Below are 141885 nucleotides of genomic sequence, written 5' to 3' on the forward strand. Positions count from 1 at the left end.
ATATTTATGATAATCGGTCATATTTTTTTAGCAACAGTGGAATCGCTGCAGCTCGGAGTGAAGTGCACAGCAGCTTGCCAGTGGATTTGTGTAATTGTGAATATTGCTTTACATTATTCATTTTGTGCAACAAAGCCGAAAATGAAATAATTCAATCAATACTGTACCATGTGCTTTTAAAGATAGCGCCTAATGGAAAAAAAAAGAAAAACACGCTGCCAAGAGAAGGTTCTGGGTTGTCAGCTGAGTTAATATACGCTTTAGTTTGTTGTTGTTTAATGACATTGCGCAGGTTGTATGTTGGTGGCATTTTAAAGGTGCCCTGTGGTGTTTTCATGTTCACACATTTCATCTGTCAGCGAACCACTTAGCGTGCTGATTGTATTTTCTCCAACAGAAAAGTGGATCGCGATGCGACGCCATGCCGCACGATACTTTGCAATCAGCTGTTGATAAGCAGAACAGTGTGAACCTGGCCTCATATAGACACAACATCTACGTGGTGCCCGTGATGCGACTCTTGCGGCTCATCATTTCTATATATTCGAGTGCATCCCTGACAGAAGTCAAATCACTTCAGACAAATGCTACCTATCCAAACTTAAACCAAGCTGCTTGGCTCGTGAGCGCGATCCGTCTCAAAGCCCACCGCTTTTGCCATGATTTTTAAATATAAAGGGGGGAGGAAAAAAAGTGTGAAACCAGGGGAAGCTTGCGGTTTGACACGTTGGCTCGTTCTTGTCAGCCTTTTGGCCGGTAAGTCTGTCATGCTTCCTTTGGAGATTTGGAGGAAAGCCCACATCCTCCGGGCAAAACTGGCAACATTAGAGGAGTTGGGGACGAGCCAGAGCTCAAATCAAACCCACCCTGTGTTTACAAAATGTTGTCTATAAAAACTTCCTTACCCCTCCACCCACCCACCACGTAAATATGCCTGAACTTTAGACAAGACTGCTTATGAGGAGATTGTATCTGACAGGGCCACAGGAAGTGGGGTGGTATTTTAGACGTGGCCTCCAGCCTCTCAGAGATCGTTATCCGTGAGGGACAAGCACTGTGTAGCATAAAGATGGATAGTTTGACAATTTCGGGTTATGTGCTTGACTATTAAGAATTTGAATCCCACCTCGGGGGTTTTATTAGATTGCCAGTTTTATGTCACTTGATCTTGTGCTGCTAACGCAGCGTCTCTGAACTGCTGAGGGTTTTTTTTTTTTTTTTTGCCAGCAGACAGGATTCCTCCGTAACCAGTAAAGAGTGGGATTTATGAATGGCCGCTGGGGGAAAGAGTGCACTTGTGAGATAAGATACTAAAACAGATGGTTAAGATTGCGCCAGCTTTTGATTGAGAGTTTCAGGTATTTTTTGATTCCAGACTGTGCCAACGCCGAGCGTGATCCGAAAGCCAAGCCGCTTCGCCCTGCAATGTTAACTGTAAAAACATGAACGTGAACATCATCTGCCACAGACTGAGACACAGTACCATGGTTTCTGTTTGTCGGGGCATTTCCACCGCCTGCTCACTTGAATCATGTTTATGAGGGACATTTCCATTTCCTGTGAATTAGAGGGCGCATAATGAAACTCTGAAAGCGCTTGTAACTCTAAAATTAACTACACTGCATTCATTACCAATCATCGATCCACAACTTACAGCTTTGCCTTTTTCCACATTTCACTGTAAATGTTGCTCCTCGCAATCTACATGGGGACTCCCACCAGTGTGACTCGGACTGGGGTTGTGTTTACTGAAAATCTCAGACCGGCGCTGTGCTGCGATTCCTTCTCGCCCCGGCGTGCAGAGATCACTTGTTTTTTCAGCCACACAATGGTAAAGTCCATTCCCCCTCCCAGTTCCGCCACAGTTTGAAGGTTGCCCTCCTTCTTTCGAAACAACATTCCCACAGCCCGGCTTTTAACATTGCGTGTGCTTTGGCTGATGCTTTTGAGCCGCACAACAATTGAATTTAGTTTGTATGCCACCACGCGCGCAGGCGACTAATGTGCCCTTCCTTCCTTCCTTTGTGGCTTCTTTCACTTTCTCTGACAAATGCAGCAGGTCTGAGCAGTAGGCTTGAAGGTAAAGCCACAATTAAAAGCTAACACTGTGGAACTGCTGCGCGTACAAAGGATCAGTTCAAAGAAATCATGGTGATTCAAAGGAAATAACAAGGAAACAAGACAGCGTTCAAAGGCAGGCTGGGCGACGTTGCAAGGATTAGTATAGCTTTGCGGGTCAGTGTTAACAAATGTTCCTGATTCGATGCGACTGGAGGTAGGATGTAAACTCACAGACAACGGGATCTGATGAGGCACTCCTTTTGAACGGAATAAGAGGCCTCGTTTTAGTTCGCGGAGCTGTCTGGTTTACATAAGCAGAGCCAGACAACAATAAATGGCTCGAGGAAACCTTCAGCGAAACTGACCCTGTTCTTTGGTTACTGATGGATGAATGAATGAAAAAAAAAAACGGAAGAAAGACAGGCGTAGGGGCCTTGAGTTAGGACCTGAGAGAGCAGGAACAAGCATCACAGTGGTTATTAAACCCTCATACTTGAACTGAGATGTGACTGAGAATTGGTGCCCTCGAGCACTCTGACCTGTTTGTCAGTTGAATTATTTATGGCAGGCTGATTCAATAGCTATCAACATTCATCTTGGCCTGAGTCGTCACAGGATTTCTTGCTCTGCCTTCAGCTTTACCGACTCTATACCGTAAATATGTTAAAATTCACAAAATGACAGATGAATAGCACGACTGGTTTGGCTAATTCTGGAAGACATCACATGCATTTTAGGAGGAATTGCTCATTATTTCTCCTTTAGTGTGCTTTCTTTCTCTTCTGCCTTGAAAAATTTACTTAACAGGGTATTCAGCTTTAAGCAAGTTAAACAATTTTGCTGTAAAAAACAAAAAACAAACATGCAATAACCATGTGAGACTTGGCAGACGAACCACACCTAAAAACAACAGTTATAATCTCAATGGAGTCTCTATTTTTTTTTCCAGTTAGTAGAGCCTCCGCTCATGGCTGTCTGTTCAAATCTCCCTTCCAGATCCCAGGGAATTAAATTAGTGCTTATCACCATTCTTCATATCCCCTAATTTTAATTCCATGTTGCTGCCCCCATGCTCTGTCAGTCTAATTGTGAGCGATAATGTTGTTTTTTTATTGTTGTTGTTGTTGTTGTTTTTTAAAGTCACCAAAGACAGAAACCTGTTCTTCTCCCCCGCCAACTTCTTGCTCCGTAACTTCTCCTTTACTGACGTCTCTCCCGCTCGTACTATTTTAACCGGCTTCCAGTGAATTGTGTTTGTGACTCAGGCGTTTCCACATCTGCTTTTTGTGCTAAATATACCCCACTGGTTTTTCATGAATCTTAGATTTTAGATATTCTTACAGGGGTTTCGGTGAAAGTTCCTCCTGTAAGCGACCTGGGAAAGCAGTGGCTGTGATACTGGTGCAAACACTTCAACCAATACAGGGTCGTGGCCATTATGTCTGGTATCTAAAATAAAGACTTGTCACTGGGGGGAAAAGATACATAGCATATACATTTTCTTGCTGAAAGTGTGTGTGAGCAGAGGGACTATTTCTAAAATGATTGCAGTGACTTTGAGTCTCACCTTTGCACAAAAACTGAAGGCAATATGTCTTGTTCTACTGGGACACAGCTCAGGTAGTTTTTATCTTATACATTTTTATGACATCCTTAGCTAACTGGCTGCATGCAGTAACCGTATATGTTAATACAGAGGTAGGAAACAAGCATCGCCTCAGATGTCTAACTTCTAAACTAAGTATTGCACTGATTGGCCAAAAACAACAACATGAAAAACAGCATTAGGTGTTTACCAGGCCTCCAAATGCACTAAATCCCAATCTGATCTAAGTGTCTGTGGGATGCACTGGTACAAGCCTGATCCACAGAGGACCCTCCCCTCAACCCACAGGACCCAAAGACCCCCACTAACAACATTCTGTTGCCGGACACCACAGGACACCTTCACAGGGCCCACGTCAGTTCTCCGATCAGTCACAACTCTTTTTGGAGGCACAAGGGAGACTTAGACAATATTAGGAAGTTGGTCATAATTTTATGGCTGATTTGCGTTGCAATGGCCAGCTGTGATTTTATGGCAATGATTTTACAGTGGAGCGATTTCGTCTTGTTAAAAATTTATGATGTTTGTTAATTTTGGATGCGTCATGACACCTGGTGTAAACTCGCAGTAGGTTCTTATGCTGCTTTAAACGAATGGCCGGCGTTAAATTTGTGGTTACGACATGGGAAATGATGGTGTAACAAGTGGTAACACAGCCATAAGCTGTGAAAACTTCTCACTTCGGCAACTATTAGCGTCCCGATGCCATGTTAACAAGTTAATGATTAGATAACTTGATGTGGGAAATGCAAAGGCACAATAAAAGGATGAGGCTATAGTGAGTATCAGCATGCTCCTCAGACATTTCATAAAATTATAAAAATCCAAACTATATGACGACATTACAGAATATTCAAACTCTTGAACTCTTGAATTCAGAATTGGAAGATGGTGCCGTTAGGGACAAGTCTGTTTTTGAAATTGATAAACACAGCCCCATATGAAGCCGTCATTTGCCCTAACCTTAACCGTGTGTGCGTTGTCTATATCACAGACTGATGGACGAAAAGCTTAAAATGAGTGTCACAACAGTGTCGCAACTCAATACGGGCCTGAAGCTGTGAGATGTTTAGACACCACTTCATAATATCACACAGAACATCTGTGCTGTCTCCAAATATTATTAGAAATTATTAGTACCAGTAGTACGTATTAGTAGCAGGTGCATGCTCGGATGACTTGATCCCATCATATATGCATTTTTCTACCTGAAATATGATTTCCATTCGCATATTCCCTGAAGAAAAGCCAATTAGCGATGAATCAATGATCCATTATTTAGCAAGAGCAAGGTGCCCATGTTCTGTCTGTGACCACTGATGCTGAATGGAAAAAAGGTCTCCGTGTTATTAGAAAAGGTTATACACCAAGCGAAACGTTGTCTGTCTGTGAATATGTAATTTGAACGAACCTAACCTTTGCACCGTGCACATTTACATGCGCCACGTTTGTGTGTGTGCGTGCGGTTAATAAACGTGTTGATGTTTAACTGCTGCGCAATTAAATTATCGCTAACAGCACCTCTTTGGCTCCTCCGCTGTCACATTGCAGTGACAAAGGCTCGCCATGTCCGTTAACCCAGCTGCCCACCGTCTGGGAAAAAAAAAAAAAAAACTGTGATTTCCTATTCCCTCTCCAGCTGATAAGCATCCCATCATCCTTTGTGGGTGTCTGCTATGAAAGCAGATGTGCTCAGTAGCAACCTGAACATCCTGCTGGCTTAATCAAAGATATGGAAATGGAAGCATTTGAGTCAGAGTGTGTGAGACAGTGAGTACATCCCTTGGTGTGTGTGTGCGCGCTTGTGCATATACCTGTTACGTCGACGTGTGAGTATGTGTGATATGGAACTAGTGGGTGGCGGAGTCGCAGAGGTCTGGCCCTGCAGGCTAGATCTTGGCTGCTGATAATGAGGCATTGTTGGAGCTAATGGAGGCAAAGCCAATTTAGACTCACTCAGTGGCCGTCTGATATCACCACATCGACCAGATTGACGAGAACTCGAAAATGAGGTGTTGTGCGTCAGCATTCGAAGACTTGGGCTTGCAGTCTAGACAGGCTTTGGAGAGAAAATTACAGCGGGAAAAAAAAAAAAAAGAGAGAGACAAGAGGAATGTAATTTAAAATGAAATCAGTGTAAAGTGGATGTTTATTTTTTTTTGGGGGGGGGTTATCCTTTACCGTGAACCAGTGCAGTGCGGAGATGTACTTTGCTTCTTGGGAGATTTGTCACAGCAACACATCTTAGCAGGGTAATTGCAGCATCCCAGAGATGGATCAGTCTCCCATGTGCACCGCAGTTTATTGCCTTATAATTATGAGACTAATTACAAAGATGTATTACAACCCCCCATGTGCAGGGATATATGTGTGCACACACAAGTCCCGGGCACACGCTCCCGCAAACACTCACACTCGCGCATCAATCAGAAATACTGTAGCCCATGATTAAAATCTCAATGTGAAAATGGAAAAGCGGTAATGACTACTGCCTTCCCAAGCCTAAATGTTTGCTCTGAAGCAATGCTAATGCTTCCCCTTAAAGGTCTGACTTTGAGATTTATTGTCAACGGGGCTCCCGATTCCATTTTTAACTAAGCGTGTTGACAACAAAGAAGCAATTAAGCTGCCTTCAAATTTCTACAGCTTGTTGTAACGGCTTTTGAAATCAAACTTTTTTTTTTTTCTTTGAGAAATTGCCCGCGCCATCATCGCTGCATTTACAGACAACTATTTCAATGATACAGCAGTGTTTCACTTACCGGGCTTTCTTGTTGTAAATAAAGTCTCCTACGCACCTGTCACCGTGAACATGAGTGCAGAAGCACAATAATTGTAACAAGGCTCTTCGTTGTTGCATCAATCAGGATACAAGAGGTACAGTAAATTGATACAACTTCACATGCCGAGCATTATATTCTTTGTTCCTCGGGCGCATTGCAACAGGTTATATACACTTTGTTTTTTGAGAAAGCAGTGGCACACCCTTCCTGCGGATCTTGGAGGGGAGGGGGTGTTTAAGGACAATGGTAGGATACCGAGCACGGGGACAATGCGCGGCTCCTCAGATGCAGTTGGACATTGATCGGGTTGTGCGTGTTTACGCGCCGCGGGAGGCGCTGACGTCTGTGCGGCCGAATTTATTCATTTCCAAAACAACTCGAACGCGAGTTGCCTGCGTAGAGCTGAGCCCACTGAAGGGATGTCCATCCATGCTGCAAGGAAGGAAATGAAGGAATGCATACAGCCTAAAACCAAGTCTTAACGAGTTTTAATCCTCAAGAAGGACAACATGGCCCTACAACGTTAGTAGACACACAAAAGCAGGACCAGACTTCCATTATTTATTCAGCGCCTTATGTCTCAAATCAGCCACCCTGTGACCACGGAGAAAAGCAACGGTTAAAGGAGCGAACCAAAGCCTAAACTCCATATACATATATATTCATAAGCTCTCATTAAATTTTGACTGAAGTTCATCAAAGTGCATTTTGCTCCTTCAGCAAATCCAGTTGTGCTCTTGATCTGTAGCAGAAACCAGAGATAAGTATTTAACTCTTTCATGATAAAGACTCGATTAGTGCTATGCACAGAGCTCTGAGGAGGAGGAAGAGGAGGAGGAGGAGGAGGAGGAGGAGGAGGAGGAGGAAGTGGGAGAAAGATGATAACTCCACGTTCCCAAACAACAGGCGCACTTATCTCCCAATCCCTTCCTGTCCAGGATGTCCCACTTGGCTCAGAGGCTGTGCCATTACCACGGCAAAGGGCTGCGCGATATTTTTAAGTTCATAGATTGCACTGATATTCTTCAAAGTTCTGCACGCCATTTTCCACAATCAAATTATCTCAACGGGTTTGTCTCATCCTCTAGGCTGCTGCGAGTTACCAGAGCTAAGTTTTTCTCCGTGTCAAGTCTCCGCAGTGGTTGTGCAGACAAGCCGGCGGAGCTGTACATATCTGAGAGGGCGGCCTGTTTAGAAGGGAAAACTCCACAATTTCCTTTTTAGAAAACAAGACACAGCCTCGTGGCCCCTCAAATCACCCCGTCCCATGCCCAGAATCTGAATGCAGAATTTGATACCTACACGTATCCCAGCAGCTCCTCTCCACATGCATAACCACAATGAATACTATCTTGTTTTTCCAATACACACACAAAAGCATACAAATATTCAAATGTGGGTTTGGCATTTTCACCACGATTTTCAAATGAATAATTCAGGCCTAATCTTCAGAGGGTGGCATGAATTGAACATACAGAGTATCAGTCAGATGCTGGAATTCTCTGTCTGGTGTGCTGTGTGTTCTGTTGAATGATCAACACATGAGCGCTTTGCCTCTCTGGCCTGCGTCTCATTGACTTTTAATGTATGTATGCGGAATGTCTGATGATTAAAAATCTCGGTGGCGACGTAGGGGGCGGGGGTCAGCCTGAATAAAATCAAAAAGACAACCCCCGAGCCTTTCTTTCAGTCTCTCTCTCCGTCTCTCTCACTCTCTGTCCATTCATTAATGATATCTGTAGCCCTTTAAGCCCTTCATGAGTGTTGGTGGAGTGTCTGGAAGCTCTCTAATCCCTGCATTGCTCTTTATTCTGCCCATGACGCTCATCCCCTCCGTGTCAGATCCTGAAACCCTGCTAATCCCCTGGTGGCACTGCGCGCGGGGGCCCCAGCTGTCAGAACCCATGCTGCGCCGCTTCTTGCCCGGCTAATTTGTGGCCCTGCTTGGGATGCTGTCGATGTCACCCGACCCCATCTACTGCAATAACTTTTTTTTTTTTCTTCCTCACTCTTGTGCTCTTTCTCATTGCTTTCTTCCCCTCTCTTGCTGTCTCCGCTTGCCCTGCCTCTCTCCTGGCTGGTGATGAAACTCCCAGCTGGCACCAAGCGAAGGCTTTTGTTCCCTCGGTTGTATTAAGACTCAGTGTCCCTTTCCTCCGAGGCCGCGCATTACAAATCTGCCACGGTGTGCTTCCTCCCTTTCCACCAAAAGCTGAATGGACGTGCAGTGGAGGAGGTGGCGAGATAAATGCAGCACGGAGGGCCATTCGGACTAAGCAGCTGAGAGCACACAGACTAAGCATTTGAATGATGGCACATTAGGAATCCTCGAGTTCAATTAAGAGTGCTTAACAATGCATCAGTATGCAGGCGAAGCTCTCTCAGACCCGTTTTAATGAGAGGAAGGTGGCAGGAATGGGGCTTGAAAGAAAAGGGGAGTACGGAGGGTGAGGGTGTGTAGTGATTAGTGCTGTTTTCTTTCTTCCTAAGCTCCTCTGCGCAGCTCGGTGGAGCGGTGGGCTGCGGAGAGATTTGGACACCTCGGTGTCGCCCACCCAGATTGCCACCCACCTGGCACAGTGTTGGTTTGAGGGACCGTAGACGCAGGCAAACCGCAGAAGTGTAGACAATCCCCAGTGTTACGAAAGAAGCATTCAGCTTTTTTAGTAAAAGTCGATAAGAGAAACTAAATGTTTTTGTACAGGTAAAAAGCACAGCCAGTAAAATGTACTGCACCGAGATGAAGTGTCTTACCAGACTTTGCAAAGCTGTAGCTTGCAACTAGCTTAGCATTTACGCAGGGATGCATGCTAGCCTGGCTCTGCACAATGTGCAAATACTGCATACCTTATAACAGTTGGTTCATCCTGTCAGAACTTTACAGGAAACTAGTGTTCTCTATGGCATCTTTTTTTTTTTTTAAATTGATAAGACAACAGGAAATAGAAAGCAGTCTGTTTTACGCTGAGTAAAAGTCATAGCCTTACACACCAGATGTTCAAAAGAAGCGATCTCTAATTGCTCCTTTTAAAAAGTGACGGGTGCAGGCCATACCGCGTCGTGTGTTTTGCACAGACAGGATTTAAAGTGGCCTTCTTTAGCCGTAACTTCCTTCCCGTCGACACGGAAATGTATAGACAAGTTCGCAAGGAAAGAAAAAAGACGAGACAAACTCAGTGTGGAGAAAGAGCAGAGAAGGAACGGACAGTCAAAGTGAAGCAGAGGCCGATTAGAAGGGATGAAAAAGCGAACCAAGCGCAAACAAATGATAGCAGTGAAAATTGGGAGTTAAAGCCCCCAGCTAAGATACTGGGAGTCAGGATGTGGCGCTGACCTCATTCCCAACTTCTCCCGACGCCGCTTCATCGATGTGACATGCATTACCATCGCAGCTCTTGTATCTTGCTCCGCCGTCCCTTCTCTTCACTGTTGTCTCTTTACTTCCCCTCATGAGCGCAGCCTCCCCTTAAAGCGTCAGGCCAGCACACCACGCTGCTCTCCCTTTGTCGCCCCCTTCTCCGGACCCACTGTCACAAAGATAAATAAGAAAAAGAAGTCACTGAGAATTTTCCAACAGTCACTCTCTCCCAGCGGATTTCTCTGCACGGTTTCTTCGCTCGTCTGTGAGGCTGTGGGATTATCTCGAGGGAGGGGGGTGGCTGTCGGTTATTTGAGGTCAGGACGAGTATCCACAGGTTCGGCACGTAGTGATGGAACACTGTGGAGAGAAAGTGTTCACAAAGTGACGCAAATGCAATCTGTGAGTCGGGCTTGCAAAGAGTGTGAACTCTGGTACAGGTGCCAAATCTCTTATTGCTCGAGAGGAGACGCAGGGAGTTCTTTCGAAGAGGCATCTAGCACGTTTTAAACTTTGCAGCCTTCAATCTGTTCAAATTACATTTGGGAGGAGGCCTTACAGAGTTTTGTTAAACGTTGTTTATGGCTGCTTGCACAAACATGAAACCCCTGACATTCACACCCTCTTTTATTCGTGCAAACAGATAAAACCACTTATGCTTCTCATCTGAGAACACTACACCATAGAGTGACAAATGTCCAAATTATATCTCTGCTTCCCACTGAACTGCAAGACAGTAATTTCAACCACCACTCTCTGACAGATTTTTTTTTTGTCTTCTCCCTTGTCACGTTCTAGTAGAGAAGTATACCCTAACCACCCCGAGTGGAAAATTGAATGTTTTGTGTCTGTAGACAGGAGTTGTAATTTCTATCAGGCATCGGGCATGCATCTGTTTTTGCTTGACAACCAAGCACAAACCCGTCCTTCCGACCGGAGGATTCAGCTAGGGAAACGCAGAAGGCTGAAAGACTGTACGAGGCGAGGCTGACACAGTGAGAATCAGAGAAAATAACTGTGAAAGAAATTGACAGAGAAAAGTGGGAACCCGGTGGTAAAAGAACACTTTCATTTCCCATTGAACGCCTTCGACAGTAGAAGCCTGGTACCACCGCCAAAGGGACCAGACCCACTCTACCCATTTCATTTCATTTTGATCCTGATCAAAACCTTTTTTAAAAATTACAATAACTGACTGTATTTACTCTTTCTGATTAGCACTATATTCAAGTTTAATTTCAACCCAAACCAGTTGTGACTCATTAGAGAATGGACATGGGTCTTCTGAGTCTGTCCTGTGGTCTGGTCTTAGTTTGCTAAAAAAATGTGTGAGTGATTAGCCTGCACATAATACTGTGTTTTACACTATATTGATCATCTCTTATTACAAATTGGCCAGCACATGTCTACATACCCTCAAATGTTTGGCCCATTCACTGTACGTGCTCAAACTGATCAAGACAAGAAATATCGAGGTAGGTTTCCACACGTGAATGAAAATCTTATTTGATGTAGCTATAATAATTAACTTAGATTAGTATTTGGATATGCAATGAATCATCTGACTGCCTTTCAATGGACATTCAATAACAATAGAAAAAGCATATCCAAAGGTTTCAAAATGCCAATGAGTAGTGCTCAAACACAATTAAGTGGGAAATGAAAGCTTCTGTTGCTACATAGATGTGGTCAGGTAGATCTTCAAAGATTTAATCGACAAAGGCGCTTAATTAATGGCTTCTCTCTGAAGCTTGGAGGTGAATTCCTGATGCCTTGGAACATGACAGCGTTTCAAATCAGTGGCAAAGTCAGAAACAAACCAGGCTACGACAGCAGTGAAGTTTCCAGGGGCCAATCGCAATCTCCTGATATCTAAATCCCTGCCCCACCTCGGGGAGGTAGCAAATTTGCAGGACGCAAGACAGGATCTGGAGGTCTATGCCAAGAATAATGGAAAAAAAATAAATGCTCACATAAACAAATGAAAAAAATAACCCCTAACCTCTAACATTGCAAACGGTGCAGACCAAATCTATCTATCTATCTATCTATCTATCTATCTATCTATCTATCTATCTATCTATCTATCTATCTATCTATCTATCTATCTATCTATCTATTGTCACTAATACTCTTTTGTAAAACAGTCTTACAAATTCTGCCAGAACATTTAACCCAATGAGCAGAGCTGCACGCTGTGCTTTTACCACATGCTAGACCATGACAATCTCTGCTTTGCACTCCCTCTCCACCTGCCATTGATTCCTCAGTGAAGCCATTATGTGCCCTGGAGTTCACACAAAGTTTGCAGGAAAGATTATGGATGATCCCAATAGCCACGGTGCACAGGGTTATGAGCTAATTCCACAACATCAGGGAATGAGTGCCACTGAAATTTGACAATATACAATATGTGTGTGTGTGTGTGTGTGTTTGTTATGCGTGTGGCTGTGGACTCAGAGTATAGGTACGGTATGTGCACGTGTATGGTAAGTGCTTTCAAAAACAGTCAACTTTCTGCATTCCAATAAGGCAACGCCCTCCTCCTCCTCGGTCTGAATAGCTGGAATACGTCAACTGTCTAAACACTTGACGTGCAACTTGACATGTAAATCTCTGATCTGCATCTTCAACCACTGAATCCCATTGGTATCCGCAAATAAGAATTTCAAGCAGCAGCAAATTACCTTGCAAAAGCTTGTAAAGTAAGTTTTTAAGTGAAAGAGATACCAGACTTGGAACTGCTTTCATTTATTTATGTGAGCACTAATAACTCACAGAGGTGTTGCACCATCGCTGGTAGAAAAAACCCCTGGGGCAGACTTATGCCTGGGATTTCAGTGGGAATCTCCAGTGGGGTGCGCGGGGTGTTTTGCATTGCCCCCTCCAGGCACTTTCATCCTGACCTGGCAGCACTCTGCACGTGGTGGAACAGTAACCGGTGCTGTTGCCCGGACAACTGATCGCTGGATTACAGGTTGTGAGAAAAGAGAGAGGGAGGAAGAGAGAGGAGAGGCGCAGAGGGGAAGAGTCGGTAAGTGTTTGGATCAGTGGTCTTCAAACCTGATCCAGCTGGCTTTTCATTTTGGCCAAATAACAAAGGCCTGTTTCTGACCTGGGACACAAGGTGAATGCAATTAACTGGCTCCCACCAGTGCTCCATGGACATTTTAAAATCATAACCTGTCAGTAATTACGTTTTCTTATTGGTCTCGTGCATCGTAGTTTGTTTCATTCAGCTACTAAAACCTGGTATGTACATATTTTTATTGTATCTTAACATATTTTCTGTTATCAGCCGTCAGCTTAATGGTTCTGACCGGATTCCAAAACTGTGTCTGGCACCACCATCTTTATTTGCTCTGGACCTCTTACTTTGGATTGGACAAACAGCCCAAAGGTGCATTAAACCCCGTTCAAAACTCAGTGAAAGCAGAAGTGCTCAAAATACACTTGAATGTAAACATACACTGACCCGCCTCACCTTGCATCGCTTTCTCCTCCCCAAATCCACCAATGAGCCCCCTCTCATCTCTGTTTGACTCTGTTGCCATGTAGACCAGACCATCAAACTACGGGATATGGCAAACTCAAATCTAATGCCTTCAGGGAAAAGAGAAGTTTCTACCGCTGCTGCATATTAAAGCCGAGCTATTTTCTGTGAGTGTGGCATGTCTTTATTCAATATCAGGGGCTCCACGGAGACACATAGGCTGGCAGCAGTGCGTTGATAGTGTGAGTTGCTCTCTGACTGACTGATGGTTTTTAATAATGCTCACCCCCCATGCTCACATTTGTTCATATTTAACCAGGGAAATGTTAGAGTAGACCAACGTTGCTCTGTTTCTCTACTAACCTGAAATAAGGACAAGGTCATAATTTGTGGCAACAAGGAGGAGGCTTTTCCTCTGTTACTACCTAACTGACCTCAGAATAACATGCAGGGGTTATTCATGCTCACCCGTGCAAGGTGAAGCCCACAATATGCTCACTGTTTATTTCACTCACACTTTAGTCCATGTAAGCTGTAGTATTTATGAACTATTTGGTGTGTATTATAAATAGTTTAGCACCTAACAAAATCTACCGTATGTGGTTGAGTTGCACTCCTTTCACCTTATGTTGCTAGGCACTGAGTTTAAGGGCTGGTGAGCCCTTGTTTTTCTGGCGTGTCCTGCACCATTGACTCTAGACAGGCCCCTGTTGGCAGCAGAAAAGGTTCCCTATCTCATTCATCACTGATTTTCCTCACATCCCACAGTGTCCAAAGGTGCTAGATAAAAATGGATTAAAGTATTTGTGGTTATGCTTTATTCAGTGTATTATCATGTGTAAATTTTTATGTTTTCCTTGGCTCCGCTGAACTGATTATGCCCTAACAAAGATATGACGGGTCACTCAAATTATTTGGATTGGAGCATCAACTTCATCTGAGCATAATGGAGCTGAATTTGTTTACAATAAAAGGGCTCTGATTGGCTGTAAGACTATCCAGTTGCGTGCAGAGGTATTTTCCTCTCCATGTTGATTGTACGCTCCAAAATGAAACCAAAACGGTGCGTTACGAGACTCATTCTCTGATAAGAATTGAGTCTGGCTCCACCAGGCAACTTTTTTTCCGGTCTGCCACGTTTCTACAGTGAACCAGAATAGATAAGCCGGACACTGGCCATGTAACCTCTAGATGCCACTAAATCTTCCAAACTCAACCTTGAACGCACAGTTCACCTGCCCACATGTAGTGACCCATCTGGGCAGTGTATTCTCAGAGGCAAACATGGACAAACCATTTCTTACTTAAAGATGTCTGACGACATTTAAAGGTGAAAGCACGTTGCTGACCATGCATGAAGGACAAAGAGTACCATCTGGCAAATAATTATTCAAAGCATACTTACTTCTTGAATCCTGTCGACCAGATGTCTATCAACTGCAACTCTCGCAATATTCACAATGATGATTAGTTGCTCGAAAATACTGTGGACTTACGACTCCTTTTCAAGGTTTGTCCAGTTATCCAGAGAGCTCCCCTTTGGCTTTGCTGGATTTAAGGCATATGTTGTACTCTGCACAGACTTGTGATCCGTCTGTCTGCTCAGAATGTGAAAAGACTGCTTTGCTCTGTTTAGAAAACATGAACTAGATCCATTCTGCGACCCCTCCGGTTCAGGCTCATGTCCTTCCTTTGTCCGAGAACAGATAACTATCTCCTACTTCTTACTGACATGGTTAACCGTTTGAAAATCACCTCTTGCCCTGTGGATGTTTTGCCTTCTCATTATTTAAAAGCAGCAGTGGCTCAGGTCCTGAATGTCATTATCGATAGCTCATTTTCCTCTGAATGAGTGTGTGAGTATTTTAAGCACCAGGGTGCTCGTACACCTTTAAAAAAGTCTTGACCAGCAGCTTCACATCAGTTACAGATCCAACTCTACCCACTTTCTTGTTCACGTTTAAAGAAGCATGTGGAAGTCACATAAGACATTCATTATTACACAGGATACGATGTTACAATCCCGGGTGCCAAGATCCGGGGCAAAACACATGTAGAAGCCCAGTCCAACTAAAAAAACGACCAGCAGGCTAGCAGTCAGCTAGCAGCTAGCAACCAACAAGAAGACACCATCTAACTAGCCTAGCTAACAGCAGTAGGACCACTTAATCCCACCCCCCAGTGTGAGTGGGAAATGCCAGCATTTCAACCACCCTGACAGTAGGGGGGGCTTTGGTAAGAAGTAATGTGATATGTGACCACATTTCAACCAGCTAACTAGCCTAGCCAACAACAGTAGACAGTGTGCGGCACATCATTGGGGTTTTCAATTGGGGACCTCCCTTCACTGTAGAGCAGGGCGACACTGGGAATGTTGGTACTGATCCGATATCAAGTACATATAGGACTGGTATCGTCGATACCGATAGTGATACCGATACTTTTTCTTGAAATGTCACGATCATTAAATAACTTCTTAATTTTGCCTTTAGTTAGTTGATTATGATTATAATAAAATACAGGACAAGTATTTAGACAAGCTGTTTTCCCTTAACTAATTACAATATAAAATATTTAACAGTATAAATTTGAAATAATTCCCCTTTTACTACACAGTTGTTTTAGTGTCATTGGGGCAAAATAAGAAAAAATAACAATGTAACAAAAATATAAATATAACAACAACAGTGGAAAAGGAAGTCAGTAACAGTAGTCAGTTGAGCAAAATAAGTAAACAAAAGCAACAATTTAATAATAAAAATAAAAATTCCTCAGAGAAGGAAATTTTGGCTCATTAATTTTCCACCACAGAAGTAGGTCTGCATCCCGACTAGTTGCCTTCTCTTCCGAGTATCGACGCATTTCATAACATAATGGCAGCTGTGCGATGCTGCTGTGATGCTATAAGACTTGAGGGTCAAACTCTGTCCATATCACACCTTTTACTGCAGGTGGGGATGGAGAAGCTCCAACATTATTTAAATTTAATTATTAATGTTCTCACGTACTCTCCCTGACGATGCTTTTCAGTTTTAGTCCAAATTATCTCCGCAAAACGTAATGATATGAAAAGAAATCAAGAGACGGATAAAGCTTAAAGGGAAGAATATTAACAAAAATGGGATTTTAATTACAAACATCTTGGTTGACAAATGCCCCTGTTTTCTGGGTATTGAGTATGAAAGAATTATTTGTACGATCCATGGACACGTTTCAGGTTTTACAGTATTTTTATCCCACAAGTCTCACTAAGACAACACAAAGAGATCTTTCAAAAGTGACCCGTTAATCGTCCATTAATCTTAAAAGAAGTTCAAACAATTAAATCAATTGTGACAGCCTGGAACGCTTAGAAATTCCTCCACGCCTTCGTGACAACCTGCTAAGACTTTTTTTTCATTTACATTCAGCGTGTCAGTCTTCAATAAATCTCCCCCAGCTTGTTCAAAACTCTGCTGCCAGACTTCTAACAAAGACCAAACGCTCTGCTCGCATCAGTCGAGATTTATCCTCATTACAGAGTCGGACCGAGATATTTATTTATTTATTTATTTTCTAAATATATTTGAAATACCTGCAAGGTGTTACATGGTACGTCCATGGAGAGGAATGTTAAACTGGTAAAAGCATTTTAACTTCCACCATGATTTCCCTCAACTCACTGAGATATGTTTTTGCTTCTTTTATGTGAGCCTTTACTTTTGAAAATTCTCATTCCATAGTACATCAATGAATGTTTTTTTTTTATATTATTTTTATTTTAAGTCTTGTATAAAATTTCAGCTTTAGCTAATGCATACACTCAGTAACTCATAAGCAAAGGATTGAGACATTATGTAAGAGTATAAATGAGAAATCCCAACCCGCAAACCTCTCGGTCCTGAAGAATCGACTTTAATGTTCCTTCAGCTCAAAACGCGTGGCAAAAAAAATCTTGCTCAATATTCTTGAGGCCGAGGGGAATTACACATCAATGCAAACGCGTTAGTTATATAAATGGCATCATTTTCAGTGAAAGGGTCTTTTTGCCAAAGCAGGTCCAGGTCAGGGTTAACTCAGCATGCAGATGGAAATTTAAAGGCCAAAGTATCCTTTGCAGAAACACATCATTCAGCACAGACGTTACCATTCAGATAATTGTTTCTTTTTTGTAATTTTCAGGTCCGTTTTCGAAAGACAGGGCAAGGAATCTGACCAGGGTGCAGATAAAACTGAAAACAGAAATTCACTGAGCTGACTGAGGACAGCTCCTGAGGCCGAGAACAGAGTTAACACTGTACTCTGTTTTAGGCCTCAGGTTTGTATTTCCTTGATGATCATGATCATTCCTCCTGGTTTATTTTATTCTGACACTTACATTGAGCACTTATCACATGTGAGAATCCTATCTGGGTACTGAACCTGCACCAACGCATTATAGCTGTGTCAATATGCAGCCTTACAGGAAGGAGACAGATTTATCCAGAAAGCAGATTTAGGGCTAAACGGCGATTTCACAAGTAGGAGGCTTGCTTCATTCACTGGAATGTTTTCTCCAGATAGCCTTGCATCGCCGTTTAGGAGATTCGTTTTTCTGATGCTCCTTTTAAGCGAACCCACACTCAAGCACCGAATGGGTCCAGTTTGACAAAACGCTGCCAACGTTAGACGAGGTCAGAACAGTCATCATCCCCGAGCTGCACCACACGAAGGGACGTCCCATTAATTTGGACGGTGTTTAGAAAAGCGAGGAGGAGGAGGAAAGAGTTATGAGAGCCGGAGGAATGGAATGAGGGAGGAGAAGAGATGTGCAGTTGTCCAGGAAGCAACAGGGAGGGATAATGTGTCTGAAACTGAGAAAAACCTGAAGGAAACGATAGAAGATGTGAAGACGATGAGGAGCAGACAAAGGCTATTATGATAATACACTGTTGCCGTTAAGTTGAAATAATTTTGTTTTCAGACACATTACTCTTTTTATTGCTATTTAGAGACACCAGTAATCACTTTTGGCCAGGTATAATGATTATATACTCAGTGCCAGTTACCAAGGTGAAATGAATTCTTGCCTAACTTTTATTTTGGTGCTGTAAAAGGCAAAACGTTTCCTGTGTTGTCCTATTCCTACTTAAAGTCCGTATGCAGTAAGTCCACGTTTTCAGAATTGGCTGTGTAATTTTCAACTAAATTTGAGGCAGAAGTTCCCTAGGCTACGCCTCGTCCAACGAAACTGGCAATACGCTAAAGAGTGCTCTCACTCCGACTGGATGGACACAATCAAGCTAACATTTTTAATTTCCGTGGTCTGTAGAATCCTCAAACGTTGTCGAGAGGGGTGTCATTTGAGGCCACTGAAACCTCCAGGACTAAGCCCCAGCCGCTACTTAATCTGTGTTACAGAAATTGGAAGATTACAGCGAGCCGCCTCCGTTGCTTGTGGAGAAGACACCACGGAATCAATGCTTCCCGCCAAACTGTAAAATACAGGAATTAGCCCGGGATCTGACCACAGAGTGGGACGCCCTGCCCGTTGATGAGTATGTCAAGACAGCGGTTTGCGTTCACCTGTTGCGAAATGCACAACTGAATTGTGCAATCGTTTTCATAGCTATTTTTTTGAACCTACGAGGCTATTGATTTGGTTGCAGATCTTCTTAGAAAGCCATTTTCACGGCCGACTTTGAAGGAAGGAAGCAGGATATGGTGAGGAAAGGCCGCCTAATCCCAGAGCTAGCTAGCCCGACCTAGCTGGGGAAAGGGCGTGTCCATCAATTTCAGGTTGGTAACTATGAGAGATAACCTTGGCTGACATTATAATTCATTTGGCTGACAAAAATGAATTATATTGTTTATATCTTTTATGTCCATTTTTGCCATTTTACTGGGTCAACATCGATGCTTCTGCTGGATTTGACATATGTGGCTCTGGTGCGTGAGAGAAGACTCTGAATTATGAGTTTTTGTTTTAGTAACAGCGTTCATCTCACTATATGAGATAGAGTCTAAGTTGCTTTTTTATGCGTATCTGAATGTTGTTGATGATTTCTGCAGCAGTGGCATCATTACCATCTTTTTAAGAGGTGTTTTGAATAAGGTCGCAATGCATTGAAGGCCTAGGTGGAAAAGGCTCAGCTCGCTGCTGCCTTCTACAGAAACGAATCTGCTTTACTTGTTCTTGGCTGTCTGACAAATATAAGTCCAATATTCGTGACCCTTTTATTTGACTGCTTAGTCGAATGTCTCACTCTTTATATGTTCCTTTATGTTCAGTAGCTAATTCCTTGTCCTTTGTCAACTATTTAATGCCTGACAAATTACGTTCTGGTGACAAAACTGCAAAAAGATCATGACGACAGTCGACGAAAAACAGGTTTGCAAAGTGGCTAGAGGTTATTCTTTGTGGATTTGCCACTACAAGCTTAGCATATTTCACATTGTACGCAGTTATTTCAGGCTACAGGTTTTAGAGAAAGAGAGCGGCTTTAAAAACAGCAATCCGGCTCCTATCTTGAACCATGACGGCAAGGGAGGAGATTGCTCGTTTATCAGAAACGTATTACCACCCCTGTAGAGATGGTTGCCATTTGTTTTCACTCGATTTTGTTTACCTTTCACAATAATAGAGAAAGACCTGTCTGGGAAATACTGTGTTTACCTGCTTTTTCAGTCACCAGCACACAAAGGACACACCAAAGGAAGAAAAACACCACCAGAGGAAGCAGGGATAAAATCTGAATGCACTCACAATCAGCCCCTAATACCAACATTTAATTGAGGCGTGTTTAAGGGTAACATGCGCTTGTTTGTGTCTTTGCTATTCCTTTGTGATATCGTGGACTCGCTCACCCCGGGCAGCACCTTAAAAACCACTCATTTGCTGTGTTTTGAAACCTGACATTTCATTGCCTGGCCCCACAGCCACCACTCCCTTTGTGTCCGTCCGTCTGTCCGTGTGTCTGTCGCCGTGAACGCAGGAGGCAGAAGACAGTCATAGAGGCCTTCAAAGACATCTGAGTAATTTCACCTCCAGAAAACCCACCAAAGTGTTCTTTCCCTCCCTCCTCTCGTAATATATTTCTCTCAGTCTGTCTCTTCATCTCCTCTGCCTTTGTATTTCTGCTGTCTTTCATGGCCTCTCTCTTTTTCTCTCTACATGTCTGTCTCACTCCCCTTCTCCCTTTGCTACCTTTTCCTCTCTCGCCCTCTCTCTTCTGTAACTCAGGTACACCTGGCTGGCTGCTGAGGGCTGACACTTTAAAGACATCGGCTTCAGCTTCTGCTGCTAGTGGAATATCAATATCTGCTGCGCGCACACACACACAGACACACACAGACACACACACATTCACAACCCTCCCTCCCACACATGTAGCAGCATATAACGCACATAACGGCTTACGAAAATCCACAAACACCTCTCCACCGTCCACACAGCGCCCACTAACCCACACAGTGTGGCTGGCTCTATCAGAGCAGACATAAAGGCAGGTTTGCACACACCGGCAAGGACTGAATGACCGCCACGCCAACGAGACAGGAACCTTGGGAGAGCTACGGTGGAGGGCACAATAAGTAAACACAAAGCATTTGCCCTTCCACATCCTGCACTTTTTGTTTCCTTTTCAAATAACATGTCCTGCATGTGTTGCTTGCGTCAGAAGAATTTTAAGTAGCTAACTATAAGCCCGCTAAGACCTCATCCCTGCTGGTGTGTGCATGTACAGAAGCACACTTGCACACTTACTTGACACAACCCCCCTGCTCTCTCTTTCCCTCGTTGTCTCTATAGGCTACTTCTCAAACCTCGCTCTCGCCTCCCGCACTCTTTGTTCATTTATGTGTGGACGTCTTTCCATCAAAGCCAGATTACTGCTCTCACTGTTGCTTCAAATGGATCGCTATGCACTTGGGAGTAATATCCCAAGGCAGACGGACTCGAGAGGCTACCGCATGATTCCCAGTGTCTGTTTAAGTAGAGCCTGTCTATGTCAAATAGCAAATGGGCGCTTTATGTTTCACACAGCAAATGCGTGCTGGAAACCGTTGCAGGATGTCTCAGAGGATTAATAGCCCCGATGTTTGTCTCTGTTTTCGCAGAAAAGTGGCTCGTCCTATAAATAACCAAACAAAATAAGGAAACAACTCTCAGCTCACCAGTTCGTGCATCTATTGTGTTGACTTACAGTGAGTTCGTAGAAGTCACAGGGGGACGGGGGCCGGTGTTTGAAATTTGCATAACGTTGGCCTGACACCTAGTGGATACAATAATGGTCTGAGTGCACTGAAAGGAGCAAGATACAGAAAATTAGCTTGTATTTCAAATCTGTATTATCTTTTTTTTTTTTTTTTTTTTAACCTAATTCTTACAGGGGATTCTGCTGGAATGTGAGTTTGCTTTTACAAGGCTGCTGTCCGCCCTACGAATTAATTAATGATGTAATACTCCATCTGCACCTTGAGCATTTCATTAGGTCATAAATGTTATCTTCAGTTTATTTAAGTCATTTAATACTCATCAGGAGCAGAGATCATGTTCAGTTCAGTTGTTGCTAAACTGTTTGTGTGTATGTGTGTGTCAGGCTGCATCCTGCTGGGGATGGCTGCTGCCATCAAAGAGTGTTATTGCTATGGGGTGTCTGGTCTAGGTGGGTGGTATGTCTAAGTACCATCCGCACGAATGCCAGGTCCAAAAGTTTCCCAGCAGAACGCTGAATTGTCACAAGATGCTCAATGTTATTTACTTCTCCTGTCAGCGGTCATAATGTTGTGGCTGATTGGTGTAATGTTAAAGTGAGAATCTGCATGACTTTTTATTCTTATTACTGTAGTTTCCATTGTGAGGAACAGGATCCGCCATTCCATGCACTGGATTAAAAATGACATACAAATACTCCAGAGATAAGAAATTAATAAGACCAGAAGCCATGCATGCATATACTGCACATGCACATGCACATGCACATGCACATGCACATGCACATGCACATGCACATCCACATGCACATGCACATGACTGTCTAATTGATGTATCATTTTTAACTTTGGGGCATTCATGTTTGAATTTGCGTTAACCATACAAAGCTTTTGACATTGTATAGCTCAAATAACGATGGTTGACAATGTGACCGTCGTGAAACATTTAATGCAAAAGTCAGAGGCGCGAGCCCCAGTTACCTTGCTAGCTGTGTTTGACTCTGCTGTGGAAGTACGTCTCAGCAAGCTTAGTCAAGCACAGAATCAGTCCCCGAGCACCGGGGCAAGCATCCTAAACAGACATGACAGAGTGACAATCCAGTGTACTTCCGCTCAAGCTTGAAATTCATTACAGAAGAGGAAGGCAGAGATTTTGGGAGGAAACTTAGATTTGAGTCAAACTGAACAGACAGCTGGTCTTTTGTAATTTTAGGGCACGGTGATGTGCTGATGGACACTATAATCTCAAAATACACGGTTTGTCTGCAGGAAACCTCTTCTTTTTTTTTAACTCTTCCACGGACTAATGCAAAGGGTCTCATTGGCTCCCACATTGATTTAATAAAAAAGGCCTTAATTGAGCAAACACAGAGGAAAGAGGATCATTATCTGGGCTTGCATAAGGATCACCACTCTCCTATCACTGTATTTATCGCGAGCGGTCTGGGACCTCTTCAGCCCAGACAGAACCTTTTAAGAAATTTCAGTACTACTCGCATTTTTGTATTGTAAATAATAAAATAAAATGAGCAACATGTGCAAAGCAAAATATTGCACCCCGCGCTGACTAGCGTGCAGTCGAACAAAGTCAAGAAAACAGACTGAGCTGCCAATGCAGCTTTCAAGCCGTCTTTTATTTGACCAAGGAGAATTGTCTGCCCTTCACACACACACTCACTCACACTAACACAAACACAATACTAATCAGCGGGATCTAAATCCCCAGGGTACAAGCTCTATTAGAGCATGTGCTTATGAGAAGATAATCATTTGGTGATATGAAGACACAGGGGCGGGCGGTGGGTGGCCGCCGCCGCCGCCTCGCCGTTGTATGAAAATGCTGCGCTGCAAAGAGCGAGCCAAAGCCTTAACTTTTAATATAACTTGTTGCCTACAGGCAGACTTTAATGAGTCCTTTTTGTCAAGGTGAAGGAACAGAGATAGCAGACAATGTGCTTAACTATAAAGGATGCAATCACAGCGCTGAATATGAGAGTGGGGGTGATAAAAATGACACCGCAGTCTTCTGGGCAAACAAGTTTCAGCTTTCGCCCTTGACCGTAGAGATCGATGAGACAATTTTAATGTCAGTACCATGCAAAAAGGCAGGATATTAAATGTTGACATTTTGTTGCATGATACAGTGAGCATTGTCCTGCAGGTATGAATAACAATTTACTTACTAACGATAAAGCTGATGCCTTTATTGTGTGTGTGTGTTTTTTCTTTAATAAACTTCTGACCACACACACTAAAAGTCAAAGATATGCAGGAGTTAATTAGATCAGATTTTCATAATGAAGCGGTTGAGTTTTTACTGACATGGCCGCTAGAGGTCGCTGTCTAGTTGTAGCAGGTGTGAATCTGGTGTCAACACATTGGATTATTATGATTTCAGTTTATTGTATCACATTTATAGTTTTATTCTAGGTTGGTGCGTGGTAGGTTTTTTTGTTTTTTTAATAAATGTGCAAATTATGCATTTGTTTTAACGACGGACGAGGTGTCTGTGATTGTGTCTGACGCAGCCCACAAACGACACAAGCACAAGCTGTCCATGAGGACGGACAGCAGCAGCACCAAGGGCTTACGGTCTAAGCTGGTGATTTTGTTATACGGTGCACACGGAAGTGCACTCAAGAGGTCATGCTACCTCAAGCAGCTATTTATGTCTGATTTGCAGAGATCTGTAAACAAGCCCCGGCACAAGGATAACAAGTCACATCGGTATCGGCGGTGACTGGAAACCTTTTAGTCTTGTTGTTGTTCTTGTGCTCGCATTTAAGAAAACAGCCCGGCAAGCTTTGATTCCTCTCCAGCTTTTAGGAACGGGCAACAATCACATTGTGGGATGTACCCCATAAAAGCCGGTGCTGCGGTGAATAGGTTCGATCTGTTTCAGGGATCATGAAACAAATCAGATGGAAATGAGCTTAGAGAATACGCACACAAAAAAAAACAGGAAATGCAAGCATCTGTGCAAAATGCACAATTAGGATGTTTCTCTATGCTTGAAGATGACCAGCCTTTGTAACAGTGAAGTCAAATATGCCATCTAATTTCATCTCCGTTAAGCTTTGTCCTCATGTGAATCTGAAACTTTCTCTTAACTTGTGTTGTCAATAAAATTGAGATTTTGTTCTTCTTAGTTTATTTTTCTTGAAAAGGTGTTTTTGTTGCTTCTACAGTAACATAATCCTGTTTTTATGCCTCTGTGTTTTCCACCGGCTGGCAGCGTGAGCCGGCAACAAAATGAGTGTTATCAAGTATCAGTGCTGTTGTTACTGCTGCAATCATGTGCCAGACGGAGATAGAGATGATGGAGTGAACAGGAACACAAGCTATAAGAAAGGAGAAGTCTGGTGTGGGTTGTACAAATTGTAGGAATAATATCGCAGGAAGGAGGGAAAAAAAGAAAAACATAGGAGGAGAGATTAAGTGGCGGTGGAGTCAGGCCGACACAGAAAGTTCTCTCACATGTCACATGTGAGTCTGCGGCAGCGCTGCCAAAGAGGGCTCCTATTTTTAGAGGAGGAATGTACACAGAGGCCTCGTGGAAAGAGACCACTAACAACAAACAGTACGCAACAGGCTCCTACAAAGAGAGGGGAACATACAGTCACACTGCATCAACACGAGAGGAAGAGAGAAGAAAGGACAGGGAAATGTCAAGACATCATATTTTCTGCTGAGAACTTCCTTTGAGAGCAGCAGGACCCCGGGAACATATATAAAGAGAAAGAAGAGGAACAGGTAAGAGCACTGCTCCACTAAGGAGTCATGAGCTGCAAACATTGGATTTACTTTGTCTGATGTTAGCCATATATAAATCAATTAAATGCAAATATTACACCACCCTACAAATACTATATTTAAAATAATGTATGCGATCATTGATTAAGTAGAGGTTTCGTGGGGCTTTAAATATAGACAAATACATTTTTTTGCAGACTTTGCTCTTACGTCTATTGCTTGACACCGGAAGACAAGCTGCAGCCACATTCATCGGGTTGAAAAGCCAAACAAATCTTTTTCGAAGCCGCACATAAAACAATACCACACCACAACCGCTTCACTGGCCCCATGATAATGACACCTTGGCAGCAAGAGGGGCTGTGCAGGTTTCAGCACAAATCTGCTCAGACTATTAGTCTCCAGAAAGATCAGACAGGTCTAACGTAGGCCCCATTCAGGAAACAACCTCATATGGCAGAGGTGGTGACCTAAAGTCATATCTTTAAACTTGAACTTTGAGAGGCTTTCTAGGAATATTTGCAGCTTAAATTTAGGATACATGCCACAGAGCTTAACAGAATATAATTCCAATACTGTATGGTCATAATTTGCTAAACACCCTGTATAGTTTACTGTTTTTATTGTAAGATGTCTAAGAAACATAGCCTTGTATTAAAATTATTGTACAACATCTAAAAAAAAGTGTTTTATTTCTGCTGAGATTTGTTCATTTATACGAGCAAAATGGACTGAGAACATCTAGACTCTAACAAGTTGTAATAAATGGATACTAAAGAGGAGAAAGATAGATATAAAAGATAATACATATAAAAGTACATTTCATTCAGTTAATAACTGTCGGTATGATTTTACCTGATCATATAACTAAAATCATGAGTCAAGTCTGAAACTGAAAAGCTTCAACTATTAACAACGCGGCCTCTCCTCAGCATGGATCGACCTGTTGTTGAAGTCTTTCACTACAAAGACAAAGAGCATTCCTCCAACCTGCTCCTGCAGCTCAACAGACTGAGACTGGACAACATCCTGACCGATGTGTGGCTGTGTTCGGACAACACAGAGATCCCTTGTCACCGTAACGTCCTTGTCTCCAGCAGCCCTTACTTCAGAGCCATGTTCTGCAACAACTTCATGGAGAAACATCAGGCCAAGATTGACTTAAAGGGCGTCACATCAGCCATTCTGAGCAGCATCATTGACTATGTTTACACTGGACTCATTAGCATCAGCATGGATATTGTGCTCCCCCTCATGCAGGCGTCGTCCATGTTGCAATACGCCCGCCTTTTTGAGGCCTGCTCAGGATTCCTTCAGAAGCAGCTGAGCCCAGACAACTGTCTGAGCATGATAAGACTTTCTGACATCATGAACTGTAACAGTTTGAGAGTCAAAGCAAAAGAAATGGCCATGAAGAGCTTCTCTGATGTGTCAGCGTCCGAGGATCTGTGTGATCTCTCCTTGCCGGAGATCATGGGTTACCTGGAGGATGACAGCCTTTGCGCCGAGGAGGAGCAGGTCTTTGAGACACTCGTTGCTTGGATCCATCATGACCCTTTATCCAGGCGTGGTGCTATTAGCGACCTCTTCAAGAAAGTTCGACTTCGATACATCCACCCCACATACCTCTTCCAGTTCATAGCCAACGACCCTCTGATCCAGTCCTCCACTCTCTGCACCGAGCTCATTGAATCTGTGAGACGGCTCATGTTTTCTGTTAACACAAAATACATTGAAGATACGGTGGTCGGCTTCAAACCCCTGTGGGTTGCGCCGAGGCGCTACACATGCCACGATATGTTGGTGGTGGTGGGAGGGAGGAAGAACAACGAGCAGACCTCGAGGGAGGCGCTGGTCTTCGACGAGAAGAGCCAGAAGTGGCAGTGGCTCGCCAAGCTGCCTGTTCGTCTTTACAAATCATCCTACGTCGCCCTTCACAGCGTCCTGTACGTCATCGGAGGCCTGACCACGAACACAAAGTGCAGCAAAGTCAGCACAGACGTCTACACACTCTCCCTGAAGACCAACCAGTGGCGGACAGCGGAGTCCATGCTTCAGCCACGCTTCGCCCACCAGAGCGTCTCCTACCTCCACTTCATCTTCGTCCTGGGCGGCCTTGGACCTGACAGACGGCTGACAAACAGTGTAGAGAGGTGAGACAAACCCTCCTCATGGAAGAGATTCTGTTAGTAATGGCACTGACATATAAGGAATTTAACACATGTCTTAATGGTATTATCAGGTACAACAGTATGTTCAACCAGTGGGAGTGCATGGCGCCCATGCCCGAGGCCGTTCTTCACCCCGCAGTCGCTGCTACTAACCAGAGGATCTACATGTTTGGAGGAGAGGACGCCATGCAGAATCCTGTCAGAATAATTCAGGTAAAACCGACGTTCATTCATCTGTCCTTCCACTCTCACCCATTCATTCATTCATTTACTTATAACAGTTCCCTTCGCCTCTTCTGCAGGTGTATCACATTGCCAGGAACATGTGGTCGAAGATGGAGAACAGAACGGTGAAGAACGTGTCTGCTCCGGCTGTGGTTTTGGATGAAAAAATCTACATCATCGGAGGTAGGTGCACGCGCTGAATTACTAAATTGGGATTAGATGTATTTAAAGGTGCAGCATCAATTCTGGTACTATGACAGATAACAAATACAGTGGGGTTAGCAGAATTTTTATCCTTAAAACTTGAATGAAGCATCTAGAATTAGATCATCACATTCAGCTGGACCCACAACTTCTTCCTCTCTCATGCAAATCTCTTGCCCGTCACAGGATACACCAGGAGGATGATTGCATACGACACCAAGGCAAACAGGTTCATCAAGTGTGCCAATCTGAAGGAGAGGAGGATGCACCATTCTGCCACCGTTCTCAACAACAAACTCTATGTCACGGGCGGACGTTTTGTCAACGGCCACGACGTCATCGAGGACTCGGACAGTTTCGAGTCCTATGACTTCAAGACGGACACTTGGACATCTAAAGGGAGTCTGCCGTACAAGCTGTTTGACCATGGCTCGCTGACTCTGACATGCATCTCACAAACATGGGCAAAATCCTAACTCATATTTTAGTGTTGTCCATTCGAAACCCGTTTACTACCAGACTTCATTGGTACATGGTTCACAAAGTCAACATACCTCGAGTCTTTCAGGACATGCATTTTTATTACCTGAATACTTTTGCATATTCCATGACGTTTCCATGCTTCTATTTGACACCCAAATCAATGAAAACAACCGCATAACTTAAAATAATACCGTCCCTCATTGTCTCTTGATAAAATTATACAGATACATGCATGGGCTCATCAGGGCAAATCGAGGATGCTTTAGCAAACAAGCTATCTTTGCAGCACAGCCTGTTCTTAACCTGTCTGACTTCACAAAGGGTAAACGTGCTATTTTTGGTCTGCTCTAAATCACAAGATTTCACTTGTCATGTTTAAATCCCGGGGCCTGTGTACTGTTTGGTGCGAGTCAAAGCCATGTTCATCTCTTAGGTCTGAACCTGCTGATGTGTCTGGAGAAGTGTTGAAATGTTGAACTTTAACGTTTATATATACTTTTTGCATTTTTTTTTTTTTTTTTTTTGCATTTCTATTTTTATAGTATATAGTAACTATATGCTGACATAATAGTGACTTTCCTACAAAAACCTGTGACTTCCAGAATAATCTGTTTTTAGCTAGATTTAATTTTACAAAATTTAAAAAAAGTTTTTTACTGTTGTTTTCTGTTTGTGTTTCTACCTTGAAAATAAAGTGCCCAGCGAGTACATGTGACCTCTCTAAATGTCCCTTTTGGTACAGCATGTTGTAGCATTGCTGACAGTGAATGAAATCTGAGCAGCACATGTGTCCCGTATGCCTCATCGTGTGTCCGTTGAACCCCACCTGATGTTCTTGTACACGCAGGACCATGCCCAGACAGGATCCTGACCTGCAGGCACAGGGAGACTCCTAAGATAATATACATATGGTATCTTTTTACAAAGCCGCAGCCTAGCTATAATCCAGCAGAAACAAATCATTCGCTCCAGCTGTGAGTTTTTTTGGGTGTAGAAATCTTTTTTATTACCAGGGAAACGGGATATGTCAAATTAAGATGTTTCCTCCTGAGCAGAACATCACTAATGAATTAGTTTTGTGTTCATGAAAGCACAATTGTTCAGTTCGCAGATATTTTCCAAATGTGACATGCAACGTTGAAGACATGCTGGTAATTAAGATTTCAATTAGCAACAGATTAAGTGACAGCATGAATTCATTCATCTGTGACTGTCGGCTTTTCGTATGGCATAAACAAAATGTGAGCAGATGGGTACAACATGTGACTTTATGGGCTTGAGACAAGAAGTCACTGGGTCAAAAGTTACAGTCCAACAAATCCGAGTCCAAGGGACGGTGGGTGGAGAGGCGTTTGGGGAGGAGAAAACGTGGAGGGCGCTGGAAAAACTATAGGTGATCTGGCGTTATTTTGAGAAACAAACAAGAGGGCGAATGTTACACCACGTGAGGCATGTGGCCCTGTCAGTTGCCATGCGAGCTGGCAGATGTGAGAGGAGACTGCAGAGAGAAGGATTTCACAACAGAGAGAGACAGTGATGAAACTCATCCAGGAGGAGCAGCAACAGGTGTATGTTTGTGTAACTCTGTATGTTGTGTGTGTGTGTATTTTCCATTAAGGTTTTAAAGGGGTCAAGAAGGACTGACCAGCTGTCATGTCTGGTCACAACATCACAACAAAAACAGAGATGATGGACGGAAGAGATGCAGTGTGTGTGTTCCCTAATAACCTTTCAAAGCATTTTCTAATTTGATGGCTCATGTGTCTGCGAGCCTTAAAAATATTGGCAGAGTTATATTTCAGAAATAATACACAGAGTACTTACCACACGCTGCGAGGACACACACGCTATATATGTGTCAATTTAAACAAGCGTGAGAGCTTACATCAGCGCTGGCTCTCTAATGCTTTCAGCACATTAGGTGATTTCATCATAGTGCTAATGCCGCTATCTCAGTATGGCATGTAAGCATGCCAAAGTGTGCTATGTAGAGGTAAACATTGAGCACATTAAGACTAACCCAGAAAGTTAGGGGATCACCAGAAACATTAGGACGCATCATTTTGGGAGCATGACTTATTATATAAAACCTCAGCCTCCTTGTGGTACAAGTCAGACATGAAGTATTTGGACTGATTATTTAAGGGACAGCAGAGGGTAGCAAACTATTTCACATCAATCCACACAGTAGGGAAATTTCAACCTAAATTAAGGCGGTCAAAAGGAAATCTGTACATCCATGGCTACTAGAAAGTAAAAAAAAAAAAAAAAAATTCCTTTTCCTCTTGTTAGTATATTATACTGCAACACCTAATACACCTGATTCAGCATTGTTAGTTATGAATAAACCAAAGTGTAGTCATAGGTCACAGCTTCATCCTCGGTCAGTCAGCCACCAGCTGACCGAGCACTTGCTGGGACTTTCCGTGTCATGCTGTAGTTCAGTCTACTCTACAAATAGACCTAATCATACAACTGGGACAACTGCAGTTTGCACTGAGATACATTCTAAGTATGAAGTTCCACTTTTGATACACCACTGCTCTCTGTTTGGTTAGCCACATGAGGAAGTGTTGAGTTATTTTAAGTCACTTCTGCAGTGGCTGCAGTTGTGAGTTGTGAACAGTTCGCGTCTACCTGCAATGTCCTGTCATATGTGCTCATGATGTCTTGTTGAGAGATTGCGCGCAGAGCTACGTGACCTTTTGGATACATCGGGGTGTTTCATTGAAGTGTCAGACGTGTTACTGCAGATACAACTGTTTGAAAAGCTGTAGCGCTGTAACGTCTGAGTGAAACACATGATACTGGCAAATATGAAGTTATTGCTGAACACAAGATAGTTACACTAGGGCAAGCAATTGTTAATAATCATGAATCATGGGCAAGAATCATGAATAATAATATGAATAAAAGACAAAGTAAGTTTAAACCGCCTTGCATAACTGCTCCTATACAAGACCAAAGGTGTTCCAATTCAAGCACGAGATGAGCTGAAACACCGGTCTGCCAGTTCTCGGAAGAAGAGCACACTCGTTGCACACCATGTGCAGCTGCTGACATGTTTTGCTGATTGTATAGTATAATGTGTCGTGAATTACGAGGCCCAAGAAAATTCCGTCTCGCCCTTTCTCGCCTACCCTCACTGTGACAAGTGAGCAGTCACTCACATGGGTGTACATACGAACACACAAAGGAAGCAAAGCATAGTGTTTAACTAAGACAACAACTGAAACAAAGTGTGTGTCATGTGGGAGGATTTCTAGGAAGTGGCCGTATATGAGCTCACTGATCAGAGTAGGGTGTCTGAGACATTCAAAACACTTCCGTACTGAACACTTTGTTATTTTTTTCTCTTTTTTTTTTTTTCTTTGCTGAATGCTGATAACAGAGGCAATAAAGCGGACCGTTAACCTCGCCGCTTATGAAAGTTTAAATGACATGAGAAAGGCTATTATAGGCTATAAACAATCTGATTTGTTCCTCAGAAACTGTTTAATTAAGCTGATAGGATGTCACCCAGTGGCCTGGATGGGGATTAGTTCCACGTTATCTGCCATGGTGGAGGCCAAAATCAACAAAATACTCTCATCCGTGGATCAATTGGTGCCATTTTCAGAAAGGAAACAAAACAAGACTCACACGCTCCTACACAATCCACAGTGCAACCCAACACCGTGGAGCGATGTAAAGGACAACTCAGTCTATTTATAGGACCAGGAGTAAGAATCAGGGGACTTCACAGCCACGCTGCTGGGTGGCCAAGATGTTTTTTTTTTTTTTTTTTTATGATAACATAAAACCTGCAGTGATAAGCTGGAACTGAAAACACTTCCTGACAAATGCTTTTCCTCAGCACCAACAGATTGCAAAACTTGTAGTGAGGTGAATCTTAGTGTATAGTCTCTTTAGGGATTTGAGATTATTTAAAACACACAAGTAGAACTGCAGAAATATTAATGATCCACACAACTATATACAGAGACCTTATTCTACAACGACAATGAAATCAACCTAGAGTGAAAATGTGTTCAGGTTTTGGCCAATGAAATGAAATGCTCAAGTACAGGTAGTCCTAATTCAGAGGTGAGCATTCTGCAGTAGCTACTCGAGTAAATGTACTTTCCAGCCCTGGCAAATGTTACATAATCGACTTTCACGTTTTCTTTTTTCTTTTTTTTTTTCTTTTTTAAAAAGCGTCTCGCTCAGCGATTCATCCCATTAAGAAATGTTTCAAAAGAACTTCCTCGGTGTCCTGTGCCTCCGTATTCCCGTGTCATGAGAAGTTGTGATTCCTCCGCTGCTTCCTCCTAGAGGTTTTGCAACGCTCAAGTTGATAAACAAAGCCACGTGCTACAGGGAAGTTTCCAAAGTGGGCGGTTCTCGTGCGTTTCCGGGTTCTGAGCTGGAGGATATAAGAGGAGCAGCGCAATGTCAACAGCAGATTAGAAACACATTGAAGAAAACGAACAGAGAAGAAGGGACGCACAGTGACTCGAGCGGGGACTACTTCCTGATACATACATTTACATAGATATATATCAAAAGATTCCAGGATGCCTTTTCTCGGACAGGACTGGAGGTCACCGGGTCAGAGTTGGGTTAAAACCGAAGAAGGATGGAAGAAGACAACGGGAGACGACAAAAACAACAACGTCTCCGTGGAGAGGTTGGTCCCTGAACGCATCGGTGTGTCGAAAATGCGCAGCCCTTTAATGCGCCATTACTCTAAAGTTAGAGGAAGATGGAGGGAGGAAAAAAATAACAAAGAGAAGGAGGAGGAGGAGGAGGAGGAGGAGGAGACGGAGACGTCGAGGTTTTGAAGAAAGCACTGTGAACAAAGACCCGCACCTTAACGCTGTAAACATCCCATTAACCTCGACGTCTTTGTGTTTTTTTTTCTTTCCTTGGTTGCCATGTTTGTTTTCGAGTCTAATCACTGGGCTATGAATAACCTAACAACAAGTGAGGGGATTAAGAAACGTGTATCCACTTTCCAACATGAGCACTCTCTTCTAACAAGGAAGAGCCTGCACTCAAACATGGCCTGAGCTCACAGTTTGTTTTGATGTTTTGACGTTCTTTCTACAGGGGAAAAAAAAAAAAAAACAGTAACCAAAAGAGCATAAAAAGTACTGCATATTATAAACTACCCTCTCTGCCTGTGAGGTCGCCCTCTAAATGAACGTGTCTTTGTTGTTTTTTTTTTTTTTTTTTACAGCTTCTGCAAAGTGGAGCAGGAGGATTGTTTCAACAAAGAGAACCTGCTGCTCTCTCTCAGCTATGACATGGCTGCCAAGAAGAGGAAGAAAGACCTAATGAACAACAACACCAAGGTCCCCTGTGAGTAACGTTTTAAATCATCTTGTAAATGCAGCGAAGTTCAGGATCCAGACTAGCGAGGGAAAGTTTCCAAGGACGTTATGCAACGTCGAGGAGACCAACTCATCTTATTAACATTGTTTATGAGTCCAGCATTTCATAAACTCTAGTTCAACAACTTATACCCGCTCTTATTTGTGATCCGTGCGTGCGCATTTGCTACAGTGCTCATAAGCTGCTTAATGAGAGCCGGCCACTCACATAAACACTCTGCTTTCCCACAGATTTCCACAGGGAAAAGTGGATTTACGTTCATAAAGGAAGCACCAAGGAGGTAACCGAGCGCCTCATTTAGTTTCACATCAACTTTTCACATCATCACTGCTAATGTAAACACGCCGAGAAAACTCTATACTCCTGCCGAGGATTGCAATCTAATACCCTGATAATTAAATTCCTCCAGCGCCACGGATATTGTACGCTGGGAGAGGCCTTCAACCGCTTGGATTTCTGCAGCGCCATCAACGACACGAGGAGATTTAATTACGTTGTCAGGGTGAGTTCTCGTCTCCTTTTCTTTCCTTGTAGTTTCTGCTGTCTCTTCTTGTTTGCCCCCCCCCCCCCCGTTGTTGTTGTTATTAGATGTTTTTGTCTGTGGCGGCGAAAGGGTTAAGGCTAAGAGGGTGTGTAGGACTTTGCAGGGCTCTTATCAATACTTTGCAGACAGAGTCTCCCAGTGGTTATGATACCGACTCAGGGAGGTTGTGTGTGTTTACTGTAATATAATTGCTAATGCACTTTAGCAACCCCGAGTTAAATTAAAACCTTAATTATATTCAAATTCTTATTTGTTAACCACTGCAGAGCATTCACTTATAATGTGCCTGAATTTTTAACGGGTACACCGGGGATGCCAAATGGCTCGTTGAAGAACGTCCTGTCAGAGGAGATTGCTATCCGTTACATCATTATCAATAATGGAGTTGGATGTCAATAGATGAAACATTTGGTTGGTATTTATTTACGTAAAAACGCCATCGCCACTGAACACCTGCCCTCCCACATGTGCTCCCATGTGAGCTGAAGGCTGCATGTGGTTGTGCTGGTTGTCGGGGTGAGGAGGGGGCATGGAGAGGGGGGGGGGGGTGGCAGCTGTGCAGTGAGGTGCAACCACCGGACAGGAGTTTATGAAACCAGACCTGGTGGTTGTCAGGTGATACACCCCCACCACCCCCCCGTGTTTCTTGACTCTTGTCCCTTTTTGTCTTTTGTCTCTTGTCACTCATCTACTGGTGCATTAAATATCACTGGAGCACCATCCATTGGTTTTATAAGCTCTAATAAACCTGTAGATACAGCGTAGCACAGCGGCATTATTATATTCCAGAGATATCAGAATACGCAAGAGTTCAGGGCTGTTTTTATGTCTTTACATATTTTACAGACTTTGTTGCCATCCGCTCCAGCTAACGAGTTCAGCGTAGCGCGTTAAGCCCAAGGAACAATGCGGCTGTGTAACACTAGCGTCCAGTCTGGACACGGTGTCCCAGGTCGCTGCTCCTCGCCGGTCGCGTCTGACGGCATTTGCGGGTTCATTTAACTCCCAGTCTCGGTTACACAGATCAGATTCTTCCACAGGAGGGACAACAAGTGGTCACGTCTTTTCTCAGACCAGAAACGCAGACCGGGGTCATTTCAAGGAGAAGCAGCCAGCGACTTTGTAATTACTTCAAACGCAGGGCCGGTGTAGAGGAGCGCCGCCGCTTCTAATTCTGGTGTGGAAAAGTGTGAGCTGCGCACTTTGAGCCATGGGATGCGGCTAAGTGAGCAGCGGAGGCTAAAAGTGGATACGGAAACGCGCATTGTCCTGCCTGGCTGCTTTACAAAGAGAGGAGGACTTGATGAGCTGCTAAAAGCAGAAGGGCATAGGATTAGGTTTTAGGAATGGAGCTAGGAAGAATTGGAGGAGGGGCGGCTTAAAAGCGGCAAACCTGGCAGCCAGGTTGGCGAAGAAGGAGAGAAGTCATTTAGTTCAAAGTTGGTCATTATTTAGACCACAAACGTGCCCCCCTTTTTTTTTTACATAGGATTCGTCAGCGCAGTCGTCGACTTAATAGTTTTTACTCTTAAGCCGCCTCTAACTAAACATTTTCCTGTTTTACCAGAAAGTGCTTCAGAAGATGTTGGTACATCGACAAAGGTCACAAGCTGGGGTCACAGTGGAGGAAGAGGGGAGGGGGTGGGGGTTGGTTTCTCCATGATGTCACGGCCTCCTCTTCGTGCCAGACATGCCTCGCCGCTGCCCACTGCTTGTCCGTCGGCCAACGGCAACAACTGCGCAGACATACAAAACGCACAAACACAAGGGTGCTCACGTAGACACTCTGTCAAATGATTCAGCTTATTCACATGACACGAAGATCAGGAGTCAAATGATTAAAAGCTTGTTTGCGGAGGCTGATGTTGGCGACCTGGGCCGTCGTCCAGCACCTTTTCCAGTAGCTTCTGCGTGTAAAGACTCTCAGATCGAGGGTGATCAGAGCCAAGAATGCTGTTACGAGCTGACTGGGGCCTTGCTTCAGGGGAGAGTAATGACCCCGTGGAACGTCTCCAAATTTGTCCCTGACGACATTTATTGTGAACGGGGCAAGTGCCTTTTGTAAGAATGCAGCCCGAGAAACATGGAAGTAATGAGGCAGTGGGACAGGGAGTCTCGACAGCCGACGGGGTGAAATTTATGTTGTGTTTCTTTCTCTTCTTTCTCGGCTTTAGCTCCTGGAGCTTATCGCCAAGTCCCAGCTCCCCTCGCTCAGCGGAGTGGCGCAGAAGAACTACATGAATATTCTGGAGAGAGTGGTACAGAAAGGTGAGGTCGGTTGCTCTTCTTCTGCTCTTTTTTCGTTCGCTCTACCTGAAGGGTGTGAATTCAAACACCGCACATGTACATTCCCGCTGTGTTGTGTGCGCCAGCGGGTGACGAAATGAGCCATAGTGACACCTAAAGAAGGCCGCGGGGTTGAATTTAGTGCTTCAATAGCACAGGGAGAAACACTGTGAGACACACACCAGATCCTTCTGCAGGACACAGTGTAAACTAAATGTTCCCTGCGCTAAACAGAGATTCAAGTTGTTTAGGTGGCCTTATGAAACTTTTTTGACAAATATTATGAACGTAACAGGGGGACAGTGCAGCCGCTCCAAAACATTTGGTCTTTTTTTTTTTTTTTTTTTTTTGATGATTCATTTTACCGTCTCCCTGTTTGTCTGGTAGTTGCTCATCTGTTTAAAACATTAGGTCATCGTTTTTTTTGTTTCTTTTTTAATAATCGAGGTGCTTCATTAACTTTCCACAGTCATCAATGACCAGCAGAACGTCCGTCCCATCAAAGAGCTCCTGCAGACGCTGTACCTCTCGCTGTGTGGTCTCGTTCAGGACATGGGCAAGTCCGTACTGGTGGGCAACATCAACATCTGGGTGCACCGCATGGAGAACATCATGCAGTGGCAGCAGCAGCTGGACAACATCCAGATCAACAGGGTAAGGGTGTGCCCGCAACGCAGGAGATGCAGGAGAAGGGCTCTGATTTCCTGTGATATTCACGGCCGTTTCCCCACCGTCTCTGTCCTTCAGCCCAAGTCCACGGGCATGACTCTGACCGACCTGCCTGCCAGTCTGCAGCTGAACATCATGGAGCGTCTTACGGACGGCAGGGACCTGGTCAGTCTGGGCCAAGTGTGTCCTGAGCTGGGGAGCCTCGCTGAGGACCGGCTGCTGTGGAAGAGACTCTGCCAGTACCACTTCACAGACAGACAGGCAAGTAGGAATTAGTATATGCGAGCAGAGTGGAGTGGCGTGGAGGCCGACAGTACAGACAGTTAAAATAATGAGGTTAAGCATCTCTGATAAGAGAGTGACAAGAGTGACACCACAGTGACCCGAGCTCATAAAAGCTGGCACTTGATAAGGGAGCGAGGCTGTATAAACTGCAGAAGCTCTTTTTACAGGGTGGAAGGGTTAGAAGTTGTTTTTGTTTGGAGGACAGTCCCTATCCATTAAGGCTTTCGGACGCGTGTGTAGCAGAGAATGTTGCCCCGACAGATATTATCAAGAAAGCTATCATTGTAGTGGATGTTTTTCTCTCCTCGGGTCATATCTTTTAAGTCTGTTTTCTTCTTCTTCAGATCCGTAAGCGCCTGATGGTGTCGGATAAAGGTCACCTGGAGTGGAAAAAAATGTACTTCAAGCTGAGCCGCTGCTACCCCCACAGAGAGCAGTACAGCGACACCCTGCACTTCTGCACACACTGCCACATCCTTTTCTGGAAGGTACTACATCCGAGCTCAGCCGAGGCAGATATGAAGCAAAAATGTTGGTGAAGCTGTGCTGGAATGCTAACATTTATTCATTTTTTATTTATTTATTTTATTTTTTTCTTCCAGGACACAAACCATCCCTGCACAGCCAACAACCCAGAGAGCTGCACCATGCCCCTGTCCCCTCAGGACTTTATCAACCTTTTCAACTTCTGATCCCCGCCCCGAACCCGGACTGTAAATACTGTTGTTGTACATAGAAGTATTGTTTTTGTTTAATACCACCATCATTTCCTTGGATGTACATTTAGTGTATACTTTAGTGACTGGAGGGGAGCTCAAGCAGGGGGACAATTATGCAATCGAGTTTCTTTTTGAGCGATAACAAAGGCTTCTGAAAGCGAGTGAATGTGACGTAGAGCAAAAGTTAGGTAGAAACAATCAGACTGTGGGCAGAGGACAGGAAAAAGGGAATATTTGGCACTGAAGTACTTTTTCTTTTTTTCTTCTTTTTTTTTATTGCACCGCCAGAGTAAACTCACCTCTTGACCTACATTTTTGCACTTGTTTTTTTCCCCCCTAGTTTGGAGAATATAAATTGTTCTTTTCACGCCTTGTATTTGTTCTTTACAACATGGGAAGTAACTGAATTTGTTTGAAATTGGGATTTCTTCAGTGTGATATTACAAGGCATGCTCGCATCGGGGGTGTGTGCAATGTGACTTAAAGTCCAGATGCAGTACTGAACCAATGGTAATCTATTTTGGCACTGAGATGAATAATAGCATGTCGTGACCTATAAAGAGAAAAGGAATGGAAGCGAGAGTCGGTAAATAATCAGTCGTCGTCTGTGAGGATTCTTTGACATGTTGACACCACGGTATCTTTTCTATTTTGTGTTGTTCTTTTTCACTTTTATATTGATTTGATAATTTTTCTTTTTTTTATGGTGTGTTTGTTTTCAGCAGCACTTGAGTGCGGTATTACCAAAGATTGTATTCAAAGGCAGTACAACAATGGCGTGTGCCTTTTTGTCATAAAAACTTGAAACAGTACAGGTACAACCAATGCCTAGTTTGCAATGATTGCAGGTTATTTACAGAAGCTTTGACACTCTCACACCAAAGTCAGCTGTTTGAAATATCCTATTTTTCTATAGCTTCCTGCATGATCTATTTTTTTGTTTTGTTTTTATATAGAAAAAAACACTGAGCTGATTGTGTTTACTTATTTATTTATTGGGATTTCCGCAGGTGGTTCAACTTGCGCACTTGGGTTTGAAGGAGTAAGAACTATGAGGTGTAAAGGTGCAGTTTGACTCCGAGGTTCACTGCTCAGACAGTGAGGGACTATGTACATGCTATGCAATGCATTCTGTTTATGTTCTGATGAAGAAATAAAAGTAAATGACGTTACCTCTGCCGTCAGTCATGACATTTTATTGAGCGCTAAACTGTTTGTTTAGTTCTAGCAGGGAGACAGCTGATGCTGTAGATTGCAGCAAATGTGTGCCCTCTATTGGACAAATGTCAAACTGCAATGTAATATTTAAAAGGGAATAATCTAGGCATTTGAGGTCATTTTAGTGCATCTGCTCGCTCGACTACCACAAGTTTTGCTTTTCTGCAGGATTTCCTTCATGATTGACTCAAACAAATGTGTCGGTGAAGAATGAAAGTCATCTAGATGACATGTCATGGTATATGTGTAAAAACTAAAAGGCGACTGGATGTTCGAGTCTTCAAGAAGATGTCGCAACCACTCATCCATTAAGTTCTAAGCGACTGGTGGGTACATTAGGTTCTTATTTGCAACATCTGTGGATGTTGCTCGCATGGTTTTAGTCTGTTAACTCGCCTGTAATTGGAGGAATTTGTTGTGTTTCAGTCTTTTCCTCCTCCAATGACTGGTACTTTAATGACCTATTAATGGGCGGAAACCCCCAGAACCACACTGCAAATGGAAGTGAGACTTTTTTGGCACAGATCATGTTGTAAGTAGTTGAAAAATCACCACACACTTCACCACCAGACTGGGGAACAGCTTCTTCCCAGAAGCTGTAAGACTGTTAAACTCTGGTGGAGCTGTGTGATTTGCACAGCCCAGTGTTTTGCACACTTTCCTTGCACAAACAAATTCATGCTGCTTTGTTGTTGTTTTTATTTATATTTCCACTTTGTTTATCTTTATTCGTATCTATACTGTTTATTCTTATCTACACTGTTTATTTAATTTCTGTATACAGGAAATAATCCAAGGCCTGACTGCATAATTTTTATTCCATCTCATGGTTGCGAATGAGAAATAAAAATCCTTGAATCCTTGAGAGGGGTTTTCCAATTTTACTTTACTCCTCTTTAAAACTATCCGTCTTCTCTGGCTAAAATGCACACGTTGCTGTCTTCAAAAGAGTGTCCCTCGTCCTTCAGGGGTAGGTGGACTCTGTAATCCTGACCCGATGAGCTGTCTCTCCAGCGTTGAGCCTGTGAAGGGGTTGTTTTGTCTGTGCATTCCTCGCTGCGCTGAGCTGCGTTGCTGCTCTCTCCTTGGTGTTTTGTCTTCGGGGTGAACAAGTTTCCGCCTCAGCGTGTCCCTGATTCGAGGGATTCTGTGTTTATTGAAAATCCTCCTGAGTAAGGCAGGGGTGTCAAACTCATTTTAGTTCACGGGCCACATTCTGCCCAGTTTGGACAGACCAGTAACACAATAACAAGTCCAAATGTTGTTTTAGTTCAGATAAGCACACTATGAAAATGTTTACTTTCAATGAACTGCACTATTAGAAAGCATGTAATGAACAATGCAGTTGATGTCTTCAATCTAATTTTTGAAAGCTTGCAAATTCATGCCATGGGTCAGATTTTGGCCTGCGGGCCGTATGTTTGACACCTGTGAATTGAGGGAGGACAATGATTTTTTTTTCTTCATTCATTCAATGTCTTTTAACCTCCTGAGACCCTGCGTCCTCATATGTGGACATTCAGTTTTCATTTTGATCTGTTGTCCTCATAAGTGGATACTTTAGTCTGCCATCTAGTGGTCGCAAAGGGTCCATGCACAAGTTTGTGTCACATCATGTTAGCGGGCTGATTCATTCAATCACGGCACGAAAGTGGACAAGGTACAAAACCTCATCAGACTACGGTTGAAACTTGTTCACGCTTTTTAACTTTTCTAGTTTGATATGACAGATTTAACAAACTGTTAATAGTAACGAGCTACAACATGGACAATTCTGTCTAAGGAAGTTTTATGCATTGTTACATATTGGTGACTTTTTTGTGATATGTAGAGACACAGTCCCCGTGTCCACATATGAGGATATTCTTAGGTCCTGCTAATCCCATATTAAAAATGCACACCAAACTAAAGCTTGGGTCTTGGAAGGTTAACCAAAGAACTCCAGGTTACAAGTTACAAAGAATTTGTTCTCCCCATTTAACCCATCCAGGTGAGCAGGGGCAGCCACAGGTGCTCGCCTCAAGGCATCTCAGCCACAGACTAGCGTTACCCGCTAGTTCACACACCCCACTTTCACTATATGTCAATGAGCGGCAATAAAAAACGGCGTGCTCACTTTGTTTTCTTCTCAAACAATTGTTTTAATCGTCCCAGTAACACAACTGTTGAAATCAAAATAAAAAAAACAACAATTTTTTACACAACACACTGAATATAAGCAATGTCATCATTTACACAATGTATTTTAAATAAATAATATCTATACAACTATTAAATCTTTTCCCAGAAATATGAATTAGCACGTTAAGACACAGTGTGCTTCTTCCACTGCTGCATTGCATGTACAGTACTGCCCTGGTCGTCAGGGTGCGCAGGTAGCTTCTATGGAGTAGTTCGACTTTTGGAAGCATGGTGAGTATGACGGGAAAAGGCATGACACTGCTGGCGAGGCAACAACACACGGGCATCGTTTCAAAGCGAAAATAAATGTTTACACGTTTATAGATCTGCTGGTTTCAAGCTCCCAGTGTGTGCGCGTCAAAAAGTTGCCGGTGCATTGTTGCCTCGAGAACAGAAAAACAAGGCTATATGTTAGAGGTACATTCCCGTTTCTCTCGGAGAAACGACGTGATCTAAATATTTTCTTCTTTAAAAACCTCCCTCCATATTAACTACTATCATGCAGACACATCTACAATTTGTTCCCCCTTGCAACACACAGGGCTACCATCGCTCTGATCCCAGTGTTTGACATTAGAGAGGAATGACATTAGTTCAAATAAAGTTAGAAAGTTGGTTGCATATTAATAACATTGTACGCTACCTTGGTTGTGCATGTGTGTGTCCTTGTAAACCGATGACATGGCATGAGATGAAAGTAAATGTGGTGGAGTAATACTATATTCGAGCCAGTGAGGTCTGGCAGGCTGGTAAAGCTGATGCAACTCTCTGCTTTGCCTGCACTTGCCGCTTGTTTTAGTTAACAGGCTAATGATCAGTGAATTAGCAGCGAGCCAGATCCACCAGTCTTGGCCTCACTGCACTTAAATACTACTCTCATTCATTCAGCTTTGGCAGACATTTCTGTTCCTGTAGTGCACGTAGAGAGAGGGTACGTGGGGGTGGGGGCCGGGGTGGAATCCACTAAACCTCTCCAATGGCGTGAGTACCACCTGCAGAGCATCTGGAGATGCTAAGGAATCCCCTGTGGTTCGTCGGGTGTAGCCGAGGAAAGGATTCCTGCGTATGCAGACAAATTCGCGTGAAATAAAAGGTTTGTAGTTTTCAGACTTCAAAAAAAGGAAGTATTCTTTTACTCATCTTAAAAGGCGGAAGGGAAGCAAAGGGGAAGTTACCAGAGTTAGTATATGTCACAGAGAGGTACGTTCTCTCTTTCAGAGTTCTGAATGATCCACTCAATCGCATCCCAACCCTACAGATTCACACGGAGAAAGAGAAGATTCAAGAAGAAAAGAAGAGACGACGGTCATATCCAAGCACAGGCAGGTAAACGTGTAGAGGTGAAGAGATGAAAACTGTGCCAGTTAGAGGACATGCAAAGAAATCATCAGCAATGTGAAGAGTTCATCATCCGGTGCACTCTACATGCAAAGTATTGTATTTTAATTTGGATTACCTTCCTGGCATTAGCCGACATTCTCCTGGCCATCATCCCCTCTAGGTAACTGCTCAGACTGACTCCCTTCACTGTAATGATGGCTTCCTGCGTCAGGACAGTTCTGAGAGAGAGAAAAAAGAGGCAACGTGATCATTGTGTATGTGTAAGAACACAATGTGTTGCTCATGCTGCTTCCTATCTCTCCGTGGAGACTCGTGAAAACAGGCAAATGAGATGCAAAAAAATGTACTTACACGTCAGGGTTGTCTGGGTGTGGCCTGTAAAGAAGCCTCTCATCCACCGATATGAAGTTAGTCAGAGTGATCTGTAAGTAAAGAACTATTTAGATGTCCTCATTAATGGGATGTTTACACTAAACGTTGGGAAACCAAAACAGAGACCAGACAGACACACAGGAAAACACATCCGAATGCATGTTGATTTATTCAGTGTCACAGTTGGTCCGACGGCGGAGGCAGAATTTAATGCAGACATGGCTGAGAACCAACTCGTGTATGCTCGCCATAAGCTTACATTTGTGGAACACAGCTCCATTTTCTTCTCCTCTGGGTCGACTATTGAATGCTCCTTCACATAGGTCTGTGTGTGGCTGGTTCCCAGAATCTGCAAACAGAAATGAATAAACATGCTAAAGCAAACCAAACCGAAGCAAGTTACGTAAATGGCAACGTCAGGTGATTGACTGAGCCGGTGCAGAACACTCACTTTTTCAACTTCAAAAACTCTGTTGAATTACCACGTTTCTACATTTTCTTTGTCAGTAAACACTACTAAACCCAGTGACTTTGGAAGCCAAGCATCACGCCTGCACCTTAAGCTAATATTCAGCCCCTACACCAATCAAGCATAACATTATGACCACCTTTCTAATATTTTGTACGTCTCCCTTGTGCCTCCAAAACAATTGTGGCTCATCAGAGAATGGACTTGGGCCTTGTGAGGGTGTCCTGTGGTGTCCTACATGTTGATTGGCGGGGTTTCTGTGGATCACGCTTGTTGCAGTGCATCCCACAGATACTTGATGAGTCTGGGTACTATGGAATTTGGAGGCCAGGTCAACACCTTGTGCTGTTTTTCAAGTTTTTTTTTTTTTTTTTTACCGTTTTTGTGTTTGTGTCAGGCTGGGGATGGTAGCTGCCATCAAGGAGTGTCATTGCTATGGGGTGTCTGGTCTGGTCTAGATGAGTGATACATGTCTAAGCAACAACCACATGACTGAATGCCAGGTCCAAAAGTTACACAAGATGCTCAGCGTTATTCACTTCCCCATATCGGTGGTTTTATTGTTGTGGCTGATTGGTGGACATCCTGGTGTGCTGACTGACTGACCGTTCGTACGATCCCCGGCAGGCCCCACTCTGTGCTGAGGAGCCGGTGGCTGTGAAGGCGTCCCTCTGTGTCCAAACTGCGGTCCAACACGTCCACCCCGACCACATTGGGGTTCATGGGGTTGGGGTACTTCCTCATGGCAGCCTTGATCACTGTCTCCCATGGGTAACTGCATACAAACCAGTTTCAAAGTATTATTAATAAAAAAAAAAAAAAAAAAAAAAAAAAAACAATCTTACACCAGCATCATTAGTCATAAAAAACCCCACTGGGTTAGGAAGTAGGAAGTATTTGGTCAGAGATCATACTCATTTAGAAACTAAACATTAGTCAGTTTTAATATCGAGCAGGTGCAATTTACAAACCGGAAACGAGGTCATAACAACCTGACCCTACAATGACAGACCAGTACAGACTGCTTCCTACTCAATTACTCAATAAACCCGACAATAACCCACCCGAAAACATGTTCCGTGCTCCAAATCTTCATTTTTCAAGGGACGGTCTGTTCCTTATCGCAGAGAAAACCCGCTCGTGATCCTTGACTGCATCTCACCGGACCATTACCATATAAGAGGAACGCGCTCCGGTAATAAGACAACGGGGCCTATGATGGGGGCATCACTCAAGTGAGTCCGAAGGACACGTCTCCGCTCTTCTCGGCATGTCGACGTCTGCGGAAAAAGCGCCTCCTGGCCCCCGACTCACTGCGACAACACGCAGACAATACACAGGCTGTTCGTGGCTAGATTTAAACAAATGGCTGGGACGAGAGAGAAGCCGGTGCAACGGCAGAGGCAGAGTGTGTCAGGTTAGACAGACTGAGATACTAGACTCCGGTCGGGAATTTCAAAATAAATCCCTTATTGACTTTTTACAATTGAAAACGTCAGCCCTCAGTCTTAGAAGGTTCATATAAAGTTATACAGGTTTTGCAAACATTGCAGAGAATAAGACGAGGATTTTAGAAGTGTATTTTTTTCCTTTTGACACTAAAATGCGCACCTTGTCTGGTCACTACCAAGGACCAAACCCGCCGTAATACCACACACTTTCCTAATATGACGCCCTAGACCCGAATACTTATCTTTTTTATTAATTTCCTTTCCATTAGTCGCGTTTTAAATGACGTTGTGGTGCATAAGGCTTTGCTCAACGATACCTTTAATGTCCACGTGTCCACAGCTCTTCCTGTCTAGCTCTCGTTGTGTTTGGATACCTTGACGCAGCTGGTTTGAGTAGACTGCTGCATCCGCCTCCATTTGTGCGCATGCTCCTAGCATCTTTTCCATCAACCCCCCGCTATCCTCCCTCCCACCCATCCTACCAGAGGCAGAGAAGAAGCGAAGCTGCATCAAGCTGGACGGAAACATCCGGAACCAGACCGGACATAGAGTTGTACTAAATAAAAATGTGCACCGATAAGAAAAATATTACACTAAAACTAGAAAAATGACACCAGCTGCTCAGGAAAAATAGCCTCGGTTTCTTCTGCTCAGAGTATTTTTTTTATTTTTTACTTATATTTAATTTTATTTTAGTCTTATTTTATCTTTCTTTTTATGTGTGTTTCTCTTGAGTGTTTTCTATGTGCAACTAAACTGCTCTGACCAAGCAGTTTCCTTTGTGGGTGATTAAGATCTGTCTTAAGTTTATCATCTAAAAGTTACAAGGTTTTAAAGCCCTGAAGTGTACTAGACTTATTTATGAATTTTGCATGGAGACTGCGATTTTCGCAGTAGTCTACTGTTGAGTTCTACAGGGTATTGCTATTGTATTAAGTAATCAGCATTTTACTTGATAATAGTAGGCTATATAAAAAGATGGAGTACGTATTTATAAGTTTGTACATGCATACATGCATGCATATGCATGCATTCTAGTGGATTTTATTAGATATAAACAGTGCTATACAATATTACATTGTATCACTGTACCTACGTGTGCCTTGTTAAGAAATAATCCAACCTAAAGGAAAAAAGAGTGAGTGCGACTGACTTAATCTAAGTTTGGATATTTTGATCATTAATAATCATTAGTGACTCAGTACTATTTGAATCAGACCCATTTAAGCTGGACTGGAACTGCTCTGTTGGGGGTTGATTATGCTCCAGCAAATACAGGCTAATCATACTTTGAGTGGGCTTAATGCATTGATAGACAGCAGGGGAACGAGTATGTATTGAAACACGCCCCATAATGAAAGCCACCACTTTGCCTACATTGGGTTTGTGTTTTGGAGATTATGTTATAGGATATAGGAGAATTATGAGCTGTTCCAAGCTTTCCCTTTAGTTTAGTCTTCTTTTGTTAATTCCATGTGTCCAGTAAAATAATAACAAGTTGACTTTTTTTTTTTTTAATACGCTTTTGTGTTCCTCGTGTCTTTGTTTTTAATGCTGTTATAGAACCTTTTGCCCTTTCATTTTTTTTTTTTTTTTTTGGACTTTCTTCTCTATCCTTCAATGAACCAGTGGAAAATGAACAGAGCCACTATTGTCATTATTTTGAAAGTCTCCCCGGAAATGTGAGGCACAATCTGTTTGCGTGGATGCTCGCGTTCCCTGGATCTGAGGAGCAATTTAGTGGAGCAGACGCGCAGTGGAGACTAGTATGTGCCCTTAACGAGAAATTCGTGCCATCGCCGTTCATTCAGCGGCCCGTTGCTTTCACCCCGGACACAGAGCAGCCCATCAGTTCATACAAACCCCGACTAGTCGATAAGAGAGCGGAATACCGCAGGTTGCTTGACCTTGCATTGAATGTCATAACAGGCGGATTTTTAGAGCCCGGACACGGTAAGGTGATGAGCATCCTTATTCGAGAGAAAGACGAGCCATATGTCGACATCGTGATGCATGCGGCGTTGATTTGGGCACCACATATGGCCTATATTTCATTCAAATTGTTAGCTCAGAGATGAAAAGGGCTCAGACGGAGTGATAATTGTTAGATTTTTATTGATGCTCGCGCAGGTTGTGTGGTGAAGGCCGGGGTGCGTGCCGCAGAACCCAAATTCGCTATTCAAATCAGGTCGTTTTATAGCTGATATTGGAAATATATTTGCGCAGCTTGTCAGGTATTCAGTATTTTTGGTCCAGTGTGTTTTCGGACACCGATGAACGTTTTATTCTCATAACAGTTTTTTCTTTTTTTATTTCGTTGAGTGCATGCAGGACGATGGCAGATGCTGCAGTAGCGCTCAGTCCGCTACGGGAAGGGGGGGAGACAGAGGGAGGAGGGGTATCATTTTAGGATCATTAAATCACACCGCGCGACTGTGCGTGCCCTGCTGCCGCTGCTGCTGCTGCTGCTGCTTATTAATCTGTTTCTTTAAGAGACGACCGGCTTTAATGGAGAAGTGGGGCACAACACGAGGCAATCCCTCCTCTTATTATAAGACTCGCCAGGTTGGCTTGTGGCTGCGTTCCAGCCAAAAATCTGCTGACACATGCGCTCTGCCGGTCGGCGTTCCCAGCCTTTGTGCGCAATGGAGCTTATAGCCCATCTATCGAGGCCTCGCGGGACTACAGACTCCTATAGGCTTACAACTGGCCTCCTGTTGTCTTTGATGACACTCTTCGGAGAATTAACACAATAATGTGAAATAATGCGAAACATGATGTATAAACAGAAATAAGGAGGTTTCGTGGGACATTAAAGGCCTCCACTTTCACACTTGTCTCTTTGATTTCAGGTTTCATCCGCCACAGCCATGGAGATTGTGACACATTTAATTAACGACACCATAGAGTTCTACAAATGGACCCTAACCATTGCAGGTAAAACTCTTAAATCCGTGCATGTGCCCACACGTAAGCTCGACAGCATCTGTGAGAAGCTGAAAGCCGAGAACTTGTTAAAAACAGAATTAAAAACATAAGCGTTCCTCCTGTTTCGCCTACTCCACAATATAATAAAAACGTGTTTGTACAGCATAATACATTTCAATAGTACTACACTCCGCAGCCTCTAATAATGAAAACACAATTGAATCAACAGCTCTCTCGGCTATTTTGAACCGGTGCTGAACACCATACCCTTCATGAAGATTGGATTTAGTGCAGGGCTCTTATATTTGTTTTCATGAGTGTACCTAATAAACTGGAGGGTGAGTGTATGTGTCAGTACACACAAGCTGCAGTAAAGTCAATTATACAGCCTTATTGAAACAAGGAATACAAGCTTGCACCTCATTTAGTCGCCGTCAGTCAGGTGATTCAACCGTTTCAAGAATCCTAACTTTCTCCAAGTTCACCATTAAACAATTGAACTGGTCTCTACAACATCTCTCATCTGCACTCCCACTCAGCGCCTATAGTTGAACTGTGCTCTCCTTAAAATAAACTGACATTGAACCCACGCTGTGTCAGCGCCGTGCACGCATTAAGAATATTTATGTAACGCTCTGAGAACTTCTGTCCCGCAGACAAGCGCGTGGAGAAATGGCCTCTGATGGACAACCCCCTGCCCACGCTAGCCATCAGCACCTCCTACCTGCTCTTCCTCTGGCTGGGGCCCAAATACATGAAGAACAGAGAGCCCTTCCAGCTACGCAAAACCCTCATTGTGTACAACTTCAGTATGGTCTTCCTCAACTTCTTCATCTTTAAAGAGGTAGACTGCTCGTAGCCTAAACTAATTTCCAACACTGTCTTCATGGGTATCACCAAACATTTCTCCATATATCCAATATGTCAGTATTTACACTCCACTCTGTGCATGTACAGCAAAGCAAAGTTGGTGGCCTCTAACACCTCTGTCAAAAAATGTGATACAAAACACTCTTAAAACACATTAAACATGAACTCATATGCAAGTAATGACAAGTCATTGTTAGGGTTGCAATTCTGGACTCACTCTAACCACCACATTTTAACTCTTATATCTGCTTTAATCTGCATTATGAGGTGTATTTCAAATGATGTCACTGTTACTATTTTGTACATAAAGTCCGTCCAAATTATGTGATCGGCCTAGATTTTGTCCAGAGCAGAATCAGTTCCCAGTGGAGTGATTCCAGTCCAACTATTCATCAGAAATTCTTTTTTAATTTGTCGTTCTTGAATTGATTGTGCAAAGTACGTCTTACAATGTCTAATTCTGGAGTTTCCCTCTGATGTATTTTGGTAGTTAATGTCACTGTAGTCGTGAAAGTATCATAATTCAGTGGAAGTAGATGCCAGAGATGCTTGAATGTGTAAACTCGTTGCGTTTAGTAAAATTCTAGAGAACCGATTAAATTATACTCATATTCCACTCATAACGATCCTCCCAAATGAGCACATAACAGTCGCAGTCGTACACTGTAGGTTCAGACTAACCTAATTACAGTGTGCGCAGCCCTTTGCCTGCTCTCCTCCCTCCTTCCTCTTTCCTGTCATTTTCACTTCATGTCTTTCCCCCTTTAAACCTGTGATTCAGTGGAGATGCTGTCTTGTTTTTCAGCTGTTTATGGCAGCACGGGCGGCACGATACAGTTACATCTGTCAACCTGTGGACTATTCAGAGGACCCCAATGAAGTCAGGGTGAGTGTCCGCAGTTAGACACAAACGCAAATTTTCTTTTCTTACCTGTTCGGTAACTTTAGTTTTTATTTTCACACATTTCTGAAAGAAACAAAAAACTCTGCCTAACTTTTACAGTTGGTAATAATAATCCATGTCAGCCTGCCAGGGATGCTTTATTCTAAAGTGGATTTAGAAACACGATCAGTTTCCATTAATTTGAACCGTGCTCCTGTTATCAGAAAAAGTGGTAGCTGGAAGACGGTGTTCAGTTTCGCCGCCTTCAGTTCCTTCCTGCTCCATGACGTAGTTACATGCTAGACACAGACACCAGGAGGAGTAGTAAGTCAGTCTCGGGTGACCCTGAAGTTAAAATGTTGAAAATGAGAGTAGAAGAGAAGCACTAAATCTAATTATGTATATAGAAATGTTAATCCAGTGTTTGCATTCTCCTCTCATTCTCTATTTCCGTGTCTTTTTTTCGTGTGTACCTCTCCTCGCATTCCCCATGTGCCGTCTGTGACAGGTGGCCGGAGCTCTGTGGTGGTATTTCATCTCTAAGGGTATTGAATATCTGGACACGGTGTTTTTCATCCTGAGGAAAAAATTCAACCAGGTTACCTTCCTGCACGTCTACCATCACTGCACCATGTTCACGCTCTGGTGGATCGGCATCAAATGGGTGGCAGGAGGACAGTGTGAGTAGCTCATGCTGCAGTAAACCGGCACCTGTCCCCCTATAGTTGGGCCTCAGCCTGGTGTAGCCAGACTCACATTCTCAAGAGAATGTAAGTCTGGTAACAATCCACTGGGACTTCATTATAGGATGTGTTTCACAAAGAAACAAAATACATCTGCACGCAATTGGATAGACAATCAGAACCATTCTGCTGAAACAAATCCAACTTCAAACGATTCGATTGACCCAGCACATATTCCCCTACCCACAAAATATTTGTGGGTAGGGGAAGTTGGATCTGGCTTCCAGGCTAGTTAAGCCCTACATTCAATTTAAAATGGCTGTGCTCTTTACCCAATTTCTGAGCAAGTTAACGAGGCTATTAACCCCCTAAAATACATTACTCACATCACACAATTTGCCAGCAAAAAATTAAAATAAGGATTTCTTATTTCCCAAGAGTATAAAAGCAGCTTGCAAATGAAAATTGCCTTTGATGCTCAATTGATCTCAGTGCAGAATTTGCAAACTTCCCTTCTCGTTAAATGGTGCATTGGTAATGAGCTTAAAATGTGGACATTGCATTGTTAGCTCAATGCTAATGCTAGCACGGCAACACTTGCTTTGTTTTCTTCTTCTTGCAGCATTCTTCGGTGCACACATGAACGCAATGATCCATGTCTTGATGTATCTGTATTATGGCCTGGCGTCCTGCGGACCCAAGATTCAAAAGTATCTGTGGTGGAAGAAGTACTTGACCATCATCCAGATGGTAAGATGTTTGACGCCGACAGTAATTCTGAAAATGTGAGAAACCATTAAGAAGTGCAAAAAAAAAACTGACTTTCTCTATCTCTTTGTGTCTCAGATTCAGTTCCACGTCACCATCGGCCACACAGCCCTGTCGCTCTACGTCAACTGTGACTTCCCCCACTGGATGCACTACTCCCTCATCTGCTACGCCATCACCTTCATCATCCTGTTCGGCAACTTCTACTACCAGACCTACCGCCGCCAGCAGCCCTCTCGACGCGACGCCTCCTCTTCCTCCAAAGCGAGCAAGGCTCTCTCGAATGGCACCCTCAACGGGCTCAGCAAAGCCGCCAACGGTGCGCTGCTGGCGGGCAGCAAAGAGGAGAAGCCCCAGGAGAACTCTGGGAGGAGAAAGAGGAAAGGACGGGCTAAACGAGATTAGAGGAAGAGGAGCCAGAGAGGTTCGGGTGAGGTAGAGACTTGCTTTGGCTACTAGGTTGATAGTGCTAAATCATGAAAGACTTAATTTGAGGTTGATTTAGACGGGTGGATGAGTTCAGGCATGATGTGTTTATTTAAGCCATGATCTGTTGTAGATAAAATAAGAGACAGGCCTTTGTTTAGAGAGGATCGTTCAGTTAGTTAGAGGTGTAAAAGTTCAAGATGACCATTATCAGAAATAACCCAAAACACAATAGTGTCTGGTATGGGACAGACGTTTGTATTCCTTCTCTTTATTGTGGTGCCAAGTACTGTGGAGCTGGTTTTAAAAGCGGTCAACTGAAAACTGAGCCTGAAGAGAAAAAACACATAGTTTACCCGGTCCGTTCTCCGGCACACCGGAGAAAGCTACAATCAAATGCACCTGGGCTGCTTAAGAAATAAAAACTAAACAGAAATTATACGTCGTAGATTACACACTGTTGTTAATAGCAAACACTGCTGTATTGAGACGGGAATACACATCACGACACACGCACAAACATGTCGGTTTATATTTGGCTGTATGATTTTGTTGTTTGCCTGTACAGATATAAAACTACAATAATGTACACTATCATGTCATTATTTTTGTCCTCAACTTATTCAAGCTATCGTTGATGTTACAGTTAACTGTCTGCTCACACTGACACCTCTGCAATTATCCTTTTATTTGTGCTGATGCTGGTTGTCTTTATTTATTATTATTTATTTATTTATTTATTTAGGGATGTGGACTCTCTCCTCCGAGCTGTCATCCATTAGCGCACAGTGACATTCTGAAAAAAAAAAGAAGCCGAAAATAACAATAACCAGAAATAAGGTGTGCATAGAAGTAGAAAATATGAATTTCCAGCCCTGTGAGACTTGTGCGGTATTGTTCGATTGCTACTTTGAGACGGAATAACCATCAACTTTAGCTCATATTGGGTTGAAATTTTGATTATTCTCTATTTCTGCAAACAACCACAACTCATTTTCTATATCCCTACGTGTATGTCATGTGATGAAATGTAATAAATATTATCCAGAGACATGATGTATCCGATGCGTAACTCAATGTTCCCCTCTCGGACAGCGAAGCGGGTGGAGTTTTGTCTTTGCCGATGTTTACCTGTCTTTTTATAATAAAGTTGTTGTTTGTCTTAGATTGCTGGTGAAAATGTTGTGTGCCGAACAAAGACGTGGTGACAGTGGTGTTCTGGCCTCCCTTTTGTATTTACGGAGAGTTCAGAGCTAGCTTCCAGCCACTTTTTTTTTGTTATTTTTTTGTTTTTGTTTTTTTTTAATCCTGTTAACTGTTTTCTTTATATCGTCGCATATTCAGTCAGATATCTATTTGCATCTACGCTCAACTCATGTCCTGAGCTGGCTTGAATGTAAATTTATCAGGGGAAAATTTAGAAAAAAAAGTTAAAGGTTATGATTTCTATACAAAAAGAGCGAGTGAACCTGATACGCTGACTATGTATGTTATACCACTATTGCTCTGCCTGAAGTGTATAGAGTATAAATCAATGATCGGCTCTATATCAGCAAATTTCTGCTCCATGTAATCCATCAAGCAAAGCATTTTGATGTTATTTATGAGTTTATTGCTAATTTATTTTAATGTAAATGCTGATTTCCATCTAGCTGAGGTTGCTTATCTGTGTATTTTGTCTTCTTTTGCGTTGTACATATTACATTGTGATATTTTGTACACGGTGCATTTGAATATGCTCCCAGCTTGCTAGCTTTGGACTTTTGTCCCCCTCTCCCCCCCTTTTTTTAATATCATAACTTTGAACTGTCTTCTGATTAAATTAAACTGAATGCCTGTTCAAACGCTGTCCTCTTTTTACCGTGTACTTCAGAGTAAACGCAGCAAACGCCAGGTTTCCAACACTAGAGGGCACTACAATCATATGACGGTAAAGAATGTGTTCACTATGTGAGCCACGTTTTAGACCAACTTCTATAATTATGGAGCTGACTTATCCTCAAGTTAGAGAACTCTATTAGGGTTTTATAATATGAGGAGAAGAATATAATCAATCCAAAATTTTAATAGACATGTCTGAGCAATAACCTCCCGGTCCCAGTTTGGTATCGACTGGGAGGATTATCAAACTCTGCTTTGCACAATGTCAATCAATTTTTGCACTGCATTACCGTACACCAATCAGGCATAACCTTATGACCGCCTTGCTAATATTGTTCAGGTCTCCCTTGTGCTTCCACAACAGTTGTGACTCATCAGAGAATGGACATGGTCCTTCTGAGGGTGTCCTATGGCGTCTGGCAACAGGATGTCGTTAGTGGAGGCCATTGGGGCCTTTGGGTCCTATGGGTTGAGGGGAGGGAGGGACCTCTGTGGATCATCCCAAATTCCCTTCAATATTATTATATTATTTACTGAATATTATTTACTTCTCCTGTCAGTGGTTTTAATGTTATGGCTGATTGGTGTATAGCCTATCATCATTGTAAAATGTCCTGAAGCCCAGAGTTGGAATAGCATACTGAAATGCTTGATTTGCATTTTCACTTGAGTATTACATTTTGTTTCTTGACACCTCTACTCCACCACTTGGCCTTTCACACGCTTGCAGTGATTTGTTGGTCAGCGACCATCTTGACCACAGTGGAAACTGATCTTCAGGTTTCTGAGATGCTCCTGGAACGTTGTCAAAGTTCATAATATCAAGCACTATCCTCTGGCTAGATAAATCTTTAGGGAGTTCACATGTTTTTCTTTTAGCATTCATGAAAGGGACTAGTATATTTAGTACAGCAGTAGGCCTATAGATGGGCGGTTCCAGTACAGGGTGGGGACACATCTGTCACAATCAAATCATGTATTGCACGTCTAATGTTTTTAAAAATAACCATAACTCTAACCACTGGTGGGACCAAAAAAAAAAAGGAACTAACCAACTCATTGCAAATTTCAATTCATGTCACTGTTCAATCCCCAAATTCTCCTCCCATTTCTACGAGTTTAGACAAAGGTTTCCATGGTAACTGTACACAGCAGCTGTCTAACCCCCCACCCCCACTCACTCACCCTCCCAAATCCAACCGCTCGTCCCCCTCCTCCACCTTCCTCGCTTGGAATCAGCTGGGGTCTGAGTGGGAGAGAGAACCGGTGCAATAAACTATTAAACAGGGGTTTTAGAACTAATGTGTATGTGTTTGTGTGTGTGTGTGGTGAGCGGGTGGACTGGTGGGTGTTGTGTGTATGTGCTTGTGTAATTTGTTGTGTGAGAGATTGAGAAACATGTTTGTATGTGCGTGTGTGCATTTACAACCCCCCTGCAGAGTTTATGAGTGGGAGGCCTCCACTTGGAGAGGGGTATTACACGGATAGTGTTTGTGTCAATCCTCAATGCATTGCAGTAATTTCACAACTCAGGAACAGAACACCAAAAGCCTCATCAGCCTCCTTTTTCCTTGGTCGGTGTTCATATTTCTGTGCAGCTTCTTCTAAAGGAAGTTTCTAAGGAAAGACACTATGGCTCAGTGATGCCATGCTAGACAATGGATACATCTGCCTGGATTCTATCTGCAGTGCACCATGAAGATAGATGCAATCGGGGAAAACAAAAGTTCTCACCATTTGCGTCTACACGAAGACTGGTGTAAGATACTGGTCACAGTTTAGATATCGGGCAGAAATTCACATCAAGATTTTCTCCTTTCTCTTGGTCAATGTTTTGATTGCACCCTGGATCAAAGCCTGGCTGACCAGATAAAGCGGTTTGGAACAAAAACATGTGGACTCAATTTTGATAATCTCTGCCCACTTTGACAGAACAATATGAAACCGCAAACCACCAAATGATAGACAGCAAATGAACTGTACCACCAGGGTTAATAACACACTGGACCGCTGCTACATAATAATAATAAAAATATTTTATAAGGTTGCATGTTGTTCTGTTCTGCAGGGAGAACTGAGGGACTGTGACCACAACTTGGTTCATCAAAGGGGGTTTAGTTTGTTTTTAAAGCTGCAACTCGAACTTAATGAAACTGTGCCATCTTACACTTTTTAGCTCATAGCCTTGTCAAGACTTGACGCATCGACCAATACCTTCTGCCTTCCTTCTTGGCCTGTTAAAGTCATCAGTTGCCAAAAGATAGGGGACAGACCTCTGTAGGAAATCAATGAGGTTAAGGGACAACAATGCACCAGTGTGGGCAGTGCTTGCACCATGCAGTAGTGACCATTCACCTCTGCATTCTGCAACACATTGATCAAACATTGACTTGTGCAAGGGCCGGATAAATCCAATGACTCATCCAACCCGGCAGACTTCAGGTCAACTTTCAGAATTGTTGGTCCAGGAAAGATTTCCTGGAAAGTGAATTACTCACTGTATCCCCAGCTATCTGCAAGTGGATCGCCAGCTTCCCAATAGAAAAGAAATAGCAGGCTGCAGAATTCATTTCCAGTATTTTGTTAGTAAGCACTGGTGCTCCCCAGGAACCTGTCTGCTCTCCACTGCTGTTGTCCTTCTGCGCCAGCGACTACTTCAAGTACTTACAGAAGACGCAGACAAATCTGAATTTGGTGCTCTGGTCTGAGCTGCAGATGCATAAGACTCTAGAGACGGCAATGGACCTCAGGAGAACCCCCTCAACACATTATCTAACAGCCCTGTGTCAAATGAAGAGTCCTTCAATTTCCCAAGACCTGAAGTGGGAGGCCAACATCCTCTCCATTCTCAGAAGGGTCCAGCAGAGGATGTATTTTGTGCAACAATGAAGAATGCAGTCTGAAATAGGAATTGCTGAGCCGGTTCCACACTGCAGTGATGCAATCTGTCCATTCCACATCCATCACGGTGCGGTTTAGAGCAGCCACAAAACAGGCTAGACTAAACAGAAGGGAAACAAACAAACATCTGCCCACCACCCAATACTCTTCAAGAACCAGGATGGTTCCCCATGGACAGGGGAATGTGATTTTTCATCCCTCACACCTAGGGCACAGCATTTCCAAGTTCCTCCCCTCCAGCAGCCAATACAATTCCCTGTATCCAAAAAATACGAGACACATAACCTTTGCTTTCTCTATGCCACCACCTCGTAAACAGCTGACAGGCAACACAGTCTCATCCTCGCACATGATGCACAGTATTCCTGCTATCACCAGCACTTTATGAGTACGCTTTTACTGTTGTCTTTGAATAGTATTGTCAGTGTTGCAAGAGACACGAACGATGGAAGATTTAGCTTTTTACTCATCCTCAGCCTTATTATTTATAAATGTGCAACTAAATGTGCAGCTAAATCGTCAAACATCTGTCTGTTCTTGTAAGATAAGTGCTTCTGCATATACATTAACCTGTATCCGGGCAGATCTACCTCCTTCGGTGAAATCCCTTGTGAATTTTAGAGCAAAGTAACAATTTTCCTCCTTGTCAGGAGCTCATTTCAGATGTGGAGCACAACAACTGAGACCGGAGACAGGCTTGTTTTTTTTTATGCCTCACAGGAAAAAATTTATTGCGCCAACAAAATACAAGTCACATTTGAAAAGCTTTTTGCTGGTTACCTGTCTGTACTTTTTTTTGGTTTGGTTATTTTTCAAATGATGATCAATAAATGATGTATATGGATTTTTCTATGTGACATTCATGTTTGCACTGCAATTTAACCAAGCTCAGTGTAAAATTGGAAACCATGCAAGTATATCCAATGTCATGTGGGAACTACAATATGATGTAGCAGATTCTTCCTGGTGACATTTAACAGTGACAAGTACACCACCTGGAATGTCTTTCTACACAGGGTGTTACTGTGATGATGTGGGGGTCTGTGAATAATACAGGAAGTGAGAATCAGAGAAAGTCTTGGATGTGCGAAATGAATGAGGGTGCTATTTTTAGACTGAAGTTCATCTGGGGCTCTCTCGCTCTCGCTCCTTCTTTCATAGCCTGATTTAATGTAAAAATGCTCTCGGATCCCAGTGCAACACTTCCTTAGTCAATAATCACCTTCCATTGTTTTATTTTAGACAAAGCAGGTCGGTAATCGTGACTGAGACACCGGGGACTGCACAGTGCAGACATCTGTCACTTTAATGCAAGCAAATGATTGAATTCTCCTGGGGCAGAATTAAAATAGAGGTGGGGGAAGTGGAAACTGTGTGTACGTGTGTTACTGTGAAAGGGAGTGCAAGACCCCAAACATCTGTTATCCTATTCAGAGAGAGAGGATCATTGTTCTTGCCCAAAGCAGACTGATTGGCCATGCAACATTTTGTCTGGCAATTAAACAGAGATTACAACAGAGAGCAGGCTTACGTTTGAGCAGATCAAGATAAAGTGTTTCAAAAGCCAGCAGTGGCAGAGGCAAATGGATTTCACAAAGGTAGGAGGCCAATAGCTAATAGATGTGGTTAGTGAAGCCTTGACAAAATCTAAAATCCAAGCTGCCATAAAATTTTCAGAGCACAGCAAATCCTTGCTTTCAATCCAAGTCAGCCCCTGCATACTTGGTTCCTATTTTAGCCACACAAGGGTGATGCAAAACACACCACTCCGCTTTCTTTCCTATGTATCTTTAAACAGCCGTGAACCACTTGAGACGTGCCTTTCATCATGAGGTAAAAGTGAGCTGTGGGCACAGTGCCAAGAATTAAAAACGCCAAATGAGAGTGAGGCACGTCCGGACCTGATGTTCTGGCCTAGTAACTCAATCTGAAGATGCCTTACGCACCTGAGGGAGCACGGCCTGTTTCCAACCTGAATAAATGGTCCTCAGCAACCATTTTCACTGGGAAAATCTCACACACTGTTTTCCCGACAACACAGATTCAGACAAACTGTAAGAGAAATGGAAGGCCTGTTTTCCACTCTCTAAACACTAAAAAAAAAATTGTCTCTCGATACTGAAACAATTCTGTGCACCAACACTGGCTTGTGATGTAACAGACATAAATAAAGAAGAGACATGGGGAACATAAGGCAGTAACAATGAAAAGATAATATAGGAAGCAAGACACTGAATCTTGAAACAATTAGAACGTGCACTGAACTAGAGTATTTCACTTAGATGGCGTGGCTTGTTAACACTGACCTAACTGGATCTTACTGTGTGTTACCACAAAATGAAGCAAATGATTCCTGGATGTGCTGAACACTGTACATTCCTGAAATAAACAAATAAATAAATAAATAAATGCTGTGCACGCATTTGTTCAATACAAGTTGTTGATCAGTTTCAACTGAAGTCTGAACCATATTGTGTACCTTTGGGAAACACTTACTACAAAGTCTTTGTACAATCACATTTTCTGCAAGGTCAGTTCAAACAATTGACTACAAGGTGAATGTTGAATGTAGGCTGGAGTGTAGACAGACAGAGAGAGAGCTGGAGAGAGAGAGAGAGAGAGAGCAGGAGGACAGACCGTGCATCATGTCTTCTTCCAATGGGAACAGCCTGCTGCGTGCAGCTTCACTTCCGTGCAGCCTCGGCCCTCCCAGCGATGATGTAATGTCATGAATATTGAAACAGGTTGCTTGGTGGTCGGGAGGCGCTCGAGTCAGCATCTCTTCAGCCTCCCCATCACCACGACCCTTCAGGATCCGACAAAACACGCAGAGAAAGGTAAGAGACGGCTTATTTGCACTTGGTAATTGCTTTCCTCGTGGTGCACAGTGTTTCAAGTGAATACAGCTGCATTAACCTGTATGAAGGGCAAATGTCTGACTGATTATGTTCTGATGGAAGGCCTCCGAGGTGGGTTGATTTACTGCCGCTGCTCCTTGTTATTTATACAGAGGACAATCAATGCAATCAACGAGTTTACACGAAGTTGTGCCTTTTGAGTTTTCAAGCTAATGCATTGTTCTTCATGAACCGGCGTTTACTTGTGTGACAAAGGCTGGATTCTTGGTGCTTTCAAAACCAAAGCAACAAAAGAAAAATGTAAAAACGCTGCCAAGGGTGCAATTGATTAAAATTATGTTTTCAGGGTGGTTTGTGATACTATTGAAGCCCATTCATTTTAGTAATGAGTCATTGGGCAGATATGAGGAGTATGGCTGACAGGAAACGGCTCTGCCAGTACACTCACACTCTTATGAGTCTGGATGTGACTAAAGAGGCTGGGTCATCCTTTGTTTCCGATCGGCCAGGGATCAGATCAGGGGCCACTCGTAAAACCCCTGTTTTCTGTCCACCGAACAAGTAGCACTGTTTAATTGGTTGGCTGGTGCTCCGGGTCGAATAGCCAATAATATTGCATTCTCTTTGCTCTCTCTTTCTCTCCCTCTCTCTCGCTGCCCATCCTTTGGGTGCATATGACGCAAATGTGGCTTGTCGAGCTAATTACCAGAGCTGCAGCTGATCTCACAGACATCTCATCAAAAAGGTCTGAATGACCGAATGCCCAATTTTAGTGATGGCAGGTACCTGCTACCAGCTTCCCCCCTAACAGTAGACTCATCTAACTAGCCTCGCTTACAGGCACGTCGCTTCCTTTTATTCTCACTATTCTTTTTCCTTTTAGCAAACTTGGGCAATTTTATCGACCTGTAGAGTCACTGTCTATTACGTAGCCTGTCCCTCTTTTGCAGCCTACAGGACTGAAAAGTCACTTATTTTGCAGATACACGACTATCAGCGAAGAGGATGGATATTGTTGAGAATGAGCTGAGCCTTTGACACCATGATGAACCCATCATCTGCCGACCCGCCGCGGCAGCCAGACAATAGCAGCCGCAAGCAGCAGCGATCGTCGTCTCCGGCGGGGCTCAAAGACGCTGGACCCAAAGCTGCGCAGAGGGGCAGCAACTCGTCAAAGCCCGTCTCGTCAAAGCAAGGTGGCGGAGGAGGGGGAGGGAGAAGTAGCCGTGGTCAGTCTCCCGTCTCCACGGGCAGGGAGCGGCAGGCCGGAAGCGCTCCTGCCATCAAAGGCGCGGCTGCTGTCCAGCCTGGTGGTGCTGAAAGTCCGACGCTGAGCAGGCCCGCGGCGGCGACGGCCGACAGAGGAGCCGTCCAGACAGCCGAGGACAACCCCCGCATCGTCGCCGATGCTTCCTCGCCCTCTAGAGCGGACCCGAACCGCGTCGTCTCTGACCAGCCGTGCGCGTCAAAATCCCCCAAACTGAGGAGCAAAAATCCGAGAGGAGGGGAGGCCGCCGCGACCACAAGTAGCAACAAGAAAAGCTCCAAAAGCACGGTTGGCTGCGGACCAGGCTTCTGGAAGGAGGGATGCTTGCAGTCCGAGCTGATACAGTTTCACTTGAATAAGAGCTTGGGGAAGAAAGGGACGAAGATGCAGGCGAAATCAGCATCTCCTCCGGCTTCAGAACCGGAGCTGTCCCCCGAACCGGAAAGTCCAAAACTGGCCCCACAGCCAGACCACGTACTGCAGGACGAGATCGAGAGACTGGAGGATGAAAATGACGAGCTAAAGGTAAATGTGACATTATGGCCAATTTAGATTTACAAATAGAACATGCAATCTCAGTTTGGGCAATAATGGCACCTGTTGTAGTCCAGTAGGTTGCCAGTAACCACTGCTAGAGTGCTACAGATTTTTGACAAGGTCTGACCAAGTTCCCTTTGTGTACAGATGCAGGATTGAATTATTTTGTGACACGTTTTATTTTGCTTCCGGTAGAATGAAATCGAGGAGATGCGGGCAGAGATGGATGAGATGAGGGACACCTTCTATGAAGAGGACGCTTGCCAGCTGCAGGACATGCGCAGAGAGCTGGAGAGAGCCAACAAGAACTGTCGAATCCTCCAGTACCGACTTAAGAAGGCAGAGAGAAAGAGGCTCAGGTTCGCAGAAACTGGCCAAGTGGACGGAGAGCTGCTCAGAAGTCTGGAGCAAGACCTGAAGGTGAGTCTGTGTGAAGCTTATCATCATCTGTATATTTACGATCATCAGCGACTGCGGCTGAAACGCCCCTGTTTCCATCTTTCCCTGTGTGTTCTGTCTTGGACCTCCTCCAGGTGGCGAAGGATGTGTCTGTGCGCTTGCACCATGAGCTTGAAAGTGTGGAGGAGAAAAGGACAAGGACGGAGGAGGAGAATGAGAAGCTGAGACAGCAAATGATAGAGGTTGAGGTCACCAAACAGGCTCTGCAAAATGAACTTGAAAAAGCCAAAGAGGTGAGAGAAGCATGTCTATTTATTTCATCTTCTGTGACAGGTAAACACTTGGTTCATTGAGCCACAGCACAGAGCTAGGGTTTGAAATTTACCAGGTGAAATGTGATAGAGTGTGTGAACAGGGCAGTGTATGGGGAAAACATCTGTATCAGACTGATTTGACTTGACTATTTTACCAGGAATGTTCTTGCGGGTGAATTTAAGCACTTCCGTTGTCCCATTAGTGAGTCTTCTGTGCTCTATGAATCTGGATGATATCACTACATTCCGTAAGAAAACATGAGCTGATGATGATGATGATGATGATGATGTAACCACTGTTTCCTTGTAGCTCTCACTAAAAAGAAAAGGAAGTAAGGATGTGCAAAGAGCAGAGAGGAGAGCTCCACAGACACCGGTCGAGGTGAGTCAGCATTAACATTATTATAGAGGTATAAATAACAGTATAAAAGTTTGTTTTCCAGTGCAATTTGAAAAGAAACTGGGCATCAGATGCTTATTTTTAGTGTGCAATAACCCCACTACAGAAACAAGAACAGTCGAAACGTGCACTACTAGTGATTTTTTCACATTTTTCTCTCTGAAAATAGAACTAAAACAAACTATTTCCCTCTTCTTAGGAGGAAAATGAAGACCTGAAATGCCAGCTAGCTTTCATCAAGGAGGAAGCCATCTTGATGAGAAAAAAGATGGCAAAGATCGACAAAGAGAAGGATCGACTCGAGCAGGAGCTGCAGAAATACCGATCCTTCTACGGGGACGTGGACAGCCCTCTGCCTAAAGGTGAGGCCGGGGGACCTCCCACCACCCGCGAGTCAGAGCTGAAACTTCGTTTACGCCTCGTGGAGGAAGAGGCAAACATTTTGGGGAGGAAGATTGTGGAGCTGGAGGTGGAGAACAGAGGGCTGAAGGCTGAGTTGGATGACATGAGGGAGGACAGGTAGCTGGCACTCAGTCATCATAATGTTTGATTTGTGGTTCAGAAAATAACTTTAGTATTGTCATAGCTGAGTAGATGAAACCTCTGTTTGATGAAAGGTCTGTTAACTAGATTTTCTATTACCAGCGCTTCTCTCTTTGGTTTTCCTAGTCTGGCGGCAGCAGGAGTGGATGGCTCTAGTAGTGGAGGTCAGCAGAGCAGAGAGCAGGGTGAGGCCCTGTCAGAGCTGAGGCAGCAGCTTCAGCTGGTAGAGGACGAGGCAGAACTTCTCCGTCGAAATTTGGCAGATGTGGAAGAAGAGAATAAAAAGGTAAATGGTGCAGATTTATAAAAAAATACTACCTCTTACTGCAAATACAGTAGATCCTTCTCAAGTACAAATCAAGCCTTCATTGATTATAGTCAAAAGTGCAGCAGATAACATATAGTAATACAGAGATCGCCTCGTGATTTCACTCTAGCACACAACACTGCTTTAAATTTAGCAGTGTAAGATGATATGTGTCTCCCCTTCCCTATCTGTTGTTATTATTGGTATCATCTGTGACTTTGAGGCAGTGTATCACAGTTATCTAAAGAGCAACGCTAAAAAAAACATTTGACTAACATTCACTTTCATCTTTAGGTGACAAATGAGCTCAATAAACTTAAGTACAAGGCTGGATCCCATGAAGCTGGACCAAGACACGGAGGAGGTTGGTTCATTTTTTAATCTTCAAACAAGAGACAAAACAACTGCACAGCTGGGAATAATTATATCTGTGCTCTTTCAGCTTAATAAATCTCTAGCAGGTGAAAAATGTGTCCATTGAAGTCTAATTTGTGGGTGCCCCACTTTTCACTGTTGCCTTGTTTCAACCCCAGGAGGAGGTGACCCCGCTAAAGTGGAGGCCCTCCAGGAGGAGCTGAAAGCAGCGCGTCTGCAGATCAATGAACTGAGCGGCAAAGTTATGCAGCTCCAGTACGAGAACCGGGTGTTGCTCTCTAACATGCAGCGCTATGACCTGGCCTCACACCTGGGCATCCACGGCAGCCCTCGGGACAGTGACGCAGAGAGTGACGGAGGAAGGGACGACGACACGCCCTCTGCCTCTGCTTCCTCCCCTCGCCTCCTTCCGCCTCATCGCAAGCGCGAGGGCCCCATAGGAGGCGAGAGTGACTCAGACGAGGTGAGGAACATCCGCTGCCTCACCCCGACCCGCTCCCTTTACTCACCTGTAGAGAGTCGTTTTTTATCCAGAAGCCTGAAGGACCGGCAACAGATGATAGACATCCGCATCGAGGCGGAGAGGCTGGGTCGGACCATCGATAGGCTCATCGCTGACACCAGCACTATCATCGCTGAGGCCCGAGTGTACGTAACTAATGGTGAGCTGTTCGCTAGGCTGGACGAGGATGACGAAGGTGGAAGGTAATAATTGTGTCTTCACTATACTGTAAACCTTGCAATCCAAGGAGGAAGAAGGATTTTAGTTAATATTGAACTTCTGCTCCACAGGATCAGAGAGCATGAACTGTTGTATCGTATCAACGCCCAGATGAAAGCCTTCAGGAAGGAGTTACAGAGCTTCATAGACCGCCTGGATGTCCCCAAGCAGGAGGATAAACAGGAAGAGGAGCCTCTGTCTGTAAGCTGAAGCAAACATGGATGACTTTCAGTATTTGTTGTCTAATGTGTGCATTTCTTATACTAACCATGTGTCATTCTGCTCTTCTCTCCCACTTTTACTACTTCTCATTTAACTGCCATCCGTCAAGATGTTTCAGCCCATTATTTTGCTGATCCTTATTCTCGTTCTGTTTTCCTCACTCTCTTACGCCACCATTTTTAAATTGGTATTTCTTTTCACCCTGTTCTTTGTTCTGTAGAGCACATATCATATTCAGTATCACGTTATGTACGTTTTTTATTGTTTCTTTTTGTTACTTATTCATTCATTCATTTCAGTTCTGTTATGTTCAGCGCATTTCATACAGTCACTCAAGGTACAGGAACTTATCACTATCCAAGTATGAACCACGCCGCTCGTCTGCCCAGATGCTTTCAACATTTAGCGGAGGCCACACACCTGGGAATGACAGTGAATTGTTAGGTGAGTTTTCCAGTTACATTTTCTGACTGTGAGCAACATAATGTTGAGTTTGAAAGTAAAGCTTTGCAACAATGACATCTACATTCTTGACCTGAATAGGCCTACATGCTGTAAATATAAATTCAGCCTTTTAAAAAAAACATCGACTGTAGGCTACATACTATGGACAAACCCATCGTGACATCACTCAGAGTGAAATGAAGGCCCAATTGCATAGAGCCTGCGGTCACCATGTTGGTTGTGTTTTACTCTGACTACACTCAGATATCCCATGCCCAAAAATGGGCATGGGATCGTGTTGGGGCGGACTGAAGGAAGCCTGATTGTTGATCCAAAATGAATCAGAACCTCATGTTTGTCATTAGCTCAGGTGAGGTTAGCAGCTAGCGACCTCTGGCAGCACCCTCATATGTCACTCAAACAAGTTTAAACCTTAAGAACGAATGAGTTAGAAAACAATCCACCCCCAGTACTGTTGTCATGAATAGTTATATAAACTACTGAGAGCAAAGATGTCTTTTGTACCAGGCTGTAAACATAGAATAAAGTACGAAGTTGGGATTGTTAACATGGGTGTCTATGGGGATTTGCTCCCTTTTGGAACCAGCCTCCAGCGGCCACTCGATGAACTGCAATTTTTTGCACTTCCGCATGGGCTTCATTGCTGCGATCTTAGCAACAGTCTGTAATGGTGTTTACTAGTAGTACTCCACCGATAGGACAGTGTAGCCGGGTTAAAAAACAATGCGGTATTTCTCTGAAACATTTCCATGTATGTCTACTGCAGCTAATGGTCTAATACATTTGACAATTAAACTCACTAGCTGATTCGTCGTTGGTGAAATTGTTAATTTTCTGCCGTCGAGAGGATTTGGACCGTCCCTCTGCTAACGTTAGCGCATGCATGCCTTTTCAGACGAGTGTGGATTTTTATTGTGTAAGACTGACTTACTTATTCTGCATGTCACGGTATGGACTTCATCTTTGGTCAAACTATTTCCGCACAGTTGATGAGCCGCTGCACTGGACTCCTCATTTGTCCTCTAGGAGGCGTCCATGTTGTTATTGTCACGTGATTAGTGAGCAGTCGGCATGATGTTTAAAGCATTACAGCACAACAGTAAAGTCACCAAACCGACTACTCAGCTAGTCTGTACAACCCCTGGTAGCTACATAGTGTAAAATCTTTGACATAATGTATGCATGTGTGGCTCAGTCTATTTTCAATCTGGGCCAGGTTGAACCTTTGTTGACCTTCTGAATGGTTCACTGACTGACCACCAATCAGAGGACTTTTACCCTTTGTCAAGTCCTGACCACTTGTTTCTATTGCTTGGTCAGACAAACAATAGCGATGCGAGGTCCATTCCCATAGAAAAACATTGAAAACCTGTAATAATAATGTCTAGAAGTATCATAAGGCCAGACAGCTAACATCGGAAAACCACTGGTCTTTTTTACTATGTTCTTGCACTTGTTGAGTTTCAAGTTTCAGTGCTAAGTTAAGTTTTCAGCGTTTTTATATTGTTCTGTTCTCAATGTAGCAACAGAAGAAGTTAGGCCTTGAATAGGAGAACTCTATTTGGTGGCCAGCAGAGTAAATTAGCCACAATAGCCTGTCTGAAAAACCTACAGTATGTGCAGACGCTTTAATTTGATAATTTGATTTGGAAAACTTTAGGCATATGCTAAGAATCTATAATGCTCCTGCTACTGCTATAATGTTACTGCTAAGAGATCTGAAAACCAATAGCTTGTGTGCCATTTTTTCTTTTCGGGCTGCTGATTGGAGTTTGAAACGGCATTTAAGCTGAATTTTTAACATGGCATTCTTGTAGGGCGACTGTTCTGTTTCAAGACAACATAAGCTAATCATCCAGACGACCGTGGGGACAGAATTGTGTAAAAATACCCTCCTCGGTTAGTCTGTTGAACCTGACAACCAGGACGGGGGTGGAACTTGGTCCACTTCTTTCATCCCACCGGTGGGATGTTTTACGTCACGTATTAGGTCCAGCTGTGGAGGAAGAGAGAGAGAGATAGAAGGAAAAGGGGGTTTTAGTCCAGTTAATGAAAAGCACCGTTTCAGCTGTAGGCTGTAGTTCTCCGGTTGTTTTCAACTTTCTTCGCTTCATTCCGGTCCACACTGACACCATTCAGCTATTTTGCTGGCTTTAAATTAACTGGTTCCGAATATGGACATCCGGGACTTTACAGTATTAAGGTAAGGGCTCAATATTCCGCAAAATGGCACACGTGTGCTTCCGAGTTTCTGCTCCTGAACGGAACTTTTTACGCAAACCGCGTTAAGAAAACGCACGGAGCTAAACTTACTGTTACTTTATAAGTAGCCGAATGCGTAAAAGAGGGTGAATCTTTTAAGACTCGACATTACTGTGGACCCACAGCTGCTTTGTTTTTGTTAAGTGAAGATGAATAAAATCCCACCCCTCGTCGCTTTCCTCGTGATAGTCATCCCCCTCTCACGCTAAGATATCAGATGAGAAACGTTAGAAGGATGGCACAACTCCGGCTGCGGATGTCAAGGGAGGAGGGGTGGACAACACAGCTTTGTGTACGGGCGAGGTAAGAAACCAGTTTTCTGCGTGATCAGAGGACGTTTAGTGTAGCCAAAATGTCTTATGCGCGTCAATAAATTGTTGTCTCTAATGTGGGTGACGCTTAGCGCACTGCTGTTGTTGCCAAGACGTGAGAATTGAAAGGTCGCCATGGTTACAGCGCAAGGTGGCAAATCCTGCGACGTAATTGGAGCAGTCCGGTGTTGATTAAAGGATGTTCCTCCGCAGCATCTCCCAGGCGCCGTTCAGCTTCCTGGCTTTGGTAAAATAAACTCATGGTTACAAGGGGTAAAAATACTGCTTCGCTTCTTACATCAGTGCGCTCCACGATAATCTATTTTTGGGAACTTCTCCCATTCGCCTCGGAGTGGTTACTGGGTGTCTGTCATTGGGAGCTCCGGATTGTCGCCTGCAGCGGCTGTGTGCAGGGCAGAGGCGCAAACCCAGAGCGCCCCGAGATACGTCTGTAAATATGTAAAAAAACGAAGACGAAGAAGAGAAAACTGTGCAGATGCCGCTACAAGCAACAATGAGGACATTTTCGGAAGATCAGAAGAAAAAAGCCGCGTGGACTCAGGCAACAGAATGACGGCTTGACCTTGTGAAGACATGGAGGGGACCAGTGCGTCCAGTCCGGTTGCCAGTGCAGTGAGTGCTGCTGTGTGGCCGATGGGGGATTTGGTCGGATTTGGATAAATCTGTTATGTCACTGGTCACAAACTAAAAACAAAAGAGCTGTTTGAGTTCATGGAAAAGTTTTCTGAACTGCATCAAAACTTATTCGTGCCTTACAGGGTAAAAATGGATACATACAAAATAGCCTGGTGATCGGCTTCAACTTTACCCAGTTTATTTGTTTTGTTTTATCGATGTTTTATTTTAATGCGCTGGCGATATGTGGAGTGCGTTTATGAACGGCTCGGGGCTGAATGGCGGGGGCGGTGCTGGCGGGGGATACGTCCCGTCTCAGGGATGGGAGTTTGTGCCGTGCTCCAGGATGGAGAGGGCAGACAGAGGCAGGGGCAAAAGCCGCAGTCCGCTGAGGAGGATCTCTTCTCCACCCACCGTCTTCAGCCACATCTACGAGCCCCAGTTTGGTCCTCTACCTGGTGGCGGTGGCGGTGGTGGTGGAGGAGAGGGTGGAGCGGGGACCCAGCTTGAAATCCTCGGGGGACAAATGTGGCCGGGTCCCGAAGCTCAGGAGAAGCAGCAGCAAACACAACACACGAGGCTAAAAAAGAAGTTTGAGGAGTTGAAGAGGCGACACGTACAGGACAAGGAAGAATGGATGCGAGAGAAGGAATCATTATTGAGAGAAGTGGCTGATATACAAGTAATTGGGAATATTTACTTCCCCCGTGAAAGCTAAATATATTTATGTGTGTGCCTTTTGTGCATTAGGGCCTTGCTGAGCATACTTATTTTCCCAGTAGTATTATGTGGGAAGTTGTTATTCTGCTGTGTTATTTGTTGCATTTTGTGATGTTATAAATATTAGATATTTAAAGCTAGAACCATTGTAACATTATTACCAAGGACTGATTCTCTTCTTAGTTCCTCTGTGATTGTGTTGTCAAGTATGATACTGGCACTGCATGTGGGGGAGCAGACAGTTCATCTGGCACATGTGATTGATGATCTTTTTTTTTTTGTTGCTAACGATGTTTCCACACAGGGAGGGGAGAACAGGAGGATTTTGTTGGACCTGAAGACGGTTTTGGAGGAAGTGCAGGCGGAGGTTAAGAGAGAGGAGGAGAAGAGGAGCGAGCTTCAGCTGCAGTATACTAGAGACAGATGTGCCTGGGACCTGGAGAAAGCTGAGCTCAAATGCAGGATTGCCCAGGTAGATGATGGATGATGATGCTACTGTTGTATGGGTTGACGTTTTTGGAGGTCAGTTTGGGTGCGTTAGATTGTGTATAGCTCATAGCTTTATATACAAGAACTGTGTCTGCAAGTGCATGCATAAGTCTAAGTCCAAAATAAATAATCTTTCTTAACAACAATGCTGCACATGCCGCTAATAATACTCTATTTTAGCTAATGTTCTCGGTTGTGTGTATTATGTTTGCGTATTTTCCCATGTCTGTGCATGTCTGGCATTTAGTGCGATGTAAATTTGGACTCGCCACCCATGCAGCAGGGCCATAAGTCACTGTGGCATCCGTCCAACTCAGCCATCAGCTTAGACAAAAGATTTGCACTGAGGAGACAAACTTAGTTATCCCTGCTCAGCTAGACGCTAACACCCAACTTGGCTTTTAACAGCCAGCTGTAAGCAGATGAAATATTACCGTATTCAGGCAATGGGGAACTACTGTTACTGTGGCTGAAATGGGCAGAAAGTAGTGGAGCTAAGTTTGCATACCAGTGTCATGCTGTGCCATGCTCAGGCAGCGTGCGGATTATGTGAACGATCATGCAGAGCTACAAAGGATTTATTTGACTGCAGAAGTCTAAACCTAATGAGACTTGCTCAGCCTTTGTAGATTAAAACATTAAAACTGTTAATTCTGTGAAATCTGTTCAGATTTGGTTTGGGCTTTGTGCTCACTGTCTTTGTACGTCTGCGTGTGTTACAGCCTAGTTTCGACATGATTCTGTAACAACAGTGTCTTCATCGCCTACTTGAGTCCCGTCTGCTCCTATCGCAAACTTACAACTGACTGATCACACATTCACACATTCACACACAGCTTTCCCTTTGCTTGGATCTAATCATTCTATGAAATTTCATAATATGGTGCAGAAAAGTAGTGATATGATACTGCTGACTAGTAGGACAAAACTCCTATGACACAACAGCACTGGAATTCAATACAGTAACATGGCTTTACCAGGTCACAGACCACACAAACATAGTTGCTATAATGTAATTTATTTTATGTGAGCTGAGAGTACATTGTCACTCTTCACTCCCCTCTCTTTGCCATTCTAGTCTATAGAACGGCACTTACAGTGCAGATGAGAAAGAGCTATATAAAAACATTTTCCGTTCTGCTTTGTGTTTGTAAAGTCCAGTGACTCATAGAGAGAAGGATAATTGAGTTTCTGCAGCAGTTTTTTCAGGAAGATACCACACAAACACACACACTGATGTCTTTACCAAGGTTTAATAGGACAGGAAAGATGACTCACTGTCCGACTTTATACGTTTGCAAAGTTCTCATGGCAGTCTGTGTGTATACCTGAATATTAGTAAACGTAGAGCGACTTTGAATGCACAAACAGAGCAAAGGAAGTGCACCTTGGAAGGGGGCCATCCTGAGCAGCATGTGCTACATTGTAGGCTGGAGTAGGTGTAAGATTGTTGTTGTCTCGATGCTACATCCTGCCACAGATTATACTTTTGGAAACACTTTGGAAGTGTTAATCTAAGGGGGCTCATAAGATTCAAAATACAAGTGCGGTTTTTGGAATTTATTTGCAGCCTAGTAATCAAGGTTAATTTACAGACAATGTATTTTATATGGGGCAGTGTATAGACACAAATTTGTCTACAACAATATGTTGATGTTCTCTATGTGCCAGAAGTGAGTTTGCATGCAAGGCTGCTGACCTTAAAATAGAACTGATCTTTATTGTCATTGTGCTCAGAACAATGAACATCTGTTTATCAGCTCATCAGCAGTGTGACGTTTTTAGTCATTATAATAGACAGTAATAATACAGCACTTTGTCACTGATATTCAAAATAGTTACCGGATAATTGGCACTGGTTTGTCATTTCTTTTCACTTCATTAATTTATTTGAAATGCTGAACAAATTAAATCCAGGCTGCGATTTGAACTCAAACTGGCAAGAAAGCATGCAAATCAATTCAGGGATGTTGGGTGTAACTTTATGAGTGTAGAGTTACAACATCCAGAGGCATTACAAGGGAGAGAGAAACCATTTAAAGAATGAATGGAAATCTATGGAACTTCGATTGTGACCATTAATGGACTAGATACTTTCCTGAAAATGGCCTGGTGAAATGTGTCCTTTAGGGGCAGTTCAGTGGTTGTGACACACAGAAAAAATTTGCTTGTTAGAATTTGTATGTATCCTTGAGGAATGAACCTGATCTAATTTTTATTTTTTTTGCAATGCATTAGGCTACTAGCCGAGGGGTAATATGCATGATAAGTAGGTTTATTTAATACAGCATTTTGAAGAGAGACTTAGTAAATGACCAGGTCCACTAATTTGGGATGTTCAGGTAATTGTACTATATGTAATGAAAGGCCGTCTAGACATTGTCATGCAGAAGAAAGAAGAACGTCCTTGTCTGTCCCTAACCAGACGAGAGAGAGAGTCTTAACTGCTATATAATCAAATGTGGTATCTTTGTATATAATCTAGTCATTTGATTTGTGGAGATTCTTTAAGAAAGTGCAAACTGTTTAGGCATACCAATATATCATTGTGAATTTGCTTTGGCTGACTATGTACGTATAATTGCTGTGCCTAGGATTAACAGTTGTAATCTCAAGAGGGTTAATTAAGTGCGAGCACGGTTGCAAATTACCAACTGTTGATTGCTTGTTGTAATCTTGAGATTTAAATTACCCTCGTAATTCTACAAACGGCTGGAAGTAACTGTCATACGTTGTGTCCACTTCCTTTTTGGACACTTCTACCACCGAATACTAAGAAAGCATCCAATGTCCCAAGCAGAAGCCTTGGGCCGGATATTTCCAGGCATATTTTTCCGCATGCCACTGATTTATGAATGCTGCTGGCAGCAAGGAGACATCTTACTCTGTCTCAGCAGCCAAGTCCTCCTCCTCCATTTACCTCAGCCCCCCCTACCTCCCCTAGGAATGTGACATTAGTGCACAAGGCTGTGTGTCCTCTATTTATAGTGGGTCACCCTGGTGACACAGTTACCTTTATATACCCTGTGGCACACAGTGCATAGTTGGAGGTTGCTCTTCTAGACTGAGTGTAACGTGGTTATGTCTGCACGAGTGTGCTCCCTAGCATGCATGGGATTCTGGTAATTTCAGGATTTCCTTTTAAGAAGACAAATTCCCTTTTCTCCTTTAATCAACAGAAACACTACGTGGTTCTTTTGTCTGACTCCAAGCATCTTGTTTTTGCACTTTCACTATTTGTTTACACTTGTATGTTTAAATAGACTGTGGGCATCATCCTCCATCAGCCATCTTTAATTGTGGAAAACTTTGAGACGAGCCACAGGCAGGCAGATTGGGTTGACTTGTTTTTCTGCACCATAATTTCTTGACCCCAGGCCACAGGCAGAAATAGCACCATGGCCGAGGCTTGTAAGAAGGCTTTGGTCGGTGTCTGTGGCGGAACACTGAAATAACACATTCAGGCATTCTTGTGTGTGTTCTAACCCTCCTTCAAACACACACATCATGCACAGTCACATACACACAGAAGCACATGAATATGTGCAGATGCACAGGCGTTGTCTTGGTCTCTTTCCAGCATCAAACCAACGTTTTCCTTTTTTTTACTAGCAACAAAAAATGCACATTTACCACAGTATCTAAAGATCTGGGTACTTAAACACACCCCTTTTTCTTATGTTCCTTAAAAGAGGGTGTTGCCGAAGATAGTAGAAAAGTCATCAGTACTTCAATCTTTATCTGATACACATTTTGTTATCTCTTTTTTTTGTTGTTGTTTTTTGCAGTGAATATTGAAGTCTGATTTATGGACACAGTCTTAAATAGTGCATTGTTTTGCATCATTTCTACGTTGCCTGCAGAATGATAACATGTTTTTAGTTTAAGTATTTGACCCTAACACAGGGGAAATCACAGGGGAAATACCACAGTACTTTACTAGAAAGGGTAAAGATATTAGAGATATTTTAATATAATAGGTATTTTATGTTAGCGTTGAAAGAAATAAAGGTTTGACCTTACTTGTGTTGAGAGATCATTGTTGTATGGATCTGTTTTTCTTAAAAACTAGATCATCAGAGTTTTGTGTGACAAACTCCACATCTGCAGACATATTTTGCCGTGCCTGGATCTGCCATATCCTGCACTGTATCCTGTGTTAGTGAAGTACATAGAAAAAAATTTGAACCCTAACCCCACGAACCCCGTGTGTGAGTTATTACAGGATATTTTCGCTGTTCAATGTTTTGTCTTTCTCCCCTCTTCCCTCCTACGAACCCGCTCACACTTGTCCCTACGGTGCATTATTCCCACTTCCTCCACCTTCTCATCCTGCCACTCCTTCATTCTCTTTATTCCAATTCTCTCCCACTCCTGCCTTGTATGTCTTGTCATCTGCTCTCACCATCATGGTTTTCCAACTACAATCTATCTTCTATTGCCATTCTTATCTCTCTCGCTCCCTCCCTTTCCACAACCCCTGCTCACTTTTTTCTCCTCTTCTTTGCCCTCTGTGCTCCCTGTCTGGTCCTCTCAGTTGGAGGCTAGAGAAGCTGCTGGGTTGGTGAGCGGAGGGGTCCAGTCAGCGACAGGTCCTGGCTCCGTGGCATCACAGAGACGTCGAGAACAGCTCTGTGAGACCTCAACGCTCCACAGGGAGAGGGAAGAGCAACGGAGGATTCTGGCGGACACTCATTCAACAACCATGGACCTGCGTTGTCGCCTGGAGCACAGTGAGAGGGACTGGTCAAGGGAGAAAGCCGAGCTGCTGGAGAGGTTCGACATGGAGAGAAAAGAGTGGGAGAGCCAGCTGAAGGATATGCAGAGGAAAATAGAAGAGGTGAGAAGCGTTATTCTGCCTGTCGTCGTCTAACGAATTTGTTGCCAGGGCTAGAAAGACTTTTATCATTGAGTGACATTGTGGCACAGACAAATAGTATTGGTAGTTATTGTTAATAGATATTTATATCTCCCTAGGCCTAAGATTGTGTTTCTTTTTAAACAATGTCTGCAATATATTCATTTTTTTATTGCTCACCAAAATGTATGAATTATATTTTGAAGCTATCAATGTAATAACTTCCACATGCAATGACTATTTAAACATCAGGGCTGCAGTAAGAAAACCTAAAACAAATGTTACCGCCATAATGAGGAAGTTCATCTTCTTTAGCGATGTGGCTCAAAAAGGAGTTAGGATAGGACAGGACAATTCAACAAATTAATGTGACTAAGAGCAACGGCGGCAAAAAATAGAAAAGCCAGAATCAATCAAGAGATTAAAATCTGACATGCCCTGAAGAGTGCGCTATTATTTATTTATTAAATTTATTTTTTTTTATGAGGGAAGCTATAAGCAAGTAGTTGGACAGAGTGCAAAAGCGCTGGAACAGTTTGCTATGAAAAGAACATGTGGCTCTCATTTGCCCCTTTGAGACCAGAAAATGAGAGAGGAAAACAACAGAGCAGGCTAAACGGCAAGAGTCCCATCTAGACATTGCATGATGGGAAGGGAGCCCAGTCAACATGAAATAGTTACTATTTCGAGATTTCCATGGTGGACGGCCAGAGGTTATCCAATTTTATTTGAAAGAATTCTTTGAATGTTTTTTTTGTAGCTTCTAAAAATGTTCATGTGTCCCAATGCTGTCTAGCCCAACTTCTTGAACTATCATCCAATATTAGATGCATAACCAGTGGATCCAGTATTACTATATTGTAACATTTTAACCTAACCCACAAGGGAGAGTGCAACGCTGCAGAAAGAACAGTCGTTGTTATATTTCAGCTGTAATATTTGTATACCAATTGGGCAACAGCTTTGATTTATAACATTGATAAAACTTTACTATATACTCAAATGAAACTGTTGCTTGTCTTAATGGTAATGTTGCAAATTACCAATTCTTTGATTTTATTTTTCATTTCTAGCTGTACTGTGAAGTGAGATCCAAGCAAGGGGGGACCGGACTCAGCGTACATTCCACCAGCACAGGCTCCAGTCTGCTTAGTGACAACTACCGCTCTGAGCCGCTCAGCAGTAGCAGCCAGTCAGAAACAAATAGACATCAACCTTTGTCTGGCCTCAGTCACAACAGAAATATCAGTGGCGATGGTGCTTGTGTTATGAGAGATACTTACCACTCAACTTTTGCCCCAGAAGAAAAACACCTCTGTGAATTCAGCATTGGTGGTCAGTTTACTCAAAAGGACAGTTCACAACCTAAAGCTGGGGATGAGTTGAGATCCAGAGGCACTTGGCAACAAGACACCAAGGATACAGCAGAGCTGGATGCTATTCTTCGTGGCACTCTGGGGTGTGAATCACCGCAGGAATATGGTTTTAAGGGGAGTGAAACAACTGCCAATGTTCGACCTCAGGAAAGTTCTCTTTGGGAAGGTCTGAGTTATGACAGCATCAAGAAGAAGAACACCACTGCCCTCAATGCCGTGAGTATTTTAAAGTATTTTTATTTGTTAGTAACACTAGTCATATACTGCATTTTCATCTCATGCCTCATCTTTGCTTCTTTACATGGCTATCAGAAACGTCATTGATTAGCTATGTTTGTACTCTTGTACTGCTAGTTTAGGCATCCATTGGTTTCCTTGTATAGACTTCTTTTATTTTTAAATCAGATTTTTGTATCCAAATCCCTAACTTTTATTTGTAGAATAATTTTGCATTACAAAGTATTCAATAAGTCTGTCCTTTTTCCACGTCTCTCTGGTCCAGGCTCTGGAGGAGATAGCCCGTGTGAGTGAAGAGCTTTGTAGTTACCAGGATGAGATCCGAAAGAAGAGCAATGATAAAAGGTAAATCCTCTTTGCTTTTTTGGGGGGGGATCAATATGGCATTATGATAGTGGATAGAACTACCTAGGTATCGTGATTATTGGTGCTCAGGTGCTGCTTGAAATTATTTACTCTATATGTACAATGCAGTGGTGGGCCCTACGTTTTCCACCTAGGCCTTCAGTCGATCATGAAGCAAGATTAATGCTATTACTAGAAAAAGAAACTCACTTCAAGAATTCCAAAGGTTTTCTCAATAAAATATATTAAGGCCGTCAAAATTAGCACGTTAACACAGATTAATCCATCATCATGATTAATCTGATTAAAATTCTTAACACAGTTAACCCATCTGCAGCACAGCATGACTCTGAATGTCTCTGGCAACGTATTTTGGGCAGTCTGTCCGAGTAGAGTTACACATGAGCAAATGGACAGTTGATCTGGTAGTGACAGGCAGCAGAACCAACCGGTAAAGATGGAAGAAGCTAAACAGCAGGTTGGTCCTGTCCATGGGAAATTTGAGCACAAAAAGAAACCAAGATGGAATAGTCGACCAACATAAAGTGCTATGTACACTCTGCATGAAGGAATTTCCTTGTCACTGAAGCACTTCCATCTTAAAATACCACACCCGAAGTATACGTTAGGTGGAGATTCTGCTAGCACTTCTGCTAATGCATCGCCAGGCTTGAGACAAACCAAGACAAAGACAAGCTGGCACTGCTGGCTTGCAAATATCTTGCCGCTCCTGCAGCTACTGCTCCATGTGAGAGACTGTTCTCAGTTGCAGGCAACATAAGAAGTGGTCAGCTCTCCTCTCGGACAATGTCAACAAGTTAGTTTGTCTTAGTAGCTGCTGAAAGGGGAGTAACAGGGTCACATTAATGTGGATAAATGTTTGTTTAAAAAAAAAAGAGACAAAAAGTTGTTTGAAGGTGTTTAATAAACACGTGAAGTGCATATATATTCCCTTCTTTCTTGAGTGTGTTTGCTTATGCAAAATGAAATTTGATAAATATAGAATAAAAATTAATGATATTTAATCGTGAATAATTGAAATTAATCTACAACAACCCTGTGATTAATCTGATTAAACATTTTAAGCGGGGTTAAGCGACCTTTCCTCACAATATCCAGCTTTTCCTGCAAAGTCTGCCATGAAAATGGCTTTCTAAGAAGATGTCTTACTAGGTCAATAGCATCCCCTCCTTCGCCATCTTCAGTTAAAAAAAAATAGCAATCAAAATATTAAAGTTAATATTGCTTGTGCAGCTCTCTGACCCTCCAATCAGAGGACACTACCGTGGGCCACGGAGAAGGCCTAAGAATACAAACTTGAAATGTGACTGGTTAAAGGAACAATGTATTTCAGCCGCCTCCAGCTTTAATTGTGAAGGCCTTGGTGAAGGCACAGGCAGATTTCTGTGGCTCCAGCAACACATGATGCCTGAAATATGGTTGGTTAAAAGCTCTAATGCAATGGTCCCCTTTCAGAAGCACCGCAGCTAAGAGACAGACAAACTATAAAATGGAAAGAGTAGGCTTTTGGGAATAATTTGCCCGCCGCTGGTGCAGTGTAAATGATTGATGAGGTTAAAAATGACTCGGGTAAATTTACTCTTTAATTCCTTTCAGGGATCAAGCTGACTCCCTGTGCCTGTTTGAGGAAAGTGACAGACTTTCTGGCCCTAACAAAACCCTCCTGGGACAAGAGGATGCTCCGTGCAATCTCAGACAGATTCTTGATGATCTTTGGACCTCAGAGAAGGAAAGTTGTCTCAACTTGTCAGCAGATAACACCTGGCAAACCAGCAGAGAGCTGGTTGAATCCTGGACGACAAGCACCGCTGATCCAGATAGCTACAGAGATACACAGACAAGCCCGGGAGTACACCCTGAAATGGATACAGTTGCCCCACCCATCCCTCCCCGCAGCTCCTCCTGGAATCTGAGCACTACCACCCATTCAGACACAGAGCTCCACATCCCAGAATCCCCCATGGCCACAATGAGGAAATGCCACAGTCCTTGTGTTCTTGTGGACAGAAAGTGTAGCAGCCCATCCATCGTCAGAAAATTTGAGGCTATGCTGCAAGAAAACGAAGGAAAGGTTTTAGTAGATGGTGTGGTGGCATCCTGCGCCGTACCAACTAACTCCAACTGTAATATGGGCTGCTGCCACAGCCGATGGTCATGTGATTCAAGCAAGTTCACTAACAGTAAGTTGTCTACATGTAACGCTGTCCAGAAAAGCTTTTCTGAAGTCAACATACGCAGTGCTGGCAAAGACTTGCTTTCAGATTACAGCCCCAGTGTTGGGAACTTAAAAATCCCAGAGCTACAAATGCCTCCGGTTGTCCAAGAATTACCTGTGGATTTGCTCTTGTCCTCTCTGGATATAGCACCTACCAGCACCAACCTCCAGGGCTCCAAAAGAAATATAATGCTGGAACAAAAAACAGCCGAGTTCAACAGAACTTTGTTTCAGGCGGGGATGGGCCGTGGTGTACGGGAACAGGACAGTTCTCCTGTAGCAGGTGGTTGCTCTGTGAGTTGTCAACCAGTCCTTACAGTGTCAGATGAAGTTTTGCCTCCCAAAGAGACTTTTCAGCCACATTCAACTGACGTTATCAGTAGCGTGACTGGGACACAATCTGAAGGGACTTTATCTCTCTCCATCTTGGACTCCATAGCACTGGACCCAAAGGTCCAAGAAGTAAAAACAGAGCTACCGCCTTTAATTTCACCTGAACGGTCACAGTCTGGATTCATGGAAGCCACAACAACGTCTCAGAGTCCTGCACGTAACTGTGAGGTCAAGCACAAAGTTCAAAGAGCCAACAGTCCTTGCAGGAAAACATCGCACAGAGCAGCCACCGATTTTTCTGAGCCTGCCTTGCCTGCAAATACCCAGTTAGATGACTTTTTACATGATTTCAACTCTAAGACAGAGAATTCCCATGGAGTAAAGCCTCAGTCTGCCAGAGCTGGTGTCTCTCTCCAGCAGTCTGCTGAGAACAAACAGCGAGACGTGACACAGCCAAGACATGTGTCTGTTCCTCCTAACCAGGCTGACTCCTCTAGACCTGGGCCTCGAATGATGAATGACCATCCCTGGAAGCCCCTCACTCTTGCTGCATACCCACGGCCTGAGGGATCCAGGTCCAACTACGGGGCGCTGGAAAGGATTTTGAAAAATTATGAGAGTGCAGCGCGGTCACTACAGAACCAGAGTGAACAAAGGGAGATGATTTCAAGCCCTAATGTCAGTGTCAGGCAAGAGGAGAGCGTCTCAGAACTAGACATGTTGGACATGGACCCACTGCCGTTACCTCCTACTCTGAGACACACCACACAGACTTCCTACAGCCACCAAACACACACCACACTTGCACAGCTCAGCAGTCACGGTGCCATGAGTGCAAAGGAGGTTCAGCTTATACTTCAGGTGGGTATAGTTTGACAAGGTTTGCACACTTATATACAGTACATGTGGATATGTTGCCATTGAGCAGATGTGTTGTGCAGATGTAAACTTTCAGGCTTCTTCGTGGAATAAAATAACCATGTCTTTGTTTGTTTTGCCTAAATTTTAAGTTAAGCTATATTTTCAAGGGCAGTTATGTCAGTGTACCTGGATGGACTTGTACATTTCATTCTGTTCCATTCCATTGTGAAACACTAAGCAATTGCCCTTGACTGAGGACAGCTCCGATGGGAATGTTGTTTATTTCTGGTATGTGCTAAGAGACTGAAGCAGGCCAAAACCTCCATTATAATCTGGGCATCTGGGCCATTCCATTGCTTAAAGGCTCATAACAGAAGTAAATGGCAGTGTGGTATATAAAGTTTAAGTTAGGTAGGAGATCTACCGCCCTCATCAGCTTGTCTTTTATCTTTCAGTCCTACCATGGGACCTCACAGTGAAAGTGTTTTTCTGGCCTTTGTGTCGTAATTACAGAAAGATCTGCAAGAAGCCAGCTGACTAAATGCCCTTGGCAGACCACAGAATAGGGAGAGCTGAAGTGATTACACTTCTTTTAAGTCATGCAAATGTTAAAGAAATTGTGGGAGTAATTATCAAGCCAATTTTATTTGACCTCATGAAAAGAACCTAGTTAGAGGCACCATTCTGCTTTAGCGTTAACTGAGGAGCACTGTCTAAAATGTAAAGCTGAAGTGGAGGAAAGAACCACGGCACATGTAAAGCATTAAGCTCAACTTTCCTCTTGACCAGGAACAATTAGATCTCCTTGTGTGAACGTTTCACATGAGCGTGCAGATTTCTTTAGTGTTTCTATTTGAATTATGCCTGTTGTTTTCCCTAGGGTCAAGAAGACAACAGATGGAACACGTGACAAAATGTAAAGTATCTGAGTGTGAATATGATTGTAGACAGAAGGGTGTGTTAATCCTAAATGTTAATTCATCTGTTTCTTGACAGGAAAATGAAGAGTTGCCCGTTTCTCCTTCCTCCGTCCAAAAAAACTTCTCGAGGCCGGCACGTCCAGCCAACCGTCGTCTTCCCTCCCGATGGGCCAGTCGCTCCCCCACTTCATCTTCCTCCATCTCCTCCTCTCCTTCCAGGAACCCCGTCGTGGCTCCGTCCTTCCACCTACAGAAACACACTTCCTCCTTTACTTGTTCCCACACTTTTCACATAGAGACTGTCATCTGATCTCCATTTTACAGTGTGTCCGTACCAACCAGAAGCCTTCAGAGATAGCCTCTGAAGTCCATTCTCTCTTTTTACTGTTGTGTATATACCAAATCTAAATCCTCCACTACTACGAACTCAGAAGTGCTTTAGTTGTGAGTTCATCGGCTCACTCTTAGAATGTATGTGGCATCCAGTGGAGCGTGACCAAGAAAGGCAAGTAGAGGACGTGAAGCAGCTTCAGTTATTCAGCAGTACTTACGCTCCAGTTAACCTGCCAGGCATCCTGCATAGCATCAGAAGACGGTGACAACATCACCCTTCAAAGAATGATCACAGCCAATGTGTCATTCATAGCTGAAAGGATGCCTTATGCTCAGGTCTGGATTCTAGCTTTGACTAGTGTGGCCTTGCAGATCCTGTCAGAGACTGACGCTTCACTGGTCCCTCTGCTCTATGTACTGTATTTACACCTGATGCTAGTTCATACCATAAACTGTCAGCCAAGGGAAATCCAGAGGGATGTTTTTATAATGTGCTATATTTTGTGTGTATGCAGCATCATGTTGAATTTACAGATAAATATAGAGGAGCAAAGATTTCTCCTAGTGTTGCTTTGTCAGCCTGCTGATTAAAGCCATGTCAGTTTCCAGCCTTCTTAAATATCACCTACAGTACTCGCTTGGACTGTACCTTGTCTGTGACTAACACATTACTTTATTCTCATGTTTGCCTTTACATTTTTCATGATTAAGCAAAACATTTACAGTTTCAAATATCAGTTCCTTTTTTTTTTTATAACTTTGTACCAAAGGCTTTTCAGGTTTCTTACGCATTATTTGAAAATGATAAACATTGTTTGTGACGTCATTTATGTTTCCTGTCCACCCACTGCTGATGTTAAACTAAATGTATGTTAAACCTCATCATGAGAGTTGGCTTCGTTGCATAACATACTAATCCGAATAAAAGACTTAGAAGTCTTGAATAGTCACATATCAGGACATTACTCAGCTGAGTAGTACAGTTCTTTTTTTTTTTTTTTTTGGGATGAAAGTGGGGAATCATGATGAAGGTGTTGCCTTTGCTGATCTTTTTGTCTAATAAACATAAGGACTTAACGATTTCACTTCTCTTTCCACATCACATTGCAAGATATACTTGTCATGCATTTCTAAAAACTTATGTAGAGCACCTTTGAGATGTTTACAGATGTATTTAATAGACGTACAGATATTATTGAACTGTATATAGTTATTTTGCTACGTTAGCCCACAGACTACAGGTTAGACTTTGCCACTGTGTGGTTGAAATGCTGAAATATTGCTTAGAGCGTCATTATTTCTAAGCAATGAGTCAATAATTTATGAACATACAACATTAGATGCTGCGGGTAAATATGTGAGTGAATCAGGAGTCTTTAGTGACCGTTCAGCTCACAAAGATGAGGCACCAGACTCCAACTACTGTCTGGCACTTCGAGACAGCAGCAGAGTAACAGTCTGTCGCTATGCAAGCATGTATCAGTACTTTACTGTTTTTGCATAGTGCATATTCCTCCTCAACGGTTCCGACATAAAATAAGGTTGTTCTACACCAGATGGTTTAATGACCATCATTCTATTTATTTATTTAATACCTGCCCACAACCAAAACATAAAAACATCTGTGTTATTTCAGTTCACCACTTCTGCTAACACGAGCATAAGAAGCGACACAGGCATGCACACACACGACCACAGACACTCGCGTCCCTGAAAGGGGACAGAGACCTAACCCCTCACCCTGAAACCTGGCACCGTTCGGCTGACTGAAATAACAGGTGCGACAATGTTGTGGTGCCAGAAATCCTACCCCACGACCGATATAAATATAAATATTGTCATTAACTCCAGATGCCCAACCTAGTGCCGAGATGGCTGTCCCGCCCAGTTTTCCGGTGTCAAGGTTGGCCAGGAGAGTAGGTTCCCAATGCTGGACTGCACTCCAGTCTGCAGGTTTCCAGATGCTGAGACCATTATATAACCGGTGTTAACCATCCTGATCCCTGTGCAGATCAAAACCACAACACTGGAAAGAATGTACGCAACAAGATCTAGTTTTTCTACTAAAAAGAGTAGACACCGCAGCTACTTTAAACAGTTATTTTCCCATCATTTTTATTTATTTATTTTCCAGGAAAAAATAACACGCTCAAGGAACTCACTGTACTGCATGGGGATTCAAGTTCGTAAGCGACTATCTGCGTGCATGTGTCCGCAGTCTTGTTTGTGTTGCTGTGGCAATGATGACGCTAGAAATTATGCATCGTGAACCCTGATTGGAATGCGAACCAGTTCTTGGCCACCATGCCTCATCTCAATAATAGAGCACGGAACATTAGGTGTAACTGTGTAAAGCTATTTCCATCTTATGCCTTTAGATGTTAAGGTTATGTTACCTGTTTGGTTTTTCCTTCTCTTTTTAGATTTGAAAAGAAAGCAGACCGAGCAAACACTGCTACTGTTAAGGACTTTCACTGATAAAGAGGGGTTTTAAATGAACAGCGCAGATGCAGGTTCAGATGGATTTTGAGGTATCACGTTCCCATTGCTGCCTGCATCGAAAAAAAAAAAAAAAAAGTGTAGTTTCTCCTGGATCTCTGCCCTTTAACCAGACCCAGCTCCCACCGCTACTCACAGGAAACCTCCGGGCCCCTCTGGCACCTGCCAACCTGCCATTCTTCTTGGCCTGAAATATATCCTTACTGGCATTTATTTGATGTGTGTGTGTGTGTGTGTGTCTGTGTGTGAGCGTGCGGACAACTGTGTGTACTTCCTTATCTCTTAGCCGTGCTGACTGCAGCGCATTCCCTGACTTCCTGTGGAACCCCAGACAGCTGCATATCGATCTGTCCACTGATGCATCGGTTCAGAGGCCACGTACTGTAGCGCTCGGAGGCATGCATGTGACAGCGTTTCTGCATGGATACAGGCAAATGGATAAAGCATATATCCCTTCTCCCATTAGCTGTGTTGTGATTTCAGACAGGACTCCATTATCAGTCTGTGGCTGCCTCATTGATTTCCAGATGCATAATAAAACAGGATGAAAGGGCTCAGCAGACGATGAATGGAGGCATAATCAGAAAGTGGTTTCAAAGCTGAAACATATGAAGTGGAAGGAACGCGGGACAGGTTTCCAGTCCACCACACCACAGACACACGCACACACACACACTGTAAGTATGAGGTGCATGCACATTCCTCAACGCCACACTGTGTCCTCCAGGTGCTGCGCTTCAAAGTGATATTTCTGGACAGGTTGCAGGCTAGCTGACAGAGCTGAAAGTACTGTAGAGAGCGAGAAATAGAGTCAGCTTGTCTGGAATGGTGGCCTGGGAAGAGTCCCGCCAACCTTCCTGAATTCTTTCCTCCATTTTTAAATAGACCAGAGAGGTGTGGACCTTTGAGCGGGGTTGACTCTGGTGCAGTCTTGGTTACAGGGCAGGGTATTTTCATTTATGACCTTTTATGTTTGCACTACAGTCAGGAAAGTTGCACAAAAACCATAGAAATAACACAAATGACTTTTTACCCCATTTCTTTTCACACACAATAATCTAATACTAAGCATCTGAGTCTTAATTTAACACTTTTTGCTGTTCTGTAAATTGCAGGGAAACCACAGAATACTGAACTGTAAAACACTCACCGTATTTCCAAAGTGTTAATGTTAGATAAGTTTCTGGTACGTGAATACAACAATATTCCTGTCTTCCTCAAACAACACGTGTTCACAAATTAGTTTTAAGCCTTTGATTCAACACATCTGTGGAATTCACCCGAGTGAAAGAGTAAAGTATTGTGGTCTGTTTTTCTTCACAGACGAGCTCAGGGCTGAGCAGTGGAGGATGTGTGCATAGAAGTGAAGGATTTATGCTCCCAGTAGCCATAGATCAGGCCACGGTGCAGGAAGTGTCTGAGCCTCCCTCTCTCTTTGGCTCCGTTCCACTCCTTTTCCTGCACCACCTCTTTATTTATAACGCCATCTCATTCTTGTTTGTTTCAGTGTAACGCTCACGCTTTTAGAATCACACTCTTATCTGACTCATATGCACAAAAGATTATAGAAATATTTACAAACCTTAATATTTATGCCAGTACTTTGATTTTATTATTATTTAAATAAGTCATGTTGACATTTTTTTAAAGATTTGCCTGGAGGTTGGAACTGATTTATCTCCGTGTTTGGATAGTAGTGCGATCCTGGAACATTTCACACTTTTTACTGGCCCTCGGGAAGGTGGCACCTGTTGGTATGATATTACGCGTGTTGAGGGGGGAATCGGAGCAAACGACTCCTCGAAGTTTACACCATCAAAGGATTCTTTCTGAGATAAAACACACACAAAACCTCAACTCAGTGGTAACTTTTCCCCCCTCTGTCATTAACCCCATACTGTATTTACCGGAAACTACCCCAGCTCAGGAGAGAATGAGTTTAGTCCTAAGTTAATAACTTTCTCCAAATCATAAATACCCATCGAGTTTCACTTCATTTGAAGAAGTATACAGGAATGTTCGTTGTTTGGCTTGACTACATAAAACCACATCTCAGAGGACTGTTGTTTTGACAAGGTGTCGGCACATTGTTAGTGCTTTTTAGATGCTTTAGATCAGCTCAGCGGTGTCAAGCAAAGGTCATTTAGGGAGTGAATAATGTTTTGTTAGAGTTTTACCATGCAAAACATAAAGAAATACAATAATATACTGTATTTGCCCACCCATCCAAAATAACTGAATTCAGATGTTCCAGTCACTTCCGCAGCCACAGGTGAATAAAATGAAACACCTAGACATGGAGACTGCCTCTACAAACATTTGTGAAAGAATGGGTCTCTTTCGGGAGGTCAGCGAACACCAGCATGGTACTGTGGTAGGTGTGCAACAAGTCCAGTCGTGAAATTTCCTCGCTACTATACTATTCCACAGTCAACTGTCAGAGGCATTATAGGAAAGTGAAACGGCAGCAACTGAACCACAAAATGGAAGGCCACATAAAACAGATGCTGAGGCACAGAGGTCGCAAACTTTCTGCAGAGTCAATCGCCACCTCCAAACTCCATGTGGCCTTCAGATTAGCTCAACAACCGTATGTAGAGAGCTTCATGGAACGGGTTTCCATGGCGGAGCAGCAGCATCCAAACCATACATCACCACGTGCAATGCAAAGCGGCGGATCCAGTGGTATAAAGCACACCAACACTGGAGTCTAGAGCAGTGGAGACGTTCTTTGGAGTGGACAAATCATACTTCTCTTTCTGGCTATCTAATGGACAAATCTGGATTTGGTCCTTTAGTGAAAGGAACTCTGAATACTTCAGCATACCAGTAGATTTTGGACAATTCCGTGCTCTCGACTTTGCGGGAACAGTTTGGTTATGGCCCCTTCCTGTTCCAACATGACTGTGCACCAGCGCACAAAGCAAGGTCTGTAAAGACATGAGAAAGTTTGGTGTGGAAGAACTTCAATAGCATGCACAGAGTCCTGACCTCAACCCAACAGAGCACCTTTGGGAGGAATTAGAGCGAAGACTGCGAGCCAGGACTTCTCGTCCAACATCAGTATCTGACCACTCAAATTCCCTTCTGGAAGAATGGTCAAAAATTTCCCTTAAACACACTCCTCAACCTTGTGGAAAGCCTTCCCAGAAGAGTTGAAGCTGTTAAAGCTGCAAAGTGTGGGCCAATGTCATATTAAACCCCATGGATTAAGAATGGGATGTCACTTCATATGCGTGTAAAGGCAGGTGAGCGAATGCTTTTGGCAATATAGTGTATGTGCCAACTGTCTGTGCCACCACTGTAATATCACTTGTTATTTACAGCCCACTGTCACTGCTACTGAAAATGGACATGTCTGCAGAGGCACTTCCTCAGTATGCTGTGTTTACAGAGTTGTGGCAGACAAAGAGCAGATCTCTCTGCAGAGCAAAGACTTTATGTATGAAGAGTGTTACAGTTCATGTGTATCGGGAAACTGTTGCTTGTAGATTTTGCAATGAATGTGACCCAATAACATTATTATCATTTTAAATTAAACACATATGTTGGGTAACAGGGTGATAATGGACGTATTAATTCCAAATCTAATTTGCTGAGATGTTGCAGTATCACTTCGCCCCCTTGTGGGAGAGATGCGGAATCTACATTTAGTGCGTGACAACCATTTCCGCTGAGCTCGAGTTTCTAGGGGGGCGCATTTTGGTGTAACACCACGCGGCTGTCATTTAGCAAGGTTGGTGTTTACCCTTTATCGTTTGCAGCTGAACGCTTTGTAATAATGATTACCGTGAGATGTTAAAAACATTTTGCGAAATATATGGAGCTATTCTGCTGCTCGTTGTACGCGTTAGAGCTACGAAGATTTAAACATTAATTACTTCACTGCAAAGCAAAAGAACTAATTCAAAACTTTGGTACGGTTAGTCATTTATGGAAGATTTCCTTTATATTCTGCATCCAGTAAAGTGTAATGAAATCATTCTTTTCTCTTTTCCCAACTTAATGAATAGTTGCCTACTATCCAGCTATAAATAGCTGTAGGGCTCGCTAAATATTATCCATATGTCATATCAGGAGTTTAACGTCCTGTTTCTTTTTATTGTGAGTGCTATTAAAACTGTCTCCATATCATTTCCAACCCAGTTTCCTCTGAAGTCCTTTTAAGTTCTCCTTCAGCTGCTGTTCAGAAGTCACACAGGTGTCTCTAATTATTCTGAGCAGACCAGGGAAGTCTCAGGTGAAACCACTTTCATTAATGGTGTCTCAGTTTCATTAAATGTCCCAGCAAATCTGTGACACCGATACTGCTCTTGTTTTTAATGTATGTCAGGAGCCCTTTTCACAGTGGCCATTTTGACAAGTCAGAGCAGGGTAAACAGATCCTTGATTAATTATAGTATTGTTCTGTTAATTGAATTGATTGTAGCGCACTGAATAGAACAGAACCATTGTCAGTCTAATCCCTTCCCAAGCTTTGACATGTCAAGAATGCTTACTTTGAAAAGAGCTCAATTTTGATTAATCACCGAAGGGATAGCAGCTTGTATTGTATTGATGAAATGAACATGGACAACATGGCGAAGTCATAATTGTTACTGTGTATTCAATTGTATTGTACTGTGTATTCAATTGTATTTTAGGACATGCCACCCCTTATCCAAATAGCCTGTTTAGTCTATCATAGTGTAGGATTTCAGAGGTTACTTGAGTGACTGGCAAATTGGCCTCAAGAAGTTTTTTTGGAAATGGTATGACCTGGATGACTGACAACCTTAATAGGCACAATGGCTGCCGTACCCAGTGGGTCAGCCCATCCTCATCCTCAAGCATAATTGTCTTCAGTATTAATTTTCAAGTGATGCATCTGAGGCATTTTCTGTAACTCGTAGCACAAGTGACTATTTCCTTCAGAATGCGAAGCTAAACAAAGGTTTGAGTTTTTATTTGGGACATGTGTGGGGGCCACAGTGGGGTAGTGATTAACGCTGATGTCTGACAGCTTCCGTGTGCAATGTATTTGTGTTCTCCCTGTGCCTTCTGTATTTTCTCCGGGCGCTCCGACCTTTTCCCACAGACCAAAGAGAGGCTAAATGGAGTTTGTAAATTGGCTGTAGGTATAAATGTGGGCGTAAACAGTTGTTTGTCTTTCTGAGTTATTCACCTTTTTAGGGTTTTTCCAATGAGAGCTGGAATAGGCTCCAGATCCCTTTGCACCCCTCTAGATAATGAATGAACATCTGTGGATGTTGCTCACCAGATGTTCCTATTAAAATACTTAAACTCCCACAAGTCATTTAGATCTGAAGAACTTAGATTGGTGGTGAAACGTCAACAAGAAAACTCCAATTGCCTTTGTTGAGCTTTGTTTTTGATGTTTTTGTTTTTTGTTTTGTTTTGTTTTTTGGCATACCATGACCTAGATGATTGAAAATCTTCACCACCAACATTTTCTCCATTGTTTCATCTCCGTGCAGTAACAAGATGGTCCTCTGTGCACTGAGGCGACGTCTCCTGAGGAGCACCAGCCGCTGTGGACTCTGGACCAGGTAATAGAGTCTAGTTAGTTTAGTTTATTATCACCATGATAACGACACGATAGAGGAGAGCGCAAAGATGAACCCAGGTTATTTGTTCACAAATCAATTTCAAAATGCACTTTTACAAGTATACAAGTATAGATATACTATTACTAATATAATGATATATTCCATTTCTTCATTTATTCAACCTCGTTAACCTGTGAGAGTTTTTAGTGATGAGGATAACGTTGATGAAACCATATTAGCTGATAAAGCTTCTTAAACCACATTGGGGAGAGATTTTTGAGATGTTTATGATGTTGAGCCGACTAAAAAAACAAAGGAAAATTCAGAAATCAAAATGATTATTTTGTTGAGCATGTTTTGAACTTCATGACCTCCAGCATTTCTGGTGATTTTCCATTCCAGCCTCTGACAAATAAAGTTCAGTTCACTATTATTCTTTGATTTCACTGCTTTGTTTTAATCTCACTAAGACATGAAATGTATTCAGATGGAGGGACAGAAATTACCACTCTCAAAAATAATGAATGCATATGCTGATAATTAACTTTCTGAACACAATGTCTTGGAAATCATCTCTTTTAACTACTTGATTTTTGGTGTAATTTAATAATTTCTTATTTTAATTTAGTAGCGTTACTAGTGAGCACTTTAAAAAGCAGCAATATGAGAGATTTAAACATTTATTCAGTTTTGTAATTTTGATGGCGACTCTACTCATCTTAAATTACACCTTTTAGCTTCAAACTACACATGTGATCACAGAAGCAATGACACAAAAGACAGTGAAATGCCTAATACCTGGTGTTTATCCAAGGCTGCTGCAGACACAGAGCAGTGGCTGTGTTTACTCCAGCATCCATGGCTTCAACCAGGAGGAGATCAGAGAGAAGCTGCAGGCCTTTCCTGGAGGCTCCGTCGATCTGTTGAAACAGGACTCTGGCATAGCTGTGCTGACCATCAACAACCCGTCTCGCATGAATGCTTTCTCCGGTGAGGTGACTGCACATTCAGCGCTGTATTTTCAGACTGACTACTGTGGTGCAGATCTGACATTCTGAGGTGAAACTTGAGCACGATCGTTTTTATACGTAGGGAGTATGATGGTGGATCTGGAGGACAGGGTGACCCAGCTGGAAAACTGGACAGACGGCAAAGGCCTCATTGTTCATGGTGCTGCTGAAACGTTCTGCTCTGGGTCAGATCTCAACGCTGTGCGGGCAATATCTAACCCACAGGTAGCTGAAAAAACTGTGTAATGTATCTCCTCCTCTGTGTATAACTGCACGTGTTAGCTTGCATGTTTTTAGTTGTCTATGTCTCAACAATAAGTCTCTTTCCTTGCAGGATGGGATGAAAATGTGTATGTTCATGCAGAATGCTCTTACACGTTTGCTCAGGTAAGTGCTCTCATTTCTCTCTCTGCTAAGTATGAAAGCAGCAGAATGAGCAGGGGTTTTCGTTATATAATGTGCACCACAGTGCGCTGACTGAATAGATTTCTCAGCGCAGGCTGCCTCTCATCTCTGTCGCTGTGGTGGAGGGGAGAGCGCTGGGAGGAGGCGCAGAACTCACCACTGCCTGTGATTTCAGGTGATGTTTTTACACAGAAATGAAAACTCCTGAAAAGCTCGTCTTCATCATCATCATCTGACGTGTGTCTGTATCACAGATTGATGGCACCAGGCAGCGTGATCCAGTTCGTCCATAAACACATGGGTCTGGTTCCAGGCTGGGGTGGTGCCGCAAGACTTGTCCACATTGTCGGAAGCCAGAACGCTCTGAAACTGCTCGGCGGCGCTGTCAAAGTGGACCCTGAACTTGGCCTGCACATCAGACTGGCAGATGGAGTCCTGGAGGCCTGTCAGGAAGAAGGAGCTGCAGGCGCTGTTTTACAGCAGGCCGAAAACTGGCTCAGTCGATACACGAAAGGACCTGCTCCTGTGATTCAGGCTGTGAAGAAAGTAGTGTTGTCAGGAAGAGAGCTCCCCCTGTCAGAGGCTCTGAGGACTGAGAAGGATGTATTTGGGACGGTGTGGGGCGGGCCGGCTAACCTGCAGGCTCTGGCCAGCAAGTCCAAACACAAATGACCTGGTTTGAATTTCTCTAAGAACGGCTCAGGTCACCAGAGAGAAACTGAGATGCTGGTTAAAGCTGTTTTATAAAGTGCCACACAGAACTGTTAAAGTACGCTGGCTGCTTTATTGTCTCAAGAACACTGTTGATGAGAAATCACTCATTGTAACATTCTGTATTTTGTCTGACATCTCTAGGGTGTGTGACGTATTCCAGTTATTCACATGTGTGGGAGACGAGATGCAAATATATAAACACACTCACTAGAAATGACTAATACTGTAAATAAGAGTATTTTGTTCCTTTTGTTTTAGATTTTAGAAACTGATTCTAGTTACATGTTGCTGACGTAAAATCATTTTCCTTCACTGTATAGTCTGACCCTGTAAATTAGGGCTTGTTTCATCCAGACTTTAAGAAGAACAAAAAAAGACAAAACATGGCATTACATTTGTCTAAATCCTCCGTCTGGGTCAAACAAATGAGGTCTGTCTTGCTCCCACGTCTCCTGGCAGTCTGATTATGGTAATGTTTAGATAATTTCAGGCTTACGGTCTAACTGAAGCAGACGGACACTGATGAGGTATAACGAGCGTGAGGTATCAGCATCTGTCAGCAGACCTGGGAGTAATGCTGCTGTACAGCTTTCCTCTTTCACCTGCCGTGTTTTGTTAGCTCAGCTGTTCTTTCAGATTCCTCTGAGCTCACAATGCCGTGACTCTCCCTGTCAGGTCCTGTAAGTATCGGACACGATCCGTCTGATTTTGTACTTTGCTCTGTGTTTCTCATTTCTACATGGACGACACTGAAAATTGCTGAAGCACTGGGCCTCATTAAAATGAAGTGCGTCACCACTTTGAGGCTCTTATTTCATTGCATATTAGTCTGAGCAGCAAATGAGGCCTTAGGAAAGCACAACTGCGATCAGACTGAAATGGCAGGAGTAGTGCTCTCCTTGTAGAGGTCATGTTTCCTGGCGAGACACCCAGCTGGAGCGTTAATACCTGCTGTGATCAGAATATCAAACATCTACAAGGTGAATGAAGGGAAATTAAACACTTGCTCTGGAGAAAAGAGGGGGGTTAAATGAACCCATTGACTCTCCTGCTTTTCATCTCAAGACAGATACACAAATGACTCATCGGAGAATAAACATGGGCCTTCTGAGGGTGTCCTGTGTTGTCTGGCAACACAATGTTGTTAGTGGGGGGCCTTTGGGTCGTATCGGTTGAGAGGAGGGGCCTCTGTGGATCATCCCATAGATACTTGATCAGTTTGTTACTTGTGCTGTTTTTTGAGTTGGTTGAGGAGTGTCATTGCTATGGGGAGGTGGGGGGGCCTGGTCTGGTCTAGGTGGGTGGTACATGTCTAACAATATCCACATGAATTAATGCCAGGTCCAAAAGTCTGGATCTCATCACATCGTGGCCAATGTTATTTACTTTTCCTGTCAGTGGTCATAATGTTGTGGCTGGTCAGTGTATATTTTAAGTACCAAACTGACATGCACTGAATCACAGTAAAATAATAAACCAGACGCCAATGATATCCCTTTGGGTTGATGAAATGACACAGTTTATTCTTAAATTACAAACCATATGAAAAAAAAACAAAACAAAAAAAACAGTTGCCAAGCAAAAAGGGTTACAAACTTCATTAATCTGAATGGAAAGTCTAAAACTCAGCTGCTGACGTTAGCATGTAAGAAATGTGAAAACAACATGACTTCAAATTTCTGCAGGGTGGCCAGTAGCAATGGCATGTTCTTGTTCTTTTACTCCCTCAGACATAATACAGAAGAGGATTTACAACTGTAAGAAATGCACAAAAAAACACTTACTCAAACTGAAAAAAAAAAAAAACAAAAAAAACATCAATTCTAAAAATCCTGCCAGCAAATAGTGTTTTAATAACTCTCTCCTCAAACATGCACAAATCACAAAACTTTAGGAAGACACCAATTCAGAATACTTTCATCAGGGACAATAAGAATATTTAATGAGGAGCTTTAAAAAGGAAAACACTAATAGTTCTCATTAAGATGCCAATTATTTAAAGCTGATACATGATATTATGATGCACACTTATTTAAAACATGAGCCTCAATTTCATAAAACATATGCAGGTAGCTAGTTGTTAAATATTAAGAGTGGAATTTAAATAGCCTCGTAGCTTAAGAGCATTGCGAAGTACTTCTGTTTCCTTTCTTATTTTCTGAATAACCAGCTTGAAAATTTACTTCAAATTAAAATCGGCTCTGAAATGACAACACTTTCCAAAGGATAAAACTTCAACTTTGAGGATATTGAAGGAAAATACACCTTAATCTGTGAAATGTGAAGATCATTTTGGGTAGGGAACAAGTTGTCAAGGATTAAATTATCTGCATGAGCAGTCATATGACCTGAGGTTTCAACAAGCCCATTTCTACGTGCTATGTTAGCTGAGAGAGTTAAAGTGTAGAGGATTAGAATGCAGCTGTTCATAATAATGACTCAGTTCCATTTCCAGGAGTAACATCCCCACGATACCGTCTTGTACTGAACGTCACAAATCTGACTGGGACACCCAGCCATCAGCCCTCTGGGTATTAGATAATCAATGTAAACACACCAATAGCTTGTAAGTTTGTAAGGAGCAGGTTGGCAAGTTACGTTTTCCCTTTTAACTTCCACTTTTCTGGAACTTAAAAAGAACAGACTCCAAACGCCTGCCACCAAAAGTGAGCAGACTGACGACAGCTCGCACACCACAACTAAAGTCTGTTACACCACCCTCACATTATGAGACTTCATGGCTCACGACAACGCTGCGTATCCATCCGACTGTTCAGCAAGCTGCACCCAGAACACTCAGTTCTATGACATTTGAACAAACTTGGTGGGTATATCTAAGATGACACTGACAAATAAAACAGATACATCCTGATCATTGTGAACCAAAAACAGGAGGCACCAAAATGGAGGAAAACATGGTTATGTTTGTCACTGAATGTCATTTTTCCAGGACCAACCAATACATCCCACACAACCGATCTGTGACGGACTGAACAACAGCATAAAGTGAGGAATAAATTAATGGAATGGAACCTGGTCATTTGGTGGCGATGGTACTAATGATCACTTCACACTTCAGTCACTGTACACTGGCCATCAGGCATTCTGGACCTTCCACTGCTACTGGATGAGGAAGGGGGAGAGGTGGACTCTGCACGAGGAGGGGCTCTGTCCTCTGGATTCAGTCTTTGTCTTCGTGGCCTGTCCTCCCAGGGCTCCAGACGCTCTCCATCTCCCCCTTCCTCTTCCTCATCCTCCTCTTCTTCCTCATCATCACTCCAGTCTCCAGAGCCAGACTCGTCCACCGAGGTGAGAGGGTCGGAGGACCTGGAAGGTGAGGCTTCTTCCTCCTCATCTTCTTCTTCTCCCTCCCCGGGCCCAGACCGCTCATGGGAAGGTGTGGGCCTGGGACTGATTTGGAGCTGGGAGAGAGCATCTTCTAGAGAGGGGCTAGTGCTGGGGCCAGGCTGACCCCCGAGTGAAGTGGGGGGCCTGGCAGTGGCGGAGGGAGCTGTAACAGTAGAAGTGATACCTGTGCCTGGTTGCTGTGCACCTGCTATTGTGGTATCAGCCCCATCAGCAGAGTTTTCTCGACTTGTTGCCCCCACAGCCCCAGTAACAGCCTCAGTGTCCAAACGCAGTCCTGCCACTCCTTTCTTGGGAATATCTAGAACGTCTCTCTTCATCTTGCGCCTACGGCCGTGCTCATTGCGCCTGTACTGCACCATGTTTTCCAAGTCAGCTACATACAAAAAACCAGCAATCAGCATTTCAGCCGTCTTCTTCCCCTTGGAGAAAGCGTCCTCTAGCTCTCGGCTGGTTCGCTCGTCATATTGCCACCAACCATTGCGGCCCTCGTAATACCAAGCGTGGTCGCTCGCCGCACCGCCCCGGCCTCCCGCTGACGCTTTCAGCTCCTCTGGAGATAGAAGTGTCGGCCTTTCCAGGAAGTCATCCGGCACTTCCTGTCTGCACAGAGCACAGCGTTTGCTCTGCCAGGATGCTCCCTTCACACACAGGAAACAGAAGACGTGATGGCATGGCAGCTGAACCGGGTGGACGCAGCTCTGCAGACAGATGGCACACTCTGGTACAGACAAGGCTGGGGAAGAGTTGCTGGAGCCAGAGCATGATGATTCTGCACTGTTCCCACTTCCGCTGCCACTGTTGCTGCCTTTCTTACTGGATGGAAGAGAGCTAACAGAGTGGTCTACCTCTCCACAACTAGCCATCCTTAAGAAGTACTGAAGAAGGAAAGTAGAAAGAGGTGGTTATGAGCTTTTTGCTTTAAAATACAATATTAGTGTGGATATTGTTATAATTATTGTGACTTGTACTTCTATTTATTGCTGTTGCTCTGACAACATAAAGTCACTGTCATACATGAAGACTGTTGTATACAGTGTGTGTCATCTACACCTCCGCATGCAATTGGATACTTACTCAAAGTAGACTTAGTGCTGATGTATCATGAGGAGAGATGTTGGGCCTTCAATCTTGTCACTGCCAAAACAAAAATAGTCGGTGAAAATGTATCCCCTTCCAGCCTATTCTAAAAATATGCACAATTTTGACATACACTATCAAGGCATCGCTTATGTAAAACACTTTTTGACAATTAAACCCTATGTGACAACCAAGTGGACAGTTTTAGACTGTTGTTAAATCGGATTAGTTCTAAGTAACTTCCCTTAGTTATGAATAAAATGTAAGAGGTTACCCTGCTTGGAACAAAAGACTTCACTGTTTAGCCTCTGACTACAAAGAGTGAACTGTCCCAGTTAACCAGTGCGAGTTTGTGCTAAATTAATCCCTCTGTCCCCCTTATAACAGGGCTAGTGATAAACACAACAGACGTCGCTACAATAACATCACCAGCTAATGCACAGCTCACAGCCTATAAGAAAACTTGTTTAGATAATGTTAAATACATAACATCTACTCCTAGACAAGGCATTAGCTGTTAAGTACAAACACGAGTCAAACTATAACCCCAAAGAGGGATTTCTCGACAGGCAAAGCCGACATAACAATGTAACCTGTTGTGGTTAGCTAACGCTGGCTGGGCTAGGGAGGAGGGAGGCACTGACTCCAGCAAATAGACGGAGTTCATTTCACGGCGCTAGCTTATTTTAGCAGGGCGACATAAACAGAAAGGAGAAGAGACAAATAAAGCAGCAACTGTACACTTTACCGTACCGCTAGGTTTGCCTGTGGTGACCTGGCTTGCTGTTAAAAATCCGCGCGGCGCTACCAAATCTCCGATGTAAATTTTACCGACCTCCAATATGAACTGGCTTTGTTTTCCTCCCAAAGCAGCAGAAATAAAGACGACGACGTAACAGTGCGTGATGACGCAGTTTGACGTAGGATCGCACGAGCGCTCTATCTTCGACGCATGACTGTTGCTTAGTCTTCCTGTTCGCTCGTGGCTAGAGGACGTTGGTGTCACGCAGGAGAGGGACTCCAGAGGTGGTTCATTTTCGCCGAAACAAGAAACAAAACTACAAAAACAAGATGTTTTCTCGTGCCGTGAGACCCACCGTGAGCCTGGCTCGCAGCTTGTCCACCTCGACGCAGAACAACGCCAAGGTGGCCGTGCTCGGAGCTTCCGGCGGCATAGGCCAGCCGCTGTCCCTGCTGCTCAAGAACAGCCCCCTGGTAAGCCAACTCTCCCTCTATGATATTGCCCACACACCCGGGGTGGCTGCAGACCTTAGCCACATCGAGACAAGGGCCCAGGTGACCGGTCACATGGGCCCCGACCAGCTCGGTGCTGCTCTGAAGGGCTGCGAGGTCGTGGTTATTCCCGCCGGCGTGCCCAGAAAACCTGGCATGACCCGTGACGACCTTTTCAACACCAATGCCACCATCGTGGCCACCTTGGCAGATGCCTGCGCCCGTTACTGCCCCGAGGCCATGATCTGTGTCATTGCCAACCCTGTCAACTCCACCATCCCTATTACATCAGAGGTCATGAAGAAGCATGGAGTGTACAACCCCAATAAAGTGTTCGGTGTCACAACCTTGGACATTGTCAGAGCCAACACCTTCGTGGCAGAGCTCAAAGGCCTTGACCCGGCTCGTGTCAGTGTGCCAGTCATCGGAGGTCATGCCGGGAAGACCATCATTCCCCTCATTTCCCAGTGCACACCTAAAGTGGAGTTCCCTGCTGACCAGCTGTCTGCCCTCACCGGTAGGATCCAGGAGGCCGGCACAGAGGTTGTCAAGGCCAAGGCCGGGGCCGGCTCCGCTACCCTCTCCATGGCTTATGCTGGCGCCCGCTTCACCTTCTCCGTCCTGGACGCCATGAATGGAAAGGAGGGTGTGGTGGAGTGTGCCTTCGTCAGGTCTGAGGAGACAGAGTGCAAGTACTTCTCCACACCTCTGCTCCTGGGGAAGAACGGCATTGAGAAGAACCTTGGGCTGGGCAAGCTGTCCGCCTTCGAGGAGAAGCTGGTCGCCGACGCTATGGATGAGCTGAAGGGTTCCATCAAGAAGGGCGAGGAGTTTGTGGCTAAAATGAAGTGAACACAGTCCATTCAGTTAGTTTAACAAAAAAAAGGCATCTGTGATTGAGAATTGTATTGTCTTAAAAGGCATCTGGGTACTTATCGATCTGTCAGTGTTTCCTCTTTCTGTTTCATTTGAGCCAATGTCTATCTTGATTCAGTGGTTATTATTCTCTTCCCTTTTTAAAACACGGCTTTATTTTGCACCTGTGGTTTGTGTACATACTGTAACTGTACTGTATCTATTTTGCAAATCATACAAAGACAAAACATCTTATATTTTTATGTACAGTCTGCGTTAATGCAGATTTCACTGCTGAATGAATGAGGAAATGCTGTCATCATGCCTGTCGATGCGAGAACAGTAGATGTTACTGATGAGTAAAATATTCACTCTACCAATAAACAGTTTAGCTTTAAAACGTTTCTTTATTTGTTGGATTTATTATTTAAAATGTTTGATGCACTGTGAGGGTGAACACAGGTTTAGAACCACTAACCACTTCATGAAGTCAATCCAGATAAACATGACACACATAACATACATGAGTTTATGATTGATTAAAATTAGCACTTTTTACTGTGAAACAGGTCCTTTAAACTAAATGATCACAATAGTTTACACTCATTTGCCAGTTCATTAGGTACATCAATGAAAACTGATCTTATATAACAGTCTGCAATAAATCTCCCTTTGTGACTGTTACATGTCCAGTTTATGGTGCAGCATTGTGATAAAGTAACTAAGATCGTTGTTGAGTATGTAGTTTGTGGTTTTGCAAGTCTGTTGAATTAAAACACAGTAGTGTTTCTGTGATTGAAATGCTGGGAGTGTTGTCAAAATAATAGGAACGTGTCGGTACAACGCAATACAGTTTAATAAGGCTGCAACAAAAATGAAAACAGTTGAATCAACAGCTCAGTTATTTTTAAACTACTGCTGGATGCCATACCAATACCAAGACTATTATAATTAATTTGTTTTCCTAGTGAACTGCCTCTACAACATGGAGTGCATTCACAGTGTGCAGAGGATCAAACAACAAAATGAAATTAGCCATGAAAAAACATAATACAACAGGATTACTACTATCGAAAGCATCCAAGTAATTTCTTTTCAGTCGCTAAAATAACTTTATTTTCTGCACGTACTTGGATGGACTTCCCACTGTCGTAACCAGATTCGACTTGTGACGACGGCAACCTTATAATCATCTGAAGTGTGGAAATGGATTGCATAAGAAAGAGGTCAGAGACTAAATGATAACAGACACAGGTACAAACCCATTATAGTTTTATTTGACATACAGGTGTTTTTTTTGTTTGTTTCTACTTGATGAGCTTTATTGAGAGCACAGAATCTGTTTACACGATAGAACAGCCAGTCCTAGATTAGATTTATCAGTTATCTGGATAAAATTAGCTTTTGTCTGCGACATACGGATTGTGTTTTCATGTTTTTTTTGTTTTTTTGTTTTTTTTTTCTGTACTACTTTAACTCACAGCATGCAGGCCACCCTACATCTGTCAACTGTAGTTATTATTATGAAGATGTCACAAAACAAACTCTGCTTTTATTTTATTTTTTTCTTTACAAATTCTGCACCAAATAAAGAGGTCTAAAGAACAGAAACAACAATAATAGACAATTGTTCTACATAATGCTGCAAAATCTACATTCAAAAAACCAAAATGCGCAATGTTGTACCAGAGCCCCATTAAATAACCATATCAACAAGCACATAACGTCTCTCAGTCCGTCCGTCTGACAGTCCTCCACACAGTCACAGACAAATCTCACTGTTCTTCAGTCTCAGCAATGTCTCCTCTTCTTATCAGAAGGGACACGTTCTCAGCGGTTGAAGTGAAGGAGCTGAGATTACAATGTAGGAAAAAAAAAAAAAAAAAAAAAGACTTTTTAAAGTCAATAGTGGCCCAAGCCTTGTGGCTGAATGTGCCCCATCCCGCTTGTGCATAAACAGTATATTCAAATCATACAGGTAGCAGCAACACCCCTGCAGAGAGGGGTTGTGGGGGGCGAACAGTGGGTGAGGGTGGGGTAGTTGTGGAGCAGGAAGGATGGGAATATAACAGGAGGAAGGTGGGAAGGCGTTAGACTTTTAGTCCCGAGCACTACTGTACAAAGCTGTCTTCGGGGGAGACGGGCTGCGTGTCGTGGCCTCTGCGGTGCCTGTGCTCCGTTTTGTTTCTGTTATCAGAGTCTTCACGTTCGCCCGCCTCTCTCTCTCTCTCTCGCTCCCTTTCCCGCTTCCTCTCCCGTCGTCCTCCCTGTTTATCCTTGTATTTGCGGTTGCGAGGAGGTCCTGAAAAAAAAAAAGGATTAGTAAAGTGAGATGTTGAATTTTACCCAACTTTAAGGAGATAAATGGCATAACTTCTTTTTATACAAATAAAAGTAGACATAACATATATGGGATTATGATTAGAATAAATCTTAAAATGAAAAGAATCAATTTCATATGAAAAATTACCAGTTGTACTGTATTATGTGCCTTAAAAGATGAAATAAAAGATGAGAGCGTTTCATGTTGAGATCATTTCTGAAAGACCAGTATACAGATACTTCAATTTGCTCAGTTCAGCCCTCATTGTTGTTGCTCATTTATGGTTATTAGAAAATCAATGGAGTAATTCAGTTACATAAACTAGCCATTTTTATCCAAACCTACCAGCAGTACAGGTTGTAATTTTACTTTAGAGAGCAATACTCAGTCTTCGCCACAAGATGTCAATGTTTAACCACAGACGGCCGCTACTCAGTCGGCCTATCAGCTGTTCCAGCGCCTCTCCCTGTGATGAGCAGACCTTTGTCCAAAATAGAAAGCCTTTAAATAAACCCTCAATTTATCTGTTCTTGCAACACCATCTCATAAACAAAACCAAGAGTTTTGGAATGCTGAAGGTTTATCTCTGCCCGGGCCACAGTTATTAATGATAATAACAAGATCCACCCTCAGGGAGGTTGGAGACAGGACCTGCAAGCGAGAGCAGAGGAGGCCCTTTCCTGTTGTTGTACTGCTGCTGCTCATGTGTGAGTGGAACGGAGCAGCACGGCCTGCTTGGCTGCTGGCTGGCCGGTTGGGGATTGTGAAACTGCTGAAGTAGGCACAGACACAGGGAGAGATAAACCGCGCGAGAGAAAGAGATCTCTGTCTCTCTCCTGTCCGCTTCATGTTCGCCCCCTCGTTCATTAATCAAGGCAGCAGGTCTCTCGTTTGGACCGTGTTTGACCCACGCACTTTGGGTTAGCGATAGAAAGCCTGTGCTGCCTGCTGCGTTAAGTCCTCTTCCAGAAATAACGAAAGGAGCACAAGATATGGACAATGCCGACACAGCGGAGATCATAAAGTTTAATTGCAAAAAAAAGCGAAAAGTCAGTGATAAAAAAGTAGTCAAGAAATATTGTTGGTTTTATGGGTGGATGGATGGATGGGGAAATGTGGCGCACTGACTCATTCGGGGTATGCCCCCCGTCCTCTATAAACACAGGAAGTCCCCTTCGCTCTCATTGTTTTCTCTGTCCTGACACCATAACTATTTACAATTTCAGTGGATTAGTCATACTGTAGCCCCAGCGCTTTTGTCGAGCCAGAGGAGAAACTTAATCCATGTCAGTGTTGAGATGATTAGGGGAATGTTTATCAAACCAACCTGCACTTGGTTAGTTGGAACAGTTTCTGTTGGGCTTTTTGTAAACTGTGTGTTGACATGTGTATATTGGTCCCCAAATGAGACACCTTTGGAGGTTTTGGAACAGACATTTAGCGCATTCCCAGGAGTCAAGTTTTCATGAATAATATCATTAGGGCTTTTTTTTTTCAGAGACGTACAGTGGCTGGATTTGGGAACAATGCAGGAAAAGCTTCTAGTGATGTTATGAAATGGAACTTAAACTCACAGTGACTACTCCCTTTTAGCTTAGCATCAAGACTAGTAGCAGGTTGAAACAGCTAGCCAAGTAACAATACATGCAACAACATTTACCAATCACTCAGTAGATGGATGCAGTGATTTACTTGGAAAAACACAGAGTATTAATTAGTTTAAGAAGCACTGGCAGGCTGATATTTAAACCCCATGAAGTCAGGCTAGCTGACTCCAGCTGTTTCCAGTTTTTATGCTAAACTTAGCTCTCCTGACCCTTACTCAATACTCCGTCTGATTCAGAGCAAGACCCCATCAAACTGTTCCTTTAATGTTATTTTCAGTTGAACAAACTGCCGCAGCTGTGAAGCCGCGGAAACATCCACCACCACTTTCTGCGACTCGCGAGCGCAGAGATATGAGGGATAGCAGTTGTAAATCTGAACTCACTTTTTAACCCGTCTCGCTTTTTTATGTGACGTGCATCTGTTCTTTGCGGCTGCAGACTACACACTCCGTGCTACGCTCCGTACTTTGCCGTTCGTGCTAAGAGTGGAAATGCTGTAAAATATTTACTATGACCAACACACGGCAATTTTTGCCGTGACTTTGTGTCAAGTTATGGCAAATATGGATCCAATAAAGGCATCGTCTGCTATGAATCCTCTCAAATTCTTATTGGCGGGATCAGTATTCTTAGGAAAAATGATTTGTCCCTACAGGTTTTCAGTAATTTTCCAATTAATGAGCAGAAACCTGTGTGACTGGTTGCTGTAAAATGTGTGTGTGTTATTCCCATGATGTCCCTGCCTCTACTGTGTAAACACAGCCACTAGTGTTGACTTGCTGAATTGTCCGTAGCTGCTGTGTGACTCCTAGAAATCTGTTACGGCACAAACACAAAGGACGGGACGCTGTGTGCCGCCGCAGCGAGTGTGTGAGATTGTGAAAGAGAGCAGCAGGGGAGGAGTAACAATCCGGGGAATGTATTAAATGAACTGCGGAACAAGGTGGGAGTAAAGCAGATTGACAGAACTCAAATGAGAGCATGGGGGCACCGAGGGTAAGGGGAGAGGTCTGTGAGCGTGCGTGGTTGCAGGGACACTGTGTGTTTTATGGTGGCACATCCTCTGTGGCAGGCGTTCTGTCGTCCGGGGAGCTTTTGGCGGGAGCCAGGCCGGGATTAAAGGCTATGGGCTGTCCCACAAGTGGAATGCCTGCTGCCTGCCGCATGGCTGCCAGGATGTCATGGGGTGGGGGTGGATGAGGAGTGGGGGGGTTCTGGGTGTGTGTAACAATCCTCCTCTCACTGACTGGTTGGTGCTAGCTTGCTTAACCGTATGTCTCTCTGTGGATGTAATGCGTGTGTGCGAGTCTGTGTGTGGGAGTTAGAGGGGGCACGCAGTCTATCCGGGCTACAGCGATAGAGAGGTGAACAGCAGGTCGATCGAAGGACAAATTATCCGGCATTAACTTGAGAGAGCAGGCGGCAAATGAGGATGTGCGTGTAAACATTCACAATCTAGCCGTGGATAACGGAAGCACGGAGCAGACTCTAAGCCTTAGGGTGCCTCCGTGGCCTCGACAGTTTTACAACTTTTCTGACGTATCTCTAATTTAAAACACTTTCAAGGGGTTGATTGGAACCAACTGGAAAATGTGTTGTCGAAATGACTCTGCATAGCTGGAGACTGCAGGAGCTGGAGGCTTAAATTAACAACAGTTGGTATTTTTGGAAATATGCGCCTTTGATTTCTTGATGATGAGTTGACAAGAGAATCCCTATCACCATCTTTTGCATGTGCCTGAAGCTGGTGGGGATTGGCCACCAGAAGCAATAAATGTCTCATAACTCCCCGGGGCTACAACTTGAAATTTCACTGTCTCAGAGAAATGATCTGTGAAGCCGATGATGGGGCAGATTTCTGTTTAATTTTCCAGATTCTTTTCTCGGTAATGAATCATCTTGTGACTCAAGATTCAGATTCAACTGTCAATCCTGAAAGGGGAATTGACCTTCGTGTAACTCTTTAAGAAAACGACTACGGATTAGCTAGGACAGGGATATTCTTTGAATCAGAAGTTACTGTTAGATATGGAAGAGTGGCCTTATTCACATTTGGCCCCGAAAGTAAAATACAAAATAGATTTTTAGTAAAAGAAATGCTCTTAAAATGTTTTGCTAACACGTCAGTCGATTCTAGAAGTTGCACTTTTAACAAACAGAGACAAGGTTATATTGATTGTGGAAGACAAGAGAGGAGAAGACTGGAACGGAGGCAGAAATGCACGGAAATGGCAGAAACTCACAAAAGATCACAGCAAATTGTCACTGGGTTTAAATAAGACAGACGGAAACAAATTTAAGAGCTGGAAAAAAAGGAGCATGCTGTCTTTCTTGAGGGAAACGGGATTAAACGAGCAAGCGACTTAGTGGACTTATGTGGACGAGTGAAATAACGCATTAGGGAGAGACTGCACAGAAGGGGAGGAGAAGGCAAACGGAGAAAGTGCAAAAGAGGAGGAGAGGAAGAGGACGAGTAGAAGGATGTATCAGTGTCGGAGAGCTGTTGGAGGATTACCGGGGGCTCTCTGAGGTCGGACCATTGACCCTCTTGCGTGTGCAGAACGTAAACATCGAGGAGAGGATGCGCCGAGGCAGATAATTAGCTCCCATTCACGGTATACTCTTGGAACATGGGGCAACTGGGTAATCACATGTAGGGGTAAAGTCGATACGCAGGGTCTGCGCTGTGCGTCCTTCTTTCTTTCTTTCTTTCTTTCTTTCTTTCTTTCTTTCTTTCTTTCTTTCTTTCTTTCCTCTCACTTCTCGTCTCCGTCTACCCCTTTCACCAGGGAGTGGTTAGATCAACAGAGCTGTCGACTCTACGCTAAAATCTCGGCCCCGACCCGACCGACTGGGAGCGACGGCAGGGAGCTTATATGGGGGTCTATGTTTTCTTTAGCGTGGTAGGGTTTTGTGTGTGCGTGCGTGTGTGTGCAGGGGATCAGGATGGGAGAATGGATCAGTAGATAGATACAGATAGAAAGTGTGTGTGTGTGTGTGAGAGAGAGAGAGACAGATAGGCAGGGTGACACAGGGCACATTTCGCAGTCCGCCTTACAAATCACGTCGGCCCAGTTGACTCCCCTACCACCGTGAGCGCACGCTGTGTAGTTATTTTAGTGAGACAGTGATGGTGCATGTGTGCAAGTGTGAATTTGTGCACGAGTCTGACTTGAAATGGAGAGGGTGTATCTGTATCTGTATCTGTAATAGTGCATGTGGTGGTTTGCATATATGCGTGTGTGTGTGTGTGTGTATGAGAGAGAGAGAGAGTGAGAGAGAGTTGTTGTGTGTGTATGAGTGTGTGTATTGGCAGCTGTGGGGATAAAACAATACTGATCCCCTGGTCGCCGCGTGCCTCCCAGGGGGAGGATGTTGATGTTAAGCTGGCTGTTTCTGCTCCAGTGTCAACCGCTTTTTTGCTGCATCACACACACACACACACACTGAAACACACACACATGCGCACCCATACACACGCAGTGTTTGTTCTGTAAGTGTGAGGCCCCAGGGTGCTGGATCTCTGCCTCCTACCCTGTCTGTGATCTGTCATTTAACACTACAGAGCTCAGGCGAAAAAACAACCAGCCGTGGCCTCCAACCACATCAGCAACCACACGCACGCAGTACACACATAACACAGGGCGATCGTAAATGCGCCACAGCATCAGGTTTTCGAGACGAGCCCGTCTGAAAGCAGTTTGCACTCTATTCATTAGAAATGATCACGCTATTCCCTGTTTACTAGCAGCATAGAAAGCGGTTTTACTGTTTAAAATCCAAAGAGGTCTCGTGGGAAAACACACAACATACCCATTGCAACATCACACATGTGTGTTCGCCTCACTGTCCTCACTCTAGCCACAATGACAGTCCTCTGAGTAAACAGCCATAGTCCTGAGCGGAAGAACGGCTAGCTTTGGTTGTACAAACTGAGGCAGCATGGTCTGGAATTCATAGAGCGCTGAAATCGTGCCATGTGTCGAAAATACAGCGTTGCCGTTGACTGGATCAGCAGCAATTACTACTGACAGTGTAGTGTGTAGCACGTACCCTCCTTGACCATTCAGTTATTTTTTACGTTTTAGTCTGATATGATGGATGAGAGGGATCTTTAGTCAGGATGTGACACATGCTCGGGTCACAGAGCTACTCTGCCATGGCGTAGCTTTAGTTGTCTTTACCTTCTTTACACTTCCGCCTCTTGACCACACAATCTTTGACTTCGGAGATCTCCGGGCAGGGTGTGCCGAAGGGCGACGGGTACTGCAGGATCTGCCTCGTGCGGGTTACCTGGCCCCGCTTGAAGCCGCATGTTCTACCAGACTTAGAGCACTCGCTCCACTCGCTCCACTCGCCCACCTCACAGTGCACTGACAGGGGAAATGTGAAAAAGGAAGAAAATTGAGTTAGTCTCTTTAAATTTAAGCTCATTTGCCACTTATGGTCATATTTCACCTTATCAATCATGTTGTTTATGGCACACTCGCACACATACACTGGACGTACCTCGTGGCGTGCACTCCATAAGATTGTCATTAGGCTCGTACTCCTCCGGACAGAGATGGAGACACCTCCCTCCATGCTGGAGTAGGCCCAACCGGCACTGCGTACACGTCTCGCTGTTCACACACGACTCACAATCTACAGGGCACACTGCCGACACAAAGGCAAAATAATGCGTCTGAGTTTGCTTTGTGCAGCAGACAAACAGAGGGCCATGCTTTTATTCTCGGTTAATGTAAACTCACTGGGAACACACTCCCTCTGCGTGTCGCTGCCGACCAGGCCTTCTGGGCAGCTCTCCTGGCACTTGCCCAGGTGAAGGTAGAATCCCGCTCGGCAGCGCGTGCAGAAGTTCTTGTTGAAGCAGGAGTCGCACTCCGACCTGCACTCTGACAGAGAAACACAGACCCACCGCCAGCGTTTATTTAAAACGTACATGTTATTGAGTGTGTCCTGCCCGTTAAATATACAGGGTGTCAGTGTGCGTGTGTGTTCATGTGTGCATGTCTAGCCACCGCAGGCAGATTGATGTTTTACGGGGTGGCTTGTGATGAAGTATTTTAGGTAAAGCACCACTTGATTTAATTTAATGTCACCAAACGGAAAAGTACTTATTATCTGAGTACATGCATACACAATGCCATATTTACCTTGAGGGTTTTGAACCGGGGTGAAGAGCCAACAAGATTTTGTGTGCGTATGCTTTTTTATATAGCACACATTTACGTCAGGCTCGAGAACCTTCCCTTGATGTATTTGAACACCCACTCGTGTGGTTTTCATGAATATTCAGCTTGCTACTCACTTGTGCAGGTGTTTCTTTCTGGCGAGCGTGTGCCATAAAAGCCAGGAGGACAGGAAGTCATGCACACCCCGATCTGCTTCATCCCAATCCTCTCCAAATGCATGAAGAAGCGCGGCTTGCAGGACAGACAGCCATTGTAGTCAGAGCAGGTCAGACAGCCACCCTGCTGACACCCTGAGCTCACACCAGAGATCTCTGTTGACAGGAGCAGAGGGATGCGTTTCAAAAAGAAAATATCGAGATTACGTTACAACCGTTGCATTGATAGTGCAGCGTTACATGTCCAGATACTTTGGTGAGATTCTGATATTTGATCGGGCACATGAGCTCAGTGTTGGATACTTTGGACAAAACCCCTGTCTTCTCTTCCAATCCTTTGCAGCTTTTCTATCACTTATTTCTTTGTGTTGCGCTTCAGTTTGCTGCCGGAAAAATACAAAATGGCAGAAAACTTAACTTACGTCATTCATGCCATGTCCCACAAATGTAATTCAATTATCTCGTAATTAAATGTATGCGAATATAAATTTTAAGTTGCAAGGGTTTAGACTAACTGTTGTACATTTCTGCTGTTTTGTGCACACTATATCTCCAGTCTATTGGACCAACCAAAGGTGTATGTATTTGTTTACTATAGGTATGGTTTATATGCCAAGGTTCAGTAAACCAACAAGCTTAAACTAAAGGAAATTATTTCACTGAGTTTAAGCAAAGAGCACGAGAATGAACTCACGTGTGCATCTTCTCGGTTTTCAGCTGCGGAAAGCAGAGGGCTGGGCTTATATCTTGGTTTAGCCAGACTCCAATTTTATCAGCCATTTGGATTCCATTTCGGATTAAGATTTTTCCTGTTATGCACACAATTGGATAAGCCTCCAACCAACCAGAGCCATCGTGTTGTAAACACCTCCACAATGTTAGGATGGCGTGTATAACTATGTCTGTTACTCATCTCTTCATCAGCGCGTAAAGGCTATCCAAATGATTGGAATGGCCCGGGAGACCTTCGGTGGAGCATAATCAGGTCTCAACCCATCGACTCCAAACCAGCTTCCATGTCCATACATTTTTGCTGGCTACGGGGCTCAAGGTAAAGTTTTTCTACAGACTCGTACGTCTCACAGTCTTACTGTTGAAGCCTGCTGACTGATAGCCCAGTGCTGGCATTTTGTTCCATGTTTACAAGCCTGTTTATGTACATAAGTGCTGCAATGTTTAGTTTATGCTGATATATTCAAGGACAGCTTTTCCATCTGTGACTACCAGACTGTGTCCTGACGGAAACTTGGGACATGGGTTTTAGTCATGTTGATTTGATGTTGACAGCTTTGTCATGGTAATTTGCAGTATCTCCCATCTTACAGCAAGTTTGTATAGAAGCATAATGAAAGAGTTTTCTTAGAAAAGCTTGCATAGTTTGTACACTTTGGTACCTGATTGGTCATTTTCCTGTTAGATAGTTTACAGAGGGGGCTTCTAGCTTTGATTTATAATTCTATACATATCGATATAAGTAATATCACTATCACGGATAGCACTGTCTTAAAAGAAATTGGTTTACCACCGTTTTACAAATGCCAAAGTTAAATCCAGAAGATGATGCAGTGTAGTTGTGACAGTGTAGTATTTAAAGGCCACATAATCCATACACCTGTGAGAGAGTCAGCGCCTCTCGGCTGCATGCTCCCCTCCCAGAGGTGTCATTTTAATGTAGCAGTAGCCACATATGGCAGGTACATTCAAAGCAATCCCTGGGAGCACACAAGGAATTGTTTTTTCTCTTCGGCCTTGGCATTTCGTGCCACTGGCTTGTGTTTTTCAGGTCACGGTTTAGCTGCCAGTTTGCCATAGATCATGGATACTTTGTTTGAAATATCTTGACTATCTTTACAACTGCTGTCCATTTGCCCACATGTGTTCCTGCCAAGCTGCCCTGATTCACAGAAGCCTTAAGACACAGGAATTTGGCCTTGCCCTTGCACTTGCACCAACGAAACCTCAGTTGGACAGCGGTATCTTGCGTAACACACCAACAAAGTTAAATGTGAACAATAAACATATTCACACACACAAAACAAAGGAATAGCTCGCAGACAAACTGAACAAAGCCGAATGGGAAGAAAATGGATCTGATTTCCCTGCCTCTACAATGCACATTATTCTATTTTAGTCTGAAATCAATGGATGAATTTATCTATTTTAATCCTTTGTGGGACTGACATGTTTCATATGATTTATTATACATATGTAGTTCTCACTTTTAGCATCCAGGCCTTGATTTTCGTATTCATCATCACAGACCGGAAGCTCATTGCTTAATTTCTCTCTCTGCACGGTGATTTTGACCTTTTAACTGAATGGTCATTGACTCCCCACTCAGTCTTACCCCCTTCTTTCCCTCTAAAGTCTGTACTCATTTACCCCCTCACCAGTTAACCCCTCCATCCTCCCTGATATCTCAGGAAGTGTTGGATATCTGTGTCCTTGGAGGAAGTTTGGATTTCTAGAAGAACCCGTCAATTAACGGTTACCGAGTCAGTCTGGAGGGCAGAAGGTTACTCTGCGCAGAAATGAAATGATGTATCTGTGCTACAGTCCATTCTACAGAACTGAATCCATATAAAAAAAAATATATAAAAAAAAACATATGTACGTGTGCAATCCTATGCAGAAGCAAGCGGCTACTGATATTTAAAAAAAATATATATATATTACACAGAAAACATTCACTCTTTTCACTCTAGGACCTGATATTTATTTTTTTATTTAAAGTGCAAGAGCTCTTTCAAACATTCTGCTTTCACTACTCTCTATATGCAGAGGCTCCTGTTTAGAGAGAAATAAACACTGACAGAGAGGATCAACACTAGGCATTTGTTTCTATTTGTAGTACAAACACATATATAAATGAGAATAATCAACCCATTACATGCGTTGGCTAAATATGACTATTAGAAACAGTCTCCTCTCTGCGCGTCTCATATAAGGAAAAGTTCCAGTCCCAGGTGGCAGGGATAAAAACATCACTCTGGAGGCCTATTATTGCAGATCACAGACAGTTTTCAGCCACGCTGGCAAAGAGATACATGGAATATTCCAGTTATCACTGCTCTTCTCTAACAGAGTTAGTCACGGAGCACATCTGGAGGCCCTCAGTGATAAAGTGTGTGTAGGATGAACAGAAAAATATACTTTATTGATACCTATTTCATAGTGTCATGGAAAAAGGCTGGTCGTGGCCCAAAAGATGACACATGGTGCTGGAGATATATGGGACATGAAATAACATCAGGCTCCGTATGGAACTTCTCTGGAGTTCAGTGGAGCACATACTGACAGTTCTGCATTGGTTACAAGACCAAGATGGGACATGATTTATCCGAGTTTAATTTCTGACAGGCGTACATCAGAATCCCGCTCTGTGTCCTGTGGGCCAACACCAGACGAGCATTTCCCCTCATAAATTACAAAAATGTTCCAATATAAGGCAATGAATTCAACGGCCACGGTACATCACCAAATATGGGAACCGAAGCGTGAATATTCATTTGAACGCTGATCAGCGCCGATAGCCGGGCTGCAGACTCGGTGCCTGAAGTCTGCTGCGCTGACCGCTAGAGAGCGACGGGAACCAGGAGACTGCATGGGCGCACTGAGAAGCGACTCCAGGCTTCAGGTGACACAACGATGAATGCATCCAATTACCGTTCAAATGAAACGTGTCAAAAGTATCCTATTAAAATGTTGGGTTTCTAAAGACGTAAGTGCGCAAAGCGCTGATATATGTATGGTTACACGGACATCTGGATTTGGCCAAAGAATAAAGAAATAAAGGATAGATGCCATTTCTTAAAGTCAACTGAGCAAATCAGACATCAAACTTAAGTATATGAACCTCATATACAGAAAATAATTTCATGTCGAAGTCATAAATCTGTCTAATGATGTTATTTTTCCTAAGTAGACTACAATTCAGTAATCCTACAACGCGACCTATGTGTAGTTTTAAATAATAAAATAGGACGTTAAAACACACCAAACTTCGCCGGATATTTGATTTAGTTATGGCAAACTTCAGGAGAATTCTTTGGTTACCCAGAAATCTAGAAATTTACTACACATCCCAGATAAAGAGCCTGACGCAATGCATTCACTCATTTAGAAATTTAGACTAAGTTTCGTTGGGAAAAGAAAAGAAAAAGCTTTATATGTTCGTGATTGTATGCGTATTTAAATAAGCCCGCTGAATTGTAGATGTAGTTCGGTTAAAATCATACAAAAGGGGAATTAAAGGATGATTAGTTAACACAAAAACTGAAGAGACGCGCCTCGTTTCACTTTACTCACGTTTATGTTGCCGGTGCCTGGAGCTGCTGTGCTGCTGACATCCAGTGTAATCCATGCAGTGCAAGATGATCAAAACAAAGGAGATCAGTTGTAATTGCATAGTAGCCCAGAGATGAGACTCGTAAAGCCAATGTCAATGTTCACCAAAACGCTTTTTGGATTTCCGTTTTTCCCAGACGGAGACAGAGTAGGAGTATAGTTAATTCCTAGACACAGCGGGACCCCCAGTTATGTGGTGATATGTGGTGATGGTAGTGTACGGTGGCCCAATGATGCCTGGGCCGCTTAGACTGTAACATCCTGGATAGGGTCCACATATGTGCCAAGAAAGCCAGACTGAGTCAGGGATCCGTTATCCTTGCCGTGATGAAGAACATTCCCTCCAAAAAGTAAAAACACACAAGAACACCAAAAAGCTCGACTGTCATCCGTTGCGCGCAAGAAGAAAACCGAATCAAACATTAGATTAGGTCAAACAGATGAGTAGAACTGCTAATCAAAGATTAAAGTGCTTCACAAGAAGTTTGAGATATTAAATCCGCTTGCAGCAACTCCAAATTGACCTTTTCCTCCCTCTCCCTGTCTCTCTCAGTGGAGATGCGCCGTGCGTCCCGGTGTGTGTGTGGATACTTAATAAGCCAGGCGCGCCGATGGTCACGGCTTCATCTCAGCATCAGCTGAAGCGCGAAAATAAAAGCCGCTCCGGGATCAGTCACCAAATCAATGTCTAGGGCAAATGTCTCACAGATCTGTGCAGGTCTGTGTTGTCAAACATCTCCTCCTGCTCGCTGGATCTGAGCCGCGACTGAACCAAAGTAATTCTCCGCGCTTTTCTGCTTTGCGTGCAGGACCCATTCACTCCCCTACCGCCGGCCCGCTGATGACTTCAGCCCTCTGCTGTCTCTCTCTTTCCCACTCTCTCTCCCCCTATGAGCTCCAAAGTTTATTTAGAGGGCATGCCCCCCGCGTCAGACATTGAGAGAGGGAGAGAGACAGAGAGGGAGGGAGAAGTTATTTCAGAGAGGGTTTACACATGTGTACTGTAGCTTCTCTATGATTCCTGGTCGGATTTGTTCTTGTTGTGACGCCTTAAGCGCTCATCCTTTAACTTGTGGTGAAATATAACAATGATGTGATGGACATGAAATTCCCGACGTTTTATATTTTTTTATATTCTTAAATAGACAGTAGCCTTACATTTATATGAGGCCATTTTCATTTAGTGTTTTCTTCAAAACAATAAAAAAAATATATAAGAGTCATTAGAGATTACTTTCATTTGGGTGGATTTCACCAACAAAGTTACTGAAGAGGAAACGACTCTGGTTTAATCACGTGTCATCTGAGGGATTTCACCAGAAATTGACAGTTTAAAGTGAAGGCGTGAACACACCCAATATGCTTTAAAGATTCAGGCGTTGGCCAAGATCTACCTTTATGTCTAACTTCTTCGTCCAGACAGTCCTGGAATATTTCCAGTGTGCTATGACCGATCTGCAAAATATGAAGGTGTGCTGGCATTATTTCATACGTGCTCCAGCCGCAGGAGGTGGCCTCATCGGTTCCTATATAATCACGCTAACATTTGTGAGTGGCAGGGATGGTTTGGTGTGGAGAGTGAATAATCCCCCCCACCCACAAAAAAGAAGAAGAAGAAAGAAACCAGCAGCATATCATCCTCTTACCTCTAGAGGGAGTTAGTTCCATGAAAGCTTGAAGCACATATTCAGAGCAGACAAGTGTGCGTTTCAGTAAGTTATGGTGGACCGTAGCACTTGACCTTTCTCTGATCAGTCCAGATGTGATGTTTTTTTTTACACTTATATGATGGAATACCATAGACGAGATGGATTGTCAATAAAATGTAAAAATAGAAAGAATAAAAATCACAGAGAGGAATGTCTGGAACGTTAAAATATTTCCCACCCTAAAAATATAAATACACTAATTTCTCCGTTTCTCAGCAGAAGAGTAATATGCCGATCTAAATAAAAGTCAGTGGTTAATTATGCTAAATGTGGAGCCTTTTTTTGCTCTGATCTACAGCCTCTGGAGCCCGGAGAACTGCATTGGAAAGACGGGCCGAAGCCTCATTTATCTAGCTAGTGTGTTGATGTTTAGGTGGAACAGTATGCCCGAGCCCATTGCTTTTTCTACTTGTGGCTTCTGGTCTTCCATCAGTCACTGTGCCGAGGAAAGCAATGCAAACACAGCGCGGGCCCCCTCTTTATGGGAACACTTCCCTGTTTGCCCTGTACAAACTCAGAACCAGGACAGTGAGACATAACAGAGATTGATGCATTGTTTTAAACCCTTTCACCTCCGCTGAGGCCAACTTCTGAATCCAAACTTTGCCAAGGATATTAGGTGATGTATTACTGTAAAGTTGCACATGTGACTCTATTGCACAAGTTTGAAATGGCTATTAATAGAGTTATACGAACAAAAGATGTACTGTAATGCCTCTTTTAAATTGAGCCAAAATATAAAATATCACATGTGAAGGTGTGTGTATCCTTAATGTGTAATGTGATGTCGGGAGAAAAACGTAATAAAAACAAAACAAACAAAAAAAATAACATTATTATAAAATATTAAGAAAAATGATGAAATCTCCTTTTCTCCCCAGTCCCAGCGGTTTGGTGTAAGGGATATAAAAGAAGAATGCTTGTCTTTGTGTCCCAGACTGAATCAGCCCCACCATCCCATGGGGGCAGGAGGCTCATGTGTGTGTTTGGGAGTGTGCTAGGTGAGTATGTGGCACTGGGGTGCGGAAGGTTAAGGTCACTTGGTCAGTCCCTGTGACCATCCAGTGAGAGAATCAGTCGACACCTGTAAATGAAGTCGTGCAGGTGCATAAACCCTCCCCACCAAGGATGGATGCACACTACAAGTTTTTTTTTTTTTTTTTGAATACCACTTATTTTAACCATAATCTAATCCAGGTCTTGTTCTCAAGGGGCATGAGAGCTGCAATCCTTACTGACGACACACAGTCTTGCACAAAATTAAGGCTTTGCAAACAAGTTTTGATTCCCTATCCACTATTTCTTGTGTTTTCTTTTGTAAGATGGAAATTAGCGTGAGCAGAATACAATGGTGCTGTGTGGAAAAGCAGCCTCGCTCCAAAGACAAAAGGAAAAGACGCTTAAAAGATGAAATTATTGTTTGATAATGTCGTCGATTCTGATCTTCCAATTTTATTTGCTTCCACTACAAGTTCCAGTACAAGAATTATAACTATCAAGCAAAGCGTGGATCCATTGTTGAAAAAAAAAAAACATTGTCTGATTTCTCATCTGGTCCCTTCTTAACTAGCAATAATAAATAGGGGTCAAAAAATAAGAGCAACAACAATGAAAAATTCTAGTAGTATGACAAAGCAGTTACAGCCTTCACATGTTCCTGAGTTGGGAAGTCAACCCGACATTGTTGAGTTCATGTACTTTTAAACTGTAAGTTTGAAACAAGATAGACGCTACAAACAAGAGGTTTACTGTAATTTTGTTTAAACTGCTCTTTGATGGCTGTTTCCCGTATTCATGGGACATCAAAAAAAAAAAAAAAGGAGAGGAATGGATCAGAAAAGCGCATAGCATGTGTATAATTTCAAACACATGCATATGCAATCATAAAAAAAAATGTCTGTATTTTCTCATAAGTGAAGTGTTAGCAGCTTCTGAGAGATGGACGTGCAGCTTGCAAGAGCTAAAACTGTAACAGCTGCCAAATTAGTTTTAAGGTTAAGTCTGCTTCTGTGTATATGGTGTTCTGTGATATAGTATTAGCGTCACATGAATGCGCAATAAAGCTCCATTCAAAGAAATCTTGTGTTCTTTTGTAACTATTTTGGAGGCACATAGATATGCTAACATTAGCATTCATTTGGATTTGACTGGCCACCAAACAAATATGAATAGTATCTACCAACACCTGAGGGTATCTGGTTCTTTAGCCGTTCAGTGTGCCGGTATGCTCACTTGCTACTTGTTATTTAGAGTACCTTGAAGGGCAAAGCCGGCTTGGGAGTCCGGACTTTGAAGCGGATCAGAGGCTAATTACACTACAAATAGGCCTATCATTCAGTACAGTACTGTATATCCATATGACATTGCACAAATCTATTTACCTCCACCTTATTGAGAAAATCATGCTCTTAATCCTGAGCCGCATCAGAGCAGCGAATATACTGGGACACCACAAAGCTCATGCCTGTGATCTCCTGACTATTCATTCCCCGACACATGACTCATAAAATTCCCTGATGACAGTGACAATGTTGATCCACCATCCTGTCATCAGCTTATGAATTAGGCCGGTTCTCAGCAAGGACAGCAATTGATAGCATGCGCCTCACCGGGGTCTGTGAAAACATCGTGGCTCAGGGCGCGGCGTTAGAAGCAGGTTCTTTTTGTGTGTGTGTGACATTGCATCGATTAAAGCTGCTAATATCCCTGCAGCTATTGTGCATTCTCTCTGCATGAAGCAAGCACAAAGGGACAGTGACACTGGACAATGTTATGAAAATAGACATGCACAGACACACACATACACACATTTGTGAGTTAAGGATGTAGAAGTTGAAGAAGAGTGTTGATTATTGAAACTGTATTATACACACAAAAAGGGGTGATTAGCTTAATATGGACAACCTTTTATCATTCCAGCCTTTTTGCAAACAAAACAAACAAACAAAAAAATGTCTATTTAGGTTGTACCCAAAGTAAATTGAATTATGTTCATGAACTTTCTGGAGCTCATTCATGGTCTCGGTCTCTTTTGAAAGCCAAGACTCTGATGCTTCTATCACAAAAGTCAGAAACACTCTAAGTGATATTGTCCTTGAGTAATCAAAGTTGACACATTCTTTTGTTGTGAAAAAAAATGTGTTGGTTGAATCCTATAATGGCTTTTATCAATGACATTGGGAAAAAAAAATTACATATTGTATGCAGCATTTACTCAAACACAACTTGTGTGCAGACAGAGCTCTGATTGGTTCAAAAAGCTACTGCCGTCCCATATACGACCCAGTTGAATATTAAAACCATAAGGATACGGTGTGTGTGTGTGTGTGTGTGTGTGTGTGTGTGTGTGTGTGTGTGTGTGTGCGTGTGTGTGTGTTGTGCGGCCGAAAATGGAGGAGCCATATCTTAGAGGTGATGTGTGTGTGTGTGTGGCTGCATTTGTGTGTATATGCTGCTGGGGTGATTGAGGGGATCATTTCATAGTAAGAGGGATTGAGAATGTAGTCTAGGACAGATAATCACTGTGAGCAAGAGCTGTCAGCTGCACACACAGAGTGAAAGCAGGTCACAGTTTTGTGTAGAGAAGGTCAAAAGAGAAGGATACTGTGTGTGTGTGTGTGTGTGTGCGCGTATGTGTGATGTGTTAAGACAAATTACCACCGATCCCCCATCTTGAACCATTTTTTTCAAATAAGCAAAAAAAAAAAAAAAAAGAAACTTTCACTTCAAACACTTCAGATACCAAACAATCTCCCGTGTTAAATTGTTGTTAAAAGAACAGTGTGAAAATCTGGTAAATATGCTTTGCTTTCTTGCCAAGAGTTAGATGGGATGTTTGATAGCCAGGAGATGATTAACTTAGAATAATGACTGGAAACAAGGGCTAGTCGGGCTCCATCCAAAGGTAACAAAACCTACCTACCGCACTGTGTCATAAAGAATGTAGAAACAACAATTTACTGCCTAAAAACTGGATTTAAGGAATATTACGTGCTGGACTTTTTCTCTTGCCTGGAACAAATGAGTTTGTGGGGTATTGTCATTGATGCGAGGCTTCAAGAAACCAGCAGAAGTCACACGTCTTGGTTAAGAAACGATGTTGCAAACAAAACCACACATGGCTGTAGTTAGACGTGTTATCTTGGTACAACGATAGGAAAAATGTGTGTAGAGCAGGTGGGTAATGATTGAGGAATTGCTAGGAAGTGACAGAAGGAAAGGCACACGTATAGCCTAGTAAGTACTATGCTCATTTTTAATATGATCAGCAGCCCATGTGTTCTATTAGTGCCTCCTTCTAATCTACACATACATGTATTGGTACTTTTGGTACACCATGAGTGGGTCAACAGTAGCCTAACTCCACAACATTAAAGCCTGATAATGTCCTCGTGAACATGAAGTTAATAGCATATGGTGTACTTGGACCTAAGCTCTTTTTCATCCCCTTCATTTTGTGTTGTTTGCGTGTGCTGTGACTGATTTACAGTTGAATCTAATTTATTTTAAGATGACGTTCGTCAATGTGCTGCACATCTGACCTGACACTGATGTTTCTGCTGGCGATGCCCTCTCACACGCTCCACTGCCAGCCAGACCTCCTCCTGATCCCACCCCGACTCTTTGCACGTTTCACATGAATCGCGACAGGAGCGTAAGACCCGCCTGTTGCTGCTTTGGAGGAACGAACGAGGCATCTGTCACAACTGTCCCGAGTGCTGACGATTAAAGCTGACTCGCTTCTGTAACTGAGAGACTTTGACATGTCAAACAGGATGTGTCGGAGTACTAAATAATCAGACGTGGTGACACATGAAACGGTTTCTCATTCGAAGTAATTTACCACTTATGGGTGATTTTAATACAGTCAAACAGAAAAACAAGTTACTGAACGACCACAGCCGCACGCCCCCATAAGGTTAACTCAATTCCAACGCAGCTTCCTTTGATCGTGTGTTCGACTGAGTATTTTTAATCTCTTCCTTTTCCTTGTCTTTGCGTTGACTGCCTGTTTATTTCTCTGTGCTGTTTGTGTGAATCTGTTTGCACCGCACTTTGGTCTATTTTTGTTGTCTTTGATTGTGCTTTGTAAATAAAAACGACAGTTACGAAATTGCAATTGACAGTAGTGACTTGAGTGAATTTACTTCTCGTAATCAAGACCGGCTTTTCTGCGAAAACTTGAGCTGCATCTGCTTATGCAATTTGGTGTATCAGACTTTCATGGCCCTACTAGAAAGTTGCCTTTGGTGTTGTGCGTTTTTCTCTTAGCAATCTGTTAATGTACCCCTTTGACAGGGGAGACAGGAAGGCGCTTTCATGATTCCAGTGTTCACTGTTGAACAATGTCAACGCTATTCTGACTATATCTTCCTATTTTTTATACAGATGTAAGGGTGGTATCCATCTTCTTAGCCGACTTGCAACAAGAAAGTGTTTATTTGAGAGAAAGTTTTCATCAATTTTGACTGTGCTACCTTTGGTGACCCTCGTGGACTTGGTACAACATTCACAGGATGTATGTACATACATGTTTTATTGTATTTATAAGTGCAGAAATGCTTAATTTGAACGTATAGTGTACACATGCGTTTACTGTGGAAGTGACCCCTGAAGGATTCCCCACCGAGGCCTGACTAATTTGCCCATGAGCGTGGCATTAACTACACATTCCTTCCGAGATGGTGTCTCCTCCTCCTCCCCCCCCCCCCCCCCCCCCTCTCCTCCTCCTCCTCCTCCTCCTCCTCCTCCCTCTCCAACTCGACAGCAACACTGTAAATAAACTGAGCACAAGACTGCTGAGGCCACAGCTTTCTAATCTGAATGTCGCTGTGACCTCTAGTGATATATCTCCCCTTGTTTGTTTGTTTGAGCTTCGAAAGGAAGCCGGAAAAGTAAAGAAAGTCACTTAACGTTCCACCTAAAACAGGAGGGGCTTTTCTCTTTTCTCAAAAGTGAGCAAAACCAGCAAACTCTTGACAAGAGTGAGAAAGTTTCTATATTCTCCCCCCACTACGGCAATGTTGGGTTTCTTATGAAGCCGTGGAGAGACAATGACTGGGGATCAAACACTGCTACCCAGGAAATTTTAATCACGAGAGCCACCAGCTTTTTTTCCCATCAGTTGTTGCCAGGCAACAAGTGGGGCAGACCCCAGGTATTCTGTATGTGTGTGTGTGTGTGTGTGGTGTGTGTGTGTGTGTGTGTGTGTGTGGTATTTCTGCTGAGGGAATAGGAGGCTGTGCAGGTCGGGGTGTGTATAGAAGAACCTTGGGGTTATTTTATTAATCTGCATGGGGAGTCTTTTCTTTTCTCCCTGATAAAATCCTTTCTGCTCATTCTTTGTAGCGGGCAGGCCGCCTGCCCCCCGACTTTTGTCCTGTGATCATTCCGCTCAGCAGGGACCGTGTGTGAGTGTAGGTGCGGGTATGTGTGAGAGATATAGAGCACCACAAGAATTATGAAAGGTTTTCATCTCTTTTTGGAAACCCAGTTTGTCATGCAAATACTACAAATCATTTTTGTTGACTTACTGAACACATGGTCCTTGAACAGTCCAGAGAAACTTCAAGATTACTCTCTATAGAAAGTTGAAAGAAGGCAGATGGCCCGAGCTTTATTTTTCTAGTGAACAATTTCCTCTCAATCTAAGGGGTTCTAATGGAAGAACGGCTGAATTATAACATGTGTGAAAGTACAATTTACCCCTTCGTTTCTCACCCAGGCAGAACCACACTGCAAAGAGAATTTGTCTTTTTATAACGCAAATTGTTTCGGACATTTTTCCACCCTGTGAGAAAAAAAAAAAAGCACACTAGGACTCTTTCCTTTTTCCAGCAGAGCTCAGAGCTGACCACATCTGCTCGGCCCCGACGCACCAGTGGCTGATGTTGCATTGTTGATCCCAGGAACTGTTGAGATAGTGCGGTTTTAACAGTCAACAAATAGCCTCTCGGATGTTGCAAACATTCAGCCGCTGGAGTCGTGCCTCTCCTCTCTAAAAGACGATTCTGAAGCGAAAGGCCCTGTTGTTGCCCATTTCCAGGATGTTTTGAGTTCATTCAGTTTGTTTTTCTTAGAAAGGAAGTATAATTTACAGTATGACACATCTGTATGTATAATTGGATACACCGAAACTAACTGTTCCATGCGGAGCCAAGAGCAGTTATCCAGACAGCTTCCACCTAATACAAACAAAATAATTAAAGACTTGTGAGCAAGACCAATAGTGTTAAACATTCAGTATTCATTACACAGAATGCTGACCATGCTGAACATCTTTAATTAGCATGTTTGCTAGCTGAACAGGAAGTGTAGCGGCAACTCAAGAGGAATGTCTTTGTTTTTGCAAGTACTTTGTGACCAGAGAATTGGAAAAATGTAAATTTGGATGAGAGGAGGCAACTCGAGAGGTTCATCCTGCAGGAATCGTGAACACTTGTACCATTTCCATGGAAATCCATCGAGTAATTGTCGATGCCTTGTCGTAGCATCACAGGAAAAGCCAATGGAAGAGGAGACTTAGCCTGGTGACCATGACTGTCATATAAATACTGCCAAATGTGTTTGAGATGTTTCAAACTCTTTATTAGCTGACCCAACACCATGCCACTCATGGGGCTAAAAAAATATATGTGGTGTAGTATGTTGCACCAATGAACAGATGGGTTAGTATTTGTTTCTTGCTCCTTAAGTTGCCCTGTTCATAATGTATTTGTTTAAGACAGAAACCCAAATACAAGAAGAAGACTCAGCTTTGCTCCATTTGAGGTTGGTCACCCTTTATTGTGGTAACCAACAAAAAGACAAAAACTCTCTAAGCCCACAGCCTCTAAAATATGAACAAGTGTTGATTATTCGCACACAAGCAATCCATTTCATGTTTGAAAACCAGTCATATAAAAATACCCGGGACCCGTAAAACAGCTGGATTCAAGGACTGGTGTTTTCATAATTAAAGCCAAAGCTTATTCCCCCTAATGACCAGAGTGCGGGCGTTTAGTGGGGACAGTACATGTGGGCTGCACACTGGGTAAATCCAAAGGATCTGCAGCTGCTTTAGAAAATGAACTAAAGATGAAATAAGAAAAACAACAACAACAACAGCGCTCAAAATTTCAGGGAGGGCACGGTGTCTCAGAATTTGGCTTTCTGTGTGGTTCGATTTTATGGACCAAGTCAAGCAGGGTTTATTAGTGCTGTAGCTCTAGCCAAGAAAATGAAGGTTTAAAAAATTAATAATAATAAAATAGTATACATTTCCATGATAAAGCAATGAATTATTTCATCCCAATTATATTGTGTTATGTTCATTATGCTCTAATGTATAATTTATATGCATATATATGACAACTTTTGTAAAACATGAAGAATAACAGGCTTGTTTTGATGCCATAGAAACCTTATTTTTATACTCATTATTCGGCTAAATTCTAAAAAGGAAAAAATTACACCAAATAGTTGGAAAATCTAAAAGGACAGCATGAAATGTTTTTTCCAGTGGAAATGTGAACCTCTGTAATTATGGTGATGTAAAACTGTGACGCTTCCAGAGTTTAATTTAGTTCTAAATCATTTTTGGTTTGGACTCTTGTTAAGTACATAGGACATGATATTTCTTGAGCCTTTCTCAGTGTGACCCTCGAGTAGATGGGGGAGTTTACCAACAGTATTTACCCAGAGTGAACTTGAGAGGAGCTGCGCGCCACACGTGTTTGACGTATGTGAAACACATGAGGCCTGTAAAACACGACTGATCCTGCATCTGACCAAAAGAGAGGGGCGACTGACTTCAGTGGCTGTTTATAGCCAGTGATAATGGCCTCCATATAAAAGCAACAGTAGGCTAATTATGCTAGTGAGCTTGTGACATAGGGCGGCTATTTCGTTAAACATAGGGGCACGATGCAAAGTGCAGCCAAATCCCATTTTTTTATTTGATATGAAATATGTGTGCACATGTGTTCACTATTAATGTTTCTGAAGATATGTTTAGTGTACAGTACCTACAGTCCTTTTTTTTTGCCATTGAATATATGCTTGTGACAACTAAGAGGCGTACACTTGGGTTAAACTACAACCATGTGCAAGACGTTGTGGTCATAGTTAGATATTGCAGTCTTTGTTGTAAAATTCATGTGCTGTACACATTTTGCATCCACAATATAAGCCACCACAATATATGTTTTATATATCGCGGGGATAAACACAGGTATATACAGTCAACGGAAATTAATTTAAAAAGTCCGTCAGAAATCTGTTGTGTCAGAGCAAAGTAAAACTAATTATGAACTGCAGCTGTGAAATCAAGTGGAAGCATTGCTTTGTTTCCTTGCAAACATTTGATGTGTGCTGCTTCATTAGATTTGTTAGTTTAAATAGTGTGTCAAAAATGTGTTTATTCCCAGTCCAAGTAGTGACACATTTGTTTGAGACATACATCAAGATACAGTTAAAAAAAAACAGAAAAAGTGCCTGGCTTTGATTTCTGTGATTCTTGGGGCCACAACAACATGCCACTGTCATAGAGTATTAGACAAAACTGTTGATATTTTCTAGATTATTTGCAATTAAGCCGGCTCCTGTTGCCAGACATGATTGAAATGACACAAAACAAAGACTGAGTTGGATGCTTTGTACAAATTGGACGACCGAACAGGCAGCGCAACCGCTATGTGGGAGCGTCTCAACAGAGAGGATCCGCCACAAAACAAACAAGACAGCCGTGTCAGTATTTGGAGTATTAAATCTTTGTATGACTGTTGGTTGTAGCCTGTTACATCCTCATCTGTAGTTTTTCAGGCAGGAGTTCAACAGAGACTCTCTAGAGCAAGTGCTAATTGCTATGGCAATGCTGCAAGGGCAAATACAACTAAACAAAGTAGGTTTCCATTAGTGTAAGCCCTTTTTTGGGGTAAATAATAAAGCTACAGTTTCATTTGTAATCAGTGCAAGTAACTGTTTCAGTCACAGCATTCATGCTAAAATTCATGTTTGAAAATGATTAATCTAATGGGGTAAAAAAAAAACAATTATTGCACGCAGTCCTATTAAACATACAATATACACCAGAATAAAATCGTGCTGTAATTGCAGTCATGCACAAATATCACACTGATCTCAACCATCATCAGTCAGGGTTCAGGAGTCCTAGTCCACGGTCAGGTGGTTTTGCATGTGTGGACACAGAGCCTCTGGGTTGGAGCCTGAAATAGTTCCTGCACAATCCCCTAATGACCAAACTCAGGATAAATGTTACTTTCATTACTTTGATTGAACCCTCGGTTAATTGTTCATGACTCCTTGGCATGGGCGATCCTTTCAATCAGTGGGCTCAATCAGCTTTATGTCCTCAGAAGAACTCCCATCCAGGTCGAAGTGCAATCTTCTCTGGACATGCAGCGTGGGACTGGTCTGTCGGGAAAGGCTAATGCAGCACAGATTTGGGGGCGCGGAGGGACTGTGATTGGATGCTAGTATATGGGCAGGTTTGTTGTACTTGGATGATGCGTTTGGCAGGAGATATTCCCTTCCTTAATCGTGACTGAAGTGAGTTGGCTCTGATGGTTCTCACCAGGAAATACCACTTACCTTACTAAAAGCAGCATAGAATGTACGTACAATCACGCATTCTGTAGATGCCTTTGGGAAATGTAATTGAACAGCCAGGGGATTTGGTCACAAGAGCACGCATGGACACACACAGACACAGGATATGGTGACTATCAGCCATCGCCTTAAGAGATGACTCATTGTCATTTCGGTTGTGGAACTTACTGGAATATCCAGATTATCAACAGGTGGTACACAGAGAGATGTGTGTCTGTGTGTGAGCTGTGTGACCTCCTGAACCAAATCCTGGATGTGGTTTAGGAAGCACAGACGGAAACACACATGGCTAGGCCTTAAAAGACACATCATAAATTTCACAATGCAAAAATACATATATATATGACACTACATGACAAACTTGTAGTAGTCGTGTTAACACCAGCTCCATGGGCTCTAGAGGGATAATAGTCACTAACCAAACATAACTTTCTGAGTCACTCCTTCTCCACATCCTTTTTCATTTGGAATTTATTCTCTAGTCCCACCTCCTTAACCTGTAAGACAGACTTACGTGAATACTGTTTTGCTGCGTTACCATCTATCAATGAACAAAAACAAATTGCTGCACAAATAGTTGCCAGCGGTTGTGGCCTAGAGTGAATTAGTTGATTCATATGTTTGTTATAAGGTGTTAAATCAAAGTTATTAGGCTATAATCATTTTTTACAAGGCGAGGCTAGCGACTCAATTCCCGGGCTGCTGTCGTGTTGTGTATGTTTGGGAGATAAAAACATTTTCTCCATCTGCACTCTGAGCCAAGAAGAATTTATGGCCTCCATGGACTTTTTCCTTCGCCGCGGCTTCAAAGCAGCTTTACGGCAACGCTTGTGGAATTATTTATATCGCGAAGAGCCACTACTTGACACCAGAAGTGGCAAATCAAGCTCTGAGAAAAGGAAGTATAATCTAAAAATGCTGGATGCGGTGTGTTATTTTAGCTGTGGAATACCTGCACGTTAGGCTGCTGGAGTTTTTCAACACTGAAGCTAATGCGATAAAAGCAGTTTTACTGATTTTCTGTCCGCGGTGTTGACAAGACTCTGCCTTTTTCTTTTCGATTTCAACCGCCACATCTCAACTGGGTTTAATCAAATACACAGAGTGAAAGAGAAGTGGAAGACAACAGCAAGATGAGAAATAAAGAAGGAATGCAAGGGCAGAAAAAGAGGGTGAAGGGGTGATGAAACTGCATGTGTCTATGATAAATGAAACGCCCACGGTGTGCCAAATTCGGTATCGACAACACGACATAAGTCACACAGCAACTGAATAAAGTTTGCTAACTATGAAGCAGCCATTCTTAATCGAGTGCAACCCCGCTGGAGTAAGATCTGAGTGGAGACTATAGCCATGTAGTTGGGATTCACTCTCAGCCTGCAGTGTTAAGTAGCTGTCTTCTAGCTAGTCAATCAGTGATATTTTAGTGCGGGTAGTTAAGTCCTAGAGATTTATGAGTGTGTAGAGAGGTGTTGCATGAGAATGGAAACACATAGCCTTGCTGAACCCATCATAAAGCAGAGCAGCGTGGATGAGACTGGAAGGTTTGGGTCAAGCTTTTCCTTTTTTTTTTTCTTTTTTCTTCTTTTTTTTTTCTCAAACCGAATCTGTGTTTGTATCTATTTATTGTCTCTCATTTACAGCTGTATCACGATGGCTCCGAACTGAAATATTAGCCCATAAATTTGAATGAGAACACACACAGAGAGAACGTACACACTCTTGGAGGAATTCCCGCTGTAGTAAATATGCCTGGAGTCGTAGCGCGGCAACACATCCCAGTTGTGTTTTCGTCAGCAACTGGGTAAACAAATACACAGCACCAAGTGGAGTTAGTGAATAACAGGTGCCGGGCTCCTTGGCAAAACAACGCAAGGCATTTACTTGGCATGAGCACTTTAGTGATGACATACAGTATGCATTAGTATGTGGTTAAGTGCACATGGACGAGCAAAAATAGTTTTATGAAAGAGTTGTAATCTGGTTTTCCTTTTTGAACATTTAAAAGTGGATTTGCAGAATTAAAGATGTCACATGACAAAAAAACAAACCTGGAATCTCTGAGAATGTAACTGACACCACTGAACCCTAGAGTGAAGGTCCCAGAAAGGCCACTTGACGCTGAGTCTAAAACAGAGTCAAACCTCATGCACCCATTTGTTAAATCTCATTTGCAGCCCAGTGCAAAAAAAATAAAAAATCTCTCCCCATTTATGGCCACCTTATCGCAGGTTAATTTCTTATTTAACCCACCCTTATTATCAAGGCTACAGTTATGCATAATTACGGACATTATGGATGTGTTTGAAATCGGTCCCTAACTGCTATACAGGGACCTAAATAGGGGTAAGGCCATTTTGTAGTGGTGTCCTAAACCTCAGTGATCAAATTCTATACCCTACATCTCATCTCATCTTCCATACCACTTAATCCTGCACTAGGGTCGCGGGGGTTGCTGGAGCCTATCCAAGCTGGTATCGGGCAAGAGGCGGGGTACACCCTGGACAAGTCACCAGCCTATCGCAGGGCCAACACTGAGACATACAACCATTCGCACTCACACACACACCTAGGGTCAATTTAGAGTCACCAATTGGTCTAACAAGCATGGGAAGAGGGTGAGAAGAAGCCGAAGTACCCGGAGGAGGCCCGAGCTGGACTCGAACCTGGACCTTCTCGCTGGGATCACCGAGCCACTACACCCTACATAGGGGGCTTAAAATTTCCCATAAAGCATTGCAAAAAGTAGCAACCATCCAATGGACACTCAGCGAGTGATGGATATCTCATCACGTATTACATCTCTAGCGGCGCTTCCATTAATGGCCGGACGCGTAGTGTCCAAAAGCTTTTGGGATTGAGTTCACTATATAGTGCAACCCTACTTAGGGAGTAGGGGTTAGGGAGTGACTGAACGATTTCAGACGCAGGGTGAGGCTGCTTTGAGTGACAGGTTACTTGCTATCTGCCCGTCACCACAGCTTATTCACAGTCCACCTCTTTGCTTGTTTTTGAATTAGCCAGGTGGTAGGCGGAGTCAGGCAAAGCCGAGATGGCAGCAACTGGAGTTCTACACTCAGCTTCATAACCGGTCCTGAGGAATCCATGGGTTACATCGTGAAGGGTTAATCCCTCTTTATTTCCAGTCAGTACATAAAACAGACAGCATATTTCAGATCTACCGATGCTTTCTTGCACCCTTTTTATTTACAGAGGAGCATTCTGAATAAAAAAGGCACTTAGGAATTTAGGAAAAAGCCTCATACACCCTTACACAATGGTTTTTGTTATGTTAAAGCACATTATGTTCTTGCTACATTTTATACAACTTTGGAGACACCAGCATTGGTGGTGATCATTAACTTTCACTGTTTGAAAATTAGTATTGCAGGTGCACATATATTCTCTAAACACCTGCTGGTTGAGACTAATCCTCCATCCCTCCAGTTGGTAGAAGTCTTAAGAATCAAAGCAGGACTCTTGTGATGACCCACAGACGGTCCGTGCCAAGATAAACTGTCTCCTGGCTTGTAAAGCGGAACCTCTGCGGGGAGGATGTGGGGTACAGACTGGATATAATTGGCTGCACTATAAAAGTGATAATATGCATTCACACTGAGGTGGTAGCACCTCCCCTGGAGTCGCACTGAGCAAAGTGGCAAGGTGGCAGGGAACGTGAGAACAGTGACCTGTGGACGGAGGTCAGGGTGAGGATAGATCTTTGTTTGCCTGTCTGCTATGCAACACCCCGATGAAATGTGCATTTTTATGAAGACAAAATGATTTATTTTAACCTTTTTCTTAACGCAATGTCCTCTCCTAAAAAATGCATGGTGTTGTACAACTAAGTCAATAATAAGCCGATAAAATTTCTAGTTTCTTTTCATGCAGAAATACTGTCAGTGTTTTTTATTTTAAGCATGCAAAGTGTGTTTCCACATAGCACGCTTCATGTATGTGATCAGTGTCTTTTTAAGTCGACATTCCTGTGCGCTTGCATGTGTGTGTGTGTGTGTGTGGGTTTAAGTTTAATTGGCTTGGAATGAGATTGCCCTCGGGGTGCAGAAGGAATCTCCACTCTCAGGACTTATAAACACCTCAGCACGGGGCTGTGTGGTGTGTGTGTCTGTGTGTGTCTGTGTGTGTCTGTGCGAGTGTGTCTGCACGTCGTGGTCTGTTTACACACCTTCACGGACACACTCCCTTTGCCCTGCACATGCCCCTAGAGAAGCATGCACACATAGCACACACACAGGCACACACATTTTATGAGCGATCTAGAAAAACAAATAAACAAACCCGCGAATCCCACCGAGCAACGTACCACACACACACACACACACACGGACGCAGGCATGCTCTTTCTCACCGTTATCTGCCTCTGGATCTCTCTCTCAGTCTCACGCTTATTTTTGCAGGATCGTCAAGTAATACACACATAATTAAATAAAGACTGAACAAATATAGTATTCAGCGTTGTTGCATAATCAGGAATAGCGCTGTAAGGCACCTTCGAACCAGTGGGACTTTTTCACCTCCCCCCCTGCCTTGTCAATGAAGATGCTGTGGCACTCTCTGCTAATCTCCCTCCCTTCATCTCTTCTCACCCTCCTTCTTCCCTCTCATCCAACTCTCTTTCTCTCAGAGTCACGGCTCATTGGAAGACAAACATCCTGACCCTCTGCACACCCCCACCACTCCCCCAGGCCCATCTATAAACTATCCCTCCTTCTATTCCTCCCTCTTATCCCTTTCTCCCTCCCTACCAGCTTAGCTTGTAACCATATCCTACCTGCAGCGTATCTTTTACATGCATTCATCAACGTCAGCCGTTTAGACAAGCTCTTAGAGAGCAAAGGAAAAACACAACATTAAATTAGCTTGAGAAAGAGAGGGAGAGTTGGGTGATGTGGAAAAAAAAAAAAAGGAGGTGTCCTGGAGAGAAGGCATGCACGGAATCAGTCGTCTGGCCCCCTTGCTGAGCATGAGAGTCACTGATTCAGGACATCTCACTGTGAGTGTGACCGCACTTTTTATTAACTGCTTCAGGACTCAAAAGTGGAGCACAGAATGATTTAATGGAGGTCGTCTGGGGACCGTGCAACACCTCAGGACATCATGCATGAACCAGGGAAGCAGCAGCAGATGAGATACAGCGCTGTGAAACTCTGATAGCATATATAGGTTGTGTAATCCCCTTGGCACTCCTTATTTGCACTGTGTTGGTATTTTTTTTTTTTTTTTTCACAACCAGGACCAGCAGCCTCTTGCACCAGTTGAGCCCTGTTTGATTGTTAGCGTCGCCCGTGTCGTAATTTTGGATACTCTGAACTGAACCAAGACAATTAGTCTGTAAAGTCAACACTTCATTCTAACTCAGCTTTGCTCAGTTTTACCGCCTCTTCTCATTTAGGTCAACTGAATGATAAAACAGCAGCAGCAACGTGGCGCTGAATGTGACAAATGTAACATTTGCTAATTGGACATTGATGCGTTTTTAGCATTACGTCTCACACACAGAGTAGATACATGCACGCATACTCAGCGTGGTGCACAATTAATGTGTCCGGAATTCATCTGAACCTCTGCATCTTGCGAGCTGCAATTAAAAGCTGACAGCCGACCATCACCTGAAAAATGACAGGTGAAACATCCATAGCTATGCTAGCGTGTTAACCAGTGTATGTAAATAAAATCTCCCGGCTGAGACACATTCAAGGTTGTGTAAAGTTCTTCTTTGACTTAAACTGTTATCTTTTCTAAACTTTTCGTTTAGCTGCCTAAATGGTTCCTGAAAGTGCATGAAGTAATAACACAAAAAGGGAATAACAAGTCAACAATGTGACAAATGAACGGTTTAACATGGAACACAAAGCCCTTCTGTAAACAGTGGTCAGACTGGGGACATGAGCCCTAGTGTTCTGGTGAAACTCCGGTGTTGGGTTAGTGCCACCACCCACCCTTCCCCCTCCTGAAGCACACTTTGGCCCTCATTATTCTACTCTTTGTTTGTGAATTTGTAAACAGTGATTCTTTTTGGCACTGATCTATTCTGGTATGTAAGTGTGAAGACATGTTCATTTTGTGTGTTTTATATTTATGTTAATGTGACTCCAGTCCTGGAATCCATCTGAGACGACACAGCAGAGAAACGAGAGGCCTACATCTGTGAACGCATTTTTTTTAAAATAAAGATATTTTTAATATTAAGCTTTAGTTTTGGCTTGGGAACGCTGAGGTAGATTTAGGTTACCCTTGGCAGACATGGGCAGTGAAGCCACCGCCAGCAAACCACCATGTCTCTCCGCTTCCTGAATCAGATCCACGTTTAGGAAACAGACCACATCAGCAGGAGTGATCCTCCATGCTGGCTGATGGGCTGATTCTCGCCTCGTAGAGAAATGACAATCAACACGGAGGAGATAAGGCAGAGGAAATGCTCACTCGAGCTCTGTTTGGGTGCAGCCTAAAACAGCTCCTGAGTTTGTTTTCCAGCTATGTGGGTTTGAAATCGAAGCTGGACAGCGGAAAAAATATAAGTCCAGATAAGCTGAGGAGCAGGAGCAGGAGCAGGAATCACAGGGATATTAAATAGACTCTAGTGAAGAGGTAGGAAGTCTGCACGTTCGTTGTCTGGAGGGAGGTCTGTCTAACAGAAAGTGATCCTGTCTGAATAGTTTTTCTCCTCTGTAATTAAAAGCAGTGATTTCCTTACCAACAGGATAATTGCTTAGGAATTAAATCAAACAAAATCTCCATTGATTCATGCTGTATTTTGAATAAGCTTAATGGTATTTCCTCTTAGAAAAATAGGTCTGACTTGGCTCCAGTAGAACAAAAATAAAACAGTAAACACCCCAAGTCTTTAACTTGCCTATTCAGTCATTTGTTTGTGCTCACTGACTCTATATAAATATATATATTTTTACCAATATTTTAGTGATTGTATACTCTTTTGTTGCGGTCGCATTTTTATTTTTTTATGAAATACTTGAGTGGCCAGACAAAACTAAATGCATTGTTTGTTAAAAGAAACATTCTTTCTCGATACTTCTGGACAAATTGAACAGACTGACAGGATCAAACGTCCCTTAGTGCAGCTTTGTTTTCCTGCGTGTCTCTTTCTGACCGTTTGAAGTCAAAGCCCTGCATTGATGAGCAGAGTGCGTTGCAGAGCAAAGAGAAGCTCTCTGGAGTGATGTGTCACGCTTTCATCTTTTCCCCTCTTTCCATCATAGATACATAGGTTTCTCATGACAGGAGAGCTTGAGACCTCCTGAGTCACTGAATGAAGTCAGTGTGGAAGTTGTGGGAATGTCTTTGAGGTCACGAGGAACAATGAGAGGTTGACAGGAGAAATAGACTGGTGAGAGAAGAGGGTGCGTTCTAACAGCTCGCTTGAGTTTGTTCCTTAATACAGAACTGCATAAATCAAGCTCAAGGCGGCCTTGTCAAGGCAACAAATAAAAGTTTCAAATTTTTAGATAAATTCCAATGCAACCGCAAGAATTAATGAATTAAAGAGAAGTTTCATGATGACAAGGAAAGTCAGACACAGTGGATATTTAACTCTGTGTTACAATGTGGATAATGTATTTCACGTATCCGGTTACAAAGACTGGTAAATTGTTGTTGTTTTCTGATAGTTTGTCTTTTACTGGTGCAGCTCGGAGCTCGGGGAAGTATAGCAAGCAAATAAAATTCCTTTCCAATTAGAAATCAGTTTCAGTACATTTGTCTCAGTAATGAATTGCATATAATGGTGTTGTTCCTTCATTACCCAGCAACAGAAAACATGTCAACAACAGCGATCCAAACACTGAAGCGCCATGTGCTGACCCCGGCACTGGTTAAATGGAGCACCTGCACCAAAGGAGACTTTCTAAGAAAAGTATTGTGAAACTCTCACCAAAAAAAGCTTTTTTTTTTTTTTTTTGTTCTTTCTCTCCCTGCAGAAGATGAGGGTTTGTGCCTCCATCCACAGGAAGGATCCAAAACACTGTTAATGTGCTTCCCATGTCAAAAGTAGAGTAAACAGTGAAAAAGACTGGAGGAAATGCACGATGCCACATTTGTTAGACAAAGAAGGAAAAAATAAAACATGAAACAAATACAAACGATACCAACAATACCACAAGCTAACCCCAAAAACAGGAATTTTCAACACAAGACAATAATAAGACTTTTTTTTTTTTTACATCTTGATGAGTATGGTCAGTGGGTAATTATGGGAGAATGTGCTGCTGGCTGTGTTGTCTGTCAGCTACTGTTGGCAGCCGACATATCTGGAAGAATTGTGATAATATCTGTGTCCATGTGCTGCAAACGTGTCCCAGGGAACGATATTCATGCACAACATCTATCTGCTGCAGTTCTGAACAGTAGATGTCCCTGTCTCGTTCTTTTGTTCGTATTACCCGAGCGTCTCAACAGTTTGTTGGTGATCAAAGATTTTGAACTGCTCAATGAATACAAGACATCTCGCGCGTCTCAATGAAAGTCCCAACAGCCTCCAAAGTAGCAGCTAACATCGTTGCATCAACCCAGGGCACGCTTGGCTTGTGATCTGGAGGACTCCCCTATGACTGATGGAAAGAGAGCACGTAGGAGGTGAGGGAGAAGGAGGAGGGGGTAAGAGGCATGCTTGGCCTTTTTTGCCTGTTTGTTTCCGTTCAGTGTTGAAAGACTATCCTTTCATCTCCATTCATATACTGGTGTCTGTCGTCACGCGAAAGGAAGCAATGGTTGAGTTTTATCTAGTAGAGATTTACAGCGAACTGCGCTGTTCCCGCGCCCGGGTGTTGAAGTGGTGCGACTGATAACGCCTTCAGAGATCTCTGTCTGCGGCGAGATGTTTGGAAACTCGTGTACAGCAACTCAGGTCAGTGGCAGGACTGTAGCAAAAACACAAAGTGCAGTGCATCAGATTTCAGATAATATTGTGCGGAGCCGTGATACAAGCTTATACAAGCTTAGAAATGGACACACGGTGAATGTTTCTGATTAGGGTCTGAATAAAGATCACGTACTGTTCTAATGCCAATGAAAGACGAGAGATTTTTCAATATGTTTCTCTTTATTTAAACATGTTATTGGCAGCCGTCATTTAAAATGCGTTCTGGGCCAAAATTTACCATAGTTGTGCATTCATTGTTATTTTCAGTTTCATTTGGTCAGTTTAGTTTTCATTGGAATGTTTATTTTATGTTTAGTTTTCTATTTGTATTAGTTTCAGTAGTGTTAAAGTTATAACAGATTTAAGACAATAGGCATAGTAGAACCACAATAATTTGCACATATGTGGACAGAAATGAAAAACATTTCCTGGACATTTTCATTTTTACTTTATTTAGTTTAATAATACATGACATCATTTCAGAATTTTTCATCTGTATTTCAATTTCACATCTTGTTTTAGTTTGAATTTTAATCGGCTGTAATAACCTTGTAGACATGGACAATTTAGATTCCGCACTAAAGCCACACACAGTAATTAAATTGGGGTTAATTCCAATGGATCAACAATCCATTTTTTACTTTAATTCTACTGTTATTATGTAGTGTGTAATTACTTATTCGCTGTCCAAGGTGCTGAATTATGCGTTAATAAGTGATGCTGTCATTCACACCGAATGTCACCGACATAGTAAATTAATTGCACGGTGTTTCCAGGAAGTCATTCTAATACCTTGAGAAACTAATGCCTGTTTCTTAGATATCTTCTAGTCAGCTGTTGTGACATTAGACTCATATCCCAAACATTAACTTGGCTCATAATGAAAAGCTCATTTTACTTCTTAATCCCCCAAATACAATATCATTTACTGTAAGTATCACAATGGACCTGTCTGGATGATGCTCAGACAGCTACAAGTTCACTAAAAAAGGAATGCATGAATAAACCTTAGAGGGAGTGTTTGTTTTCATTGGTTCTTAAGGCCGATGTGTGCATAACTGCACGGCTCTTCACCCCGTAGACCCACAATTGGATGCATTGTTCTGGATGATTTTTCTTATCAGTTTAAGGTTAGGCTAGTTTGTAGAGCAGGTTGTGGTCCAGCTCCGGAGAAATGTACACTAAGTGCAGTCACCATGAAAGCTTTGCACGTGGATGGTGGATGGTGGATGGGGAATCTGCTTCCAGGTGGAGATGTGATCTCTGGTGTGTGTATTTGTGTTTGACAGCTGTTTGAGTGTGTGAATGTGAGTGGATTTGTGGAATCGAATGTTTGTGTAACAGTGGTGGGACGGAGTGCAGACTTGGACGCCATCAAGACTTGGATAACCGCGTTAAGTTGTCAGAATCTGCATCACTGTGCGCGTTGCTCGTGTCGGTGAGTTCAGATTGATTCGTGTTTACTCTTGCAAGTATCGTGGCGTTTTGAAAGACAGGCTGGAAGTTCAAACCGGCTACAATGGTATTCTCTCACAGTTTGTGAATCAACACAAACATATATCCTTCTGGTTGTTACATCAAGACAAGATCGCTTCCCTTAAAGTCAGCCGAGAGAGTTCTTAACATGTTTGGCCTATTACTGCTTGCGTAGAAGTTGAGACAGACGGAGAGAGAAGAGACGCAGAAGCAGATGGGTGTCCTTTGATATCTTCCCTTTTGACGAGGCCCAAAAATTAGAATACAGCCGAAGACAGAGAGACGATAGAGACACAGAAGTCTGCACCACTGTGGTTTGGTTAGCTTCAAATCTACAGAAGGCTTAAATAAATAAATAAATAAATGCACGCATACAAGGCAGTAGACGCTCTGAATGCTGCGTGCATGAGCAACACGGTATCCGCATACATACAGACTCGACAGAAACTCAACCACATGCAGCTGAAAACATATTTTAGCTTAATGAAATCAAAATAGTTTTCTTTTAAGATTGTATCAAAAAGGCATAATGATAATTGGATATGGGGACATAATAACTGGCTTCATACTTTTAGCGGTTAAACACCCAGTGTGACCACTAACATTGACATGTAATCTATAAATGTAATAATCGTTCTGTTTGAAGGATGATCTTTTTAAGGTCTGGCCATTGCAGAACATAAAACGAACACATTTGCTTAATTACAGAAAGTGTCAAAATGATTCACTGACAATCTCTAATTTATTGTCACACTGGGGCAGTTAAGTAGCTCTTTTATTGTGGGACCCACCGAAAGGAGACAAGTCTCCCCCGCCCGTTTTGAATCTCATCAAACACTTTAACAGCCGAACAGTGGCACAGGCAGCTTGTCTTCTTATGATATTTTATGATACAGAGTTTCCCCTGGAATGCGCATATGGACAAATTGAATTTCCAATAGTGTGAGAGTTGTAAAAGACATTTATCACATTCCTCCGTTTAAGGGTAGTCCTACCCACAAGGTCCACTGGCCATGTGTCAAAAATGTCAACACTCAGGTCTGTTCTCCAGAGATGTTGGCGTTAATGTAGGCTTAATATCGGATTGATCTGAAAAACAATGCCGTGCTCCTATGCCAGCCAGCCATCCAAACCCAGATTAAAGATTTTTTTCCCCCCTTTTCTGTAAAATTGCAAGCAGGTGTTCGTCCCTGCTTTTCTCTCCTCCTGCTTACCCCCATAGCCTCCCCCCGCCGCCTCCCCACCTCATGCATGTAAAAGTGTAACACTGGTTCACAGTGTACCAAAACCCGCATGCTTTGAACCGGCTCTCAAAATCAAAGCTATCATTAGGATGTTGACCTGAGCATGCACAACCAGGAAATTAGATTAGGATCGCTCTCTTGCTCTCGACCGCTCCTTCTTAATTAGTCACATTCAAATCACCGCAGTCGTATTATTTCTTAACTGAGCAAAGCAGACGAGGGGAGGTATGAGCAGAGTAATGTGGAATTCGACGGCCGGCCAGAGTGGGCTTCAGTTCATTTGTACTCCATGTGAGGGAAGCACTTCAGAGTGTTTATTTTGAAAAACGAAGTGGGAAAGGAGGATAATGAGGTTCTCGCTTTCCAGAGCGCAAGACTCCGCGGGTATGTTCCATTCTAATGTAATTCGACACATCACGTTCATTTATTTTCCACATAAATACATTAACCAGTGGATGTAGGCAAATAAAAACATATGATTGAGGTTGAGGTTAATTTCGAGGCAGGAAATTACTGGTAAATGGCCATGAAGTGACTCAGTTATGAATCTATTTGTTCATCTATTCTAAGCCACACATCATACGAGTCCAAAAAAAGCCTCCATGTATAAATTTGGTATGCTCGTGTGAAAAACCCATATAACCTTTCATGAGCGTGTTGAAAGTACACCGTGTGTTCTTCTATTATAAACAAAATGAAAAGTCATCAGGTTCCAGTACTCGAGGTTCTCTTTTGTTTTGTATATGAAGTGAAACGCTCCTCACTTTAGATCGGTGTGCAGATAGGACTGAAATCAAACATCCCAGAGAGATTTTTTTTCCAGAACGTGTCTCGTCTCTCTGTCCCCTTTAACCTCCTGCTCCCTCCCCTTCCTGCTTGTCCCCACGTTTCCCTCTTCCCTGCGACTTCACCCTGGAACTCAAACAGCGCAGCAAGGAAATGGATGAAATGTTTCTTCTTTAAACCTGCTGCTCCCCCTGCTCTGGAGAAACTCAGCAAGCTCTCGCCTTCTTGAATTCTCTCCATTTTCACCTTCACTCATCTCCCGTCTTCTCTCCTTCCCTCCCTCTCGTTCTCAGTCTCCGTTCTCTGGATCTCGGCCTAATCTCCTACCTAAAAGACTTGATGTATCTGGGGAAAGCTCTCTAAAAGGTGCAGCCAAATCCCTTGGATATGAAGAAGGTTCTTGTCTCTTTTCACCCCGAGCAGGTTGCAATTGATGGGCCATGTAAGTGGTCTTGTTCTCTCCAGCTATTAAACACATCCATCAACCTTCCTCTCAATTATTAAGATGAGATAAACAGCAAGGGGGAGACTAAGTGCTGGATTGCATGGTTACTGCCACTGCTTCAAGTGATTAAATAGCATTTAAGAGGTTTGGGGTCTTCACTCGTCTCCTCCCTTAAATGCAGTTCTGACTGATACGACATTTCGCAGGAGAAGCCATCAGGATGTTTGTGTGTCTTAGCATCAAGCCCCAAACGTCATCCTCTGTTGAAAAACTCACGTTGAGTTGAGCCTCACAGCTCAAACTCCTGATGAATTACCGAGCAGATTGAGTCTGCAGGAGGAATAATGTACTGCTCTGTCCGGCTCATTTCCTTTGAGTTAAATCATCCCTGTGAAGTATTTCCCCGCGCCCTTCGAGACTGTGAATCCTGTTTTAATGAGACGCTGAACTTGCAGTTAGGGTTGAACTTGCAGTCATTAAGTCGGAAACCAATATATAAATGAGCAGTTGGAGATGTGAAGGAGAAGGCATAGCACTTGCACATTGATTAATTTTTTTAATAAAATAACCAGGATCATAGGAATTATCTTTCAGAGTTTGTGGGAGCTGACCCAAACTTCAGACCGCATATTAGACCCTATTATTTTTGGGTGGTGACAGGCAAAGCGGATGGGATTCTAACGAGCTAAAAGCCGGGACATCTCGACTTCGGCTGCTCAACTTTTCTTTTGAGAATAAATAAACGTTCCTTTGCCAAAGAAACCTTACAGAGGTACTAAATTTCCTACAGTACTTGAGAAAAATGAGCGGCACAGTGTCGTCAATTCACAAAAACTGCTTTCCTTATTTGCTGAAAGAGTTAACGGTACTTCAAAAATAAGTAGAGAGGACTGTGTTCACATATTTATACCTGCAATAAATGAGTAAACTACAACAAAAACAATGGCGGCGAGCTAAATTTGTGTCCTCGCACTGTTTTTATTTAATGTTTTACTTGAGTGGTTTTACTTATTTATTGTTGACTGCATCTAGCTTTATGTGCAATTAAGTTTATGGATAGACTTCGTGAAAACAAGACCAGCTGCACATTACAGCAGCTGGCAATGATGCTCGAAATTAGTGCTCGATCTTAGTTGTCATTTGTCGAAGTGGTAAAGGATGACATCATAATGTAAATACAAAATTAACCTAATGAATCTGCAAAGGGAGGAATTATTTTTTGCCATGCGCTGATTAAGTGAACAAACATTTGTGTTGCTTTCGCTTACAGACTGTGTTTGGAACGTCCCCCGTAGCTTCTTAAGTGTGCATGTGCTCATATACAGTGTATACTCTCTCACACACACACACAAACACACACTGCATTTACTGGGTGGTTTTCATTTGCTTCCTGCAGTCTGCTCACCATATATCGCACCGCCGCAACATTCCACCAGAACAATTTATGGTTTTTATTAGATTTCTACGGATGTATGCTTTTAGTATTGTTGGAAGTGTGGCAATGTCCAGACTGAGATTTGTGACACACACGCACACACACACACACACACGCCATTGCATGCTGTACATATATCAGTCCCATCTGCTGTAGGGAGCTATCAAGGCCAGCAGCGGCTCAGTCTAATTGGAGTGCACTCCCCTTAGCTACTCTGCATGGTAACCGTATCTACAGCTTCCTCTGTCTGACCAGGAAATTCAGAGGGACAGGTCCTTTCCAAGTATTGCCAGCAAGAATATTACGCTTTTTGGACACCACTTTCAAAAATGCACAACACACACGCACACACAGACACACATCTTTGGTCTTCTGACTGCCATGTGTTTGACAGCTTTTCTGCTGGTGTTTTGGTTTGTTGCTGCTCTCATGTTTTGCAAAGGTCAACTTCCTATCCTTGTGGGGTTTCTGAACTTTTTTTCTTGTCTCTTCTAAACAATAAACATTTCCAGTTGCGACTCCTGTCTTGTGTTCATGCTAAGTGACAAGATTTTGAACAAATTTAGACCTGTTTTAAGGCATTTATAAATATGTATATATACATATATATATGTATATATACATACACGCAATGCACACAGGGGGTTCTGAATGGACTTAAATCTGTGACAGAAACACCTGTTTCAAAAACATCTTCTCCCATAAAGTTCTCACAGTGACAGAGGCGGACATGAGAGAGTGTCTCCATGTGTTGCCATTTATCCATTGGACACGGGTGAGTAGTTCACTTCATCATCACAACAAAAGCAGGATGTAAATCTCTGTTAGAGTGGCATGAAAGTCAAAAGGTTATTTCGGGTAACACATGTTGGATAGATAGGGGAACAGTCAGATGTGCGCAGCATAGAAGTGACAGCCTGATTTTGGTCTTTAAAGATGTCCCGTGGAGAAGAACTGAAAGACATGGTGTTATCCTACACGTAGCGTTCACGGTGTATAGATTCAGTTACTCCTGCCCGGCGTGCTAAGAATCCCAGTGTCATATCAAATAAGAGGCCGCTCATGGTGTCATTGTTGTTGAGTTGCTTGTTCAGAGCCAACTGAGCTATCACCCTGTAAAAACCACAATTACAGACACATGTAGAGATTTAGAGGCATTAACCACAGTGTGTAGGCCTGAAAACCACTTCCTTTGTCAGAATTATGCCCCTCAGCTGCAGTCGCCCAGGATCGGTACGTTCAGCACTGTATAGCTGTGAAGTTTTGCAACACTGATAATCTGGAACTTTTTACAGTAAATGGTCTTAGTCATTCATCTGTTTCTTCCTAAAGCTTGCTCCAAACCTTTTTTTTTTTTTTTTTCACTTGCGATAAGATGTAACCATTGCCAGGCAATGTCTGATTGCTGATAAGTGTAACAGAAAGAAGTTGGGTTTCTAATCATTAAAGGGTGCAAGTGGGATGGAGTGTTTTATTCAGAGAGCAGAGGCGGTGTACAGCCCCTACTATGTCGGACACATTGCACTCAGACTGTAACACTTCCTCAAATGATAAACTCCTTCTCACTTCGTAAGTTTGCTTTTGTTTGACATAGCAATCGCAGCTCACTGTATGGCCAACCCCAAAGGTTTATATACAATAGACTTGTAGGGGAATGGGAGTGAGTTTTCTTTTTTAGAATAGGGCCAATTTTGCACACATCTTGCAGGCAGCAACCGCTCTGAGAGAAGACTCGGCTTGTTCCCGTCAAAGTATGTGCCTACGTTGGCTTTTTTCGTCTTCCATTTGGTTAAGTTAGTCATAGAGAGCTACAGCACCACAAAATTGATTATCAAGATCAATGGATTCCAGCGAAGGACCAAGAAGTGTAACCCAGCTGGACAACTCGAAAAAGATGCAAAAACGAGCGAGGAGCATAGAAAGAACCACAAGTTAATAAACAAGCATACTTTGTCAAATGAGGATTAAGATCAGGTTGTTTTCACGGGAACCACATGAAACATTTTTCCATATTACATTGTAAAAATCTGGTTTTCTGGTATTCATGGAAACCAGGGGATAATAATGACGCACTTTTGTGTGTGAACTAAACATTAGCAGCTTTCGCCTTAAAATACTACATCAGCTCTGGAATGTGTTTAGCTGCATTTCCACCTTATGGCGCTAGTGTCTCTAATCACTCTATGACGTTGAGCCATAATGTAGTACATATAAAATCTCTTCCACCAGAGTACTGCGCCTTCTGTGCAGTGTCTTAGACGTTCCAAGGGACGACACATAGACCTCAGATGTTGTATCTGGATCTGATGCAGTGTAGGTCGCACGGCTGGTGTAGTTTTTACAATGTTATTGCCACTTTGGTATTTACTGTTACACATAGTGTGCTTTATGTAATCCTAAAGTCCGTACACTGGTTAAGACAACTATTCCCCAGTGCAGAACTGAACGCTTCAGATGCTCCTTTGTGCTCACTGCCATCAGATTATACAACAGCACACAGCTCTGACCTCACTGAACCCATATGTAGCCTACTTACATAGTCACTTTATGCACAACTGTTGTCACTTTGTGTACTGTACTTATTTATTTTTGTTGTTGTTGTTGACTGTTGTGTGTGTCCTATTTAATTTCTTTCTGGTCACTGGTTTTGTTGACTTGTGCTGCTGTAACATTTGATTTTCCCCAGTGGGAATCAACTAAATATTATCTTATCTTATCTTATTAACAATTTACAGACTATCTGAACTCCTGCTATACTATAAATTACCATATTTGCACCATTACTTAAATTACTGAGTACTCTATTTGCATTGCTGTCAATACTACATATCACTTTTGCAGTCTATTCTTGCCAAAACAGTCCGCTAAAATATGCTAACCGCCGTTTACAGGCTATAGTGTTTGAGATCTTTTGCCTCCAGTTAAGCCCCGCCTCTCCAAAAAAAGACACACTGTTTACGAACTGTGAAGGGGTCTATACTGATGGAAATGCTTTAGCTTAAAGTCAGAAGACAACAGTGTAAAGAGCTGATAATATGATAAATAGATTGTAAGTGAGTAAAATACTTTTAGCTGCTGACCCCGTCCGCAGCAGTTCGGTGCTCAGCTTCTGTACTGGCTCTCCTGTCTGCTTCTTCAAACTGCAGGTGTGCCAACCGCCATCTACTGCAAGTATCCTACACTGACTAAGAATAAGTGCCTCGCACAGCCCCACTTTAAAGAAACCACATTATCCCTTTAACCAGGGTAGATTTACCAAGAGCAGGAAAAACTTTCATGGCTGCCTGCAAAATTCCTTCCAGCTACAAATGCAATGCAGTACAATTTTTTTTTTTTAAATTGGGGGTTTTCGCGGCGGCGTTCAAACCATGTGAATTATTCAACTTATTTAATACATGGTGTCAAACTGAATCAATCAGTCAACGAAAATTACAGAGGATCATCATCATTACTGCCACGAAATGAAAGCGTGATTCCGACCATTAGTCCGATGTTTAGACAGACATGGTTGGCGAGAATGGCTGCATAGAACTGCCAGCGGATTACATATTTGTCAGTATATTTTAGAGTCATTAAACCCCGTAACAAAGAGACAAGAATGTGAGAACTGTTTGGTGAGACCGCCTAAATGGCGTTAAAAGGAAAAGCGTTCAAATATGTTTTAGCCGTAGCTTCAGTTTAATACAGCAGAAACCCAACGATGCTCTGCTGTGTTTAACTTTGTGGGGAGAAAATCCTGGGGCACTTCCTGTCTGTTTAATTTTTTTCATGTAATTTTCTCTCACCTGTCTTGTTTCTAAATAATCTTAATGCACTCATGTATGTACTGCATCAAATTTGTCTTCTTTCTTTCTTTCTTTCATCATATCTACATATATAGACATGTCATCTCTTTGAATACCTTGTTCTCTGAAGCAAGCAGCATCACTGTTTTGTGCCTTATCCTATCCATCACTGTCAACTTGACCACTTTAAGGAAAATGTCAGCGTAATAACAGTAATTATGAATGATGTTGATGTGTTTCGGCCCTTGTTTGCCTTGACGGGTCTATTAAATAGCTCT

The 141885-nt window shown here is 43.1% G+C and overlaps 9 protein-coding genes across 20 annotated transcripts; 6 read left to right on the forward strand and 3 right to left on the reverse strand.

Moving 5' to 3' along the window:
* The first annotated feature begins 25032 nt into the window (after positions 1-25032).
* On the forward strand, positions 25033-29019 carry LOC125015858 (kelch-like protein 38). Its single transcript, XM_047597872.1, has 5 exons — positions 25033-25226; positions 26159-27379; positions 27469-27610; positions 27700-27805; positions 28013-29019. Exons 2-5 carry the CDS (start codon positions 26160-26162, stop codon positions 28300-28302), a joined length of 1758 nt encoding a protein of 585 aa, XP_047453828.1. The 5' UTR covers positions 25033-25226; position 26159; the 3' UTR covers positions 28303-29019.
* Positions 29020-32739: 3720 nt separating this feature from the next.
* Positions 32740-39360, forward strand: fbxo32 (F-box protein 32). Its single transcript, XM_047598911.1, has 9 exons — positions 32740-32978; positions 33531-33652; positions 33916-33965; positions 34095-34187; positions 36404-36497; positions 36985-37169; positions 37263-37445; positions 37814-37957; positions 38072-39360. The coding sequence occupies exons 1-9, from the start codon at positions 32866-32868 to the stop codon at positions 38159-38161; spliced, it is 1074 nt and encodes a 357-aa protein (XP_047454867.1). The 5' UTR covers positions 32740-32865; the 3' UTR covers positions 38162-39360.
* On the reverse strand, positions 38652-45601 carry prelid3a (PRELI domain containing 3A). Of its 3 annotated transcripts, none has more exons than XM_047598913.1 (7): positions 45538-45601; positions 44834-45082; positions 44376-44544; positions 43560-43649; positions 43280-43350; positions 43044-43146; positions 38652-42646 (listed from the first exon to the last, which is right to left on the reverse strand). In XM_047598913.1, the coding sequence occupies exons 2-7, from the start codon at positions 44863-44865 to the stop codon at positions 42551-42553; spliced, it is 561 nt and encodes a 186-aa protein (XP_047454869.1). In that variant the 5' UTR covers positions 44866-45082; positions 45538-45601; the 3' UTR covers positions 38652-42550. The 3 variants fall into 3 exon arrangements, with proteins under 3 accessions (XP_047454869.1, XP_047454870.1, XP_047454868.1); XM_047598914.1 differs by lacking the exon at positions 45538-45601 and adding an exon at positions 42763-42839 and having other exon boundaries at positions 44834-45379; XM_047598912.1 differs by lacking the exon at positions 45538-45601 and having other exon boundaries at positions 44834-45392.
* A 1315-nt stretch (positions 45602-46916) lies between these two features.
* Positions 46917-53622, forward strand: elovl4a (ELOVL fatty acid elongase 4a). The gene is made up of 7 exons (XM_047598968.1): positions 46917-47173; positions 48073-48157; positions 48805-48992; positions 49824-49904; positions 50410-50581; positions 51207-51334; positions 51431-53622. The coding sequence occupies exons 2-7, from the start codon at positions 48091-48093 to the stop codon at positions 51755-51757; spliced, it is 963 nt and encodes a 320-aa protein (XP_047454924.1). The 5' UTR covers positions 46917-47173; positions 48073-48090; the 3' UTR covers positions 51758-53622.
* Positions 53623-59289: 5667 nt separating this feature from the next.
* Positions 59290-81967, forward strand: LOC125016248 (protein SOGA3-like). 5 transcript variants are annotated; one of them, XM_047598605.1, is made up of 12 exons: positions 59290-59397; positions 60401-61210; positions 61418-61642; positions 61756-61914; positions 62246-62317; positions 62535-62854; positions 63005-63164; positions 63480-63549; positions 63719-64265; positions 64353-64482; positions 64613-64947; positions 69202-69344. In XM_047598605.1, the coding sequence occupies exons 2-11, from the start codon at positions 60461-60463 to the stop codon at positions 64721-64723; spliced, it is 2544 nt and encodes an 847-aa protein (XP_047454561.1). In that variant the 5' UTR covers positions 59290-59397; positions 60401-60460; the 3' UTR covers positions 64724-64947; positions 69202-69344. The 5 variants fall into 5 exon arrangements, with proteins under 5 accessions (XP_047454561.1, XP_047454560.1, XP_047454558.1 ...); XM_047598602.1 differs by lacking the exons at positions 59290-59397; positions 60401-61210; positions 61418-61642; ... (6 more) ...; positions 64353-64482; positions 64613-64947 and adding exons at positions 67563-68859; positions 73924-74226; positions 75318-75836; ... (2 more) ...; positions 80513-80548; positions 80629-80782 and having other exon boundaries at positions 69202-69369; XM_047598603.1 differs by lacking the exons at positions 59290-59397; positions 60401-61210; positions 61418-61642; ... (6 more) ...; positions 64353-64482; positions 64613-64947 and adding exons at positions 67563-68859; positions 73924-74226; positions 75318-75836; ... (1 more) ...; positions 77820-79632; positions 80513-80549 and having other exon boundaries at positions 69202-69369.
* A 5094-nt stretch (positions 81968-87061) lies between these two features.
* echdc1 (enoyl CoA hydratase domain containing 1) lies at positions 87062-91860 on the forward strand. 5 transcript variants are annotated; one of them, XM_047597711.1, is made up of 7 exons: positions 87062-87120; positions 88862-88933; positions 89748-89923; positions 90026-90168; positions 90278-90330; positions 90443-90523; positions 90603-91860. In XM_047597711.1, the coding sequence occupies exons 2-7, from the start codon at positions 88869-88871 to the stop codon at positions 91018-91020; spliced, it is 936 nt and encodes a 311-aa protein (XP_047453667.1). In that variant the 5' UTR covers positions 87062-87120; positions 88862-88868; the 3' UTR covers positions 91021-91860. The 5 variants fall into 5 exon arrangements, with proteins under 5 accessions (XP_047453667.1, XP_047453669.1, XP_047453670.1 ...); XM_047597713.1 differs by lacking the exon at positions 87062-87120 and adding an exon at positions 87186-87301; XM_047597714.1 differs by lacking the exon at positions 87062-87120 and adding an exon at positions 87602-87624.
* Positions 91861-92558: 698 nt separating this feature from the next.
* Positions 92559-96398, reverse strand: LOC125015752 (E3 ubiquitin-protein ligase rnf146-like). Of its 2 annotated transcripts, none has more exons than XM_047597694.1 (3): positions 96262-96398; positions 95503-95565; positions 92559-95304 (listed from the first exon to the last, which is right to left on the reverse strand). In XM_047597694.1, exon 3 carries the CDS (start codon positions 95292-95294, stop codon positions 94131-94133), a length of 1164 nt encoding a protein of 387 aa, XP_047453650.1. In that variant the 5' UTR covers positions 95295-95304; positions 95503-95565; positions 96262-96398; the 3' UTR covers positions 92559-94130. The 2 variants fall into 2 exon arrangements, with proteins under 2 accessions (XP_047453650.1, XP_047453649.1); XM_047597693.1 differs by having other exon boundaries at positions 92559-95308; positions 95507-95565; positions 96262-96397.
* A 62-nt stretch (positions 96399-96460) lies between these two features.
* Positions 96461-98000, forward strand: mdh2 (malate dehydrogenase 2, NAD (mitochondrial)). Its single transcript, XM_047597695.1, has one exon. It carries the CDS (start codon positions 96580-96582, stop codon positions 97591-97593), a length of 1014 nt encoding a protein of 337 aa, XP_047453651.1. The 5' UTR covers positions 96461-96579; the 3' UTR covers positions 97594-98000.
* Positions 98001-98838: 838 nt separating this feature from the next.
* Positions 98839-112100, reverse strand: rspo3 (R-spondin 3). The gene is made up of 6 exons (XM_047597696.1): positions 111185-112100; positions 106838-107032; positions 106278-106421; positions 106036-106182; positions 105711-105899; positions 98839-99898 (listed from the first exon to the last, which is right to left on the reverse strand). Exons 1-6 carry the CDS (start codon positions 111282-111284, stop codon positions 99708-99710), a joined length of 966 nt encoding a protein of 321 aa, XP_047453652.1. The 5' UTR covers positions 111285-112100; the 3' UTR covers positions 98839-99707.
* Between the last annotated feature and the right edge of the window lie 29785 nt (positions 112101-141885).

The sequence above is a fragment of the Mugil cephalus genome, chromosome 11, assembly GCF_022458985.1.
Source record: "Mugil cephalus isolate CIBA_MC_2020 chromosome 11, CIBA_Mcephalus_1.1, whole genome shotgun sequence".
Classification (NCBI taxonomy): domain Eukaryota; kingdom Metazoa; phylum Chordata; class Actinopteri; order Mugiliformes; family Mugilidae; genus Mugil; species Mugil cephalus.

Bases quoted from the DNA above. Each gene is read 5' to 3' on its own strand.
- LOC125015858 (XM_047597872.1), top strand. From the start codon at position 26,160: ATGGATCGACCTGTTGTTGAAGTCTTTCACTACAAAGACAAAGAGCAT. The intron at 27,380-27,468 runs GTGAGACAAACC...TGGTATTATCAG, and splicing joins CTGACAAACAGTGTAGAGAG to GTACAACAGTATGTTCAACC. The intron at 27,806-28,012 runs GTAGGTGCACGC...TGCCCGTCACAG, and splicing joins AAAAATCTACATCATCGGAG to GATACACCAGGAGGATGATT.
- fbxo32 (XM_047598911.1), top strand. From the start codon at position 32,866: ATGCCTTTTCTCGGACAGGACTGGAGGTCACCGGGTCAGAGTTGGGTT. The intron at 32,979-33,530 runs GTTGGTCCCTGA...TTTTTTTTACAG, and splicing joins AACAACGTCTCCGTGGAGAG to CTTCTGCAAAGTGGAGCAGG. The intron at 33,653-33,915 runs GTGAGTAACGTT...GCTTTCCCACAG, and splicing joins CAACAACACCAAGGTCCCCT to ATTTCCACAGGGAAAAGTGG.
- prelid3a (XM_047598913.1), bottom strand. From the start codon at position 44,865: ATGAAGATTTGGAGCACGGAACATGTTTTCGG. The intron at 44,545-44,833 runs GTGGGTTATTGT...GTTTGTATGCAG, and splicing joins AGCACGGAACATGTTTTCGG to TTACCCATGGGAGACAGTGA. The intron at 43,147-43,279 runs GTAAGTACATTT...TCTCTCTCTCAG, and splicing joins CACCCAGACAACCCTGACGT to AACTGTCCTGACGCAGGAAG.
- elovl4a (XM_047598968.1), top strand. From the start codon at position 48,091: ATGGAGATTGTGACACATTTAATTAACGACACCATAGAGTTCTACAAA. The intron at 48,993-49,823 runs GTAGACTGCTCG...CTTGTTTTTCAG, and splicing joins ACTTCTTCATCTTTAAAGAG to CTGTTTATGGCAGCACGGGC. The intron at 51,335-51,430 runs GTAAGATGTTTG...TTTGTGTCTCAG, and splicing joins ACTTGACCATCATCCAGATG to ATTCAGTTCCACGTCACCAT.
- LOC125016248 (XM_047598601.1), top strand. From the start codon at position 68,422: ATGTGGAGTGCGTTTATGAACGGCTCGGGGCTGAATGGCGGGGGCGGT. The intron at 69,370-73,923 runs GTAGATGATGGA...TGGTCCTCTCAG, and splicing joins TCAAATGCAGGATTGCCCAG to TTGGAGGCTAGAGAAGCTGC. The intron at 74,227-75,317 runs GTGAGAAGCGTT...TTTCATTTCTAG, and splicing joins TGCAGAGGAAAATAGAAGAG to CTGTACTGTGAAGTGAGATC.
- echdc1 (XM_047597711.1), top strand. From the start codon at position 88,869: ATGGTCCTCTGTGCACTGAGGCGACGTCTCCTGAGGAGCACCAGCCGC. The intron at 89,924-90,025 runs GTGAGGTGACTG...TTTTATACGTAG, and splicing joins TCGCATGAATGCTTTCTCCG to GGAGTATGATGGTGGATCTG. The intron at 90,331-90,442 runs GTAAGTGCTCTC...TTCTCAGCGCAG, and splicing joins GCTCTTACACGTTTGCTCAG to GCTGCCTCTCATCTCTGTCG.
- LOC125015752 (XM_047597694.1), bottom strand. From the start codon at position 95,294: ATGGCTAGTTGTGGAGAGGTAGACCACTCTGTTAGCTCTCTTCCATCC.
- mdh2 (XM_047597695.1), top strand. From the start codon at position 96,580: ATGTTTTCTCGTGCCGTGAGACCCACCGTGAGCCTGGCTCGCAGCTTG.
- rspo3 (XM_047597696.1), bottom strand. From the start codon at position 111,284: ATGCAATTACAACTGATCTCCTTTGTTTTGATCATCTTGCACTGCATG. The intron at 107,033-111,184 runs GTGAGTAAAGTG...TCCTGTCAACAG, and splicing joins CAGGCACCGGCAACATAAAC to AGATCTCTGGTGTGAGCTCA. The intron at 105,900-106,035 runs GTACGTCCAGTG...TTCCCCTGTCAG, and splicing joins TATGGAGTGCACGCCACGAG to TGCACTGTGAGGTGGGCGAG.